A 144,179-nucleotide genomic window follows, 5' to 3' on the forward strand; every position below is an offset into this window, starting at 1 on the left:
TCTTTATGGTTATTGGATTTATTGACTATGGCCACAAGAAAATAAATCTCAGGGTTGTACACTCATGTTGATAATGTATTTACTTTGAAGTTTTGAATTTTGAAAAATCATTTTGGTTAAATAATTTTTCTCTCTAAAGGAGAGCAAATTTGAAGAAGTTTATTCCAACTTTATTCCACAGAATACTTGGGCTTTCAAAAGTGTATTAGCTCTACATTTTCTTAGTTTTAAGTTGTATTTATTAAAGCCATTATAGAATATTTTCACCCCTTCTGTTGATTCCCAAAAGAAACAAATCATTATTACTTCCAAATCTGCTATTGCGTTTCTGACATCCTTTCCATTAGGATTAATGGTACTGCCACCTATTAAGTCATCATAGTGCTAAATGTGGTGCTTTTAGATTTCTTTTATTAAGGCAATTTTTAAAATGAATATTTGAGGCATTATTAGATGCAAGAAATCCCAGAGTTCTTCAAATAGCTATTTAGTTTTGGAGTATTTAGTTTATGTACTGAAGTGGATACCAGTCATAATATTATCATGATGTTTTGCATGAAGCAAATGTATCACCTGATCTCGCTATTTACTTTATAGTAATAGTCTCTTTTTAGCAGTTTGATCTTGGAACAATGTTCACATGTTAGCAGTTAGCCTTGAACAGAAAACTGAGCGGCCAAGTCCCTTGTTAGGGACCTGAGTATATCACCTGAGCACACTGGAGTCGATGATAGCGTCATTTACCTACTGAATAGAGCCTGCTCCCACTTGGATAAGCAAGGCAGTACTATGAGAATCATGTTTTTTGATTTCTGAAGTGCCTTCAATACCATAAAGCCTTCATTACTGGAGGAAAAGCTCTGTTCAATGCAGGTTAGCACTTCTATTTTATCCTGGATAATGGACTACCTGACTGGCAGACCACAGTTTGTGGTGCTTCAGAGCTGTGTGTCAGACATGGCTATAAGCAGCATTGGGGCCCCACAGGGGACTGTATTGGCTCCCTTCCTGTTTACCCTGCATACCTCAGAGTTTAGGTACAACCCTGAGTCATGTTAACTGCAGAAGTTCTCTGATGACTCAGCAATAGTTGGGTGTGTAAAGGAAGAATGGGAAGATGAACACAGGGCCTTGGTGGAGGACTTTGTCAAATGGTGCAGGCTGAATCATCTGCAGCTCAACATCAGTAAGACAAAGATGATGATGGGCTTTAAGAAGACTAAGCCTGCACTGCTCCTTGTTGCTACTGATGGTGAGGACGTGGATGTGGTGAGGACCTACGTGTACCTGGGGGTGCACATGGATGACAGACTTGAGTAGAGCACCAACACAGAGGCTGTGTACAAGAAGGGACAGAGTTGCCTCTGCTTCCTGAGGAGACTGAGGTCCTTTGGAGTTAACAGGCCTCTCCTTCACATGTTCTACCAGTCTGTTGTCACCAGTACAATCGTCTTTGAAGTGGTGTGCTGGGGCAATGGCATCAATACGGGTGATGTCAACAAGCTCAATAAACTGATTAGAAAGGCTGGCTTTGTTATAGGAGTCAAACTGGACACACTGGAGGCTGTGGTGGAACAAAGGACCCTACGGAAAATCCTGGTAATTCAGGACGATGTTTCTCACCGTCTGCATGCCACCTTGGCTGAACAGAGGAGCACTTTTAGTTATAGACCAAGACAACTGCTTTAAGACATTAAGACAACATTTTAGGAACAGCTTCTTCCTCTCCGCTATCTGATTTCTAAACAGACAATCAACCTCACGACTTTTTTCTTTTTTTTGCACCCTATTGCACTACTTATTTAATTTAATTTTTCTATATGTACTATATTTATTATAATTTATTATTATGTATTGAACTGTACTGCTATACAGTATATTAATTTTTTAATATTTGAAATTATATATACAGGGTGTCCAGGGAGGGGTAGCATCTCTAGTGAAGGGGCTTGTTGTGTCCATCTCAGGGCAGCTCATTCACTTTTGGTCCCCACAGGACACTCAGCTCCTACCTGAGGCTCCAAGTAGCTGTTTGTTTTGGTGTGCCGTTTCGACAGGCAGACTAAACCAGGTGAGGGTCACTGGTGGCCTTATACCCCAGTGAGATAGGGACATGCCTGTCAGCTCAGGCAGGCTTGGCAGATAAGATCTACAGTGAGATCCAATGGTCAGGTTCTACAGATCCATGGTTCTGCAACACTCCGTGAAGGGCATGACATGGCACAGAAGATGCCATGGTCATCCATTGCAACAAAGGAAGACCCCAGTTTTTGACCCTTGTTTGTACCAGGAGACCCAGACTTCTGAGGTGTATAGAATGGAATTGCCCCAAGCAACAGCCTTTTCACTTTAAAAAGTCTCTCGCACAGGTTTCTGGTCATTGTTGGACACAATTGACAACCACCACATTTATAAGTAACCTGCTCACTGGGTTCATATACAAACTTGGCTCGTTACTAGCTCTGCTAACAGCCACGGGACTCAACAGTGAAAGGTCACCTTCCATAAACACTGTACATCTAAAGTCAGTATGATTTGGGGTTCAATCAAACAGGAATATTGTGATGTTCTGATTAATGAAACTTTGATTTGTGCGAACGCTGTGTAAATGCTGCCCATACAGAAATGTTAGTCAGCCAGAAATAACAAATCATATACATTGTTATGTACCCCGTAACTGGGTTGCCAAACCAGCAGAAATGGATCACTCAGTTGGAGTCTGGATTACTAGAACTAAGACAGTTTTATTAAAGAAACAAGCAACACAGTACTCTAATCAAAAGGATAATGAATGCAACAGTTCAGCAATGATAAACATACATGTACACAGAATTCAGATAACAGGATCAATCAAGCTGTATCGTTGTCTAGGGGTTAATGACCAGTTTCAAAGTGACGCAAAGTTCAGTTCAATTTAGTTCAGTTCAGTTCGCAGTAATCGCTGCCGTGGGGGATGGACAGTGTGGGGGAAGGAGAGAGAGAGCAAAAACAAATGAATATTCAAGGCTTCCACACAGACCTTCGCAGTCAGCTTTCAGGCGAGTCCTTTGTGATATCATCTGAGGTCACCGACCGTGAACCCTCCGTTTCCCGATACGATCGTTTCTCTGCAGTGAACCTGGCACCCAGGCAAGGGTGGGCACAGACCAGGTTCCCGCTGATCGTGCCTTTCCACCCTGTGCGTCTATGGCCTAGTCCCGCAACCGGCCTCCCGAAAATTCCCACCGACTTGTGAGAGACACACCGCTTCCAGGGTCTCGTTACCTTGGGTGTCGTGTGTGTCCTGCCTTAGCGAACCTGTCCCTTTTTATCCCCCTGCTGTGGTATCGCCTGTCCGTCACTTCAAACAGTTCAGGGTTCAAAGGGGGAGCCGATCTTGACAGCTCTTATTCCGTTACTCTCTCCCATCCCTTCATTAACATCTCCAAATGCTGCTCCATTGTTTTCCTTATCTCTCTTTCTCCTGAAGACAGGCGGCAGACCAACTGCTGATCCCACTGGTGCCAGCGCAGGACAGCTAACATCTTAATCTATGTGTATTCTTGTCACACTTCCCCCCTTTAAGGATTTTTACCGGGGGGTAAAAATTACAAACATGAATACATTATTTGATACACACAAATACACATCTTTATCAGCTATTTGGCTAACACAGCGAGTTTGAAGTTGTCAACACCTGGCAGACAGTCAGCCATCACATTTTCTGTTCCTTTTATACGCGTTATTAATAATCCCTTAGACCAGGCTCCAACTTAGCAAACTTCATAGTGGCCAAAAACACTGATGAATTGTGATCAATGTAACCTCTCATTGGGTTTCGTCCCGGACCACAATAACAAGGGTCGTCCCATTCCGACTCAGTTTTCTCTCGCAAGGGCTTAGTAGGAGGGGGAGGGGTAGTGACCGCAGAGTTATTGCAAAACTTCCTACAGTACCCCACCATCTCCAAGAGCCTTCTGAGGGCCCTCTTGTCTGTCGGGGTTGGGAGGTCAGCGATAGCCTGCACTTTAGCTTGCATCGCTGCCAGCTGCCCCTGTGTCACCACAATTCCCAGGTAAGTGATCTTCGTGTGGCCGAACTCATTTTTTTCAAGGTTCACTATCAAGCTGGCTTCAGACAGCCGTATGACATCGCCAATACACACCTCTGTGTTCGTCAGCCCTTTAGTCACTGAATTGCTCATTCTATAGGTATTGGGCTCGCTAGGCTGGCCTAGGTTAACAGACACCACTCAACGTCCCAGTTCTTTGCATCGCCTCGGGACAATCAAACACACGTGTGCGAGTCGTTTAATTACTTCTCCTAAAGAGTCGCTTTGTTCGGGGATTAAGGGAGAGACTTTATCAGCAGACCTGGCCAAAACAATAGCCTTCTCCCATCTGATTGATACCATACTAATCTTTTCAAAATGTTTTTTTCTCTTATCAGGGGGACCCTAACTTCATTGATTTCCGCGCTAACACCGACTAGGTTTGTTAGCATATCAAAAGCCTTTGACCGTCTCAGTTCGCGTCGGTCATAATCAATAACATCCTTCCTCCTGGGCAGCCAGTAAACCTCTTTCACGATTCCACCAACTGTTTCCTCCAGCACCGCAAAATGTCCACCGGGGGGTACCTTGTGGGCCAGGTTAAAAATCTCATCCCCATAACTCTTTTGCACCACCACCCATTCCTCATCTGCAGGTACGGTACTTGGTCTCCCTTTCTTCCTTAGCACTTCCTCCTCCACACAATAACCTACTAGTTCCCTTGTTAATTCTGTGTCAGAGAGAGCTGTCTCTACCAAAACCATCAGCCCCTCGTCTCGCTCCTGTGCCTGCACAAATTCTTTCCTGGCTAATGCTAAGTCTGTCTCAGCTCCCTCACAACCTCTTGTTTCACTACACTCCTTCTTTTCACTTTCTACCCCCTTCTCGTACAAGGCTGGCAGAAACGTCTCAGCTAAATTTACTTCGGCAGTCCCGTAATGAACCTGTGAGTCCATGGGCGGGGCCTCACTGCTGGCAGGCTGACCTGTCAATCTCACGGCTGGGAACACGATTCCCCCGGCGAGGTCATTACCGAGCAAGACTTCCATGCCTTTCATCAGTAATTCGGGCCTCACCCCGATCGTGACTAGTCCAGAGACCAGGTTGCTTTGTAAGTGTATCTGGTGCAAAGGCACGGCTTCCGTCCCTTCCCCAACACCTTGATCTCCCCAGTCTGGGTCTCTGAGCTAAACTCTAATACACTCTTCAGTATTAGTGACTGACACGCTCCCGTGTCTCTCCAGATCCGCACTGGAACTGGGTTTAACCCCTCCTTCACTGACACCAATCCGGCCGAGATAAACTTCTCACGCCCTTCCTGAACTTTGGCAGACCTGTCCTTCCCTAGCGGTTCGTTTACCAGCTCGATACAGCCAGTCAAAATCGCCGTTTTTCCTTTTCCCGTCTCTTTCTTTGGGGCAAAGCACCTGGACGCAAAGTATCCGACTTTCCCACAATTATAACAGACGACCCCAGGAGACTTCCTACCAGACTGCTCCCGGTCTACCTTATCCTTCTCACTAGTCCCCAGCTTACTTTCTGACTTTTCTGGCGGACTCTCCCTGCCGTCCTGAATACCCTTCTGGTAGCCTTTACTCGAGGCAAACTTCATTTTATGCGTCATATCCGCTAACTTAGCAGTTGCGGCTAATGTGGCTGCCTCTTTCTCATCTAAGTAGGGTCTCATACCCTCAGGGACACAACCTTTAAACTGCTCAATCAGGATCAGCTGTAGCGGTCTGTCATAATCCCCCTCTACCCCCTTCGAGGCGCACCAACGCTCACAATATGTCTGCATCTCACGGGCAAACTCTAAATACGTGCGGTCCCACTGCTTCCTCGCATTCCGGAACCTCTGCCGGTATGCCTCCGAGACCAACTCATAAATCCTGAGGGTGGCCTCTTTCACCACCTTGTACCTCTGGGCATCTTCCGCGGACAAAGCTGAGTAAGCTTGTTGGGCTTTCCCTTTCAGTACACTCTGAAGCAAAACAGCCCACTTATCCCTCGGCCAGTCCTGACTTGTGGCAACTTTTTCGAAATGGAGAAAGTACCGATCCACGTCGGTATCGTCAAATGGGGGAACCAGCCTAACCTCCTGGGTCGCCCGGATCCCTCCACCTTGGTTCGGCACAGGCCCCTGCTCTGCCCTTATCTTTAACTTCTCCAGCTGGAATTCCCTTTCCCTCTGCCTCTCTCTCTCTTCTCGCTCCCATTGCCTCTCTTCCTCTTCTCTCTCCAACTGTTTCTCTCTCTCTCTCTCCTGCCTTTCTAACTTTCTCTCTTTCCTTTCTAACTCTCTCTCCTTCTGTTCTCGCTCCAACTGTCTGTCCCTCTCTTTCTCTTCTCGCTCCAACTGCCTTACCCAGAACTCGTGCTCGAGTCTCAGTTTTTCAAGCTTCACCTGTACCGCGTCTCCACCAGGTTTTCCAATAGACACCACCTCCAGCTCGCCTTGGGGAAACACACCTTTAGATACATAGTGCTCTACGATAGCTCTGTGTATCTCCTCTCTCCTCATTGTCGACTTCCCCTTAGCAAGATTTAACCGTTTGGCCACAGCTACCAATTCCGATTTCCTGGCATCCTCTAATGCCTCCAAGGTCGGCGCCTTTATAATTTCCTCAGCCTCCATTTCTGCTGTTTGCCTTTTCTTTCTTTCGGGAATTTTGACCTAATCAATTTACTCTGTCTCAAATTTAGCGTTCAAAATCGCGGACGAGAACCCCACTTATGTTACGTACTCCGTAACTGGGTTGCCAAACCAGCAGAAATGGATCACTCAGTTGGAGTCTGGATTACTAGAACTAAGAAAGTTTTATTAAAGAAACAAGCAACACAGTACTCTAATCAAAAGGATAATGAATGCAACAGTTCAGCAATGATAAACACACATGTACACAGAATTAAGATAACAGCATCAATCAAGCTCTATCGTTGTCTAGGGGTAAATGACCAGTTTCAAAGTGACGCAAAGTTCAGTTCAATTTAGTTCAGTTCAGTTCGCAGTAATTGTTGCCGTGGGAGATGGACAGTGGGGGGAAGGAGAGAGAGAGCAAAACGAATGAATATTCAAAACAGCTTCCACACAGACCTTCGCAGTCAGCTTTCGGGCGAGTCCTTTGTGATGTCATCTGAGGTCACTAACCGTGACCCCTCCGTTTCCAGATACGATCGTTTCTCTGCGGTGAACCTGGCACCCAGGCAAGGGTGGACACACACCAGGTTCCCGCCGATCGTGCCTTTCCACCCTGTGTGTCTATGGCCTGGTCCCGCAACCAGCCTCCCGAAACTTCCCACCGACTTGTGAGAGACGCACCGCTTCCAGGGTCTTGGATAGGTGGCAGACCAACTGCTGATCCCACTGGTGCCAGCACAGGGCAGCTAACATCTTAATCTATGTGTATTCTCGTCACAACATCATAAAATTTTAAGAAAGTATATTTACCAATTTCAACTTTATTGGACAGTTAATAGGAAGAAGAAAAGAAAAAGAAAATAAAAGGGCTCATTACATTTAAACCAATCCAATGTGCACAAGAACTTTGGAGCCCATATTAGAGTCATCTTTTACTCACGTGCTGGACCCATGGTCTGCGCGAAGGCACTCACCACATTCTGAACTTTCCTAGAAGTCCAACTCGAACAAACTGACTTTGTCTCAGGAGTACTGGCCCTTCCTCCTTGGAACCATTCATCTACACAAAGCATTTTGTGCAACAGGGACTCTCCTTCCAATGGCCTTCTGTGGCATCTTCCCTCTGTCCCGCTCTGCAGCTCTCACTAAAAGCCCCCGTGCCAGACTACAGTCCTCCAGAAAACTCTTCCCGACAATACTGATTGGCCAATTCACATTCCTAATTTGAGCAGCAGAGCTTCTCATCTTCGCCAAAATCAAAACATTCTCATATATATAAAATATATACAGAGTTCTTATTATATTATATTGCATATATTTGAATTGCACTGTACTACTGCTGCAAAACAACAGATTTCATGACATATATCATGATAATTAACCTAATTCTGATTGTGATTCTGAGTAGGGTTTTAGGATGAGTGGGGCTCTGGGTTAGTGGTAAGTGAGCAGTCAGCAAGCAGGTGAATCAGAACCAGGAACTAGCAGGGTGTTTGGGCCATTGACAAGCAGGACATTGGGACTGGGATGACCAGAGGGAGTCTATGCTAAGGACATGAGGAGAGTTGAGTCCATGCGGTCTGGGCCATAGGTAGCAAAGAGGTTAGTCTGGGATGATCACAAAGTCTAAGTCAGGCTGAGTTGAAGATTTGCATGGATTTTGGAGGTTGGTGGTGTGGAAACCAAGGATGATCAGAGGATGGTACCAGTAGTGACTGAATATTGTAGGCGAATGCAGTCAGGTATTACAACTAAGTAGTCAGAAAATCTTCTGGGGAGTTAAGCAGGCAGGGAATTGAGGATGAGAACTGTGCTTTGGATAGGTGCTGAATGATAAAAGAATGATGATTAAAAACTACAGTATTTAAATCTGTTGCTTTTTACTACAGAGAAGTGCTGATTGATCCTTGAAAATATGTGGATTATTTACTTCCATGATGGTCCAAAGGAAGATTACTAAGTTCAGAGTTCAAAGTTCAAAGTAAATTTATTATCAAAGTACATGTATGTCACCATATACTACCCTGAACTTCATTTTCCTTGCAGGTATTCACAATAGACTGGAGAACTAGAATAGAATCAGTGAAAAACTACACACAAGGACTGACATACAACCAATGTACAAGAAGAAGACAAACTGTGCAAATACAAAACAATTAGCTGTTCCTGAACCCAGTGGTGTGGCTCCTGTACCTCCTTCCTGATGGCAGCAATGGGACACATTGGGAAGAACTTTGTCAAACTTTTATTGTCAGGTGGAACAGTCTGGAAATTATTTCAGAAAACATTTTCACCTGTCTCAGAAGAAAACTCCTGTGCTTAGACTCTGGGTTTTTATGCACCAAACAAAGGATCACTTCCATATAAAAATTTGCGAAGGCAATTCAGAAATCTTTCTGAACATTTGAATAAAAAGCTTAAGTTTATGAGATTCTTATTTTTTTTGGAAACTTCCTTCACCAATCTTTGTCTTACATTAACTTAACATCAATCCAAGTTTTGGACAGCCCAGCTAGTAACTGATATGATACACTGGACTCATTGGTAAAACAATAGGTTCATTTTATAAGGTTTTTTAACATATGCATACGGCTGTGATGGTATTGGGTTTGCTGACCACGAAGACCTAAGCTCAACAAAGATCTTAAGCCCAATTTGATAAGGATAGTTATAGATAGCCTTTCTAAAGAGAGGTTATCCTGTAACTACCTACTCTTCAAAGACTTCTTCACTTCCCTGCTTATCATCCACAACAAGCTGAGCTGCCAATAACCACTATTTGAGAGGTGGGTCCCCATTCCCTCCCAAGGAGAAGATGTTTCCAGCTGACAAAGTAGTTTAAGCACTTCATTTATTTTTAGTGATACATTTTCAATTTTAAAACACATTTAAATCTCACAGAGGTTTTCTATCTTATAAAAGATTTTCAAATTTTAAACAATTTCTAAACCGCAAAAGAACTCCAAAGTGCAGGTACAAATCCTATAAGCTAAAAAGACATACCAATGAGTAGCAAATGAACGAATTGTCCATCACATAAGTTGAAGGCAGAGAGATGGATTCTAGTTCCCTGTCTTTCATTCATTCCTCTTAATGTTCTTTTCTATTCCTAATAAGACTGACTGCTCTCCACTGTTACCCATTTGAGTGACTTCACACATATGTGATATTTTTTTGGATACCTTTTCCCACAAGTGGTCTAAATCTTCTGGGGACAGAGCTTGCAGATACCCATAATTAATGGTGTGAAGCTAACTCTTTGGTCCATAGACCTTCTAATTATTAATAGATTGGCTATTTAATGTGTTAAGTGATAGTAGAAATCTGGTCTGCAAGCTTCATTGAATAAAATAACTTAGTCAGCGCCGTCTGGTTTGATACAGGTCAATTAACTTAACTCATTGGCTTATACTACAACGCTTTAGAAATCAGCCCAAACGTTGTGGGCCAGCAGTGCCATTTGCAAAGCTGTCCTTTTAACTTCATACTGATTATAGGTTGCCACTTGCATTAAGAACTGAAGATTGGCTCCCGTTTATGACAAGAAGCTGAACAAAGAATATTATCTCGAAGCTTAACTTACTTAAAAACAACCCGTTGACCTTTAGATATCCACAGACGCTGTGTTCAGAAAACTATGTCTGACTGAAAAGAAAGTTTCCGGGCCCTGGACAGTGAATATCCATTACCCTGCCAGCTATATTATTGTTTGCTTGTTCTAGTTTGGTATTCCATTTACCTACCTTACAAGCAAAATCTACTATGATTTTATGGTCTAACATTCTGGTACTTTTAAAGAAGATGTGCAAATGTACAGCCCTGAGGGATTAATGCAATGATACTTATCCACAGATATTAGTTATTAATTGTGCTTATAGATGTTGAATTGTATAAGCTGAAAAATTAGGTACAGGTCCACAATCCCTTATCCAAAATCCTTGGGGCCAGTTGCATTTCGGAATTCAGAATTTTTTGGATTTCAGAAAATTGATAATTGTATTGATAATTAACCTGTCTCAGTGCGGGTGGACTTTAGGACCTGGGGGAGCTCTGGACCTATGCACATCCTCCCATATACTTTAAATCATCTCTAGATTAATTATAATACCTAATACAATGTAAATGCTATGTAAGTAATTGTTATACTGTATTGTTTAAGGAATAATGACAAGAAAAAAGTCTGTACATGCTCAAACAACGAGTGCTGGAGAGAGAACTTCCGGGTTTTCCTGATTCGCGCTCTTTCACAAATACTATTACAGTTTATTTATAGAGTAATATACTGATAAATGAAATAGTGGGATAATTATAGACCATAAATATAGTAGTACATTTTATTTCCAACAAAAACATTCAATAAAACATAAAAATATACAGCTTCAAATGAACCCAGTCAAACGCATGGTAAATGATTTATTGAAATAAGTGTAGAACATAAATACTCTAGGACATATACAGGTTCAAACTGAGCTAAATACATACCGGTACCTCTAGTTAAGTTGCATTATGGCTGGCCAACAAAGCCAAATACTCTACAGGTACCTGATGGGTCTGCAGCCAACCCTCTGAATATTGACACTCACCTTCAATGTTCAGTTCATGGTATATTCTAGCTTGTTTCATGATCAACATGCCATTCAGTGGCATATGTTCACTTCTTCATTGTCTAATCCACTCAATCAACACACAGTCAAGATCTTCATTTTTTGCCCTATGCAGCGTTTTCCTATTTTTCATTAGCTAATGGTCATCACTGCCACTATAAAGCTTCAGTAACTTGTCTTTCTGTTTCCTTAAATCATACACAGTGGTAGTTCCAACACCATATCTTTAGTAAGACGCCGCTCAGACACACCACCATCAAGCTCCTGCAACAACTCCACTTTCTGAGTTATTCCTGATGCTTCCTTCTCTTTTTCTCATTGTTACTCGTAGGGGTATCTGCAGCTCTTCTTGATATTTTCACAGTGAAATTAAACACAAAGTCAACAGTGAACACAAAATATCAGCGAACAACAATTGTACGTGTAACCAGTACGAGTGCTGAGCCACAACTGACATCTGGCGGCCTCTGAGTGACGTCAGCTATTGGCGTGCCAAACAAGTTCCACACTCCACAAAAAAAAACTTCGGTTTCCGGAGCTTTTCGGATTTCAGAATTTCGGATAAAGGATTGTGGACCTGTACTCTATATTTGGTATAACTAAATTAATCAATAATTTTAAAGAAGCCATTTGTCAATTGTTTAATTCTCATCAATACAAAGCCAATAAGGAAATACCAGTATGATTTGCGTTCTGAAAACCACAGAAAAATGCAACCATGGAGGCAGCAAGACTTTCATCAATGGATGATAATATTCTTCATATATTTTCATGTTTCCAACTTGCTGGCATAAATTTGTCAAGATTGAAGTCCATGAGATTGAGCTTCAGAAACTTGCTCAAATATACAGTCACTTTGATATTGCACATTTCACTTATGCAACCAAGGGAATATTTCTTTACACAGTATCTGAATCATGGTTAGTTAGATTTTATAATCTTATATTTTGGACTAACAGAAGAGTCACTTTTTTAACAAAATTCTGAAATTACTATCACGAGCTTAGACAACCATAGGAGACACTGTGCCTGCAGATTCTGGAGTCTGGAGCAACAAATAAGCTGTTGGAGGAACGTAGTGGGTTGATTTGTCGATGTTTTGGGTTGATGCCCTGTATCAGGATCACCATATTTCATAAAGAAGGTGCTTGTGAAATGTCTTGGAAAATACTCAAAACAGCTTTGAATAGGTCACAGTGAGGGGCATGGAATCCCAATCTGCTGTTCAGCCAACACTGCATTTGTTTCATTAAGAACAATTAACCTGGTTTGAAAATCATAATAAAGACAGGTTATTACACATTCCCACAAGAAATTAATAGAGTCTAAATAAATCAAACACACAAAATAGATCCAATCACGTAGGATGAGATCTTTGAATATGTCATAAGTAAATAAGAACTTTTCCTTATTACCAGTGCAATATACAGCACTGAATGGAAGGAGTGAAGGTTTATTGACCAGCAAGAAACCCATCAATCTTTATGATGTTCAGTGACAGACCAATATTGGAAGAATTAGCATTTATATTAACACTTTATTGCAAATCTCGGGAATGTCTCAAAGTGCTTCAGATATAATGCATGTCTTTGAAGTCTAATCATCATAATTATGGAAACAAATGCAACAGCTCTATTATTCCCAGTCACAGCCTACAAACTATCAACAATGAATCACAAAGCATCACCAATGAGTTATGGCGCATGAACTAGTTATTGGACCAAAGAATTTGTCACACTTTAATACCCGCAGAATGTCTCCTTCCACCTTTCTTCATCTAGTCTCATATAAATATAATTTCTGTCATATCCAGCATTCACTTGAATATGGCACTGTGGTGCAACTATTTCAAAGCACCAGAGACCAAATCAGAGGCTCAATCCTCACATCAAATTTGCACATTCTCCCTGTGACCATGTGGATTTCATCCATGTACTCCCATTTCCTTCACTATCCCAATCACAGATTGACTATCGATCTATTTCTTTTAGCGCAATGACTGCCCTTAGTACAAATTATTGGCTGATAACTTACTCATGTTCATTGATTTGTTGCTCTCTCTCTCTCTCTCTCTCTCTGCAAAGTGAATAGACAAGAGACGAGTACGAACCTGATTGTAAGTGAATATCACCAACTGCACTGACAATTGCAAGATGACTTGACTCAGAGGAAGGGAGAGAGACAGCGAGAGGAAAGAATGAACCAGGACGGAGAAGGCGGTCACAGCTGCTAGAAATGGGCACGCGAGTACTAGTGCACGGTACACAGTGAGAGACGCACAACTAGCAAAGCTAAAGTAAAAATAACGTGACGATGACCTTTGTCGGAAAGTTGATGAATTTGATAGTGCTAATGTGGACTGGGAATCATATATCGAGAGAGTTAAACTGTATTGTAATGCTAACAATGTGGATGAGGTAAAGAAAGTCTCCACACTTCTTAGCTTAATGGGTGCTAGAATGTACAGTTTCTTAATCAACTTAGTAACTTGAAAAGCCAGCAAACAAGATGTTTGAGGAAATCGTTGCAATTCTGCAAAATTGCTTGATCCTAAAACTGCTAGTAATAGCAAAGAAATTTACGTTTCACAAATGGAACAAGTCAAAGGATGAAAGAATTTCTGAATACATTGCAGAACTGCGCAAACTTTTCCAGTACTGTGACTTTAGAGATAGACTTTCTGATGTATTAAGAGACAGGCTTGTATGTGACACTCAAAAGAGGCCATTGTCAGAAAGAGTCCTAAATTTAGAACAGATATTGACCATTGCAAACGTTGTTGGAGTCTGCAGAAAAAGAGTTTAGAATGTGAAACGTATAAAATATCCCTGAATGGTGTAAAAAGTCAAAAATGTTATCAGTGTGGCAAATCCTCCCATGATGAAAATGAATGTTGGTTCAAAAAAAGTATTTGCAGGAAGTGTCACAGCCAAGGCCACTGCAAAGTGTGCAAGTCAGATAAAAAGCACAAGAACACAGAGTGAAAAACTTCAAACACAAACCTAAACAAATGCATAAAGTGACTGAATGTGAAACTGAATCAGACAATGCAGAATCTGACTAAGGTGAGTTGTCATGTCTAGAACTGCATAGCATTACTGAAGCAGACCGCAAAATCATGTGTATGGTGTAAAACTAAAATTGGGTCAGTTTTGTCTGTAATTTCAGAGGCTGACGACAATAGACTGTTTTCTAAGCAACCATTAGAAAAGACCTCAGTGATGCTAAAGACCTACTCAGATGAAATGTGTCTCCCAAAGGGAAAATGAAAGTGAATGTGACATGTGGAGGCCAAACGCAGTAGTTAGAGCTTTATGTGATGAAAAAAGAAGGACCACCTCTTTTTGGATGTGAATGGTTGAGAAAAGTCTCACAAGACTGGCACAAAAAGCTCTCAATGTATCATCAATGAACAACTGCAGCCCAAACAGTAGTACTAACCAGAGACTATCACAGCTGCTTAATGCTAATGAGAAGGTTCTTGAGAAGGGTATTGGTCAACTCAAAGGCACGAAGGCCAGAATTAAAATGGATGAAGCAGCATCACCAAGATTCTGTAAAAGTGTGTCCAGTGTCTTACACACGACGTCTTAAAGTGGATGCTGAGCTTCAGAGCTTTGAGACATCTGGCATTCTCTCCAAGGTTGATTGGAGCAATTGGGCTTTGCGCATTGTCCTGGTGATCAAGAAAAGGAAGGTTGGAACTGTCTGCATATACGGGAACTTCACAGGTAAGCATCAACGCTGTGCTGTGTTCTGTGCAGTACCCTCCGCCATGAATATCTTTGGCGGGTGGAGAGGAGTTTTCAAAGATTGACTTGTCACAAGCCTATCACCAAATGGAGATTGAGGAGTCAAGCAGGAAGTTTGTCACAATCTACACTCACATGGGCTGTTCCAGTATAATTGTCTTGTCTTTGGCGTCACATCCCCTCCAGCAATTTGGCAAAGAGCATTGGACCAGGTGCTCCAAGATATCCCAGGAACACAATGTTGCCTTGATAACATCATTGTGACTGGTAAGAATGATGAGGAGCACTTCCAGAATCTTGGTAAAGTGCTTACCAGGCTGAGTGTGCATGCTCTGTGTGCAAAGAAAGAGAAATGTGAGTTGTGCAGGAATGAATCTCATATCGTGGACATGTCTTTGACAAGCATGGCTTATATAAGTCACAAGAGAAGATTGAAGCAGTGCTGTAGCACCTAAACCAGAAAATATTTCACAACTCAGGTCATACTTGGGCCTTGTAAACTACTACCACCGATTTCTCCCAAACATGACTACAGTGCTGCACCCACTGAATGCACTGTTACAGACCGGAGTGAAGTGGGATTGGTCAGAAAGATGTGAAAAACCATTCAAGGAAACAAAGAGACTAATAACATCTCACCCATTATGACCCATCTCAACCCCTCAGACTGGGGTGTGATGCATCCCTTTATGGCATTGGTACTGTTTTGTCACACATTATGAAAAATAGATCTATACACCCAAACGTATTTCCTTCAAGATCACTGACAAACACAGAACGCAACTATGCGCAGATCGACTGAGAGGCCTTTAGTCCAGTATGTGGAGTAAAGAAATTTCACCACTACCTCTAAGCACAAAAGTATACCCTAGTGACAGACCAACAGCCCCTTGTGTCCATTTTCAATGCCAGGAAGGGAATGCCAGTGATGTCTGCTACCCGGTCACAACGTTGGGCACTATTCCTAGGAGCCCACTCATATGGCATAGAGTTCCATGGTACCAAATAACACAGTAATGCCGACGGCTTGTCACCTCTTCTGCTGTTGACAACTGAAGAAGAAAAGTCTTCATTCTGTGACTCAGTGGAAGTGTTCCACACAGCACTGGTGGACCAACTGCCTGTAACAAATTCTGAAATACGAAGAGGAAAAAGGAATAACCTGATATTGTCAAAAGTCTATGACATCACTATGCAAGGATGGCCAGCTCATGATAGTCCTATGTTTCCAGATTTCTTAGTGAGACAAGACCAACTGTCTGTATGTCAAAGAACACTGATGTGAGGATCTCGTGTTGTGGTTCTCTCGCAACAGAGAGTTAGAAAATCTGTATGAAGGACACCTGGGTACAGTCAAGATGAAGTGTCTCGCCTGGAGCTATGTGTGGTGGCTGGTAATAGAAAGATAGATTGAAGACTTGACCAAAAGCTGTTCAGGATGCCACAAAGTTCAAAATGCACCCCCACAGGCAGCATTACAACTGAAGGAGTGGCCGTCTTCACCATGTCAAAGAGTGCATATTGACTTCACTGGGTCATTCATGGACTCCATGTTTCTGATTGCTGTGGATGCTCATTTTTTTAACATAATTTTTATTGAGTTTTCAAAGTGATACATGAGAAAATAATATCTACCCTCCCCCCTCCCCTTAACCCTCCCCCCACCGATATATACTCCTACCTAAAGAGAAAAGAAAAAAAGAAAAAAAAAGAACCGCCTGAATATTGGAAGGTTTGCACATGCTCCATGGGATAAAAATAAATTTAATATATATTTGTTACTTTCCCCCAAGGAACCAAGATCTTCATCATCGGAGCTATAAATAAAGGCTCCAAATATTCAAAAATGTTTCATATTTATCTCTTAAAATCTAATACATTACTTAGCTTCTCAACTCTCATAGTTAACTGGGGAATCCCTTTGAACTTCACCATGTTGCTATGAGTTTCCCTCCCAATCATCCAGGCAAAAAGAAAAAAAAAGATAGATAAGATACAAAAAAAGAAAAAACAAAATACCCCCCAACTAATGTTGTGAATGAAAAGATACACAACACTACCCCGCTCCACTGTGCCGGTCATGGCTATTGCCACGCTTGCACACATGAATAATGTAGCGATTGGTCAGTGTTTCTTCCAGCTCCCCCGTAACAAAAAATTGTATATATATAAAAAAAAATTAATGTCATTATTCCCAGCTAATATTCCTCAAATTTTAACCTTTCTTCCCCTCCCTCATATAATTAATAATATATTTATATATTCATCCACCTAAAAATCCAACAGGCCTAATCCTTGATCCAGCCTTCATCTTCAATCCATCTCGGTCCCCTGGGTTTGTTCTTGTATCTGGTAAATATTCAAAGAATCTCGCACAAACTCCTCCGCTTTCCGGTAATCGTCAAAAAATCTTTTTTCTCCACCAGGCAAAACAATCTTCAAGGTTGCAGGATAACGCAATATAAATTGATAACCATGATCCCATAGGGCTTTTTTCACTGGATTAAATTTCTTCCTTCTTTTCAAAAGTTCATAACTTATGTAAGGGTAGAAAAAAATTTTCTTCCCTTCTATCATCAGTGGCCCTTTTCTCTTCTTGGCAGCTTGGGCAGCCACCTGTAGCATCCTTTCTTTGCCTTGAAATCTTAAGAATTTTATTAAAATTGATCGTGGATATTGGTCATCTTGTGGTTTTGGTCTTAGAGCTCTATGTACCCGTTCAATTTCAATTGATCGGTCTTCCTCTTTCATTTGCAAGGTTTTCGGGATCCACCTTTGAAAAAATTCTATTGGATTATCTCCCTCTATACCTTCTTTAAGACCAACAATTTTAATGTTATTACGTCTACTAAAATTTTCCAACACGTCCACTTTCTCCAAGAGTTGATTTCTTTCTGTGTTCCAGACAAGCACATCATTTTCTGTTTTTTCCACTCTATCGTTAATATGCTCCATTGTTCTTTCCATCTTCTGAAGTCTCTTATCCATTTTATCCTGTCTTTTCATAGCTTTATCATAGCACATCTTCACGTCTCTAAGCTCTGTTCTTAATTTTCTTAGTTCAGCCGTTAATTGCAATAAAGTCTCTCTTATGTCTTCGTCGTCTCCTTTACTTCCAGTCTCTTCCAGTTCTTCCTCCTCTTCTTCATCTATATTCTCTGCGATATCCAATTCGGAGTCTAAGTCACTTTCAGTTGCAGCGGCCGCCGGTTCTTGTAGTTTAAGTTGTGTCGATTTGCACATGTGTACTTCTTTGCGCATGCGCAATTCCGGCATCTTCTTCTGAGAGACCGCTACCGCCGCCATTGCTCCCTGTTCTTCTACGTCAGAGATAAAATACGTCTCCTCCGAAGGAGATCCAACCTGAATCCAATGCTCCATCGCTGCAGTAGGCCCTTTTTTCTTCCCATCTCGCGGCGACTTCACAACAACAGACTTCTTCTGTTGTGGTTTACGAGGCAGATCGTAGAGTAGTCTTACGAAGTTTATAAGTAGTTTTCGGAAAGTATTTATTAACTTTACTTTGTTTAAATGGTACTTTGCTAATTTTTTACGGGAGAGCTCGATTTACATGTCTCAATCCCATGACATCACATGACGCCCCCCCCCCGCCCCCCCATGGATGCTCATTCGAAGTGGCCGGAGGTTATACCAGTGAGATCAACCACCTCAGAAATGACTGTCTCTGCTCTGAGGACTATCTTCACCAGAAATAGCTTACTTGAACAAACTGTGAGTGACAACGGACCACAAAACAAGTCAGAAGAGTTCAGATTATTCATGAAGAGAAGTGGCATCAAATATTTCGAGACAGCAATGAATAGGTTAGCTGAAAGGCTTATCTAAATATTCAGGAAATCCATTAAAGCTATGGACAAGGAGGGCAGTTCTGTACAGCACAAGGTGGACAACTTCCTTTTTGTGTATCGGAACTCTTCATGCAACAACAAATCAAACACCTGCAATGCTGCTTACGAGCAGGAATCTGAGATCTCGCTTGGACCTCCTGAAGCCAGATCAGTGGAGGGAAGTGCAGGCTAAACAGTACAGCCAGTTGCCAAGTAAATCAGCATGGAAGTTGGACAGAAATTCCTAGTGTGTGATTACTGAGAAGACAAGTGGACAGCCAGTAGGATAGCGACAAGAGCTGGACCACTGATGTACACAGTGGATGTTGGAGATCAGGCATGGACATGTCATGTGGACCAGATACTGGATGCTCAGCCAAAGAACACACCTGAGTCAACTGTGTCTAACAAAACAGACACGTTGCAGCCACCAAACTTACCTCTCAGTGACGATCATGTTACCAACAACAATGTAACACCTGCAACAGAGAAAGTTTGACAAGACACCTGCCAAACCTGATGTCACTCCACAGGTCCAAAGGCGCTATCCTGAAAGAAACAGAGCACCACCCAAAAGATTGGATCTTTAGTACAATGAAGTCAATTATGGACTGCTATTGTGAAAGCATTTTTATTGAATATGGTCTGTTAAAGGGAAATTGAATGTGTTGGTACATATACAGTTTTATGTTATATTAATATAAAGGGGCAGGAATTGTACTGTATGGATCTTTTTCTTTTAGCGCAATGAAACACCACAGCACTAATTATTGACTGATAACTTACCCATGTGCATTGATTTGTTGCTCTCTCTGCAGAGTGAATGTACACATTAACTTCACCAAGTGCGTGCCTTTATTTATTTGATATGTAATTGTCTGGACACAACCATTTTGACAGCCTGTTCAGTGCTCACCCATCTCCTCACTATGTGCTTCATGGGTTGTCAGGCTATTATTGAATCTTTGCGAGGGTTGAGACCTGTTAAAAAAATAAAATGAATATACGAACATTTGTAGGATAGATTATTTTAAGTTAATATGTGCATACACACATTTATTAATTAAAATGTTTAAACTAACTTAGATATTCACTTGCTTGTTCTCTGAGAGTGAAGATCTGCCTTCCAGCTGTATCAGGCCACTGTTCTGGCGCTAGTTTTAACCTCAGCAGATTGATTCTCTGAGTGGAGAGCTGGGGAGCCAGTGGGTTCAATCTGCCCCATTGAATTCCATGAGTCTATACATGTAGCGCAGGTGGCAGGGGGAAATGTCACAATCAATTTGGTTATCATGACACGGAAAGGAATTGCAATAGCCAGGTAATATACCGGCAAGCCCGTGGGGTTTGGGAAGAAACCAGAGCATCTGGAAGAAACTCAGAGAGTCTCAGGAAGAATATGCAAACTTTGCCTAGAGAGCACTTAAGATCAGGATCAAACGCAGGTTCCTGGAGCTTTGTGCCAACAAGACTAACTGCTATACAACTGTGTCACCCAGACTTAAACCTAGAAAGAGTCATTTCATTGTGATATGAAACGATCTACATACAACTATATAATAGTAATAACAGATGCACCATATATCAGGCCTGCTCCTGCAAACACCTCCCAATCTCCATCCACCTAATAGGATTTACCTGCCGCTCGTACAAGACTCATCACCTGCAGCCTATTTAACCCCAGTCCTTGTTCACTCATTGAACAAGACAGCCTCAACCAGTTGCTCCTAACCTTCATTCTCATTGCCGAAAGTTTACCTTGTTGCCAGTTGTGTTCAGTTTTTGTTCTCCCTTGTTTCATAGCCCCTTGTGGCTTGTTATTTTATGGTCTATTAGTTTACTGTTTAACAATTTCAACCGCTCTGCTTTTGGGTCAAACCTCCTCCTACAGTTCCCGACAGGAGGAGTGAGCCATCAATTGATTCAGCAGAGCATGCTCACCTAAAGGAAGTCATCTGCCGCAACTAGTACACAATCCAGAAACAGCAGGAGACCTGCTCACCGCTCTCTATCAACTCACCACCTTGGTCCAGCAACTCCACAGGAGTCAACTTCCTCTCTCTGAGCCTCAAATTCCTGTGCCCAAGTGCTTCAATGGATCTCCAACCTGACACCACAACTTCCTGTCTCAGTGAGTCTTACATTTCACAATCAGGTGTCTCGGTATTCTGTGGACCGGGCTGAGAGCATCTTCCTCAATCCTCTCTTGACTGGGCAAACTCTGACCTGGGCTGCTGCTAACTGGGACAATAAAATCTGCATTTGCAACAAATATGAGGATTTCACTGCTGAGATGCGACAGGTTTTCGACCATCTAGGAAGTGGAATGGTGGGAGCAAATCAGATAATGGAGGGAGCTAGATTACACTGTGGAATTCAAGACACTCGTAACGGAGGGTAGGTGCAATGTGGAAGTGCAACTGGCCCAATACCATCATGGCCTCTCAGAAGCAAGAAAAAATTTGCAGTTGCTGGACATCCGAGCAACACACACAAAATGCTGGAAGAACTCAGCAGGCCAGGCAACATCTATGGAAAAAAGTACAGTCGATGCTTCAGACTGAAATATCGACTGTACTATTTTCCATAGATGCTGCTTGGCCTGCTGACGGCCTCTCAGAATGCTTGAAAGGTGAGCTGTCTATCTGGGAGGTACCCACCAACCTCAAAAATCTCATCACTTTGGCTCTCTATATTGACAAGCTTCTTATGGAACGAGCCTCCAGATCATCAACCAGACCCCCCGTTTCATACCCAGAAACACTTCAGGCTGTAGGACCTTCCTTGTCAATACATCCAGAACCCATGCAGCTAAAGAGAGCTCCCTTAACCCCCCCAAAGAGCACGAAGGTCGGTGGAGAAACAACCTGTGTGCCTACCATGGAGCAGCTGACCACTGCCGAATCAAATGCCCACTACGTCCCTGAAATGAGGCCTCCAAGTAGAGACCAGGGGCCTCCTATCTGGAAAAGAGACCAGGGGCCTCCTATCTCTGCCCCTTGTTTCAGCACCATTGTCCAGCTCACTCTCTCTGTCTTCCCCCACACTCCGTCAGCTCTACACACCCAGAAGGTCTAACGCAGAAGACAACTTTCTGGATTGGACTCTGTGCGTGCAGCTTGGAGTCCCTACCGAATCTATCGGTCAACCCTTCAACATCACAGCCATTGGCAGACATTCCCTGAGGTCTAGAACAGTTGGAGTACACATTCCCCGAGTTTTGGAGAGCACTGTGAGTCCATCCAATTCCTCCTGATCGACTCCCTCAACACTCCTGTCATCCTGGGTTACTGGTGGCTCTCCAATCATGACTTTCATTTCACTCAGGGTATCCGGTTCTCTGCTGAGCTGGGGACCCAACTGCCTGCAACCTCAATTAACCTCATCCCGTAATTCCATAGGGATGAAGGAAATCCTTGATTTTATCAAATTCCCATAGGGGTAACACAATTTACCGAGTACGTTCAGCGAAAGGGGAGCCAGCACTTTGACACCTCAAAGACCACACAACTGCACAATCGACCTCCCCTGGGCATCATCCCTCCCAGAGAGTGTCTGTACTCCCCCTCTCCTCCTGCTGAGAGCCAAGCCATGAATGACAACATCACCAAAACGCTACAGCTCAGTTTCATTCATCTATCCCAGTCCCCAGACTTTGTAGGATTCTTCTTTGTCAAAAAGAAAGATGGGGGGTCCTTGTCCCTGCATCTACTTCTGTGGACTCAACAACATTCCCTTTAGGAAACACAACCCTCGCCCCTTGATGGATAACACATTTGAAACACTCTGTGGTGCCCAGACCTTCACCAAACTGGATCTACAGAGTGCATACAAACTGATCTGAATCCACCAGGGGGATGGGTGGAAAACAGTGTTCATAACATCCAATGCTCAATAGAAATACTTGGTGGTGACTTTCAGACTTTCTAACCGTCCTGCCATTTTGTAAGCTATCATTAACAAGAACCTCCACAACATGCTACACAGGTGTGCAGTTGTCTACCTCGACAGCATCCATATCATCTCCAAGGATCTCCAAGACCAGGTCGTTCTCATCCATTCGGTCCTTCAGCATCTCAAAAACCAACTGTACTGCCAGTTCCACACCAATGTCATGAAGGGTTATCGTACCTGCCCACCAAAAACCGCTTCTACCGTGTTGGTTACTGATAGGCCCATTCAAAAAAATGTGCTGCTCTCTCTCTTTGGGTTGCGTTTGTGCAACAGCACCAGCTTCCGGCTTCAGGCACCCCAAAGGTATAAGAATAATGCGTACGAGATGCTCTGTGTCTTTTTCACGAGGAGCTCCCTTCAGATTAGGACACAACTAGGGCTGAAGAACCACTGGGAAAATGTGCTGCAGATAGGAGGGCCTGTGCACACGTTTAGATACAGTAAGCACTTGTTTGTTGAATGTTTAGTGTTGTAGTTGTGTAACTTGGGAGACTTAATGAAGTACCTGTAGGGTTAGAAGTGTTACTTGATATTTAGTATTGTAGTATCTGTAACTTCACGCCTTAGATAATCACTTGTTTGATTTAGATGCTTGGTTGAGTGTAAAGAAGCAGTTAACATCCTTGCTCGCAATCAGTTTCTTCTGTCCCACTTACGGAATCGATGAATCCATGAATCTGCTTCCAAGAAGCAAAACCTGGCTCATTTCCTCCCTGGGTTACGTCCTCTCATCCCAAGGGATAATCATGGACCCAGGAAAAGTGAGCACTGTCCTGGAATGGCCACGACTGAACTCTCTGAAAAGGTTACTTCAGGTTTTCCAACTTCTTGGCTGTTTCATCAGAAATGACAGCTGAATCATCACCCCTCTCAACTCTGTCACCAGGTCACGTATCTCATGGATAACCTGGTCTGCTGCTGAGGATCTCACTTTGCAGGAACTCAGGAGATGCTTCACCTCCAGTCCCATTCTCTGTCATTTGAACACCTCTGGGCATTTTTTGTAGAGGTGGACACATCTGACTTGGGCAGTGGGGCCATTTTCTCCCAGCAAAGACCGGATGGGAAGATACCCCATTATAGCTTCTTTTCATGCAAATTCAGCCCTACATAACATCATTATGGAGTAAGAGACTGGGAGCAACTCGCTATTAAATGGTCCTTGCAGGAATGGAGACTTTGGCTGATGGGAGTCTTCCCTAATCTGGTCTGACCACCAGAACCACATATCTGTACAACAAACCCACCAACTCAAACCATATCAGACTTGCTGGGGTCACTTCTCTGAACAATTCTTCTTCACCATCTCTTACCACAAAGGTAGACACCTTGTCTTGACAGTTCAACCCAGCTGCAATGGAGACTGACCTTCAGCACATCATTCCACCCTCCCATATCCTTGCCCCAAATGTCTTAGGCTTTGAGAACCAAATCTGCCAGGCCCTAGAGCATAAGCCTGCCCTGTCTGACACACCCGTCAACCATATGTACGTGCCAGTGGCTTTGCGCTCTGACGCACTCCAGTGGGCCCACTCTTCATCCCTCTCTGGCTATCCAGGAGCATGATGAACGATAGATTTTCTGCAATGCTGGTTCTGGTGGTTCACCGTGATTGCAGCCACTAAAACGTCGGAACTGCTTCTCCAACATGTAGTTTGCCTCTATGGCGTCGCTCAGGACATTGTGTCGGACCGGTGCCCACAATCCATCTCCCGCTTCTGGTGAGCCACCTACTCCCTCCTGCGCACCTCAGTGAGTTTGTCCCCTGGCTACCATCCTCAGAATAACAGTCAGTCAGTAAGAGCCAATGGAGAAGTTTCTACGATGCTTTGCCACCTCTAACCCACCACATGGAAGGAGCATCTGCTCTGGGCTGAACTACACACGTCTTCTGCCTCAGGAATGTCACCCATTGAAATGTTCCATGGCTACCAACCCCTGTTCTTTCCCATGTAGGAGCCCACATTAGAGGTCCTGTCCATCAGGGTCTTGATTTTCTCACACCAGAATGCTTGAAGAGGGCACAGAGGGTCTTCTGAGCCACCAGTCACACCCACTGCCAGCTGGCCAACCACCATCAATGCTCCGCCAGACTACTCCAACCTGGGGACCTCGTCTGGCTGCCTACCTGAGATCTGCCTCTGCACGCCGACTCCCACAAACTCTCGCCCTGCTTCATTGGTCCCTTCAAGTTCACTGATTCCATTAACCCAGTCACTTACCATCTGCAGGTTCCACCATCCCTCAGGACCACACCTACCTTCCACACGTCCTGCCTCAAGCCTGTTGTCTATGGACCACTCAACCATCTGAAAGTACATCTCCGGAACCTTGGATGGAGATCCCACGTATACAGTCCACTGGCTGCTGAATACACATTGTCATGGATGAAAAGTGTGGTATTTGGTCGACTGGGGAGGGTACAGCACGGAGAAGAGGTCTTGGGTGCCGTACAGTTACACCCTGGATCCACTGCTTATTGATCAGTTCCGCCGGACTCATTTGAATCATCAGAGGCTGTCAGGATTCAACTATTAGGGGGTGGGGTGAGGTTGGTGGTCATGTCAAGCCTGCTGCTGCAGACACCATCCAGTCCCCACCCAGCTAACAGGATTCACCAGCCACTCGTTCCAGGCTCGTCACCTGCAGCCTATTTAACCCCAGTCCTTGTTCGCTCATCAAACCTGCCAGCTTCAGCCAGTTGCTCCTAGCCATCATTCTGCTTGGTAAAAAGTTACCTTGTTGCCTATTGCGTTTAATTTTTGTTCTCTTTTGTTTGGTGACCCCTCAAGGCTTGTTATTTTATGGTCTATAAATGAAGTATTGTTTACTGCTAGACCATCTCTGCTGCTCTGCTTTTGGGTCACGCCTCCTCTACATTTCCTGACACAATATAAATGGAACAAAAGACATCATAAATGATTGTATTTCTCAGTGCTAACTCCAGAGTGGCTCTGTCATTGGATGAGAATATACAGTGTAATGAAAGAGACCCACTAAATCACTGATAAGGGCAAACTCCATGTTTAAAATCAAATCAAAACAATGACTGCTCTGACAATGGAGCAGTCATCTCAGTACAGTACTGAAACATATTCTGAAATCGGTTTTGAGTTCACAACCATCATACGCAGAGCTAAGAACAGCATCAATTGTATTCATTGTACTAAGATTCATTTTTGCTCATTTCAAAAAAAAACACATTGTCAGAAAAACAATATGCAATTCACTTCTATTATATCGTTATTCAGATTTTATTATCAATATTTAGATGTGATGGGCAGTGGCCAAGTGGTTAAGGTGTTTGTCTAGTTACCTCAAGGTTGCTAGTTTGAGCCTCAGCTGTGGCAGCATGTTTTTGTCCTTGAGCAAGGTACTTAACCACACATTGCTCTAATGCCTGTGCGAGGAGTGGTGCCCCACACAGACTTCCAATCTGCACCTTGTAAGGCATGAAAATGCCCGACGCAGGCCTCTCATGGTCTGAGTCGACGTTCCCCCCCCCCCCTTAGATGTGATAATCACTCTACCTGGATTAAAATGCAATCATTTATCATGTGTTTTGTTATGGGGAGAAGGCCGGGAACTGGGGTTGAGGAGGAGGTAAAAAAGGATCAGCCATGATTGAATGGCAGAGCAGACTCAATGGGCCAGATGGCCTAAATCTGCTCCTATGTCTTATGGTCTTATGGTTTCATGCAGGTATACAGTGTATGGAGTTCATTTTGCATTTTGCCAGTGCATTGACCAAAGGTTTATCTGAGAAGAGACACAAAGTATTTCCTTTTTACAGCATTTCTCTCGCTCCACCAGACTTCACACTGAATTTGCCCAAACTAATTCTCTCCTCGTAGTTCTCCCTGTTATGGTTTCTCAATCTTTAATCTCATTGGTGAAGAAGTGCAGCCTAGAAATTGTTTAAGGTATTTATTTTGATCATCAGTGATGAGCTGACTGTGATCTCTCACCAAAGTGAGACTGTTTAAAGTGGCATTTTGATAGCTGCCTCACACAAGGATAGATGCAACTTCTAGTGGTTGGACTAGACATTGGCCAAGAGGCGTGGGGAGAAAAGGTCAAAGATTAACAATTCACCAGCTGAACAAATTTGTCTTTACTTGTTCATGTTAAATGGGAGCAAATGAGCACTTCACTCTGCTTTCAAATTTCATTTCAATTGATGCTAATGGGTGCATAATTAAATGTAGAAATGCAGGGTTTATTTTGATGTTCATTAATTTGTCATTAGCTCAAGAACGGCTAAACTACCAACTAACTCCCCATGGGAAAGCTGCTCCCTGTATTTGAACTGTAAATATGAAAGACATTCTCAAGGTAAATCAAGCCTTTTCAAGTCTAAGTACTCTTCAACAAAATGATAAGTGTTATTAAACTGCCAGTCACCCTCACTGGGACTTATCATTAATGCTTAGAGTGTGGGGATTAATTTCTTCAGGTTTTGTTGTTATTGAAGATATTTAAAACATATGTTTTTATTTCACTTATTATCTGTACATATATTCTCTTGTTCTCAAGGGTGTTGCATCATTTCCATTTTCTAATTCCAGAAACAAAATATTTTTGATCTTAAACAGGTACAACAAGTTAAATTAAAGTAATTGCCAGTAGTTATTCTGGACCACACTTTGTGTTTTCCCATGGAGCTTGTGGCAAGCTTAACAAAGCTTAACACAAAAGAATCAGAAGAAAGGTGCAAGGTATTGTTGTTTAGGAAACTAAAGAAGGGCTGATTCAAATCAGCTAGCAGCCTGGCCCAATGAACTGATATTAATATCCTGTGGAATCACAGAGCACAGATGCTGACCCTTCAGCCCAACAAATCCATGCTGACCATGGTGCCCAATATCCTGCTTTGTGCCCATATCCCTTTATGTTTTCCTCCTCCATGTACTAAAACACAAGTGTTTGAAATGATATTAGACCTGTCTCAACCACTTTCCTTAGCAGCTTATTCCATTAACTTACCACCCTCTGTGTTAAAAAAAAGTTGTTCCACAGGTCCCCTTCAAATCTCACCCCTCCCTCCCTAAATCTGTACCCTGCCCTGGGGTAAACACTGTTACCATCCACTTTCACTACACCTCTCATAATTTTAAGTATTTCTATAAGTCTGCCTCTCATTCTCCTATGTTCAAGGGAATAGAAATCTAGCCTGGCCAACCTCTCCCTGTAACTTAGTCCTCTAGTCTTGGCTGATCCTTGTAAATCTGTTCTGCACTCATTCCTGGTTAACCATAGGGTGACCAATATTGCAGACAGTACTGCAAGTGCAGAGACAACCACGGCTTACAAAACTGCATCATAATATTTCAGCTCCTATACTCAATGTCCTAACTGATGAAGGCGAGCGTACTAACTACCTTTCTCCCCACCGTGCCTATGATGCTGCTTTCAATGAACTGTTCACTTATAATCCTAAATCCTTCTGTTCCTTTATAATCTCCAGTGTCTGACTGACCGTTCATTGTCTAAATCCTGTGCTAGTTTAACATTCCAAACTGCATCACCTCATACTTACCTGTATTGAAATTCTCCCCTTGGCCCACTTCACAGCTGACCAAAGTCCCTGTGTAGTCTACAATCACTTTCTTCACCATCAGCAACAGTTCCTAATTTTGTGTCATCCACAGATTTACTTGGCATTTGTATTCAAATCATTTAGAATCAATAATGAATAACAAGGATCCCAACACTGACCCCTGCAACACACCACTAGTCACTGGCCTTCATTCTGAGAATCAGCCTTCAACCACCACCCCTTGCTTCCTACCTCCGAGTGAGTTTTGAATCCTTTTATCATTTAAATTATTTTATTTATGGCACAAAACATTTTAGCTTCTGTTGCTGTTTATATGCATGGAGTGTGCCTAATTGATGAAAGACAACTGAGGTGAAGATATAGGTACACCTGTACATCTGCTCATTAATGCAAATATCTAGTCATCCAATCATGTGGCAGCAACTCAATGCATAAAAGCATGCAGACATGGTCAAGAGGTTCAGTTGTTCAGACCAAACATCAGAATGGGGAAGAAATGTGATCTAAGTGACTTTGACTGTAGAATGATTGTTGGCGCCAGACAGGGTGGTTTGAGTATCTCAGAATCTGCTGATCTCCTGGATTTTCACATGCAACAGTCTCTAGGGTTTACAGAGAATGGTGCAAAAAGCTAAAAACATCCGGTGTGCAGCAGTTCAGCAGCTCTGTGGGCAAAAACACCTTATAAATGAGATAGGTCAGACGAGAATGGACAGACTGGTTCAAGCTGACAGGAAGACAACAGTAACTCAACTAACCGTGTATTACTAGAGTGGCCTGCAGAAGAACATCCCTGAATGCACAACACATCAATCCTTGAAGTGGACAGGCTGTAGCAGCAGAAGACCATGAATGTACACTCAGTGAATGTAGATAATAAGCAGAATTAAACTCTTACACTTAAATATAGCAGGTGGTGGGGTGGAGGTACATCTCTACCATAGATGCTGTAAGGTGCACCTTCTCTCCACTAGCCTGCAGGTCAGCCTTGGGCAAAGTGTAGCACCTTGGGTTGGCTCTATTGGTAAAAAATGAAATCAAATCACTAGAAAGGGGTGACATAGGATTGGAAGGTGTAGAATCATTGTGGATAGAGCTAAGAAACTGAAAGAGTAAAAAAAAACCTGATGGAAGTTATATGCCAACCTCCAAATAGTAGTAAGGATGTGGTTTAAAAATTACAACGAGAGATAGAAAATACTTGCTAAATTGGCAATGATATGATAGCCATGCGGGATTTCAATATGCAGATGGATTGGGAAAGTCAGATTGGTGCAGGATTCCAAGAAGGAGAATTTGCAGAAGGCCTATGAGAGGGCTTTTTACAGTGGCTCTTGTCTGAGCCCACTGGGGCATCATCTATTCCAGATTCAGTGTTGTGTAAGAATTGATTAGAGAGCTTAAAGTAAAGGAAACCTGAGGAGGCAGTGATCATAATATGATAGAATTCACCCTGCAATTTGAAAAGCAGAAGCAAAAGTCAGATGTAATAGTACTACAGTGGAGTAAAAGGAATTACAGAGGCATGAGAGAGGAGATGGTCAAAATTGATTGAAAGAGAAACACTAGCAGGGATGAAGGTAGAGCAGCAATTTTCTGGGAGCAATTCGTTAGGTGCAGGATATATACTGTACATCCCCAAAGAAGAAGAAGTATTCTAAAGGCAGTATGACACAATCAAGAGAAGTCAAAACCAACATAAAAGCCAGAGAGGGTAATAGAATGAAAAATAGTAGGAAGTTAGAGGATTGGGAAGGTTTTAAAAACCAACAGAAGGCAATAAAAAAATTCATAAAGAAGGAAAAGATGGTATATGAAGGTAAGCTAGCTAATAATATTAAAGAGGATACCAAAGTTTCTTCAAATATATAATGTATAAAAGAGAGGTGAGAGTAGTTATCAGACTGCTGGAGAGGTAGTATTGGAGGACAAGGAAATGGCAGATGAACTGAATTATAAGTACTTTGCATCAGTCTTCACTGTCAAAGACATTAGCAGTATGCTGGAAGTTTGAGAGCATCAGGGGCAGAAGTGAATGAATTTGCCATTAGAAGGGAGAAGGTGCTTGGGAAACTAGAAGGTCTGAAGCTAGATAATAACCTGGATCAGGTGGTCTACAGCCCAGGTTTCTGAAAGAGGTGGCTGAAGAGATTGTGTAGGCATTAGTAATGATCTTTCAAGAATCAGTGGGTTCTGCCATGGTTCTGCAGGACTGGAAAATTGCAAATGTGAATCCAAGAAGGGAGAGAGGCAGAACAGAGGAAATTATAGGTCAGTTAGACTGACCTCAGTTGTCAGGAAGATATTGGAGTCAATTGCCAAGGATGTGATTTTGGGGAATTAGAGTCACATGATAAAATAGGCTGCAGTCAGTATGGTTTCTTTAAGGGAAAATCTTGCCTGTCAGATCTGTTGAAATTCTTTGAGGAAATAACAAGCAGGATGGACAAAAGAGAATCAGTGGATGTTGTGTACTTGGATTTTCAGAAGACCTTTGACAGGATCCCACATATGTGAATGCTTAACAAGTTAGGAGTCCAAGGTATTACAGGAAGATATTACATGGATAGAGAACTGGCTGATTGGCGAGAGGCAAAGAGTGTGAATAAAGAGCCTTTTCTGGTTGGCTGCCATTTACTAGTGCTGTTCCACAGGTGTCTGGGACTGTTTTCTTTTACCTTACTGTATATGTTAATGATTTGAATGAAAAGTTGATGGCTTAGTTGTCATGCTTGCAGACAACACCAAGATCGGTAGAGGGGCAGGTAGTGTTAAGGAAGCAGAGAGGCTACAGAGGACTTAAACAGATGAAGAGAATGGGAAAAGAACTGGCAGAAGGAATTCAGTGTAAGGAAGTGTATGGTCATGCATTTGGTAGAAGAAATAAAAGCTATTTTCTAAGTGGAAAGAAAATTCAAACATCTGAAGTACATAGAGACATGGGAGTCCTCGAGCAGGAATTCAGAAGAATGAGGGGGGATCTTATTGAAACCTGTTGAATGTTGGAAGTCCTCAATAGAGTAGATGTGGAGAGAATGTTTCCTATGGTGAAGGAGTCTAAGATGAGAGGACACAGCCTCATAATAGAGTGATGTCCATTTAGAATGGAGATAAGAAGGAATTTTATTTTAGCCAGAGAGTGGTGAATCTGTGGAATTTGTTGCCACAAGCAACTGTGGGTATATTTAAGGCAGAGTTTGATAGATTCTTGATTAATCAGAGCATGAAGGGATATGGGGAGAAGACAGGAGATAGGGGCTGAGTGGAAAATGGATCAGCATTGATGAAATAGCAGAGCAGACTCAATGGCCAAATGGCCTAAATCTGCTCCCATATCTTATGGTCTTCTGGTCTTCTGACTAACCCGAACACTTCAATGAAGGGAGAGTTTAAATTATATGTTCAAATTTCTAGTTTGGAAGTTGAACATGTAACATTGTGATTTAAGCTGAGAGTGATTCTGCTGAGCATGGACTTTTTCTCACCCCTTACTTTTGTTGAAAGTGATGTCCATGCTAAGCTGTGGTTGAGTTTCCCATTGTTAACTCGACTTATAAGTGACTCAGATCACCTGTGAATTTTGGTACTTAAATGAGCCAATAATTCACTGCTGGTAACCATTTCGTACAGTATTGCCATTCCAGTTTCTGAATACTATTGAGAAATAGGAGTCCTGACTGATTTTATTTCTTGTATCAGATCGACTGAGAATAACTTTACAAGTGTTCAAACCAGGGCGGAAAACTTCAATGACAATCCCTAAATTTCGCAGAAAAACCACATCGGACCTTTGGGTATCAGACATTACAAGTCATTATTAACCATTCCTATTCTTGTTCTGCTAGAAGTAAAATGGGCCAGGGAGAAAGAACATGAATCCACACATATTCCCAGTACTAATGAATAAACTGTCATTAATTATTGGTGTATTTTATCTCTACCAAACCACATTATAAAGCAATATCCGCTAAAAGGACATACTTAATTCAACATTTCAGCATCAAATTCACACGTTACTATGTTAATTACTTCATTTTTGATACTTCTACTCCGGAAGATCATAAAGGACATATTAGGTGTGGCATTCTATATGTTGATTTATCATACATATTTTCGTTAAACTTTCTTAAGGTACTTAGTCAGAATAAAATCTACTCATCATATTCCTAACCAATGAGTTTTTCCGGTTGGAAATGACGTGAAGGGAAATATGAGAGGTGTGTGTGTGAATGAGAGGGAGCGGCGGGGGGCAGGCAGAAGTTATTTGATATTCAGAACACGTTGCTGCCTGCTGCGGCGGGGACTGAGATTATCAACGGACGCTGAGGGTCAGTGTAGCACAGACACCATGGCAGAAACTTCAGAAAAAGTGCCCATAGCTTTGGCAGGGCCAGCTGACGTGGAGCAATGCCTGCCGCCTGTAAGTACATAGGAGAGGGATAAAATATCTTCAGTGCCTCCGTCCCTGGTATATTTACATAATGTTTAGACCTATTTCCAAACAATGTTTCAAAGGTTAGTTAAGCGAGACGAAATGTGTAAATTTTAAGGGTTTCTTTGATAATATGAAATAGATTACAAATAATTGCAAAACATTTCCGCCTCTTTATATTACAAGAAGCTGTATACTTTAAAAATCTTGCAAAAAGATTTCAGCGTATTGGAATTAAGTGGTAACTGAAGTTCAGAAGTTGTAGTGAACTAATAGGTGCCGGGATAACGAACCCATTGTTTTGCCGGACAGGTTTTACTGAATTGCGTAGTATTTGTTACAATTTAAGTTATGGGGAAAAGTTTCATAAGTTATTCATTTCTGATGGCAGAATTTCATTGAAAACTGTTTTGGCAAAGTTAAATTTGTGTCCCCGCTGTGCGCGTACAGTAATCAGTAATCAGTAGCGGTGCCGGCGTGTTTGCTCGAGTTTCTAATTTGAAGTTACTGCCGTTTAAGAATTCATTTCTGTCCCTGTTCAAGGCTTACACCGTGGCCGTCAAACCCTCGAGCAGCGGTCGCCTGTTGAAGATCGGCGCCGTGATTCTCATCACCGGCTCTGCCCTCCTGGTCCTCGGAGCGATTGGAGCTTTTTACTTCTGGAAGGTCAATGACAAAAATGTAAGCAACGTAACACCGATATTTATGAAATTATTAGCCCCTGCACTCCTTCCAATCGGAAAGGGTGCAGTAGATGGGGGATTTGTTCAAAACGTAGAGGTGCAAAGCCGGCGACCAGCTGTGTGAAGCTCCGATGGTCTCTTGGCGGCACCAGGGTCGGCTGGTGTGTGGCGTCACTCTGTATTTCGATCACCGCCGGCCGAGCCACGATGGTCGCTTCCCTTCGCACTGTTGTACAGTACCGGTCAGGGTCCCACTTATATCGTCTTAAACCTTTTTACTTTTGCAGAATAAAGTGAACGGTTAAATGTTTTGGCAATAAGCCCGACAGGAGATGAGCCCTCATAAAGAATGTCAATCAACTTTTGACACAGCTATATGGTAATATGCAGTGATGGGAACGGGAAAATATTTTCTTTTATACCCAGTGGATGTTGAAACGGTGGTGAAGGGAAGACTCTGGCCTCTCTCATTTGTAACTAAAAGTTAGGTGAAGTTTTGAAGAAACCAAAACCAACTTTCCAGATTGGCTGTTTTTGCATTTTCCCCTTCTCAGCCCAGTCTTCCCCTTGCCGTCCTATCCTTAAACAACCCCCATTCTGCCAGCAGTGCTGGTCATTAAAAGTATATGTGGATTTTCACCAGCTGCTGAACAGTCTCTTTGGAGCCAAGGCTGCCGTTTTTTCTAGAGAGGAATCCAGGTTTAGGACAAGGCCCTTCTTATGTCGTGGAATTCCATAGATCAGAGGGGCTGCTCTGTTGGCCCTGCGGAAGGAATCTGCCAGACTGGAATTTTCAATGAATGAAAAGTTGGTCATTCTTGAATGCTGCTCTTTTCCAGGCTATTATTGGCAAAATATATTAAACTAAACTGCATATTCTGTATGTCTGTACCTTTTGCACAGCAAGAGACAGGATCTAGAAAGGTAAGGAGCTGGAAGTGGAGGTTTTGGGATTTTGTCCGAAACAAGAGGCTCATTTCCAAATGTTTCCTTCCCATTTCTGCTGGAAAGTAAAGCAGTTGGAAATGGAAAAACGAAAAAAGTGGCTGCCTACTGGCTGCTCGATACTAATCCATCTGCCAAAGTACTGTGGTGTTGAGGTGTTCACTCAGTGAGTCACCCTGCTAAAAATCAATCCCATGGCATTGTCCTCAGCCCAGATTCAAACTTTCCGTCCAGTTTATTTATTCTATATCCACTCCTTTCCCCTCAGATTAAAGTGTAATTACTTCAACAAGATTTCACAGTGATTACTGAATCACAATCAAATTTATTATCACTAACAAATGTCATGACGTTTGTTGTTTTGCACGGCAGTACAGTTCGAAACATAAAAATTATTATACATTACTGAAATAAATGGAGGGAGAAAAACATTGACCGTAGGTCTCCAGAGATTCCGCTTGGACTACTGTCCACCTTTCCAGCCCTGCACAGGTGGTTGCCGCTGACCCCACCTTATCTTGCAAGAGGGAGGAGATCTTCAATCACATTTCTGCAATCTGTTTGGATGATGCACCTGGGAGCTGTGAGATTTGGACTTTGACAGTTAGGTCTAACTACTTGAGCCTGTTGAGGAGTAAGTGGTATGAATGTGTGTGATCAACATCTGTGTACAGCATTTGGTGGGAGGTGGCATTAGAATGGGCATTCAGTAGGTTAGAACTGGTTTGCTGCTGAATAATACAGTAAAATGATAAGGTATCACAGATTTGGTGTACAGCTTGTAAAAGACCCAGCAGGCATAGGTTAATGATGCATTGTGATCCCCTTCCTTGTTTTCCAACACTATCCAATTTAATCCTTAAGGATTTATTACAGATGAGATGGAAATTCTAGTCAGGTTCATTAGCTGAAAATAAATAAATTTCCTGAGCCATACAGTATTAATCAGGCAGCACTGAAGGATTTGAGAGCACTAATAACTGTTAGGAGGGAGTTGTTGTACGCCCATTTTTTTGGTGGGGAGTTTCACCAAACCACCAGTGAGAATCACTCATGAGAATTGGCTTTATTTCAACTGTGCATAACCAGATACAGTACTGATAATTTCAGGCAAGTCTAAAGTCACAAATGCCATAGTTCTCATTGCTTCCCCGCATCACATCATTCCCTCAATTCTGTTTCATTGATCCTCTCAGTAACTCCTGACAGTTCTATGTTCTACTGCTTGATACCCTCACCACTACTTCACTACCTCCCCACTGAGCTGCCATCTTGTTGCTTCAATCACTGCCCTCTCATTGGCCCACTCACTACTTCTCCAATATCTCTTTTCACCTTGCCGGAAGAGACGTTTATCTCAGTTACACGTAACAGACCATAATCCACTTCTACTATGTCAGTTTTATGGTCAAAGATGATGACACTACACCTGGGTCAAGCGTTGAATATGGACTTGGACTTAGACTCAGGATAAGGATATTGGACTGTGGACAAAATGGTCCCTGGATATCTTGTCCCTGGGATATTGCCAATTCCTGTCAATCTTTGGGTTACATTGGGCCCTGACATCTTGCATCAGGAGGTTATTGAGACCATATCAAGTGGATTCCAGGTTGTGAAGACAACAAAGTGTCCATTTCTTGGGACAGGTGTCACCATGTCATCACTGGAGCTGTGCATTTTGAAACCATTGGAAGACTGAAAATCATATAAATTTTCCACAGATGTTATAAATGATCATGGAATTTAACGAGCAATTTAACGACTATCCCATGCCAAAAAAAATGGTATTGATGATCAGAAATACACTGTTGAGGTCTAAGCTCCTTGACAATGATAAATCTAGATTTTGTCTGACTGACTTCCTTGGGCTTTTTAAGCTATCATTCTTGTGAACGTTGTTAAGTCTCTGTGCACTGTTCCTCTCAAAGGGCTTTGCGTGGGATTCCACACAATTAATTACACTCAAAGTTCTGTTGATTCTTAGTATAAAGAACAAGCTGAAAGAACAGTAACAATGAATACATTTAATTAAGTTGAAACAAAGGAGGATACTGGTTTCCAAGAATGATATCAGCAGATCAATGCTGTGGTTGTTCTGTTCCTAATTTGTGTAAATGACCTGGATTCAGAATTTGAGTGGCCAGATAATATAAAATCTGGAGGATCTATGACCATCAGAGGAGACCAGTCCAAAAATTGAGGCGGACAAGCTAATGTGAATGAATTAATGGGGAAAGAAAATGCAAAATAGGAAAAGAAAGAAAAAGCACAGTTACTGCATATCAAAATTAGTAGGATTGAAATGGAAAAAGAACATGAAATATTAGTGGCTTCAACAGTCATTGAAAGAGTGAAAAGAGGTTTGAACTGCACAACCAAATGCTAGATTCTCAGCTGGAGGGTTAAAGGTGCAACCTTGGCGTAACTGAATCCGGTGAATCTTGAATATTGCTGCAACTCTGATCAGCATAGCAGAGGAGATTCTCTCGGTGAAGGATGTACCAACAAGAGGGTTAGTCTCTCTGTATGAGCAGTAGACCCATCATGATGTCAAGTTCTTCTTCCATTGCATCCAGCTCTGTGCCTATCCCTTTGCCAAGTATTTTGTACACCCCCTGATTGCCCTCTCTCCTTTCTCCAGCACTCGTCCTCCTCTTATACACTCCTGACTTTTTACCCTCTCTTTAGATCTCCAACTGCTGATGTGATCAATCATCTTGATTTCTCCATTCCTCTCACCTACTCTAACTTCACCCCTGTGAATGCACAACTCTCCAGTCACTCTGCACAATTTCAAACTTGTTGTTAAACCCGCAGACAAGGGTGGTGTTGTTATAATCTGGCAAAAATCCTTGTAATTCTCAGGTACTTCCTCATACGTACCCCTGGACTATGACTGCACTAGTGATCATCATGCCACTGTCTTCAATACCATCACAGATCTCATCACTTCCAGATATCTCCCATTCACAGCCTCCCACCTGGTAGTTTCCCAATTCCATACTGCACATTTCTGTCACCTATTCAGGATTCACCTAAACAGGACTGCATTGTTCCAGCCTGCTTTTGCCTTGTTGAATTCACGTCCTCATGCCATGACTCTATATTGTCTCCCTACATCCAGGGCAATGCACTTGCTCTCCACCATTTTAACCACTTCTATTCGGCTGCTTCATCTTTACCATGGATGTCCAGTCCCTATATTGCTCAAATTTCCATCAGGATTGCCTTCGGATCTATATTTCTTCCTAGAGCATAGATTCAATCAGTTCCCTTGAACTAACACTACCCTTCACAACTTCTCTTTTGATTCCTCTCACTTTCTATAAATAAAAATTATAGGCATAGCCATTCACATGGACCCATTTTCGCCTGTCTTTTCTTTGGCTATGTGGAGTGGGTTTTTTCCAAACCAACTCTGGCATCGTTCACCAGCCCTTTCTCCACTACTCGCTGACTTCATTGGTTCTGCCTCCTGCACCTGAGCAGAACTTCTTAATTGCATCAATATCACTGCTGATTTCCATCCTGCATTCCAATGCACTTAGACTATATCTGACACTTCTCTCCCTTTCTTAATCTTTCTGCTTCCACTTCAGAAGACAAAATATCCACTAACATTTACTGCAAACGCATTGAATCCTTCAGCTACCTCAACTATATCTCCTCCCATCCTGTCACTAATAAGGATATCAGTCCTTTTGTTCACTTTCTCTGTCTGCACTACATCTGTCCTCAAGATGACACTTACACTCTAGGACATCTGAGGTAACCCATCAGGAAATGTAGAAGAGGGTTGATCCAAACACAGAGCAGAGGAGATGACTGAACGGTGAGTGATAACTTTAATAATAAACTGCAAAATAACAAGCCATGAGGGGCCACAGAATAAGAGAGAATGGATACTCACTGAAGGCTAGGAGCAACTGGTTGAGGCTGACTAGTTCAAAGAGCGAACAAGGAGGGAGGATGAGAAGCGGGTTTAAATAGGCTGCAGGGGATGAGTGGAAAATGAGTGGCTGATGATTCCTTTTAGCTGGGTGGAGACTAAGAAGTGCCTGCTTATGAAGGTATGACAGGACCCTCCCAGCTCCCCCCTCCTACAGCCAGTACCTGATAGCCCAGGACAAACCAGATGGGTCCTGTGATGAGTGATGGATCCAAGATGAATCCAGAAGGCACCCAATACCTCTCCTCCGGGCTCAGCCCTTCTCAGTCAACCAGGAACTGTGCACCCCGTCGAACACAATGTGAATCTATCAGCCAGTGAGCCCATGTACTTTCCACCACTCTTAGTTCCAGTGGTGAGGGCTCAGATAGGTTGAGTAGTCCATGGACAATGCTTAAGGCAGGACACATGGAAGGTAGGTGTGATCCTGAGGGATGATGGCAGCTGGCAGCAGTAAGTGGCTGGGTTGATCTGACTGGTAACCTTAAAGAGATCAGTGAACTGGGTACAGAGCTTATGCAGTTGCTGCAAAAGGACAGATCATGGATGGATATTGAGTCATGGTCCTCAGGCCAGAATAGTCTGGCTGGGCACCACCGACAGTTAGGCATAGTCGGCAGCTAAGGTGATCTTCCTTGTACTTTTCCAAGCATTTGGTATCGGTCAGCCAAGACCCTGGTGAATGGGACCTCCTCCATGGGAATAATGGAGGTTGGTAGCTCTGATGTACTTCAAATGGTGACTTATCTGTGGCAGAGGAGATCGGCGGAGGTTGAACCATTTAGCCAGAGCAAATCCTTCCGTGTGGAAGAGTTTGAGGTGGTGAAGCATACAGAAACTTCTCAACTTACTGTCTGGCTCTTTTGGACTAACCATTGCTCTGCAGATGATAACCAGAGAACAAACTCACTGAGGTGCAGAGGAGAGAACAGAAGGCTCACTGGAAGCAGGAGATGAGCTGTGGGCCATGGTCTGTCACAATGTCGTGGAGGCAAACTATGTACTTGCTGAAGAACCGGGTCCACTGTCCCAGCGATTGACGCAGGTTTGGGTAGCACCATGAAGTGGGCTGAAGCACCTTCAATTACTCCAAAAGACTGAGGTTTGGTAAAATACTGAAAGGCATTTATTCGCTGTACAATACGACCTCCACAGTGAGTGTCTGCCCCCGGACTGAGGGGGAGGGGCAAGGCGAACACCTTTATACAGGACTCTGTGGGAGGAGCCACAGGGGCAGTCAGCAGAGGGGTGTGTCCAGACAGGTAACCCAGTTACAACATATATACATGGTTTACCACATTCACCCCTCCTTTTTTTAAAAAGAGTCCCGCGGGGTGAAGTGACTGACAATATTTACAAGAAGTCTATTTACAGGTCATGTCTATCAGGCGGTCGAGTCCGTTGCTGTGATCTACGTAGCACCGGCGGTGATTGCACCGGCGATGGCGGTTGTGCTGGCTCCAGCCCGACTTCAGGTGCCAGCACGTTAGACGTCGATAATCCCTCGTGCGTGTGCGTCGCGCCCGGTATGGGAGTGTCGTGTGGTGTCTGTATAGGGTTTGGGGTGCACGGTGTCTCATAGGTACATACATTGGTGGGTATGGGGTCAATAGTCACCACGGAGTGTTCAGGGTAGGGGCCTGGAGCTCCTGCGGGCGCCAGATCGCGGATGGAGACCGTGTCCTCCCGCCCATCAGGTAAAACCACATAGGCATACTGGGGGTTCGCATGAAGTAAGTGAAACCTCTCGACTATCGGGGAGTATTTATTGCTCCTCGCATGTTTCCGGAGCAGCACTGGCCCCGGGGATGTCGGCCAAGATGGTAGGGTGGTTCCAGTGGTCGATTTTCTGGGAAAAGAAAAGAGCCGCTCATGAGGGGTGGCGTTGGTGGCTGTGCATAACAGGGAGCGGATGGAGTGGAGTGCCTCGGGAAGGACCTCCTGCCAGCGGGAGACCGGCAGTCCCTTTGACCTGAGGGCTAAGAGTGTGGCTTTCCACACTGTGCCATTCTCCTTCTCCACCTGTCCATTCCCCCGGGGATTATAGCTCGTGGTCCTACTGGTTGCAATTCCCCTAGCCAGTAGATATTGGCGCAGCTCGTCACTCATAAACGAGGACCCTCTTTCACTGTGGATATAGCATAGGTATCTGAACAGAGTGAAGAGCTTGCGCAGGGCTTTTATAACTGACGTAGTGGTGTCGGGGCAGGGGATGGCGAAGGGGAACCGCGAGTACTCGCCAATTACGTTAAGAAAGTACACATTGCGGTCGGTGGAGGGAAGGGGGCCCTTAAAGTCAACACTCAGTCGCTCAAAGGGGTGGGTGGCCTTGATGAGTGGTGCCTTTTCGGGTCGGTAGAAGTGCGGTTTGCACTCTGCGCAGAATTGGCAGTCCCTGGTCATCATCCTGATCTCCTCAAGGGAGTAAGGGAGGTTCCGGGCTTTCACGAAGTGGAAAAGCCGGGTGACTCCCGGGTGGCAAAGGTCTACATGTAGGGCGTGTAGCCGGCCGATCTGCGCGCTGGCGCATGTTCCCCAGGATAGGGCATCGGAGGGCTCATTGGCCTTCCCAGGCCTGTACATGATGTCATAGTTGTAGGTGGAGAGTTCGATTCTCCACCTCAGAATTTTATCATTTTTGATTTTGCTCCGCTGCTGATTATTAAACATGAATGCGACTGAGCGCTGGTCAGTTAGCAGGGTGAACCTTTTGCTGGCAAGATAGTGCCTCCAGTGCCTTATAGCTTCCACTATGGCCTGGGCCTCTTTCTCTACCGCAGAGTGCCGAATTTCAGGGCCTTGAAGGGTACGGGTGAAGAACGCCACTGGTCTTCCTGCCTGGTTGAGGGTAGCAGCCAGCGCAAAGTCGGAAGCGTCACTTTCTACTTGGAAGGGAATGGCCTCATCCACCGCATGCATTGCTGCTTTGGCAATGTCCCCTTTTATGTGGTTGAAGGCCGCGTGGGCCTCGGCAGAGGGGGGAACGTGGTGGACTTGACCAGGGGGCGGGCCTTGTCTGCATAGTAAGAGACCCATTGGGTGTAATATGAAAAGAAGCCCAGGCACCTTTTGAGGGCTCTGAGGGTATTGGGAAGAGGAAGTTCCAACAAGGGGCGCATACGGTCGGGGTCAGGGCCAATGACTCCATTCTCCATGACACACCCAAGGATAGCAAGTCGGATGGTCCCAAATACACACTTGTCCTTGTTATAGGTGAGGTTGAAAGATTTGGCCGCTTGGAGAAATTTTTGGAGATTGTTGTCATGATCCTGCTGGTCGTGACCGCAGATGGTGATGTTATCCAGATATGGGAACGTGGCCTTCAGTTGGCACTGGTCCACCATCCGGTCCATTGCCCTCTGGAAGACAGATACACCATTCGTGACACCAAAGGGGACACGCAGGAATTGATAAACCCTGCCGTCCGCCTCGAAGGCGGTGTAAGAGCGGTCCTCCCGGTGGATGGGGAGCTGATGGTAAGCGGATTTTAGGTCTATGGTCGAGTACACCTTGTACTGTGCTATCTGATTGACCATATCCGCGATGCGGGGTAGAGGGTACACGTCGAGCTGCGTGAACCTATTGATGGTCTGGCTATAGTCCACGATCATCCTATTCTTCTCCCCGTTCCGAACAACGACCACCTGCGCCCTCCAAGGACTTGTGCTTGCCTCAGTGACCCCCTCCCTGAACAGCCGCTGCACCTCCGACTTAATGAAAGCTCTGTCCCCCGCGCTGTACCTCCTGCTTTTAGTTGCCACAGGTTTACAGTCGGGGGTCAGGTTGGCGAACAGCGGTGGGGGAGGGATCCTGAGGGTGGAGAGGCCGCAAGTGGTGTCGGTAGTGTGGCAGTTGGCACGATGTTGGGTGCGATGCGCGGGTCAGTGTGTGTGTGTGGTCAGTAGTGGGGTACGTGACATCTCTCTACAAAACAGGGGATTTATGACAGTAATTGGTGGAAGGGGCCCATCATACTTCATTGTCACGCTTTTTAGGTGGCTCTGGAAGTCCAACCCCAACAGCACAGGGGCACACAGTTGAGGCAAGACCAGTAACGTAAAGTCCCGATATTCTGTGCTCTGCACCACTAGTGTCGCTACACAACCCCCCCGGGTGTCTGTTGTATGCGACCTGGAGGCCATGGTGACCCTCCGACTTACCAGCCGTATCATGAGTCCACAATGCTGCACCGTGGCCGGGTGGATAAAACTCTTTGTGCTGCCTGTGTCAAACAGACAGCTTGTCCTGTGCCCCTCCACCAGGATGTCCATCATTGACCTTGCGAGCTGGTGGGGAGCACTTTGGTCGAGGGTCACGGAAGCCAGGGTGGGGTCGCTGTCTTGGTCCAGTGTGGTGGGGTGCCCTGTGAGCACCCGTTGGTCGTAGGCGGTGGGAGGTGGCGCCGACCAAGATGGCCGCCCCCATGTCTCGCACGTGGTGGCGGTGTGCAGGGAAGATGGCGACCCCCACGTCTCGCACACGGCACTGCTCGATCCCGCTCGCGGTTTTGACTTACAGACCTTGGCGAAGTGGTCCTTCTTTCCGCAGCTGGAGCAGGTAGCTTGTCGGGCCAGGCAGCGTTTCCGAAGTAGCACTTCGCGGACTCACGACTGGCGGCTGCCGGGGTCGATTTGCTGGCAGATTGCGGAGTCTGCGGCACCGACGAGGCCATCAGGGGATCACGTGCCTGGAGAGCCTTGGAGTTATGCAGAGCAGCCTCCAACGTATCAGCCAGCTCCATCGCCGAATTTAGGGTAAGATCGGCTTTTTCCAGCAGCCGCTGGCGCACGTACACTGACCTGGTCCCCGTGACGAAGGCGTCTCTCACTAGGAGTTCTGCATGCTGCGCCGCCGTTAGCTGCTGGCCATTGCAGGCTCGCACGAGCGTCCGTAGGGCCTGGACGAACTCAGCACTCGATTCCCCGGGGCGTTGTTGCCGTGTCGCTAAATAGTGCCGAGCATAGACGCTGTTTATCGGCCGCACGTATTGTCTTTTGAGTGCGTTCATTGTGCAGTCGTAGTTCGGCTGGTCTCTGATCAGCGAATAGACCCGTGGACTGACCCTGGAGAGTAGAACTCTGCGCTTCGCTATGGGGTCGGTCGCTTTAATCTCCTCTAGATACGCTTCGAAGCAGGCCAGCCAGAGTTCGAAAGTGTTTCCAGTGTCAGGCGTTTGCGGATCGAGGTCTAATTTTTCTGGTCTCAGGGCCTGTTCCATGTTTTAAAACATACAGCGAATAACATTGAAGCACCTTCAATTACTCCAAAAGACTGAGGTTTGGTAAGATACTGAAAGGCTTTTATTCGCTGTACAATACGACCTCCACAGTGAGTGTCTGCCCCCGGACTGAGGGGGAGGGGCAAGGCGAACACCTTTATACAGGACTCTGTGGGAGGAGCCACAGGGGCAGTCAGCAGAGGGGTGTGTCCCGACAGGTAACCGAGTTACAACATATATACATGGTTTACCACATGGGCCGACTTGGAGAACTGGTCCACGACTATCATGATCACCATGATCCCATCAGAAGGTGGCAAATCTGTGGTGAAATCCATGGTGATGTGGGACCACAGGTATCAAGGCACTGGTAATGGCTGCAGGAATTGGACTGGGCACATTGAGGGCAGGCGGTAATGAACTGACATACATCTGTGATCATGGTGGGCCTCCAGAATCAGCCATGCAGAAAATTCAGGCTCTGTAATGCCTCACTGCACAGTCGCCAGCACGCTCGCGGTGTAGGGCCTGGTAGTCTGGTTGTCAACGTTCCAGATGATCAGAGTGAGGACCTGGGAAGATGGAATGGTGGGCTGAGGGTTGATCTCCATTTCAGTTGAGTTAAGCTGCAGTGGCAGGGCATCCCCCTTAGTGTTCTGGAGCTGGGTCGGTAGATGCTGAAGTTGTATTGCTCGAAGAAGAGAACCCAGCAAGCCTGATGTGGGTTGAGTTGGGAGGTCTGCTAAGTGGATATGAGGCTCTGGTGGTCAGTCCAGATCAGGAAGGCTCAGCGTTTCCCATCAGCCAATGTCTCTATTCCTCCAAGGCCCACTTAATGGTGAGTAGCTCCCTTTCTCCTACTCCATAACGGCACCGTGTAGAGTTGAACATGAGTGAGAAGAAGGCAGAAAGGTGTGTCTTCCCATCTGGTCCTTGCTGGCACCCATGTCAAATGGGTCCACCTTTACCACAAAAGGTCTGGAGGGCTTTGGAGGGTGAGGAATGGGAGTGGTAGTGAAGCGTCTCTGAAGCTCCTCAAAACCATGTCCACAGCACAGACCAGGTTGTCCATGAGGTAATGACTTGGTGAGGGAGGTGAAAGGAGTGGTAACTTGGCTATAGCTCCTGATAAAATGGTGGCAGGAGTTGGAAAATCCCAAGGAGAACTGTAGCTATTTGAGGGAGCATTATCAGGGCAATTAACGACTGTACAGACTTTCTCGGTCCACGGTTATGCCATGGGTGAAAAGACATAACCCAGGAAGGAAATGACTGGGGTGAGGAACTGGCATTTTTCTCATTTGCAGTACAGTTTGTTTGCAAGGAGATGCTGAAGGACTGAATGGACATGGCAGACGTGTTAGGCGTCCTTGGAGACGATGAGGATGGTGTCAAGGTAGATGAACACACATCTGCGTAACATGTCTTGGATGATCTTGTGACTGAAGGCTTAGAAAACAGTTGGACTGTTGGAAAGTCTGAAAGGCAGCACCAAACATTCATAGTGGCCAGTGGGTGTTATAAATGCCATCTTCTACTCATCCCCCTGGCAGATGCAGATCAGGTTGGATTATCCAGTTTGGTGAAGAGCTGTAAGCTGTAGTGTGTTTTGAATGCACTATCCATCAAGGGGTGAGATTCTCAGTGGTAATTTTATTGAGTTCACAATAGTCAATGCAGAGACAAAGACCCCATCTTTCGTTTTGACAAAGAAGAATCCTGCACCAGCTGGGGACCGGGATGGTCGAAAAACGCCTTGTGGGGTTGAAGCACTTTCGCAACGTAGTCATTCGTGCTTGTGTCTCAGTAGGCGAGAGGGAGAACGATGACTTCCAGGAGGTGTTCCCAGGAGGATGTCAATCGCACACTCATGTGTTCAGCGAGGTGGCAGGGAGCTGGCTTCCGTTTTACTGAAGGTGATGGCTAAGTCCTGTGGGAGGTTGGTGAGGTGGAGAGTCTTCTCTGTCTCAATGGAATTACAGGGTGAAGTCAGGCAGGTGGTGTAGCATGCGAGTCCACAACTCAGCAGTGAACCAGATGACCAGGTGAAGTAAGGTCATGAGTGGAGAGGCAGGGGTCAACCAAGATGAGAGGAGTTTTAGATGAGTCAATCAGGAGAAATTAGATGGACCTGTGGTGCTCTCCAATGCACATGTGCATAGGCTTTGTGTGCGTTCTGACTATCCCAGACCCCAAGGGATATCCATCAATGGCCATGATGTAGAAGGGGTAATAGATGGGCTTGGTAAGGATTTCAAGCTGCATACACAGGGTCCAGTCCAGGAAGTTGCCTGCTGTAGCAGAGTCCATCTGAGCCTCCTGTACATTTAGAGTATTTGGGGTGCGGAGTCGGACTGAGCGGTGAGTTGGGTTAAGGTGCTGGAACAAGGGGCTGGAGGGGAGCTTACCAGATAGAAGACCCCTCATCTCTACCTGGTGCTATTTTCTGAGATACAGGGCATTTGATGCATTGGTGATCAGCTGCTTCACAGAAAGTGCACAAGTTGCTCCTCTACTGACACTTACGCTCTTTGTGGGGGGGTGGGGGGTTAAGGGTGCTCTCCCTAAATACACGGGTTTTGAAGGTGTTAATGGTGCAGCCTGAAGTAGTTCTGGAATCGAACTGGGGTTCTAGCAGATGACCTGGAGGGTTGTTCCATGAGATGCTTGTCAATACAGAAGGACAGAGTGATGAGGCTTTCAAGGTTGGTGGGCATCTCCCGGGTAGGTAGTTTGCTTTTCAAGTGCTCCGAGAGGCCGTGATGATAATGAACCAACAGCACATCTGCATCCCAGCTGCACTCCGTGACAAAGCTTTTGAATACCATAGAGCAGCCCAGCACCAAGTGTGAGCCTTGATGCAGATACACTGCCTCCCTTCCTCTTCCCAAATGGTTGAAAACCCGACACATCTCAGTGGTGAAAACCTCACATCTGTTGCAAATGGTGGTCAAAAGAGAGATGACAAAGGCAATCTTGACAGAGTCCGTAGAACACAGAGGTGACTGAAGCTCAAAATGTAAAACACAATAGGACAGAAAGTTGCAATATTGGGTTGGGGATCCATCAAAGCATTCAAGAACCAAAGTCCAGAGCTCAAAGGAACTCAATACAGCCACAGGGCTCCTGTATTGGAATGGAGAGTTGGTTGAGAGTGGTGAGCAGATGGTCAATGGTTTCCTGCTGCTTCTGGATCGTGGGTTCATGTTGACGGCCAACTTCCTTTAAGCAAGCATTGTCAGGAAATGCAGAGGAGGCTTCAACCAAATGCATTGCAATGGAGACGATAAACCAATGAGCAATAACTTTACTAACAAACTGCAATGAAGGGCCACAAAATAAGAGAGAGCAAATATTTCACACAACAAGGTAACTGAAGACTAGGAGTAACTGGCTGAGGCTGGCTGGTTCGAATGAGTGAACAAGGATTGAGGGTGCAAGCTGTGTTTAAATAGGCTGCAGGTGATGTGTAAGAAATGAGTGGCAGGTGACTCCTGTTAGCTGGGTGGAGACTCGGAGGTGCCTACCGTGCAGGCCTGACATGACCTCCATTTTCAGGAAGTATCTCCCCTTTACCCCCACTCTGGTTGATGGAGCCGAAACTCCACTATCAGGAAATGTGTCCCCTTCCCCCCAACACACACACCCTGGTTGATGAAGTCCATACCAGGAACTCCTCCATTTCCTGCACTTCTACGCTCACTCTGCCTCCCCACAGTCAGGGAAGGAGAAATCCGCATTTCTCCTTAGCTTTCCTCCCACCAGCCTCCTTATTTAACACAGCATTCCTCAAGAAGGCTGACTAACACCTCTACTTTCTGAAGAGACTGGAGACCCTTTGCAATTATTACTCACATCATTCTACAGATGTGCAGTGGAGAGCACCTTCACATGCTGCATCACTGTTTGGTACAGAAACTGCACAACGGTGGGCAGGAAAGCTCTACAACAGGTAGTCAAAACTGCCCAATGCATCACTGACACCAGACCATATCCACTGGCATCCACACTAGGAGCACCAGACTCAGAAACAGATACTTTCACCAAGCAGTAAGACTGATCAACACCTCCACCCATTAACTCCACCACTACTTTGTTATTTCCTGCCAATCAGCTTATGTACAGCCTTGTGTCACTTTATGGACATACAATCAATCTATGTATATAAGCTATCTTATGTACTTATATCTATTGTGTTTTTTTAAATTATTATTGTGATCATTATCTTTTTGTGGTTTTATTGTGCTACATCAGCTCCAGAGAAACAATTATTTTGTTCTCCTTACACTTTGGTGCAGGAAATGGGATTAAACAACCTTGAATCTTGTATCTTGAACCAGCTGTAATGTGATCATACCTCCAGTCAAATCCTCCCATCCCCAGTCCTTTCAGTTTTCCAAAGGATCCTCTCTCTCTGGGACTCCCTACGTTACTCATTCCTCCCTACTCATCACTCCTCGGGCACCCACTCCTGCATTTGTAGGAAGTGGAAACCTATCCCAACATTTCCTCCCACACTCCATCCAGAAATCAAAACAGCTGAGTTCCTCCATGAGCTCTTTTTGCTTATTTCTTGGGTCTGAGTGTAAGGCATTATTGGATAACCTTGGGCTTTTCAGTACGGTATCCAAGGGGTGATCTTATGTAGGTGTATAAACCTTTAACTTTGAATTAAAAATGAATTAATCCAGAGTAATACATTAAATGTAACTGCAAAATATAGACCGACACAATTAGATGTATACCTGATAATGTGCAGAAATAGATTGTGACTTTGGCTGATAGAGAAAAAGGTGAATGATTGAAATCACCCATCTGATTTTAACTGCCATAGAAACAGAAAATCAGGAGAAATGCAAAATGGATTTCCAGTTTGCTCTTGCTTATTTATGTCATCAGAATCTAATCCAAAGGGCAGATAACAGACTTAGAGGAAGATGACATACTGTTACCCCGGAAACAGCAGAAACGTTTGTCTCTCTTTTTGTAAAGTAGTCTGAAAGGGGGGAATATTGCTCAGCTGTCATCATCTAATGTCAGACTTGAGCCACATTAAATCCTGTAAAAAATGCTATAAAAGAAATTACATTAGTAACAGGAAAAGCTTCATGTTGAACAAATGTCTAAAAATAAAACAGCAGGCCTGACCAATTTATTTATCCTGGCCATTTTGAAAAATTTGTATTGCTGTTGTTACGTACCCCGTAACTGGGTTGCCAAACCAGCAGAAATGGATCACTCAGTTGGAGTCTGGATTACTAGAACTAAGAAAGTTTTATTAAAGAAACAAGCAACACAGTACTCTAATCAAAAGGATAATGAATGCAACAGTTCAGCAATGATAAACATACATGTACACAGAATTCAGATAACAGGATCAATCAAGCTCTATTGTTGTCTAGGGGTAAATGACCAGTTTCAAAGTGACACAAAGTTCAGTTCAATTTACTTCAGTTCAGTTCGCAGTAATCGCTGCCGTGGTGATGGACAGTGGGGGGGAGGAGGAGAGAGAGCAAAATGAATGAATATTCAACACAGCTTCCACACAGACCTTCGCAGTCAGCTTTCGGGCGAGTCCTTTGCGATGTCATCTGAGGTCACCAACCGTGACCCCTCCGTTTCCAGATACGATCGTTTCCCTGCGGTGAACCTGGCACCCAGGCAAGGGTGGACACACACCAGGTTCCCGCCAATCGTGCCTTTCCACCCTGTGCATTTATGGCCCGGTACTTCCCACCGACTTGTGAGAGACGCACCGCTTCCAGGGTCTTGTTACCTCGGGTGTCGTGTGTGTGTCCTGCCTTAGCGAACCTGTCCCTTTTTATTCCCCTGCTGGGGTATCGCCTGTCCATCACTTCAAACAGTTCAGGGTTCAAAGGGGGAGCCGATCTTGACAGCTCTCCCTCCTTCATTAACATCTCCAAATGCTGCTCCATTGTTTTCCTTATCTCTCTCTCTCCTAAAGACAGGTGGCAGACCAACTGCTGATCCCACTGGTGCCAGCACAGGACAGCTACATCTTAATCTATGTGTATTCTTGTCACACTGTTCAGTACATATTTTTCAATATGAGAAACAAAGAAACAATGATAATGCAGAATGATTTATTTCACATTCAAAATGAGCCAATAATTCATTTAGTGTGTGTGATATTTTCCTTTATCAAGTCTGCATTCAGTGTTCCTCAATGAAGTTTAGAAGTGTTTCAGTGGGTCATACCACACACTCATTCTTCCGTGCTGAGAAGTTTGATGAAGTGGAAGCAGGCAGCCAAGCCACCGTCTTCTACATGAGCAGAAAAATTGTACAGATCTGCCACCATTTACTTGCACACATTATAGTTGCAGATATACTGCAATGAATCAGAACAGTTGGTTCACAGAGAGCACTAATAAAACAATTAATTACATGAATGTATGTCACATCAACACTGATGATATATTAAAAATGAGGCCATTGAACTGGCACTTAACAGAAGGAAAGGTATTCAAGTGTACATAACCTTTATGTTTGATAAGTGATACCTTATACAAGATAGGTGTCTTACAACATTCATTCCTCTGCATTAGTATAGCAGTTAAATGGCTAGCTTTTTCTTCTTTGCAGTTGAAATTACATAGCAATGTAAGCCTTTTTAAATTTTCATGAAGGCGCAAATTTCAGATATTTGCTAACATGGGCAGCACTATGGCACAGCTGCCTTACTGTACCAGAGACCCAGGTTCAATCTGACCTTCACTGTGTGGACTTGTAAGTTCTTCCCGTGACTGTAAGGGTTTCCCCTGAGAGTTCTGATTTCCTCCTACGTTTCAAAGGAATACACCTTGTGTGTCGGTAAGTGGTCAACTGCAGGATTTGGGGGAATATGGGAAACATAAAGTTAAGTAATGTTATTGAAATATAAATGTGTGGTTGATGGTCATCACAAATTCACTTGGGTTAAGGGACCTGTTTTCATCTGTATCTCTGGGGGATGATTAACAGATAGAGCTTAATCATGCACATAGAATAGAAGAGTACAACACAGGAACAGGCCTTTTGCCCATGATGTTAAGCCAAACTAATTAAATGAGTAATTAGATGCTTATCTAAACTAATCCTTCCTGCACAATGTCTATATCCCACTATTCTCTGCACATTCATTGGAGCTGTTTAAATGCCTCTATGGTATATGCCTTGACTACCACCCCTGACAAGCACATTCCAAGCACCTACCAATCTCCTTTGAACTTACACCCTCTCACCTGTAGAATTAGATATTTTGACACTGGGAAAAAGATACCAGCTGGCTCCCCTATCTATGCTCTCACAATTTTCTGAACTTCCATCATGTCTCCTCCCAGCCTCTGCTTCTCCAGAAAACAGAAATAGTCCAATTTGTTCACAGAATCAAACGAGGCATGGATAGGATGGAAGGCTTTCCTAATCATCAGTCAAGTTAGCTTTTAAGCACCTCTTAGGAGCTAGTTTAAGAACAGTCTGTGAGTCAGGAAATAATAGAGTTTTATCTTTAGCACATTTGAAAACTGATAACTCATTTGAGAGCAGAGAGTGAAGTAGATAGCCCCGTGCATTTGGAACCAGAACTGGTTTGGTTATCTGGGAAACTAGGAATTTTCTAAATGCAATCCTATCACATTGTCTTTTCAGCATCTTTTAGTATTCACAGCAACACTGACAAATTCCATATCACTCCTCCACTCGACTCTAGCTGAAAAGAAGCTAAAGAATTAACTTTGTTTATCTCTCCATACATAGTACCTGATCTGCCTAAGTTTTCCCAATATTTTCTATTTTTATTCTGTTAAAAGAGGAATCAGTTGTCTTACTTCGTCATATTTATACAAAGCAGAAATACACAGCCATCTTAAGCAGATGTTGAATGTGCAGTGCACGTTCCATTCATGGAACGTGACCGATTGCCAATAACACCACTGTTCTGATTGCAGGTGTACAATATGCATTATAGCATGAGCATCAATGGAAAGGTAAAGGATGCATCGCTGGAGATTGACACTGAAAACAACCTTGAGACTTTCAGAACTGGAAGTGGTAATGAAGAGGCAGTGGAAATTCATGATTTTCAAACTGTAAGTCAAACTGTGAATTAAATCTTAAGAAATGTTTCCATAGTTGACACCTTTTAAGAATGCAGATATGAATAGACATGGATGGCACCTTGTTTACCCATTCCTCATTGGATTTGACTCTGCCAAATCCCTGCTCTTGTCCACCAAAACAAATCACTAAAGAAAAACAAGATAATTCTGAAATGCAGAACTAACTTCCAGTTTCTTTCCTCTCTAAAAGTTGCCTTTTAGATTTTTTCTCCCATCTCCTCCAATGAGTGCAAAGAGCCCATGGAATTTTATTGTCAAAAGAACTGAGCCTACCAAATCTGTCCTACTCCCAAATTCACTTTTTTCAACATTTCCTCATCCCCATAATGCCCTCTGCAAACTTGTTCTGCACATCTCTAACCCTTCACTGTATTGCAATGGACTACTGACCATCCAATTTCCCTTCCTATCTCCTTTTGTCAGGTGACACTGCTAATAGGTCTTATAGTTAGGTATTATGCCATTATCATTCACCTCCTCAAAATGCCAAACCATGCTCTCCATTCCTGTAAACTATTCCCCTGCCTCTAATATTCCTTTCTTCTCCAATCTTCCTATGCATGTTATCATCTCCCAAATGCACACACGACTTCATAAAAATTCTGAGTTTGAAACTTTCCAGACCTCTTCACACCACCACAGTGTTGATTAGAATCACTAATGGCATCTCAGTAATGTACCTCCCTTTGTCTTCCCTAACTATCTTACTGTCATTGACATAGTCACCTCACCTTCCTCTTCTCACAAGTCACCGCTGCCATTTGGTATTCACTTAGTTCATTCTTGGCTGTTAAACAATAGAGAGTGAACATTCAGCAATGGCTTCTCCTCATATCCACAGCTTTGCTTCCAGTATCCTTGACATCCTCCTACTTCTGCCTCTGAGTCACATCGTCCAGAACTCTGTCATTTTCCACATGAGTGGTGGAGACAACTAGCTTTAATTCACCACCTAATTTGAGCCACATCAGATTTTCACAAAATAAAAGACTGCCCAGCATACTGAATAAAAAAAATAAATATAGGGCAGACGAAAGTCACCATTTTGTGGTTATTTTCTACACCACAATTTCTCTCCTAAACTGTTCTCTATACTGGTCATCTGTTTCTCCTGTGTGATAGATATGAGTTCCCATCTCCATATTTCTGTTATCACAAAGGCTTTCTAGTTGCGTCTCCTTAACAATGCCTGATTCACACCAGCCCCATCTCATGTGCTGCTTAACCCTCAGAACTTGTCTTTGTTAACTGTAGACTTGACTCTCCCAACACACTCCTGGCTGGCCTGCCTCATTCTGCTCTGCAAAAGCCGGAAGTCATCCAAGACTGCTGTGTATATCCCTAGCTGCACAGTTCTGTTGACCCATAACTTTCCTGCCTGTTTAAATCACAGTAGTCTATGAAATTCTCATCCTTGCTTTTGAACACACTCATGGTCTTGTCCCCTCTTTTTTCTGTAATCTCTTTTGTTCTGTAACCTCTCAGCATATTTCTAGCCCTCTGATTTTGGCCATCATCATTCCCAGTTTTAATTGTTCTGCCATTGGCAATTTTGCCTTCAACACCAGCAGTACCATTTGAAATTCTCTCCTTAAGCCTCTCCCCCCACTCCTTTTCCAAGATCCCCTAAGACCTGGTTCTTTGATCTGACTTTGGGATTTCTGTCTTCTTTGTTTGTGTTCTGTTTTTATTTAGTAACTGTCTCAGCACTATATTTTGTTCTTCTATGTTCTCATTAGACACATTGAGATGTTCTTGTGACCTTTAAGGTCATATACATTTCTAAGTTGTTCAGGTTCTTGTTAATGACATGTATATTGATTCATAAGGAATTATACCAATCTATCTTTGTCTGAAATCATTTTTATATTCAAGTGTGTCTTGATTTGCTATCCAATTGCTATAAGTCAAACTTCAAGGAAGGAAATCTGATATGTGTCAATCTGCCATTCAGTGCAGTAGCAGGGGGCAGGATTTTAATGAAGCCAGGCAAAACAGAACTTTTGGCACATTGGCCTTCATAAATTAAAGTACCGATTGCAGAATGTGATGTTGAAGATGCATAAGACATTGGGTAAGGCCAAATTTGGAGTATTGTGTGCAGTTCAGGTCATTCACCTACAGAAAAGATATCAATAAGATTGACAGAGTACAGAGAAAATTAAAAGGATGTTGCTGGAACCTGAGTACCTGAGTTTAGGGAAATATTGAACAGGTTAAGACTTTATTCCCTGGAGCTTCGGAGAATGAGGGGTGATTTCACAGAGGTATGCAAAATTATGAAGGTATAGATAGTATTAGTACAAGCATGCTTTTCTACTGAGGTTGGATGAGACTAGAACTAAAAGTCATAGGTTAAAGATGAAAGGTGAAATACTTAAGGGAAGCCTAAGTGTGAACTTTTCAGTCTGAGGATGTTGAGAGTGTGGAACAAGCTGCCTGCAGAGGTAGTGGATGTTGATTGCAACTTTTAAGAGAAGTTTGGATAGGTACATGGATGGGAGAGGTACGGAGAGCTATGATGCAGGACAGGTCGACAGAACTAGCAGAGTAACAGTTCAGTATGGACCAGGGGTGCAGTGCTAGCCGGAGTGCACCCGACACATCTTTAAGAAAAAAGCCAAAATAAGCAAGCAAATTCATTAGGTGCCACCTGACACGTAAATGTCGGCCTAGATCAGAGGTGATTGCCGATTTCACTTGCTGTACGCGATGTTCACTCCTCTTTCCAGGGCACTGGAGCCTTTAGCTGTTCCATTGTTTGGTCAATTTTAATGCTAGCCCAGACAGGCTGAAAAGACAGGGCTGTCAGAATCGAGGTGACATGTTGAATCTACACAAACTTCTAATAAGATATAGGCGCTGCCGTGCTCCCTTTGTAATGACGGTTACGTGCTGGTCCCAGGACAGATCCTCTGACACTTTTCAGAGAGAGAAACGTCGATACTCAATGCTGAAGAATTTAAAGTTATTGACCCTCTCCACCTCAGTTCCTCTAATGAAGACTGACTTCTGGGCGGCACCTAATGAATTAGCTTGTTTACTTTGGCGTTTTTTCTTAAAGATGTGCTGGGTGCGCTCTGGATAGCACTGCACCCCTGGTATAGACTAGATGGGCCAAATAGCCTATTTCTGCACTGTTGTGCTCTATCACTGTATGGTTTGATGCCTGTCCCTCTTGGCTCCAAACATCCAGTTTCTAAGATGTTTCTGGCTTCTATTCTTCCAGTGCCCTTTGGGCAGAACAGGTTTTGTATTCTGCTTCTTGCAAGTTGCATTAGGCTCCTACAGCCCAGCACCGGGTTACTTTTCCATAACATTTCAGTCCCCTTTGGGTGAAAATGCTGGTTGCCTAATTTGAGATCCACACAGTCGAACCACGGACAAACAGAGAACTGACGATCTAAATTTCACCTCTAACGTTCCTTCACTGGGACAGGGGACGAATGATAATTGTCTTTGTGTTACTTTATGTAAAACAGTTACATTCCCTGACTATTTGGGAATCAATGCTTTTCTAAGTAATACCTTTATTAATGTAGTTTAAGGCACATTCCAATGAGCTAAATATATCAGGGCTAAGAAAGAAAGAATTTGCATTAACATGGTGTGTTATAATCTCAGGTGATTTAATATCATTGATGTGTTTTTTCTAAGCTGTGGTGTGGGAAATGGAGTACACAGCAATCTCCCAAAGCAGCAAAGTGGCGATGCTCTGATAATCTTCTGGTGTGGTATTATACCAGGGAGATATGAGTCGCAACACAAGGAAGAGCCCCCCTCATCCTTCTTCACATAATGTTTGCATCCACCTGAGAGGATGATAGCTTTACGTGTCCTCGGTGCAGCTTGAATTGAGTGCACAGGTCTCTGGAGCGGGGCTTCAACCACAGGCTCTGGCTCGGGGACTGAAGGCTGCTCTTAAGCTAGGGCTACTTGTTCCTTGAATAGCTTAGAACAAAACTGCAAATTGTTTCACTTTTTCTTTCTTCCCAGTAACATGAAAAGCTACAGACATGCATATAGATTATTAACTGCAGGTAATTTCTGTTGAACAGGGAATCACAGGAATTCGCTTTGCTGGAGGAGAGAAGTGCTACATCAAAGCGCAAGCTAAAGCACATCTGCCGGATATCGAGAGTCTGAAAACAGAAGCAGTTTCATTTGAGCTTGTAGGTGTTAAGTGGATTTGAATTTCTAATGATTTTAGATCTGCAAGACCCAGGTAACAAAATCTTTAGAAGGAGAAAGTGAATCTAATAATTCTATTTAGAGCTGTGGTTTGCAGCATCTTTCAACTGAATGTATGCATAAATTGCAGACCTCTTGATTTCCCTAGACCTCCTCGCCATGTCAGTCAGTCAAAGATACAGCCTGCTGCAGGGTAAGATGTTCCCCAAGAGTGTGACATTCAGATTTATAAGGGACGCTGGCCTAGTTGCTCAGATTTTATGAATTTCATACGCTGACATTGTTGAGAAAAAACATCTGATGTCTGCTGCCTGACAATCCATAAGAAAGGTACGAAATGAAAAACACAGAGATGTGTGCACAATGCACAACCGAACTAAACTAAATAGGTTAATGCCTGATAACATAGCAGGCAAGATGAATAATGGTTTATAAAGTAGGTTCAACTCAGGAATCCTTCATTTTAATCATGTAGTTTTTAAAATCAGAACAATTTGCATATGACAGGTTAGCAGTAACTCCATTATAAATGAGCAGCGCAGTACATTATACCTTCCCCCTTGTCTATTATTAGTAGCCAGAGCCCACCTGGACTAATTAATAGGATTACTGATATGCAAATTACATTCAGTTGAGACAGAAAGAGGTGGCACCTTAAATAATGTCTGTGGCAGGTTGGAAAATTGAAATAATGAGGATTCTATACATGTACTAATCTAGAGAAAGTGATGCTTAATTAGACTTTAATTTTTGACCAGTCACCTAACACCTTTCAGTCGAAGATTTCATAAAATATATAATTGCAATTTGAGGGACTATGTTCAATTAAGATTTTAATTGAAAAAATGAATGTGATTTTTATTAAATTGACAGGTTGTTAGGAAAGATAGTGAGAATTCTTGGTCTAAGGGCTCAGAAAACATTTTTGACCAGGATGGTGGGTTTACATCTGATAATCTGTATATAGTCTCACATACAGTAAGTATATGTGATTGCTATGAGCACTGTATGCTGCCAGTAGGAACACATTTAGTGCAAATACAAGTAGGAGAACTGGTCCCTGATGAGTTTGAATCTTCAGATGTAAGTTGCTTCAGTCTGCCTTAAAATGGTTAGATTAAGTAACAAACTCTAGTTGGAAAGGTGTCAGTGGACTGAAACAGGGCCGCTGTTTATATTGGACCATATAGGGACAAGCCAATTGTTAAAAGGCCTGCAAGAAATTTGTAACAATCGTCTGTCAATCTGAAGAGAAAAAGGAACATGACCGAAGGCGACATGACTTCCACAACAAAAACACAAACTGTATTCAATAGACAGATAAATAAAGCAACAAACAAGTGAATAGGAATAGAAACAGCATCAGAAGTAGGGCAGGACGTCCGCATCTACTCCGTCTTGAATTTACCAAAGCTGAAGGTATGGATCGGAAAACTGACTTTGCTAAGGGTCCCTCTTTAGTTATAAATTTAACAACACATTGGCCAACTGATAAACTAGGAGGTGAAACTATACAGATGTTGAATCTGAATTTAAAATCATGCACCAGTAGACATTTATCATATATAGCAGATATCAGAGGTTGCTGACATAAGAAAGTCTTATGGCTGGAAATGGCAGGACTGAGGAACAGCACAGAGGTACTGACCATGACTACACAACAACAGGCACTGAGCACAAGAGCAGTAGAAGCAGGAGTCTGTCACACCAGACAAGAGCCAAGGTGTAGACTGTGCAAGGAATCTGCTGAAACCATCCAGCACATAGCAGCAAGATGCAAGATGCAGGCAGGGACAGCATAGACTGAACAGCACAACCGGGCTGCAGGAACACCAGCGCTGAGTATGGATTGGACAGTCCCAAGTTCAAATGGGAGGTACCCGAGAAGGTAGTGGAGAATGACAGAACTAAGATCCTTTGGGAGTCCAAATACAGACTGATAAGCAGGTATTGGCCAACAAACCCGACGTATTAATATTGACCAAGGAACAGAAGAAAGCAATAGTAATGGATGTGGCAATCCCAAATGACAGTAACATCAAGAAGAAAGAATATAAGAAGCTGGAGAATTACCGGGGCTTGAAAGAGCAGATAGAAATGATGTGGAAGGTTAAAGCCAGGGTAATCACAGTAGTGATAGGAGCACTTGAAGCTGAAACACCTAGACTGGGAGAGTGCCACCAGCAAATTCTGGGAACAACATCTGAGATCTCGGTCTAGAAGAGTGCACACTACTAGGAACAGCAAGGATACTGCGCTGAAAACAAACAAGAGAAAATCTGCAGATACTGGAAATCCAAGCAACAAACACAAAATACTGGAGGAGCCCAGGCGGCATCTATGGAAAAGAGAACAGTGGACGTTTCAGGCTGAGACCCTTCAGCAGGACTGAGCCCTCAAGTTTCCAGGCCGCTGGCAGAGGACTCGAGATTGAGGGAAAAATACACACATACACCACCCGGTAAGGGGTGAGAGGGAAAAAAATATATATATGATAAATGTTTATTGCTTGATATTCCCCCCCGCCCCATTGCTGCATGATTTAAAATATATAAATCACAAAGCTGACGTCAAAGATTTATAAATAAGATCTTTCCCTTTTCTGCAGATAGATATTGATAGGGAGCTTTAAGTCAGACTGAGGACTCAAGAGAAAAGTCATTTTTGGTAGCTAACAAATATGCAAGTTCAATTGCTCAAAATGCTTCAGAGAAAGCAAAGAAATTTTACATTTGGTCACAAACTAACAAGGTCAAGAAGTATGAAGGTTTAAAACATTCCACTTATAACCTTAATAATCTAGCCAATAAGTACACTTTCATATCATAGACTAATACGGTGAGCTCCCATTATTTTAGCAAACCCACTTCCAACAGAGCAATGCGTCAATAACTCAAGGAGAAATAGAATGATAATTTCAAACTCATCGGTACTGCAAAATATGATTGTTGGTAGAAGAGTAGCTAATTATGGATTTCAGTATGTTGGTCATCTGGAATCGTAGAACATCTGTAGGATATATTGCCATCCTCATGGCATATATAATAAGAGACTGAGAAGATAAAGCAAAAGAAGGCAATTTGACCAACATGCATTCTATACTTGGCCAATATAGGAGAACCGTTTGAAAATTATGGACACTTCGTGGACACTTTATGGACAGCCATCTCATTAGCACTTGCAAAAAGCACAAGAACCACTTCAGAACATGTGGGAGTAATGCAATGAAATGACACAATATTTATGAGGCATAACAAGCACATTTTAACAAGGTTGCTTCTGGGAGTGACAATGAATGTACGCAATGGGCACTTAGACATAACTTGTAACTAGTGAAATTCAAAAACACTTCTTACTTTATTTGAGAGTAAGGAAATATATTTCTTCATTTTCTTACATTTGATCTATAAGTGACTGTACAAGCAAGACAAGTAGACATATGAAACTATGTCAGTACAAGATATCCCTTCATTAAAATAGATTGTGAAGAAATTTTCAGAAACCTTGCATTTTGATCCTCCCATCTTCTTTTATGGAACCTGCACAGCCTTTTTACTGAACAATACTCTTGAACACAGTGCCTGTCTGAGTAATCCAGGAGTGCAGATGTGCATTCACCTTAAAAGCCTTATTCATTGTGTTTTAGTCAATTGGTTCATATAACTGAAAATCCTGTAAATATTCAATAGATTATGCAGCATCTGTAGAGGGAGAAACAAAGAGTTATTATTTTGGACCAATGGTCATTTACCAGAACTAGGAAACCAAAGATGTTTCAAACTCCAGAAAAAGGTAGAGTAAGCATCAGAACTGGGACCTCTGGTGTTAAGGATGAAGAATCAATACCTAATATGGGCAAAGAAATGCTAAATGAGTTTAATCCATACAAGTGTAAGGTGTTGCACTTTGGGAGGTCAATCATATGAAAAATGTTGATAGCAATGTCCTTGGAAGTATAGAAGGGATCTTGGAGTGCAAGTCCATAGCTCCCAGAAAGTGTCAGCACAAGCAGATAGGGAGGCAAAGAGGAAGTGCAGCATACCTGCCTTTATCAGTCAAGGCAATGAGTATAAATGTTAGCAAGCCACACTGCAGAGGTATAGAACTTTGGTATGGCTACATTTGGAGTATTGTGTGCAGTTCTGGTCACCACAGACCATGTCTAGACAGATGGAATTAGTGTAAATTAACATCATGGTCACTATACACTTCAGGGCCAAAGGGCTGTTCCTGTTTTCTATGTTCTTAAACATTACCATCTAAGTAAGTCTACTTATTACATCTTATATGTGTTAAATAAGCCCACAATTAAAAGAGGGATTATTAGAGCTAGAGATTTAGCTTTGTTTCCCAGTTTTATCTCTCATGTTGACTGGTGCTGACATTATGTTTCAGAGCACCAACTATTCTCACTCAAGTTAGTCAATGAAGAGTCCTTTATTTGTAACTATGTCTTGAGTGAATGATACTTTCTTCAAAAGGCTTGACTACCCCTGGCCACCAGGAAACCGAAAATATTTTTAAAAGGTATAGATCTGAGAACTACATTTGCAATGAAGAAAATTTGTAAGTAAATGGCTCCACAGAGCTTAATCACAGAGATGTTAAGGAACTGATGAATCAAGAGAAGTGCTGAAGAGATCTTTTGTGCATGATAATTAGACAAAAACAATGATGAGAAGCCTTCTGGGGTGTATTTGGGAGACACAAGCCGGGAGTAATCTATTAAAGACACCATTTTAGCAGCAGACTAGAACAGTAGAACTTTCCAGGAGATATAAATTGAGATTTTTATAAGTGATTCATGTCAATAATAGCGACAAACTGCGTTGTGAACCAGAAATACAGGATTGCACTTCCATATAAATACATTTATATTGACATGCCAGGTTAAAAAGGAGCAAAGACGAGCCAAAAATGTGTGCTTCTTTTTAGGTTTTGAATTCTAGTTGCTTGATATTTAGGCAAACGTGAATGTGAAATTTTAGTCACTGAAGGAGTTGAACAGGCTGGCGGAGTATGCTGTCAGTCATCACATCTCTACTTTCCAATTCAGAGAGTCCAAAGTCAATTTGCAGAGTATCCAAATGTACGTTCCTCTTTGAAATAGGAAGAAAAGGACTCCGAGGAAGGTCAGAAGCTTCATGACGTTTATCTGGAACTTCTTACCACCAGGGTACTGACCTCAGGTTTAGCAGTTTTCACTTTTCCTTTGAAGTACCTAAAAGTTTAGTCCTGCTGGTAATACTGTTTCGTATGACAAGTGGGTTTGCACGAAGTCAGTGTTGCTGTCAACTTTTTCATGTTGTGTTGTCAGAGAACAAACAGCAAAGAGCCGCCCAGATTCACAGCAGAAGGAACTCAAGAAAGATTTTATATGAATGAGGACACAGTGATGTAGAAAGTTGATGTAGCATATATTCCCTATCTGTTGCAGGACCCAATTAAAATGTAAATAAGATCATTATCTGTGATTGGCATAAACAGAAATACAAAATGAGCAGTAGGTAGTTCCTCCGCAGATGGTGTGTGCTTTCTCCTGAAGGAAACTGGGCACATGGCAATCTCATACTGGCCCATACAATCCCTTTGTCATTGCCACTGCAACTTGCACTGTAAGTGTTAATCTTGCTTCAGGAAACGTGTGAAACCACTGCAAGGACAGTCCTGATGGTGATGAAAGAGCCCTGAATAGGCATAAATTAAGAGTCCTGTCTTTATCTAGGCCTATTTCATGACATTCATCAAACTTAAAACCTCTCATCTTGTAGCAATGGATCAAGATGTATTCACTGCTGCAGCTAAGGGGTTTTCTTTAAGGGCACCACTCTATTTTGTTTGACCCAGGTGCCACCCCTAATGTTGCAATATGCTTTTGTATCCTGTTGCCATCCTGCTTCTGACCCACTATTGAAGAAAAAGCTGTCTTGAAACAGCCATTCTAGTTGATGCAAATAATCTTTACTTGAAGAGTTCCCATTATATTGAATAATCATGCTTTTAAATCCATGCTTCTTGCACAACTTTTGAAATAATTGTTTTTGCTATGTTTATTGTGTCTATCACAACGAAAGAAGATACAAAATATGCACTTGATGTTTATTATTTGTGGTAATAATTTATCCTGTCTCTGTTTCTAAGAGACCATATTTTTTCTTTCTTTCTTATTAGTTATAGAAGTTCTGCACTGCTCTAAAGATTTAGGTCTTGTTGGCTGATGATCTCTTTTACAGGGTAAAGTTATGACAGTCTCTACAATTATTTTTGATACCCTGACCTATGCCCATGACACAGAGAAAGACAAAAATGCCCCCTCCCATCCCCACAGTGCTTCTGCCCCTTATGGAAAAGCATGGTCATGTTCTGGGAGATGTCAGAAATGCAGTAACTGATTTCCATTATTTTTTGATAAGAGGCACAAACCAACTGACCACCGAGAAGAGGAGTAACACTTTCTCTTCGCCTGCACAATGTGGACAGGTGATCAAATCAGTGCAAGAACGAGCCCCGTGCAGTCAGTTTATCAGTGGATTGGTTGATGAGATCTTCCTAATGTTGCTGGTCAGTAATAAAAACATCAGCCCCACTTTCCATGTATCAGTGCACAGAAAACTGGACAGTAACAGTGCTTGTTTGGAAGAATCTGGATGCTTAAAATTAAGGCTATAGCAATTTTGATAGATGCTGGCAATGCCACGTGGCTGTTACAATTTGTCTGAGGGATACATATGAGAACTGTCATAGCTATCACTGCTTCCCTGTTGAACCTTATCCTAAAGGGACTGATCTGCAGATAATGACACCCGGAATAGTTATCAGATGGGTAGAAGAGAAATGCAACAGTCTAAAACTAATCCTGTTCTACTTAACATTTCGGAAACCCCTTCCCATTATTACTGAACTGTATGAACAAAGTTTCTTGATTTTTGAGCACTGAATAAATTACCCATTTTAAGTAAAGCTCAGCATCCTGAAACTCAAATATTCATTTGGCTTATCATTAGAAATACACCAATAACTGAGGGTTAAAAATATGGTCTACCTTCTGTTTACTTGGCTTACACCCCGATACATTCAACCAGCACTTGGGTATGAAGTTGTTTTCCATCAACTATCGTCTGGAGGAAATAGTTTGTATTGCTTGACAGAAAAAGACTTAAAAATAGTGTAAAATGTATTCTAGAACCCATTCTGTTTGGAGCAGTTAACAGACATCCCACCCTGCAAAAACTCATTTCAGGGAAGTAGCACCATCAATTTGCAGGAGGCTTCCGGGAGAGGTGGCATGTCTGCAATAGAGTAGCTCCTTAGCAGCTGGCCAGCTAGTTTAAATAACGCTAGATATGCTAATGAATGAATGACACCTGTTAAACTCACCTCAACATGTCTTTTACAGTCTTAACCCACCATGGACAATAGAAAAGTCACTGTTGCAAACAGTGCAGTGAGCAACAGTTATTATTTTGACCCCTGTTAAGCAGGGGTACACTTTAGTGTAGTCTGGGGTAATGTATGTTTTATATTTTTTTGGAACACTCTGCCATGGTGCTCTCTTGCTCGCGCTGTCTCTCTTTCTTTCTCTCGCTCTCTCTCTCTCTCTCTCGTGGTCGCTCGCGCGCTCTCAAGCGCTCTCATTTGCTTTCTCGCTCGCTCTCACTCACACGCGCTCTCTCTCATTGTCGCTCTCGCGCTCTCTCTTGCTTTTCTCTCACTCGCTCTCAAAAAAATTGATTTCCGTGATATTGTATATAATTTGCGGGCATCAGGGAGCCACTATTAATATGCGGGAGACTCCCGGAACTTCCGGGAGAAGTGGGATGTCTGAGTTAACAAAGAGTCAGAAGGAATATTGTATCTAGCTGTCACAAAAATATCTTTTGAATTTCATTTCAGAATGCTGGTGAGTACTAGGGAAACTTTGATAAGAGGTGGGGATAAGGACCAAAACAATTACTGACAGTCACCACCTATTTTTTAAAGCCTAGGGTGAAAGCCTACCATAAAGATACCATTATTAGCCAGGAAATAAGCAAATTTGTTCTAACCACAGGACTATCTAAAGGGAAAAGTGATGGATGCTTTTTGTAAACTGAAACCTGCTTTATCTGAATGTAGTTCCATCCAGAGAATTTATAAGCAGTCCCACTGAGACATATTGAAATGAGCCTCAAGTCTTTTCAAAATTGTGTTTAACTGCTGATTCATCTCAAGAATTTTTTTTAGAAATGATGATGCTAATAACCCTTAACTCTGATGTTATATCCTGCTTTCAGATGGTTGATCTGATGTAACATAACAGAGTTGTATCAAATAATCAACTCTGATCAGAGTATCAAAAACATCCAATAAGAAACACGGAGAATTTCCAGAGTTGGTATCTGGGTCTACGTTTTGGATCTTAGTGGATAAGTCTAAGCCAGCAAAGACCCATGACCACTGAAGATAATCTGCCGTATATTTGCCATTTGTTTTATAGTTGTAGCACCAGACCCAAACAGGACTGTGCAGACAAGGGTCTGTACAACACTGGTTAGGAAATTATAGATGGAGAATGTGAAATCAAAACAGAAAATTTGAGAAGCACTCAGCAAGTCTGGCAGCATCTTCAGATAAAGAATTGAATTTTCTTCCTTGAATTCCTTTTTTAGTCTCAGAGCATTCAGTTGGCAGTTTGAGTGGTAGTATGCTCCTCCTGCAAGTTGTGAAAGGTCTGGGAGACTTCCAGTGTCGCTGAGGACTTCACCCACGAGATATCCAGCTGCAGCTGCAGACTGACCACGTGCAGGAGTTGGAGCTGGACACACTATGAATCATCTGAGATGCCGAGAGGTTCTTAGATGTGTGTTTCAGCGAGATGGGCCCACCTATGGTAGAGGCAGAAAGTAGTTGGGTGATCACCAGGAAAGGAAGGGGAGCAGCGAGATAGTGCAAGATCACCCTGTGGCCATTGCCCTCAAAAATAAGTACACTATTTTGTATTCTGTTAGGGAGGATGAGCATTCAAAAGAAAGGCAGCAGTAGGCAGGTCTGTGGCACCAGGACTGTCTCTGAGACCTCAGTAGAGAAGATGAAGGCAGAAAGGTCTTGATAGAGGACTCAATAGTTGGGGGGGGGGGCAGAAAGGAAGTAAGACTCTGGAATGATATGTCGCTTCCTTGATGCCAAGGTCAAGGATTTCATGGACCAGCTACAGAACATTCTCAAGGGGGAGCATGAGGTACCAAAAATCATTGTGCAGGTTGACGCAAATGGCATAGGGAGGGAAAAGGGTGAAGGCCCATGGTCTTAAAATAGGGAGTTTGGGAAAAAGTTAAAAGCAACTGTTTTAGGGTAGCAATCTCTGCATTACTTCCAGTGCCACCATGTGCTAGTGAGAGTAACAGGAGGATATGGTAAATGAGTGTCTGGCTGAAAAACCGATGAGTGTGTGAAGTCCATATTTTTGGACCTTCGGCTTCTCTTGTGGGAGATATAACCTCTACAAGAGACAGACTCTTTACTGATATCTTTGCTAAACCTACTAACTCTCACAGCTACCTCAAACATACCTTTACCTCCTCTGGCACTTGTAAAAATGACACTTCCTTTTCTCAGTCCCTCCATCTCTGCCACATCTGTTCCCAGGATGAGGCTTCCCAGAACATTAGAGATGTCCACCTTCTTCAAAGAACAGAGGTTTCCCTTCCTCCACCATTAATGTTGGCCTCAACCTTATCTCTTCCATCTCCCAGACATCTGCCCTCACTCCATCTTCCAGTCGCCTTAACAGGGATAGAGTTCCTCATGCCCGTACCTACCACCCTATGAGTCTCTGGATCCAGCACACCATTCTCTGCAACTTTCACCATCTTCACTGGGATCTTACCTTGCTCCCAGTCTCTGCTTTTTGCAGGGACTGGCCCCTCCGTGATTCCTTTGTTCATTTGCCTCTCCCCATGGATCTCCCTCCTGACACTTAACCCTGAAGCAATAGAAAACTACATCTGTCCATTCAACTCCAATCAGAGCCCAAACAGTCCTTCACAGTGAGGCAGCACTTCAGCTGTGAGACTGTCAGGGTCACCTACAGCATCCAGTGCCTCCTCTGTGCCTCATCGATAAGCCCCAACATAGATTTGGAAAATATTTTGTCAAGCACCTTCGCTCCATCCAAAACAAGCAGGATCTCCCAGTGGCCAACCAATGGTCAATGATCAGTTCCCATTCCCATTCTGACTTGTCAGTCCATGGCCTCCTTTACTGCCAAGATGAGGCTATTCTCAGGTTGGAGGAGCAACATCTCATATTCTGTCTGGGTGACATCCAACCTGACAGCTTTTCTCTAATTTCCAGTAATTTCTTCCCCTGCCCTTCCTCTCTTCTTCCATTTCCCATTCTGGCTCCCCTCTCCCCTCTTCTTCTTACTTGCTTATCACTTCTCTTCTGATGTCTATCCTTCTTCCCTTTCTCCTATGGTTCACTCTCCTCTCCTATCAGATTCCTTCTTCTTCAGCCCTTTATCTTGTCCACATATCACCTCTCAGCTTCTCGCTTCACACCCCCTCCACTCATCTACTTTCCTCCTCACTTGGGTTCACCTATCACCTTCTAGCTTGTACTCCTTCCCCTCCCCCATCTTAATTTGACATTTTCCCCCATTCTTTCCCGCTCTGATGAAGAGTCTCAGCCCAAAAAGTCAACTATTCATTCCTTCCCACAGATGCTGCCTCGCTTGCAGAGGTCCTCCAGCATTCTGTGTGTTACACTGGATTTCCAGCATCTGCAGAATCTCTTGTATTTTGTTGTGGACCAGATGGCCCAAAGGGCCTGATTTCAAGTAGTGTGACTCTACGATTCTATTTGAATCAAAGTTAATGTTTGTGAAGCATTTCAATCTGAATTGTTGGCTCTGTTTTGGTCTCCACAGATGCTGAATGACCTGCTGTGTGCTTGCAGCACCTGCTGTTTTTACCTTTTCATTTAGCAGAGAATATAAAATCATTTATCATTGGCTGTCAGATTTTTGTACTGGACATGACATCATACAAAAACAATTATTTTTCATTGTACATATTAGAAACATAGAAACATAGAAAATAGGTGCAGGAGTAGGCCATTCGGCCCTTCGAGCCTGCACCGCCATTTATTATGATCATGGCTGATCATCCAACTCAGAACCCTGCACCAGCCTTCCCTCCATACTCTCTAATCCCCCTAACCACCAGGGCCATATCTAACTCCCTCTTAAATATAGCCAATGAACTGGCCTCAACTGTTTCCTGTGGCAGAGAATTCCACAGATTCACCACTCTCTGTGTGAAGAAGTTTTTCCTAATCTCAGTCCTAAAAGGCTTCCCCTCTATCCTCAAACTGTGGCCCCTCGTTCTGGACTTCCCCAACATCGGGAACAATCTTCCTGCATCTAGCCTGTCCAATCCCTTTAGGATTTTATACGTTTCAATCAGATCCCCCCTCAATCTTCTAAATTCCAACAAGTACAAGCCTAGTTCATCCAGTCTTTCTTCATATGAAAGTCCTGCCATCCTAGGAATCAATCTGGTGAACCTTCTTTGTACTCCCTCTATGGCAAGGATGTCTTTCCTCAGATTAGGGACCAAAACTGCACACAATACTCCAGGTGTGGTCTCACCAAGGCCGTGTACAACTGCATAGTACCTCCCTGCTCCTGTACTCGAATCCTCTTGCTATAAATGCCAGCATACCATTCACCTTTTTCACCGCCTGCTGTACCTGCATGCCCACTTTCAATGACTGGTGTATAATGACACGCAGGTCTCGTTGCACCTCCCCTTTTCCTAATCGGCCACCATTCAGATAATAATCCGTTTTCCTATTTTTGCCACCAAAGTGGATAACTTCACATTTATCCACATTAAATTGCATCTGCCATGAATTTGCCCACTCACCCAACCTATCCAAGTCACCCTGCATCCTCTTAGCATCCTCCTCACAGCTAACACTGCCGCCCAGCTTCGTGTCATCCACAAACTTGGAGATGCTGCATTTAATTCCCTCATCCAAGTCATTAATATATATTGTAAACAACTGGGGTCCCAGCACTGAGCCTTGCGGTACCCCACTAGTCACTGCCTGCCATTCTGAAAAGGTCCCGTTTATTCCCACTCTTTGCTTCCTGTCTGCTAACCAATTCTCTATCCACATCAATACTTTACCCCCAATACCGTGTGCTTTAAGTTTGCACACTAATCTCCTGTGTGGGACCTTGTCAAAAGCCTTTTGAAAATCCAAATATACCAGATCCACTGGTTCTCCCCTATCCACTCTACTAGTTACATCCTCAAAAAATTCTATGAGATTCGTCAGACATGATTTTCCTTTCACAAATCCATGCTGACTTTGTCCGATGATTTCACCGCTTTCCAAATGTGCTGTTATCACATCTTTGATAACTGACTCCAGCAGTTTCCCCACCACTGACGTCAGGCTAACCGGTCTATAATTCCCCAGTTTCTCTCTCCCTCCGTTTTTAAAAAGTGGAGTTACATTAGCCACCCTCCAATCCTCAGGAACTAGTCTAGAATCTAACGAGTTTTGAAAAATTATCACTAATGCATCCACTATTTCTTGGGCTACTTCCTTAAGCACTCTGGGATGCAGACCATCTGGCCCTTGGGATTTATCTGCCTTTAATCCCTTCAATTTACCTAACACCACTTCCCTACTAACATGTATTTCGCTCAGTTCCTCCATCTCACTGGGCCCTCTGTCCCCTACTATTTCTGGAAGATTATTTATGTCCTCCTTAGTGAAGACAGAACCAAAGTAATTATTCAATTGATCTGCCATGTCCTTGCTCCCCATAATCAATTCACCTGTTTCTGTTTGTAGGGGACCTACATTTGTCTTTACCAGTCTTTTCCTTTTTACATATCTATAAAAGCTTTTACAGTCAGTTTTTATGTTCCCTGCCAGTTTTCTCTCATAATCTTTTTTTCCCTTCCTAATTAAGCCCTTTGTCCTCCTCTGCTGAACTCTGAATTTCTCCCAGTCCTCAGCTGAGCTACTTTTTCTGGCTAATTTGTACGCTTCTTCTTTGGAATTGATACTATCCCTAATTTCTCTTTCCACGGGTGCACTACCTTCCTTGATTTATTCTTTTGCCAAACTGGGATGAACAATTGTTGTAGTTCATCCATGCGATCTTTAAATGCTTGCCATTGCATATCCACCGTCAATCCTTTAAGTGTCATTTGCCAGTCTATCTTAGCTAATTCACGTCTCATACTTTCAAAGTTACCCCTCTTTAAGTTCAGAACCTTTGTTTCTGAATTAACTATGTCACTCTCCATCTTAATGAAGAATTCCACCATGTTATGGTCACTCTTACCCAAGGGGCCTCTCACGACAAGATTGCTAATTCACCCTTCCTCATTGCTCAAAACCCAGTCCAAAATAGCCTGCTCTCTAGAATCCTCTGATCATTGACTTTTGTAATATCTAGAATGAAGAAAGGACAAAGATGATCTGAAAATTATTTGGAGGGACAAAAGCATAAGTAGAAGGGTCATTACATTGTGAAGGAACAGACAGGTTGGAAAAATAATGAGAGTCCAGAAATAAGCATTTGATTTCTGAGGCACAGATCTGGACAATTAGAAATTTTGTGACAGGAGATGGAGTTCTACTGATCCATAAATTGCAATCCATCTAATGACTCTCAGGGAAATATGATCCTGAAGTTCATTTCAATTTGGTGTGGGGGGGGGGCGTGGTTTGAGGTGTAGTGAGCAATGGAAATGGGGGTGGGAGGATTGTGCAAAAACGGAGAATTGATCGAGCAAGGAAATGAGGGTTGTGACAACAAGTGGAATAAAAGAACCAAGGGAATGGTGTTGTCAAAATCACTGCATGAGCATTTAATAAATCTGACAGAAAGTATCTGGCAATCAGCCACTGTGTTACTATCAAGCATCAGTTTTAATTAAAGTGCAAAATATATACCAGCACCTTCAAGAAAGATTAGGGAAATTTCAGCATGATAACTAAAAACAATTTTGCTGTTATTACAAAATGCCCTCTAAATGCTACAAGGTACTATGTAGCATATTTTTAAATCCATCTTGATATGAGAATATGGGAATTTATAAATTGTTTCTTTAATATTCAAAGGCCTACAGTAGTTTTTTAGTACAGGTTGGTATAAGAGATTGCATAATATACTTAATGGCCATTCATTACTAAGCTGAGAGAAAAACAAGAAAGTTGGCAGTTTTAACCTTTTGCACCTAGTCCAGGAAATGTGTGCTTCAACATGTCATTACATGAATTTTTCCGACATTTTAATTGGAGATTTTTAGCTTTAAACTGTTAGAGAGTATACATTTTCATGACTTCACTGAATCCTAATAATAGTCAGAGAAATGTTTATACATCATTGATTGTATGTAGAAACATCTATGCTCATAACATGAGATCATACTGTATTAGTGAAAAGAAATCAAAAACTATTCTGATATTTTTTGTCTTTGTTCACGTGGAATTGCCAAATAAATTGCCAACTGACATTGTTCTTCAGGATACTTGAGTACAAGACCTTTAAGCGAGATCAAGGCATTTCTTTATGCCTGTCTGAGCAATGCAAGGTGCCCTTTTCACAAGATATTCCACCAGATCCCTTTCTCAGAGATGCCTAAAAGGGAACACTCAGAAATATCTCTTCTGTCAATTAGATTTTTTCTGAATTTTCCTTGGTGAAACGGCTTATCAAGAGGAGAAGTTTTCTCTATCTACGCAAGAACTATGCACTTGTGGAGGGATGATATCTCCAATAACTTCAGCACGAGCTTGTCCCAGAGTACAGCAGTAGGTTTGTCGACATTTGATGATGGATTGCAAACATCATTGTAGTAAGTGAATCAATGCAAAGTCACTCCTGGGCTAATGTCGCCATCTTGTGGCAATATGGGTGTAATTCTAGATATTTCCGGAGGTACCATTTCAAGAGGAAAAGCGCTCTAGATTGCAGAGTGTTCTGCGGCCTGGTCCACAGTTGCCTTTGTCTCCACCCAGTCTTTGTAATTATTACTGACCTGACTGGAAGCGTCAGCTCTGCTCATATTGAAGTGATCAAGATAATCATAGCTGAGCTGAGTCGAGCTAGTTGCCGTACGGAACAACTGTCTTCATAAAAATACTTCAGAAATGGTACTGCTTGGGTGATACTTCTAAAAAATCAATTTGAAAATGTAGTCACAAAAAGCTCTGGAAATGTAAACACCACATTAAAATTTTACTGTGATGTAAAATAATCCTGTTAAATGTTTCCTTAAATATTTACGGTAATAACAACTAAACTGGTACAACAGAGAATTTCTGTTCTGAGAACATAGAACCTTTCATCCATAAAATAACTGTTTAAAACAAGAAATCCTTGCAATACGTTGACAGTAGAGCTCCCTTTAGTATTCCCATAACATTGCAGAGAGTTGATAACTACATTATTTTTGAATAATTGATAACCAAATGAAATGCATGTTACTGTTCTCCAATTTAAGGAAGATGAAATCATGCCAGCAAAGTTTGAAGAAGAGTCTCTTATCTGGATGGCTGCAGACCAACCAATCAAAGACCATGCCTTCCTGAGCCCTAAGGTTTTGGAACTGTGCGGTGACCTCCCTATTTACTGGCTTCGTCCAACTTACACCAAAGGTAACTGTGATGTCAATTTTACTGTCGACTGCTGCACTTCTGATTACAAAGAGTACATAGGAATGGTGTCCAATCTAATAAAATATTCTTTCTTGATGAAAAATAAAAGGTCTTCTTGAAACAAATGAGAATTAATTAACAATTGAATCTAGCCTAAGACACAATGTTTGATTTTGAGGTTTATGCTTTCAACCTTGAACTGATTTCTCTGGTCGCTGTAAAGATGACAGAATGGTTCACTCAACCAAAGATCAGATTATGTGCAATTGGCAGCATGCCTTAATTTTTTACAATTAAAATTAATGTATTAAAAAATCAATAATAAATAAATTTAATGGCCAGGGTCCTTTCAATGTTTGTATTTCTTGATTTCGTTTTGAGTGGTTTAACTCCATGGGTCAGTGTAAGAAGACAGCACAACTCAGGGTAATACTACATGGCATCTGTTATTAACTTTCTTCATATGCAGTTAGTTATTAGCTGAAATGAGCTTGAACCATCTACAGTGCATTCACACAGAACAATGGAGGAGATCAGCAGGTCAAGCAACATCTACGGAGAGGAATAAAGAGTCGATGTTTCAGGCTGCAACACCAAAATGTCGACTGTTTATTCCTCCCCACGGATGCTGCCTGACCTGCAGTGTTCCTCCAGCATTTTGAATTGAATTGAATTGACTTTATTACTTACATACTTCGCATATATGAGTAAAAAGCTTTACGTTATGTCTCCGTCTAAATGTGCAATTTATAGTAATTTGTAATAAATAGTATGTATAATATGACAGTCAATATAGCGTAGAAATACAATTGTATCAGTGCGAATTAATCAGTCTGATGGTCTGGTGGAAGAAGTTGTCCCGGAGCCTGTTGTTCCTGGCTTTTATGCTGCGGTACCATTTCCCAGATGGTAGCAGCTGGACCAGTTTGTGTTTGGACAATAAGACCATAAGGAGCAGAAGTAGGCCATTTGGCCCATCGAATCTGCTCCACGTTTCAATCATGGGCTGATCCAATTCTTCCAGTCATCCTCACTCCCCTGCTTTCTCCCCATACCCTTTGATGCCCTGCCTAATCAAGAACCTATCTATCTCTGCCTTAAATGCACCCAATGATGGCCTCCACAGCCGCTCTTGGCAACAAATTCCACAGATTTACCACCCTCTGACTAAAGTAATTTCTCTGCGTCTCTGTTCTAAATAGACGTCCTTCAATCCTGAGGTCGTGACCTCTTGTCCTAGACTCCCCTACCATGGGAAATAATTTTGCCATATCTAATCTATTCAGGCCTTTTAACATTCAGAATATTTCAATGAGATCCCCCCCTCATTCTCCTGAACTCCAGGGAATACAGCCCAAGAGCTGCCAGACATTCATCTTGGGTCCTCAATGATCCCTTGTGCCCTTTTTACACACCTGTCTCTGTAAAAGTCCTGAATAATGGGAAGTTCACATCTACAGATGCGCTGGGCTGTCCGCACCACTCTCTGCAGAGTCCTGCGATTGAGGGAAGCACTGTTCCCATACCAGGCAGTGATGCAGCCAGTCAGGATGCTCTCAATCGTGCCCCTGTAGAAACCTTAGGATTTGGGGGCCCATACTAACTTCTTCAACCATCTGAGGTGAAAGAGACATTGTTGTGCTTTTTTCACCACACAGCCAGTATGTACAGACCACGTGAGATCTTTGGTGATGTGTATGCCAAGGAACTTAAAGCTGTTCACCTTCTCAACCCCAGATCCATTGATGTCAATAGGGATTAGCCTGTCTCCATTCCTCCTGTAGTCCACAACCAGCTCCTTTGTTTTTGCAACATTGAGGTAGAGGTTTTTTCTTGACAACACTGTGTCAAGGTAATGATTTTTTCTCTGTAGGCTGCCTCATTATTATTTGAGATTAGGCCAATCAGTGTAGCGTCATCAGAAAATTTAATTAGCAGATTGGAACTATGGGTTGTGACACGGTCATGGGTGTACAGAGAGTAAAGGAGGGGGCTTAGGACACAGCCTTGAGGGGCACCTGTGTTGAGGGTCAGAGGGGCAGAAGTGAGGCAGCCCATTCTTACCACCTGCCGGCAATCTGGCAGGAAGTTCAGGGTCCAGCTACACAAGACAGGGTCAAGGCCGAGGTCTCTGAGCTTCTTGTTGAGCCTGGAGGAAATTATGGTGTTGAATGCTGAACTGCAGTCAAAGAACAACATTCTCTTGTGAGCATCCTTCTTCTCCAGGTGTGTAAGGACAGTGCATAGAGCTGACTATTGCGTCATCTGTCAATCGGTTGTGTCGGTAGGCAAATTGTGGGTGGTAGCATGCCGCAGATGTAGTCCTTGACCAGCCACTCAAAGCATTTGCTTATTATTGAGGTGAGTGAGACAGGACGCCAGTCATTCAGACATGTTACCTTGGTCTTTTTAGGCACAGGGATAATGGTGGGTGTTTTGAAGCAGGAGGGCACTCTACACTGGGAGAGGGAGAGATTAAGAATGTCTGTAAACACACCTGCCAGTTGTGCTGCACACATCCTGAGTACCCACCCTGGGATGCCGACGGTCCCACAGCCTTGTGACTGTCCACTCGTTGGAAACATCTGCATACTTCAGCCTCAGAGATGACCCAGGTGCAGGTCACTTCAGCAGCTCTCCTCAGGGGGCTCAGTGTTGGCGACATCGAACCAAGCGTAAGAAAGATTGAGCTCATCTGGGAGAGAGGCAGCGATGTTGGCAGCACCACTGCGCGTAGCTTTGAAGTCTGCGATGGTGCACAGACCTTGTCATTGTTGGTGGCGAGTTGTGCCTGGATCCTGTCTTGTTGTTTCACTGCCTTGGTGACCTTGCACAGATCGTAGCTGCATTTCTTGAGCTCCTGCCGATTACCAGCAATGTCAGCTCTGTCTCATGCGTTAAGTGCTGCTCACATGGAACTGCTGATCCCCGGATTCTGGTTTTGGTAGACTCTGGCCGATTTTTGGGGACCACGTCCTTGGTGCACTTCCGGATGAAACTCATGACCCCTTCCATGAACTTGAAGACATCCTCATTGTGGAAGACATTCCAGTTGACATTATCAAAGCAGTTCTGTAGCATGGAGGCTGATTCGTTGGACCAACAGTGCGCAGTTTTAATCCCTTCTTTCAGCTTCTGCCTTTATATCAGCAGAAGCAAGATGGAGGAATGATCCAACTTTCCAAAAGGCGCACAGAGAAGCGTTTTGTAAACGTTGTGGAAGGGAGAGTAGCTGTGGTCGAGTATGCTATCTCCCCATGTGCTCTCCTGGATGTGTTGGTAAAACTTCGGAGAGACTTTAGTCAGTGGTGCTCTATTAAAGCCTCCGGCAACGATGAAGGCAGCCTCCGGGTGTGCAGTCTCCAGGGTGCTGATGGCCTCCTACAGTTCCTTGAGTGCCAGGTCAACATCAGCCTGCAACGGAATATACACAGCAGTGATAACAACAGCCGGGAACTCCCTAGGCAGCCAGAAAGGTTTACACAGCAGTACAAGGTATTCCAGATCCAGGGAAAAAAGGGATTTGAGGGCATGCACATGTGTGTGTTGCTTTGGATTTCCAGCACCTTCAGAAGCTCTTGTGTCTATGTAATCACATAAAAATCAGTAAACTCCATGGCGTTTCTTCAATATGTGCTCCTGTCAAATGAATCCTTGCACCAAAAGGTGAGCCTTACTAAGCTTATTCTTCAGGCTTGATGCTTCATTCTATTTTGTTCAGATCAGGTATGTCTTTTTCAGTTATTTTTCAAGCATTGTTGGCTGTTAAAACAGACTTTGATCGAGAGTTGCATCAGCTTTTGGACTGTTTTTAAAAAGTTAGAAGTTCAAAGTAAGGTTAAGATCAAAGTACATATATGTCACTATAAACAACCCTGAAATTCATTTCTTGTGGGTACACTCAATAAATCTTTAGAATAGTAACCATATTAGGAGCAAGTGAAGTTATCCCTCCAGGTTGAAGAGCCTGATGGTTGAGGGGTACTAGCTGTTTCTGAACCTGATGGTGTGAGTGCTGGGGCTCCTGTATCTTTCTCTTGATGACAGCAGCAAGAAGAGATCATGGCCTCGGTCTGGTGGGGGTCCCTGATGGTGGATGCGGCTTTCCTGTGACAGCGCTTCATGTAGATGTATTCAGTGGTTGGGAGCGCTTTGCCCATGATGGACTGGGCTGTATCCATTACTTCTCATAGAATTTTTTGGCCAAGGGCATTGGTGTTTCGGTACCAGTCTGTGATGCAACCAGTAAATATACTCTCCCATATACACATCTATCGAAGGTTGTCTAAGTTTTAGATGTCATGCCAAATGTCCGCAAACTTCTGAGGAAGTAGAGGCGCTGCCGTACTTTCTTCATAATTGCATTTATGTGCTGGGCCAGGGTCCTCCGAAAAAATACCATCTAGGAATTTAAAGTTGCTAACCCTCTCCATCTCTGATCCTCCAATGAGATCTGCCTTATGGACCTCTGGTTTTCTTCTCCTGAGTCAATAATCAGTTCCATGGTATGGGTGATATTGAGTGAGAGGTTCTTGTTATGGCGCCACTCAGCCAGATGTTTAATCTTCTTCCCATATGCTGATTCACCACCACACTTGACAGTGGTGGCATCAACAAACTTAAATATGGCATCAGAGCTGTGCTTAGCCACATTGTCATAAACGTAACGCAAGTAGAGCAGGGGGCTAAGCACACAGCCTTGTGGTGCACCTGTGCTGATGGATATTGTGGAGGAGATGTTGTTGTAAATCCGAACTGACTGTGGTCTGCAAGTGAGGAAATCCAGGATCCAATTGCACAAGGAGGCATTGAGGCTTGGAGCTTATTGAGTAGTGTTGAGGGAATGATGGTATTGAATGCTGAGTTGAATGCACCTTTGCTGCCCAGATGTTCCAGGGTTGAGTGAAGAACTAATGAGATGGCATCTGATGTGGACCTGTTGCTCAAGTTGGCAAACTGGAGCAGTTCTAAGTCACTTCTCAGGCAGGAGTTGATATGATTCATCACCAACCTCTCAAAGCATTTCATCACTATGGATGCTTATAAGTGCTACTGAATGATAGTCATTGAGGAAGGTCACCATGTTCTTCTTAGTCAACGCGATAATTGAAGCCTGCCTGCAGCAGGTGGGAACCTCAGACTACCGAATGGAAGGGTTAACGATCTCAGTGAACACTTCAGCCAGTTGATCAGCACGTGTCATGAGTACTTGACCACATGCCCCATCTGATCCAGATGCTTCTCGCGTGTCCACCCTCCTGAAGGCTGCTTGCACATCAGTTTCAGAGATTGAAATCTTTGTGGGCTGTGGGAGTTCATGATGGTTCCTCCAGGTTTTGGCAGTCAAAGCGAGCATAGTGAGCCAGCGAGCATTGAGCTCATCTGGAAGTGAAGCCCTGTTGTCACCTATGTGGCTTGATTTAAATTTATAAGAGGTGGAAGTATTCTAGCCCTACCACAACTGTCGAGCATCCTTCGTTGAATCAAGTTTAGTCTGGAATTGCCACTTTGCTCATGAGATGGCTTTCCAGAGAATATACCTGGACCTCGCGTAACGTTCCAGGTCACCAGACCTGAATGTCTCTGGTCTGGCCCTCAGCAGATTTCAGATCTCATGGTTCATCCTGGGCTTCTGATTGGGGAAGACTCAGAAAGATTGTGTGGGGACACACTCACCTACAGCTGTTATAATAAAGTCCATTGCAACCATGGCGTATTCACTCAGATCCCCAGGTGAGTCCCGGAACATGGCCCAGTCCACTGAGTCGAAGCAATCCCATAGCCGCTCCTCTGCCTCCTGCGACCAGCTCTTTGTTGTCCTAATCTCTGGAGCTTTTCTCTTCAGCCTCTGCCTGTATGCAGATAGGAGAAGGGCAGCCAAGTGATCCAATTTACTGAAATACAGCCTGGGCATGAAATGATAGGCATTCCTTAACTTATTATAATAGTGGTCCAGTTTCTTGGGATCTCTAGTGGGCAGGTTATATGCTGATAGTAATTAGGCAGGGTTTTCTTCAGACAAACCTGGTTGAAGTCTCTGACTATGATTTTAAATGCTTCAGGATGGGCAGTTTCTTGTTTGGAGACAGCATCATGCAGTATCGCGAGCGCTTGATTATAGTCGGCCGCTGGTGGTATGTAAACTGTGGTCAGGATCGCGGGTGATAAATCCCTAGGTAAATTAGATGGATGGTGTTTGGCCATTAGGTGTTCCAAGTCAGGGAGAACACGAATTCGACAAAACTGCCACATCAGAGCAGCACGAAGGGTTTACCATGAAACACACATCTCCTCCTTTTGCCTTTCGATTACTCATTACGTTGTAATCAAAATTAATATTGATATCAATTGGAGACTAATTCAATATAATTTTTTCTCTTTGACATTCTCTTTATTTTCCTGCACATAATCACCAACGCCTTTCTGCTCTTTGCCCATCTCCACCCACGTTCACACTCTGGTCTTTCACCACATTCACTCCTGAAGCGAGTGGAATTATCTGGTAGGCTAAATCAAAATTTGAAAGCAATGTGTGACAGTCATAAAGCAAAAGAGATGAAAATGTAAGTTCTGGTTGACATTTATAGTCTGCACAGGGTTCTATTGAAGAATAAAAATAAGAATCCATTTTCCAGATGGGCCTTCAATGGTGTGTCTATAAATATATTGGCTAAATGAAAAAAATCCAGTCTTATATATTCTTTTGTATTTTCCTGTTGAATTAAGTGACATGAACCTTTAATCAATATATGAGCTTCATAGATTCTTCAATCTTTTTCTCATACCTGTTTGAACCATCGAACTATACAGCAGAGAAAGTTGTCCTGAAATGCTGAAACTGATTAACAACTGAACATTTAAAACTAAGGTTTATTTTGAAGCTACTCAAAGTAGCAATGTAATTTATCTTGTCTTCACAGATGGTCAAAGGAGGAGAAGATCAGTGGACCATGAGAAGCCTCTGATACCCGACCCTTACTACTATGAGTTTGAGTTTAACCCTGGTGCAGTGGATGATTTTGGCCAGATTGTGGGAGTTCCTGCTGAGGTTGATGTTGAAACAACTGAGGTACAAGCTCAAGATGCAAGGGCAAATGATACCATTCCAGAAGAAGGGGGACCATCTACCTTCAATGCAGAAAACCCTTATCATGTACGTACAAGTATTATTTCTCATAGGCCATGAATAACAGTTAATTAGCTAACAGAGCTGAGATAAGGCTTGGCATCCGTGCCAAGTAACTGGTGCAAAGCCTCAAAGAATACATTCTTTTTCGTTTTGCATTGATTATGGGCATCAGTGGCTAGATCAGAATTTAAAGTCAGTCCCTCCTTATATACCTTTGAGAAGATGGTGATGATAAGCTTTCCTTTTGAATCACTGCAACTCCTATCTCACAGGGACTCTCTTGGAGTTCTTTGAGAGAGAGTTCCAGGTTTTTGACACTCCAGTATTAAGGAACGGTGGTAGATTTTTCAGTGTCAGTATGGTTTATGACTTGAAGAGGAAATTGAAGTAGATGTCAGGATATATGATCCTCTCGTCCTCCGACGGTATACAACCTGTGATTCTTCAGAGTTTTCATCAAAGATGCCTTGGTAATCTGCCATAGTGACATAGAAGGTCTACCCTGTGGCCATGACACTTCACCTTAAATGGTGTAACCGTTGAACGTAGTGGATGGGTTACCAATCAAACAGACTTTGCCCTGAATGATTCCAAAAATCTTGCTGGAACAGCACTCAACCAGACAAGTAGAACATACTCTATTGCATTCTATATTAACTTCTTGGAGATGATGGAAAAACTAATAGAAATCAGGAGGCAAATTATACTGATATTGGTTTATTATTATGACGTGTATCAAAATACAATGAAAAACTTGTGCTTTGGTAACCATCTAAGCAGATGATACCAAATAAAATTACATCAAGGTCGTACAAAAAGCAGAATAGAGAAGATAGTTTTTCAGCTACAGAGACAATGCAGTGCAAGTAGACAAATAAAGTGCAAGGGCCACAAAAAGGTAGAGTGGGAAATCAAGAGTGCAAGAGTGCTTCATCTTTGAACGTATGGGAGGTTCATTTGAAGGGTGGGATAGCAGAGTGATGATAAGTACTGTCAGGCTTTGATATCTTCTGCTTGACATAAGGGAGGAGAAGGGATAGTGACTGGGGTGGGGAGCTCCTTGATTACGTTAGCTGCTTTCCTGAAGCAGCAGGAGGTGTAGTGGGAATGTGTTGCCTATCTTTAGTGATTACTGTCTGGTGTTCAGGAAGACAAGAATCCAATTGCAGAGGTGGATGTAGAGTCTTGTATCTAGGACTTTGAAGGTGAGCTTGTTTGGAATTATGGTGTTGAAGGCAGAACTATAGTCAATAAATAGGAGTCTGACATGGGTGCCTTAGTTATCAAGTTCCAGAGCTGAAGTGTAGGACAGGAAGATAGCACCCTGTCTCAGTGGTAGCTGATTTGTATGGGTCAAGGTTGTCTGGGGGGTCTAGAGTTGATGTGTGCTGTGACTAGCCTCTCAAACCACTTCATGATGGTGGATGCCAGTGCCACTGGACAGTGGTCATTAATAATAATGATAATAATAAATATTGTCGCCAAACAATTGATACTAGAACGCACAATCATCACAGCGATATTTGATTCTGCGCTTCACACTCTCTGGATTACAAATATTAAATACTAAAGATATTAAAAATAGTTAAAAATAGTAAATATTAAAATTCTAGATTATAAATCATAAATAAAAAATAGAAAAATGGGAAGTAAGGTAGTGCAAAAAAACCGAGAGGCAGGTCCGGATATTTGAAGAGTACGGCCCAGATCCAGGTCAGGATCCGTTCAGCAGTCTTATCACACTTGGAAAGAAGCTGTTCCCAAATCTGGCCGTATGAGTCTTCAAGCTCCTGAGCCTTCTCCCGGAGGGAAGAGGGACGAAAAGTGTGTTGGTTGGGTGGGCCATGTCCTTGATTATCCTGGCAGCACTGCTCCAACAGCGTGCAGTGTAAAGTGAGCCTACAGACGGAAGATTGGTTTGTGTGATGTGCTGCGCCGTGTTCACAATCTTCTGCAGCTTCTTTCAGTCTTGGACAGGACAACTTCCATACCAGGTTGTGATGCACCCTAGAAGAATGCTTTCTACAGTGCATCTATAAAAATTTGTGGGGGTTTTAGAGGACAGGTCAAATTTCTTTAGTTTTCTCAGGAAGTAAAGGTACTGGTGGGCCCTCTTGGCAGTGAACTCTGCTTGGTTGGACCAAGTCGGGTCATTTGTGATATTGACCCCGAGGAACCATAGAACCATAGAAACTACAGCACAGAAACAGGCCCTTTGGCCCTTCTTGGCTGTGCCGAACCATTTTCTGCCTAGTCCCACTGACCTGCACACGGACCATATCCCTCCATACACCTCCCATCCATGTATCTGTCCAATTTATTCTTAAATGTTAAAAAATAACCCGCATTTACCACCTCGTCTGGCAGCTCATTCCATACTCCCAACACTCTCTGTGTGAAGAAGCCCCCCCTAATGTTCCCTTTAAACTTTTCCCCCCTCACCCTTAACCCATGTCCTCTGGTTTTTTTCTCCCCTTGCCTCAGTGGAAAAAGCCTGCTTGCATTCACTCTATCTGTACCCATCATAATTCTATATACCTCTATCAAATCTCCCCTCATTCTTCTACGCTTCAGGGAATAAAGTCCTAACCTATTCAACCTTTCTCTGTAACTGAGTTTCTCAAATCCCGGCAACATCCTTGTAAACCTTCTCTGCACTCTTTCAACCTTATTTATATCCTTCCTGTAATTTGGTGACCAAAACTGAACACAATACTCCAGATTCGGCCTCACCAATGCCTTATACAACCTCATCATAACATTCCAGCTCTTATACTCAATACTTCAATTAATAAAGGCCAATGTACCAAAAGCTCTCTTTACGACCCTATCTACCTGTGACGACAATTTTAGGGAATTTTGTATCCGTATTCCCAGATCCCTCTGTTCCACTGCACTCCTCAGTGCCTTACCATTAACCCTATATGTTCTACCTTGGTTTGTCCTTCCAACGTGCAATACCTCACACTTGTCAGTATTAAACTCCATCTGCCATTTTTCAGCCCATTTTTCCAGCTGGTCCAAGTCCCTCTGCAGGCTCTGAAAACCTTCCTCACTGTCTACTACACCTCCAATCTTTGTATCATCGGCAAACTTGCTGATCCAATTTACCACATTATCATTCAGATCATTGATATAGATGACAAATAACAATGGACCCAGCACTGAACCCTGTGACACACCACTAGTCACAGGCCTCCACTCAGAGAAGCAATTCTCTACCACCACTCTTTGGCTTCTTCCATCGAGCCAATATCTAATCCAATTTACCACCTCTCCATGTATACCTAGCGACTGAATTTTCCTAACTAACCTCCCATGCGGGACCTTGTCAAAGGCCTTACTGAAATCCATGGAGACAATATCCACTGCCTTCCCTTCATCCACTTTCCTGGTAACCTCCTCGAAAAACTCCAACAGATTGGTCAAACATGACCTACCATGCACAAAGCCATGTTGACTCTCCCTAATAAGCCCCTGTCTATCCAAATGCTTGTAGATTCTGTCTCTTAGTACTCCCTCCAATAACTTACCTACTACTGACATTAAACTCACCGGCCTATAATTTCCCGGATTACTTTTCGATCCTTTTTTAAACAACGGAACAACATGAGCCACTCTCCAATCCTCCGGCACTTCACCCGTAGACAGCGACATTTTAAATATTTCTGCCAGGGCCCCCGCAATTTCAACACTAGTCTCCTTCAAGGTCCGAGGGAACACTCTGTCAGGTCCCGGGGATTTATCCACTTTAATTTTCCTCAAGACAGCAAGCACCTCCTCCTTTTCAATCTGTACAGTTTCCATGGTCTCACTACTTGATTCCCTCAATTCCATAGATTTCATGCCAGCTTCCTTAGTAAATACAAGAGGACCAATTTTATCCCTTACAATCCTTTTGCTCTTAATATACTTGTAAAAGCTCTTTGGATTATCCTTCACTTTGACTGCCAAGGCAACCTCATGTCTTCTTTTAGCCCTCCTGATTTCTTTCTTAAGTATTTTCTTGCACTTCTTATACTCCTCAAGCACCTGATTTACCCACTGTTTCCTATACATTTCATACAACTCCCTCTTCTTCTTTATCAGAGTTGCAATGTCCCTTGAGAACCAAGGTTCCTTATTCCTATTCAATTTGCCTTTAATCCTGACAGGAACATACAAACTCTGCACTCTCAAAATTTCCCCTTTGAAGGCTTCCCACCTACCAATCACATCTTTGCCAGAGAACAACCTGTGCCAATCCATGCTTTTTAGATCCTTTCTCATTTCTTCAAATTTGGCCTTCCTCCAGTTCAGAACCACAACCCTAGGACCAGATCTATCCTTGCCCATGATCAAATTGAAACTAATGGTGTTATGATCACTGGAACCAAAGTGCTCCCCTACACAGACTTCTGTCACTTGCCCTAATTCGTTTCCTAACAGGAGATCCAATATTGCATCCCCTCTAGTTGGTCCCTCTATATACTGATTTAGAAAACTTTCCTGAACACATTTTACAAACTCTAAACCATCTAGACCCCTAACAGTATGGGAGTCCCAATAAATGTATGGAAAATTAAAATCCCCTACCACCACAACGTTATGTTTCCTGTAGTTGCCTGCCATCTCTCTGCAGATTTGCTCTTCCAAGTCTCGTTGACTATTGGGTGGTCTGTAATACAATCCCACTAATGTGGCCATAACAACAAGTATACCACATTGGATACTGTTGGGGGGGATGACTTACCTGGGACTAGCTACAGCAGCCGGATCTCTGGCACTGAGTCTGGCTCTGCAGTGCAGAAGGGAGGGGGAAAAAGAGGAGAGCGGTAGTGATAGGGGACTCGATAGTTAGAGGTGCAGATAGAAGGTTCTGTGGTCATGACAGAGAATCCAGGATGGTTTGTTGCCTCCCAGGTGCCAGGGTCAAGGATGTCTCTGATCGATTGCATGACATTCTGAAGTCGGAGGGTGACCAGCCAGATGTCGTGGTGCACATCGGTACCAATGTCATAGCAAGGAAGAGTGAAGAGGTCCTGGACAGTGAGTATAGAGAGCTTGGTAGGAAGTTGAAAAGCAGGACCTCAAGGGTGGTAATCTCAGGATTGCTACCTGTGCTAGGTGCCAGTGAGGGTAGGAATAGGATGCTCTGGAGGAGGAACAAGTGGCTGAGGAACTGGTGTAGGGGGCAGGGTTTCAGATTTCAGGATCATTGGGACCTCTTCTGGGGCAGGTGGGACCTGTACAAGAGAGACGGGTTACACTTGAACTACAGGGGGACTAATATCCTTTCAGGGAGGTTTGTTAGTGCTATTGGGGAGGCTTTAAACTAGATTTGCAGGGGGATGGGAACCAGAGTGCCAGAGCTGACAGTGTGGCTGGGGTGAAAATAAATGATATTGAAACTTTAAGCAAATCCGCTGATAGAAAGGTTGTGAGTGGTGGTAAAAATCTTCTGAGGTGTATATATTTCAATGCTAGGAGTATTGCGGGGAAGGCGGATGAGTTGAGGGCGTGGATTGACACGTGGAATTATGATGTTGTAGCAATTAGTGAAACTTGGCTACAGGAGGGGCAGGACTGGCAGCTAAATATTCCAGGGTTCCGATGTTTCAGATGTGATCGAGGCAGAGGAATGAAAGGTGGGGAAGTAGCATTGCTTGTTAGGGAAAATATTACAGCAGTGCTCAGGCAGGACAGATTAGAGGGCTTGTCTACTGAATCCTTATGGGTGGAGCTGAGAAACAGGAAGGTAAAGCTTTTGACCTGTTCCACTTGCGCACCACCGACGTAAATTGGGTCATGCGGTCCACTACTCCTTCTGAAGTCAACAACCAATTCCTTCGTCTTGCTGACATTGAGGGATAGGTTATTGTCTTCACACCACGCCACCAGGTTCTTAATTTTCTCTCTGTACTCAAACTCATCGTTACCCGATATACGGCCTACAATTGTGTCATCAGCAAACTTACATATTGAGTTCGATGGAAACTTGGCTACACAATCATGGGTGTACAGTGAGTACAGCAGGGGGCTGAGTACACAGCCTTGTGGGGCACCGGCACGCAGAGTGATTGTAGAGGAGAGCTTAAGGCACATTATCTGATCTTTGTTTGGTACTAGGATGATAGTAGTCTCCATAAAGTGGGTGGAAACCTGAGATGAGGGTAGAGCTTGGTTAAAGATGTCTGAATGCTCCTGCCAGTTGGTTCATGCAGGATCTGAGGACATGGCTGGGGGTTTCATCTGGGTGGTTGCTTTCAATGGGTTCAAACTCAGGAAGGCCAAGCTGACACCTACAACGCTGAGCATGGGAACAGGTGCCATGGCATTTGGTGTCATTTCACTGACCTTCTTTACAAAACAAGCAGAATGCATCCAACTCATTTGGGAGAGATATACTGTCCCCAGTGATGTCTTCTGACTCTGCTTCATAGCCTGTTATAGCTTGCAAGCCTCACCATACTTCGACTGGTGTTGTCTTTTGGCACTCCTGATTGTTTCGTAAATACATGTCAGGGTCACCTGACTTGAACACCTCAGACCAGGATTTCACTAAGGGGTAGATCTTCCAGTTTGATTTTCAGTTGGAGACCAATCAGATTGACCTCTTGGGTACACACTTATTGGTTAAGACTGAAACATAATTTGACACACTTATTTAGGTCAGTTGAACATGGACAAGTCTACCAAACCAAAATAGTTATATAGGAGCTCATCTTTTCCTTCAAACCAGTACCGTATGAATTTCATATTGCAGAACATCCAACTGCAAGCTTACTTTTTGTAGTCAATGTACAGTATTTGTGTAGCTGGTCCAGTTAGTCATCTTATCCATCACAGGATGTTCAAGATAAAGTGATTTTCATAAACACAAGATATTCTGCAGATGCAACACTCACAAGATGCTGGAGAAATTCAGCAGGTCATGCAGCATCTATAGAGAGGAGTACACAGTCGACGTTTCGAACCAAGGCCCTTCATCATGACTGATAAAAGGTCTTGGCCCAAAATGTCAACTGTTTATTCCTCTCCATAGATGCTTCCAGACCTGCTGAGTTCCAGCAGCATTTTGCAAGGAACTTTCATGCCAGAGATTTCAATATATAGGTATTCCTGGAATAATACAACATGAAAACAGGCCCTTTGGTCCAACTCAATGATACCAACCACGATGACTATCCAATTCAATCCCATTTACCTGTATATGGCTCAGTGTAAATCTGTAAATCTTTCCTATCTGTGTATCTGCCTGTGTCACCTCCTAAGCCAAATAGCTGTACTTATGTGTAAGACATGGTTCTCAGATTCCTCTTTAATATATCACTTCTAGTTTTGGACTCCCCTGTCCTTGGAAAAAGACTATGACTAGATGCTCTATATATACACTCATTATTTTATGTCCTTTATAAGATCACCCTTCAGCCTTCTGTGTTCCAGGGAAAAGATAATCTAGCCTCTCATTTCAATGCAAGCTCTTCATTCCAGAAAACATGCTGGTGAATCTCTTCTGCACTCTCTCTAGCTTAGTCGCGTCCTTTCTATGGTTGCTGTACGGCGCAGTGAAAAATAACTGTAAATTTGACAAGAAATGTTCTGAACTTACAAAGTATAATTTGAGAAAACCCTTGTGACCTTTTCCAAAAGAGTGGTTGCACTCAGTAATGGAACTGTCATCTAATCTACGAAATGCCATTATAAGTTAGCATCAAAAGTTTACAAATGAGGGAAAAAACAGACTCAAACCAGAGTGAAGAGTGACCAAGGACCAAAAAGAAGAAACAAAGTAACACCTTCCCTGATAAACTAAAGCATATCATTCGGAAATTCCCACAAGGCATTAAAAGAGTAAAAGAAGAGGAATAATTTGTAGGCGGTTCAACCATATAGATGGTTAAAGGTGGAAATAATGTAAATATTCCCTTTCCCTGCCCTCCTTCCCACAGAATCAGTATTGACTCAGGTGAATGTAGAACTAATAGAATATTGGAAGACAACCCCACTGAAGTGGAATTGAAGGGTGCAATTAGCTTTCCCTTGCTCAAATCAGGGCAAAAAGTAGTCAAGACTTAGATCAGCACAACCCAGAACGGTATTGAAAAGTGTATTAAAATAAGTAATGGCACAAGTAAAAGTTCTATATGTAACTCAGCAAGGTGTGATCTATGTGTAAATGACTACAAACTGTTATACTCTAATTTGATCTCCAATTTCCATACATTACAGTTTTAACTCTGTCCTTCAACATATATTTTCATTCAACTTTCACTGTACAACTGACCAATATTGTATGCAATTCCTTTTCATTAATTTTAAATATTCCTAAAGCTTTAACCCTGAATGTCTCCGGACAGATTTCTTCTTGCTGAATCCTTATATCCTAAGCTACACTTCATGACAATCTGAGTGGAAAATTTTCCCTTTCAACTTTACTATCTTCATTGTGTCTATGTGACCTAGAACCATGAATCGAGCAACAGGGTCACAGGGTCACTGGGTCACTGGGTCACAGGATCGCAGAGTCACAGGGTCACAGGGTCATGAAGTAACAGGGTCACAATGTCACAGAGTCACAGAGTCACAGAGTAATAGGGTCATTGAGTCACAGGGTTATTGAGTCACAAGGTCACATGATCAGGTCACAAGGATATGGGACCACAGGGTCACAGAGTCACAGAGGCATAGAGTTACAGGGCCAGAGAGTCACAGATTCACAGAGTCACGTGATCATGAATTCACCATGTCATGGAGGGTCACAGGGTCAAAGGGTCACAGAACCACAGGGTCATGGAGTCACAGGGTTACAGAATCACAGGATCATGGAGTCACCGGTTCTCAAGGTTACTGGTTCACAGAATCACAGAGCATTGAGTCACAGGAAATCGAAGTCACAGTATCAGAGTGTCACAGGGTCACATAGTCACAGGGTCTCAGGGTCACAGTCACAGAGTCATAGAGTCACGGGGTCACAAGGTTTCAGAGTCTCAGAGTCTCAGAGTCACAGTCACAGGGTCACAGAGTCAGAGTCACTGGGTCCCAAGTGTCACAGGGTCACGGGTCATGGAGTCACAGGGTCACAAGTTTGCAGGGTCACTGAGTCATAGTGTTCCAGGGTCACAGGGTCACAGTGTCAAGAGAAAACTTACCTTGGCATTGCCTTGTTTATATTACCTCTGGTGATATTACAAGGATCTAGAAGACAAATTTGTGTTTGTATGAACAAACACTTCAAGGCATCCTTCTAGATTACAGCCTGTTTGAAACATTCAGCATTGACACTAGGTTCCCCACAGGGTTTTTAAATGAAAGTTTTCAGCCAGTCTTAATTTACCACAAGTTATGTATTCTTTCTGGAGATTTTTTTGACTCCAGGGATTAATAGAGACATTATAGAAAATAATTAATTAAACTCTCCACGGGAGAACTGTTAAGATCAGGATTTCTCATCAGCCATCATTTGTCTGGGCTCCGATACATCTGCTCAATCTTGATCAATTGAGGAAGTGGGTACTTAAGGATCAAGAGCTGACACAAACTCGTGGTCTCCTGGTCAGCAGTGATGCCTGACTTTCTGTGTGCTTCTGAATGAATCCCAAGGCACTGGAAATGCACCACCTATGTTTTCTCTGCAAAATTCTCAGTTGTGAGGGACTGCCAAGAAAAGAGAAGGGTCCTTTCCATTAGAAAATATAGGCAAAGTTGACAAATGTAAAACATAAAATTTGAAATTAATAAACTTCTTTTGCAGGAATGATAAGCAATGTTAATGTCCTCTCTCAGACTAACAACCCTAGCATTAAGGACTGGGTGCACTCAGTTGGTGATGTCATTTCAAATTCCCACATTGTGCCTTCCCCTTTCCTCTTTCTCTTTACCCTCCTCCTACTACCATCCAGAAACCACTGTCTCACAATTCCACCCTTGCTCAGCTTCCCTACCTGGCGCAAACTGTCCAACCTTTTATAGTCTCCTCAGGCAACCAGTCACCTTGGACTCTTTTTTTCAATATTCCCCTCCTTTTTATACTAGCCATCCCACCTCTTGCTCTTCGTCCTGATGCAGTGCTTTGACCCAAAGGTCAACAGTCCATTTCCCCCTCATGGAAGCTGTTGGACCAGCTCATTTCCACCAGCAGATTGTTGTGACATCATGTGTACATCTGACACTGGTCACCCAAAGTAGACACCCAGTTCTGACCTGTGCCATAGGTCAGTGGTCCCCAACCACCAGGCCGCAAAGCATGTGCTACCAGGCCGCGAGGAAATGATATGAGTTAACTGCACCTTTCCTCATTCCCTGTCACGCCCACTGTTGAACTTGAATGCACACGAGGTCATTACCCACGAGGAGGCATCAGTCGGTCATTAACCTACAACTACTTGATGAGTAAAAAACAAATGTCGCTTGAGAGTTTCTTTGGAAGAGATGGTAGGGGATATAAAAGGCCTAACGATGATGATAACACAGAGACAGCTGAGGCCGAGACTGCAAAAAACTGAAAGCTTCCTTCAACATAAAATACGATGAGTCGTACATAAAATATGGCTTTATTGCGACCGGTGACTCGCACGCTCCAAGCCCCTTGTGTGTGATATGTGGAGACAAGCTGTCTAATGAGGCAATGATGCCCTCAAAGCTGCTTCGGAACCTTGAGACAAGCACCCTGCACTTAAGGACAAACCCGTTGAGCTTTTTGAGCGGAAAAAATGTGAGCAAGTGGGACAGAAGCAAGTGCTGAGAGTCACCACCTCCACAAATGCTGCTGCTCTGAGAGCGTCGTACTTAGTGGCTAGCCGTATTGCAAAGGCTAAGAAGCCTTTCACTGTTGGTGAAGAATTGATTTTGCCTGCTGCCAAGGACATGTGGCATGACCTGTTGGGAGAAGCTGCAGCGAACAAGATGGCACAGGTTTCTCTTTCAGCTACCACAGTTTCAAGGAGAATCGATGACATAGCGGAGGACATCGAAGCACAGCTGTTGGAACGGCTTAATGAGTCTGGTTTCACTACCCGAGTCAAAGAGGTTGCTCCTGAATGCCAGTCTATACACTGTGTCATACACAGGGAAATGCTGGCTAGCCGAAAAATGTCACCTGATCTTAACAGCGTGTTGAGTGACGTTCTTGAAGTTATCAATCACATCAAAGCAAAAGCCCTTAACTCACATCTGTTTGAGCAGCTTTGCGAGGAAATGGATGCAGAGCACAAACGCCTTCTCTTACACACTGAAGTCAGGTAACTGTCAAGGGGGAGAGCCCTGGCCAGGGTTTTTAGGTTAAGAGAGCAGCTACAGAGATTTCTTTCAGGAGAAAAGTCACCACTGGCAGCACACTTCAGTGACGAGGAGTGGATAGCAAAACTCGCTTATCTGTGTGACATCTTCAACCTGCTCAGTGAACTCAATTTGTCACTTCAGGGGAGAATGATAACTGTCTTCAAGTTGACAGATAAAGTGTCTGCTTTCACAGCCAAACTGGAACTGTGGACAGGGTCATATTTGACATGTTCCCAACATTAGCTGGGAATTTGGGAGAGACTGAGGCTCACAGCTGGTGCACGAACACCTATCTTCGCTGTCGACAGAATTCAAGCATTACTTCCCAACCGCAAATGACCCAAGACGTGCAAAGGAATGGGTCCGTGACCCATTTGTGAATGTCCCCAGTGAATCATCCATGTCAGCGCGGGAAGAAGATCAGCTCCTCGAGCTTGTAAATGACGGCCGGCTGAAAAGTACCTTTGACGTAACATCTCTGCCGGCATTCTGGATCAAAGTTAAGGCTGAATATCCTGAGATAGCCACAAAAGCACTGAAAACGTTGTTTCCATTTCCAACATCATATCACTGCGAGGCGAAGTTTTCTGCAATGAATGCAACAAAAACTAAATTGCAGAATAGACTAGACATAAGGAACCCCCTTATGACTTATAATTGACTTATCACTATATTCATGTGAGGAAAATATGTGCTGTGTGTTTAATATTAAATTTGTTAGATAAACCCTTAGAAACAAAAGTGAGTGTATTAGCCACTGATAAGTGACTTATAGTTGACTTATCACCTATATTCTGGTCGTGATTAACACACCACCTCTGTCGGCCGGTCCGCAAGAATATTGACAATATTAAACCGGTCTGCGGTGCAAAAATGGTTGAGGACCCCTGCCGTAGGAGAAGATCATCAGGGAACAGAGAAAAAGATTCAAGGAATTGCTATAAGTTTCCTTGAAGAAATGCAGCATCCCCAATGTCTACTTTGAAAATTGGGCCAAGGTGAACTTCCAGGATGATGTTGAGAACCTCAAGGCAATCGATTGAGAGCACAAAGAAATCCTGTGTAGATAATGGAAGGACCATACAGCCAAACAAACTGCCTGGCCACCAAATGGCCCGTCTGTTGAAGAGTCACAAAACTGAGTCATTTTCAATCCTAAGGGACTGCTAAGAAAGGAGAAAGCTTCCTTCTAATAGGAACTATTTAGAATAAATAGGCTCAGTTGGAAAATGTAGATTTAAATGATTAAACCTCTTTGCTGTCCATCTCTCAAAAGAGGCTGTTGAGTGATATGCAACTATAATGCATCTGCAGCACATCCTACCACAGGGACTTCCTTCCAGACCAAGCGCTAGTAACTAAAACGGGCCGGGAACTTTTCATGTGGTAAGAAATATTAAATTACAATGCAGAGAAACAAGCTGTGGAGTAAAAAGAGGCTCAGAAATCTACTCTTTAAACATTCTGCTGAGGAACAAGGATTGATTTTAACACAATCAGATCATACAGATCATTGCCAAGATCAATTGCAAAGGATATCTGTTGTGCTCACATTTACACTTGCAAAAACATTAAAAAACCTGTCCATTCTTTAAACTCGGACAATATCAGTAAACTGATAATTAAAATCATGCATTTCAAAGGCTATTTCAGCAGCCATAACCATCAAAATGCTACTGGGTCTACCAACCTCTGAAGCAAAATATATTAAAGAAATAGATTTTGTAATTGTACCCGGCCTATTGTGCAAATAATAGCACTGAGACTGTTATCAGCATCTTATGAGCATGCTCACAAATAACTTTATTCTATTATGAGAATTGTTAGCTTTATAGTGTCCATCTTACTGCATTAGAGATAGTTTAAGTACCAACAAATAGAGCAGTAGCACAGTGGGTTTAGGTTAGCACAGAATCAATTGATCTCTGTGGATTTACAGCTTACAGCTCCGTAGAAGTTTCCATACATTCAGCATGCCACCTAAAACATTGGAGAGTATCAGAACTGATTTCATCAAGTTTTTTTTTTGTAATTTATTTTTTATTGAAGTTCATCATCAAACATTTCCATAAGGTGTATTTCAGATATAATCATATTTGCCACATAATATTTATCTGAGGTATACACTTATAGAAAAGAGAGGAAAGAAAGAACAAGCAAAAGGAGAAAATTATGTACAAGTAGGGAGTGGTTTTTTTACAACATATTCATTGATTTGTGAGAATAAAATCAGGCCTATGAGATGTTATGTAGTTAAACCATTTTTCCCAGTATGAATCAAATTGTTCCAACTTATGATTAACAGATGCTGTTATCTTCTCAATTTTGTAAATGTCCACTGTAATTTCTAGCCATGCATTTAAAGTTGGGCTCTCCTGTGATAACATTTCCTGGTAAGAGACTTTTTAGCAGCCACCAGCAGTATATTCATTATATATTTATCTCTTTTCAACCATTCTTGAGCTACATACCCAAAATATATGGTCTTATTTTCTAAGGGTATTTCACATTTAAAAATGTCTTGTAGGGCATTATGTATCCCACTCCAATAGTCTTTGAGAACGGGGCAATCCCAGAAACTATGATAATGGTTTGCATTTTGATTTCTACAATTTCTCCAACAAACAGAGAGGTTACTATCATAATGGGATTTCTGAGAGGGTGTAATAAAATATCTTATCAAGTTTTTCCATCCAAACTCCCTCCATTTCTGTGAACTTGTACACTTCCATTGATACCTCCATATTATTGTCCGTTCTTCCTCAGATATAATTATCCCTCCTTCCTTCTCCCATTTTGTTTTAATGTATGAAGTCAAATGTGTTTTAAGATTTAACAAACCCTTCTGCGCGCTTGAAATTATTTTACTACTATTATCTGTTGGTGCGTGGCCAAGTAGTTAAGGCGTTTGTCTATGATCTGAAGGTCACTAGTTTGAGCCTTGGTTGAGACAGCTTGTTGTGTCTTGAACAAGGCACTTAACCACACATTGCTCTGCAATGACACCGGTGCCAAGCTGTATTGTCCCTAGTGCCCTTCCCTTGGACAACATCGGTGGCGTGGAGAGGGGAGACTTGCAGCATGGGCAACTGCTGGTCTTCCATACAACCTTGCCCAGGCCTGCACACTGGAAACCTTCCAAGGCGCAAATCCTTGGTCACATGAGACTAACAGATGCCTATATCTGAATTATATGCTTTTCTAAATAGCTCTATCAAACATGTACTTGCTTTGGTTACGTTTTTAACCATCCTATGAACATACTGTCGCATCTGTAGATACCGATAAAAGTCTTGTTTTTCTAATAAGTGTTTCTCTTTAAGCATTTCAAAACTGAACAGTGTTCCTTCTTTCATTATATTGCAAAGAACTGTTATTCCTTTAGCTGTCCAGTCCTTAAATCTAGCATCCAGCATATTCGGCATAAAATCCGAGTCATGTGCACACCATTTAAGAATTGCAATATCTTCCTCTAGTTTATATTCTTTTATAATAGTTTTCCATATCTTAAGAGTCCATTTCACCCATGGATTATCAATAGTATTTATGTTCCTTTGTAGGTTGTTATCAGCCAAAATTGCCTGTATGGGGATGGGAAGTCTCCCCTCCTCAATGTTTTTCCAATGAGTGTTATGTGATGGGTTGCACCAAATTATCACAGCTCTCAACTGTGCTGCAAAATAATAATCTCTAAGAGAAGGTAGGCCCCATTCCCCCCTTTTCCTTGGCTAATTGCAAAGTTTTGAGATGAACTCTAGGCCTTTTAGCTTGCCCTATATAGATAACATTTTGTTCCATTCATTGAATTGATTCTGATTAATCTCTGTTGGTAGGTTCTGAAAGGGATATAACAGTCCGGGCAGTATATTCATTTTAATAGATTCAATCCTTGAATTGAGACTAAAAAAAGGAATTAGGTTCCATCTTGTTATATCTTCCTCAATCTTTTATATTTTGGCTGATAATTGCATTCTGATAATTTTGACAAATCTTTTGGCATAATAATGCCCAAATATTTGAAAGACTCTGTTTGCCATGCCCAGGGATATCTACTTTCAATTACTCTTGGTGGGCTATAGTTATATGAAGTAACACACATCAAAGTTGCTGGTAAACGCAGCAGGCCAGGCAGCATCTATTGGAAGAGCTTCAGTCGACGTTTCAGGCCAAGACCCTTCGGAAGGGTCTCGGCCTGAAACGTCGACTGAAACTCTTCCAATAGATGCTGCCTGGCCTGCTGCGTTTACCAGCAACTTTGATGTCTGTTGCTTGAATTTCCAGCATCTGCAGAATTCCTGTTGTTACGTTATATGAAGTAATTGGGTTTTATCTATGTTGATCTTGTATCCTGATAATTGACCATATTGTTCAAAGGAAAAGGCTACAGAACTTGATGGAAATAGACCAGTGCATTACAAGCGAAGCCTTCCCCACCATTGAGTACATTTACGTGGCGGGCTGCCTCAAGAAAGCAGCGCCAGCCATCAAAAATGCCCACCCCAAACAACAGAAAATCTGCAGATGTTGGAAAACGAAGCGAAGCACACAAAATGCTGGAGGAACTGAGCAGGCCAGGCAGCCTAGTTCAGTCTTTGTCCTATAGAAGGTTCTTGGCCCGAGACATCGACTGTTTCCTCTTTTCCATAGAAGCTGCCTGGCCTGCTGAGTTCCTCCAGTATCTCATGTGCATTGCAAAACTCCCCACCATCCAGACCATGCTCTCCTCTCACTGCTACCATCATGCAGGACTTATATACCACGCTAACAGGTTCAGCAACAGTTACTTTCTGCCTGTTTACACCACTGGCCTTTAGGGCAGCAATGAAGGGCCTCCATCTCTGGTGGTGTTCAGGTTTTCCTTCATTATGTCAGTAGCTTTCTCTCAGTTTCCACTAGTGTCAGTCATGCAAGTCGCAGGTGGAGACTCAGGAGCACCATTGTACTCAGATGTAGAAGGATTCTTCATTGCTCTGTCAGCAAAAGTTTTATTTTACCTGTAAGCATTGTTGGCCCTGAGCTGAACCCCTGAACCTGGAGATCCAGTGGACCACTCTAGCCTCTACCCTTTGACCTGTTTGGCGTGGGTGACCCTATCAAGAGGCAAAGCATAAAGCCCTGACGCCAGCCTGCATAGCTCTCCGGATCATTAAGACACGCAAGCCTTCAAACCCAATGACAAGGTTGTGGCCCTCTAGGAGGTCAGGAACAATTATGACCCTACACACATCAGGCTCCTGAACTTGCATGGATAACTTCACTCACCACAACTCTGAACTGAATCTATGACCTACAGACTCACATTCAAAAACCTTGCTACAACCCGTAATCTCAGTGTTATGTTTTTTTCACAGTTTGTTTTCTTTTGTCATTAGAGTTTGTAAGTCTGTCTATTTATGTATCATTTTTCATAAAAGTCTACTGTATTTCTGTTTTCTTCAAAATGCCCACAAGAGGAAGAATCTTATGGTAGTATATGGAAACATATAGTTTCCACACATGGTAAATGGTAATGTATATGTACCTTGATGATCAATTTACCTTGATCTTAGAGCTTTGCACTGTTCAAGTCCAAGGATTGCAATCCTTTCTTCACCTTTTAGAATGGGCCCCAGCTTACAAAGTCAACTCATTCCTAGTTTATTTGGAAAAGGTGTCAGACAAATAGAGTGTAATGCAGAAGACTTATAATAATGCAGTGAAAATTATCCTGCAATAATCATTCTTAGCAGGATGTTCATAAAATATTTTAGAATTACACACAAAAGAATACAATGGATTCTGGTTAACTGGGACACATCAGGACCAATACATTTGGTCCAATTAGCCCTATTTCCAACTATCATGGAAATAATTAAAAAAGTAGAAAAAAGACAGAGTACTAATTAACTGAGTAATAAATTATGCATTTAAATGAATACAGAACAAATTGGAACACTAACAGTACTACTATACTACAGTACTATAAAACTGTAGTTGTAAGTTGGAGGACGTGGATACTATAGAGAGAGTGCATGGGATATTGTCTGTATTGGAGAGCATGCCTTATGAGTATAGTTTGAGTGAACTTGGCCTTTTCTCCTTGGAGCAACAGAGGATGAGAGGTGACCTGACAGAGGTGTATGAGATGATGGGAGACATTGATCATGTGGCTAGTCAGAGGCTTTTTCCCAGGGCTGAAATGGCTAACATGAGGAGGCGCAGTTTTAAGGTGCTTGGAAGTGGGTCAAGGGAGATGACAGAGGTAAGTTTTTTACACAGTGAGTCGTAGGTTTGTGGAATGCACTGCCAGCAAATGTAGTAGAGGCAGATACAATAGGGTCTTTTAAGATCCTCTTAGATAGGTGTACCGTATAGCCTACAGTATAATAAGGGACTACTTTATGTTTTAGTAACACGTTGTTGAATGAGCTATTAGGCGTGTATTGATCTGTACATGTGTGCCGAGTTCGGTTTCTGCCAGTAAAGAAGCATGAACCTTAGCTCCCGTCTCCAGCATTTTTATTAATAGCATTGCTGTGTAACCAGGCCCCATAAACAACAAATTGGCGATGAGGTTAATGAACCTACATTGTATCGGAACGCCATGTTTTAATTCATACCGACACTTGGAATAAGAGTGCAAAGAATGGGCCAAGGAGCGGGAGAAGGTGGCAGAGCGAGGCCGCGAGTCTGAAAGGAAGCGGGAGTACAGCCGGGGTCGGGGACGTTGGGAGACCAAGAGACACAGTCGGAGCCGCAGCACGTCCAGGTGAGACCACAGCTGGTGCTGACCCCCAGGGGCTGAGGGTCTGCCTGCCCCAGAAAGGAGCGACACACACACGTCGAGATGGAGTTTGCATGTGGCACTAGCAAAAAGGACACATGAGTCAAAAAAAGAAAACAAGGGGAAAACGGGGCTAAACATAACAAAGATGGCCATGATTGGAAGCATTACAGCATTTTATAGTGGCATTGAAGACTGGGCAACTTACATTGAGAGAGTGGAGTCATATTGTGAGGCTAATCGTGTTAAAGATGAAAAGAAAGCTAGCGTCTTACTCAGTATTATGGGAGCAAAAACATATGGCCTGCTATGGAGCATGTTAACCCCTGAAGAGCCAGCTGACAAAACATTCAAGCAAATAGTAGACTCTCTCCAACAGCATTTAGTAGTCGTAGTCATAGTCATAGTCATATTTTATTGATCCCGGGGGAAATTGGTTTTTGTTACAATTGCACTATAAATAATTAAATAGTAATAAAACCATAAATAGTTAAATAGTAATATGTAAATTATGCCAGGAAATAAGTCCAGGACCAGCCTATTAGCTCAGCATGTCTGAGCCTCCAAGGGAGGAGTTCTAAAGTTTAATTTAAAACCCAAACCACTGGTCATTGCTGAAAGATTTAAATTTCACAATTGGAATCAGAGCAAAAATGAAAGCATTTCTGAATATTGTGCTAATTTGCGCAAATTATCAGAACATTGCCAATTTGGAGCTGGTCTATTGGACACATTGAGGGACAAGTTAGCATGCACTGTGAAACCACACAGAAGAAGCTCCTGGGTGAAAAAGTCCTTACATTAGAGAAGGCACTGAACATTGCAATATCAATGGAAATAGCAACACGGGGTGCTTCAGAGACACAACAAAAATCTCTGGAATAAGCTATGAATAAAATGTCACTGAACAGAAATGAAGGAAAGAAATATTACCATTGTGGGAACATGTCACATGACCCTGATGACTGTTGGTTTAAAGGCAAAGAATGCAGAAACTGTGGCATACAGGGCCACATTGGCAGAGTATACAAAGCTAGTAAACAGCAGAAAAAGGACAAAATAACAGAGAAACAAGAAACCCCAGAAAGGAAAACACAACAATGTAACCAAAATGGAAGAAAGCAGTTCTGATGAAAACGACTCAGATGAAAGTGAATTGTCTTGTCTGCAACTTCACAGTGTGAAAGAGACAGATGATCGAAGAGTAATAAGGATCACTCTATAAGTGGCAGGCGTGAGACTGAAAATGGAGTTGGACAGAGGCTCAGCTTTAATAGTGATCTCTGCACGTGACTACAAATGACTGTTTTCTCACATACCACTGAAACAAACTAAACTACCGCTAAAGACTTACACAGGACAGAAAGTGCGTCCCAAAGGGAAAATTAAAGTGACAGTGACCTACAGAGACAAAACACAGCAGCTGAACCTCTATGTACTGAAAAATGGAGGACCACTGTTGCTGGGATGTGAATGGCTCAGGAAAATCCAGTTGGATTGGCACACCATCAAGGCACTAAATGTGTCAACAAAGGAGGGCAGCTTGGTGGGGAAGATGTCTGCAGCTCTCCTCTCACACATTGTCGACTATTACAACAACAAGGAGGAGCTAGACAGTGTCAACGATGAGGACGGACGCAGTATCCGTGGCCTTGACTCAGATGAAGATACAGAGGATACAAGGGAGACAGATATTGCCAATAAGTAGGATGATGAAGACTACCTGGAAATAAAAGAGCAGATATACCAGGAAAAATTGACATCTCTCAAAAGGCAGTTACAGGATGTCACCTTGCAGGAGCAGCAGAAAAGGATGAAGAAACTAGATCAACAATACAAGGAAAGAATATAAAATGCAGAGCTTTTTCTGCAACTGGAGACAGAACAATTGGAAAGGAATTATATCAAAGAGAAGAAAGCAGCAGTGAAGGAATTTGAAGATAAAAAGATTGAGTTAGAAGGAAAGAAAAAGATGATTGAGAATGGGAGGTTAACAATGGAACTCACAGGAGATTCTATGAGGGTAAAGCCAATAATGACTAGGAAACTAAGGAGGAGACCGAATGACCCTGTTCCAATTACAGACAAAAGACGAAAACTTGCACCTGTGCAGTTAAATTACTTGTTAACAGATAAACAGATAATGGTAGATCTGCGAACTCTCAACAAGCTTAAATCTCCGAAAAGACCAGCATCTCCGTCTTCTCCTGAGCATCTTCCCAGCACTCCTGCTGAATCACCGGCACAAAGGTATGAAGCACGAATAGAAGATGGAAAGTTATATTACAATAAGAGATGGTATCATAAAGGTCAGCCTATTTATTTGGAATCTAAAGAGAATACGAAAATTGGCTTTGTAATTAGTTCAGTTGGAACAAATGAGATATGGGTAAGGAGGACAAGTGATAGCACAAAGATGTGTATATATCTAGGACAGCTGCACAGAGCAGTCTTCATTATACAGAGGCGATCTGCTGCCTAGAACTCTAAGCAAGTTGGAGGCGCACATCTTCTTAACTCCCTGTGCTCAGAGGTCAAGTTTTCATGATTTTTATATGGAAATCTGTATTAAAACAAACAAGTTTATTAACAGACGTTACCCGGAGAAGCAGAGAAGGCACCCACCCCCCCACAGAGACTTGAGTTATAAATGGGTCTTAGACCAAAAGTAAAAAAAAGGCTTGTTATAATTTGATATTATTACGTTAATTTGTTATAATTTGATATTATTAAGTTGCTAAGTAAACAAATGGTAGGCACTTGTATGTTAAGGGTAAACATATTTGTTTAGCATAGTACCCCAGTAAAAAAAACATTTGATACACTATTAAAATAAAAGGGGAGGAATGTACCATATAGCCTACAGTATGATAAGGGACTACTTTATGTTTTAGTAACACGTCGTTGAATGCGCTATTAGGCACGTATTGATCTGTACATGTGTGCCGAGTTCGGTTTCTGCCAGTAAAGAACCATGAACCTTAGCTCCTGTCTCCAGTGTTTTTACTAATAGCATTGTTGTGTAACCAGGCCACATACACAACAATAGGTACATGGAGCTTAGAAAAATAGAGGGCTCTGTGGTAGGGAAATTCTAGGCAGTTTCTAACATGGTCGGCACAACATTGTGGGCCAAATGGCCTGTAATCTGCTGTAGATTTCTATGTTTCTATCAGTGACAAAAATCATTGCTTTTTGAACACAAACGCACGCAATTGGCACTATTTAAAAAAGTGTTTAGTCCAAGCATGGTGTACTGTTTAATGGCCAAACAAGTGCACACAACTGACACTAGTTAGAAACTTAGACAACAATCTCCTGCCCCAGTTAGGCAGCACAGTCCGAAATAAACAAAGGGAATTCTGGCTATTTTTTTGATTAGTTTTTGTTTTTAATTATTGTTATCCTCTGTATCCTTCTTTAAAAATCTGCTGTGTTAATAGTGATAAATATAATTCTACAAGTATTAGTATTATCTGATTGAATTGTAAAGATTGTACTTCAATGGAATTCTGAATTGTCTTTATTTGATGATGTATGAAGGGTTGGTAATTGTACACACCCCCTGATGCATTGAGATTAACCGTCAGTATGGATGTGCCTTTCTGTGGTAATGGACAATGAATATGAAAAATAATTGTGTAGCATTGTAGTAGACATTTTGTATAGGGACTGTAATGTTACACACTAACTTAGGACGATGAATATGCAATATATACTTGCATATTTTTACATGTGTTATGATACATTGTGACTATAATAACAACTCAGATCCCCTAGAGGATGTTTTTGATTGTTGTCTGCCAAGTTGTCATGAGAATGGAAAGAAAATTGACAGAGGACTGGGCCTTGCAGAATATTTTAAATGTGCCTCTCAGGGGAGGATTCCTTTGCTCTAACTGTAATGAACTGTAAACCTACTGTATTTATAAAGGTTTAATTATTTTATTACCCAAAGCCTATTCCAGAAAACATCCACAGTTTCAATCAATGAATAATTGCTAATTTTGGCTTTTTTGGAATTGGTTGCCACTAGACCTCATTCTATCAACCCAATAAAGAAAATATCGACTTGAAATTAGGATGTGACAGAAAAAGGGGCTTAAATATGAAGAGATTTTAAAGAGCAACTATTATATTATCTCAATGCTGTCTATCATTCAGAACTCAAATGTGCCATGCACTATAAATGATCCACTCATGAATAATTGAATCTGACAGTTCCCGCATTAGACAGTGCATATCAAGAGCTGATAAGGATGACAATAAAACTATCATTGATTGAAATAATGTACATTTGCTATTAAATTGACAAAATAAAATTACAGTTATGAAAATGCTGAATAGTTATATAATCTCTGCATGCATTACTCATCTCCATTTAAATCTCCAGCTATAGTTTATTTGTTACTTAACTTGCCTCAAGATGTTTTTAGTGTTTTGACCTGTTTATAATTTCATAACATTCAATATTCAATTTGGTATTTGATAATCTTGTCTGAGTTGGTAGAAAAGCTTGAACAGAATTTAAACAATAACGTACTGTAATTCAATTCATTGATATTTGTGTTATCTGGGAAGAAAGCTAATATATATTTCTACTTGTGTTTGACTCAGATGATATTACTGTATGGAAATGTAAAGTTCAAATAATGAAAAGAATTGTTTGCAGTATTTGTTAAGTTTGTATCATCTTGATTGAATTTTGTGGAAGTAGACCATGAACCACGATGATGAAACATCATCATCTTTGTATTCCCAAGCCAAGGTGAGATTTTGATTCTGAAGCAAGAGTTTATACAATCTTAGATCACAGAAAAAGCAAGGATTATTTTCTATCCTTTCTCATTCCTGTGATCTGGGCAACGTCTTCAAGACTAGCACTTAATGCATAGTCCTGATTGATTTGAGAAATTGGCCTCAAAGGCTTTTCTTTAACTCTGTAGTGTGTTTTTTTTTAAATGGTTTAATACAAGTGAATAACCAGTCAAAGGACATTCAACGGTCTATTAAATTGGTATGAAAATGGGACCTACAAAATCAGACAGGGTTTTCACAAAAATCTGATAGCTGTAAAGTCACTTTTACTGGGAGCAAACCTTTATCTTCAGATTCTTGAAACCGAATTCAAACTCTTAAGGTGCTGTGGAATTATGACTTAAGGAAATGCCAGACGGAATTTCACTCTGACAAAGGTGATAGGATGCATAGAGGCAAGTTCAACAGGACAGAACTTTCACTCTGTGATCTGTTGTTGAACAGAGAGATCTAGAAGTACAAGTACATATTTCCCTGGAAGTGGCAGCACAGTTAGACAGGGTGGTGAAGAAGGCAAATGCCATGTTTGTCTTCATCGGCCAAGACTTGAGTATAAGAGTTGAGATGTCAAGTTACAGTTGTAAAAAATGTTGATTAGTCTTCACTTGGAGTGTTGTGGTCACAGCATTACAAGAAAAATATGATTAAGCTAAAGAGGGTGCAGAGAAGATTCACAATGATGTCACTGGGCTATACCTCTTCCCACCTTGACACTTGTAAAAATGCCATCCCCTTCTCTTAGTTCCTCCGTCTCTGCCATATCTGCTCTCAGGATGAGGCTTTTCATTCCAGAATTAATGATATGTCCTCCTTCTTCAAAGAAAGCGACTTTCCTTCCTCCACCATCAACGCTGCCCTCACCTACATCTCTTCAACTTCGCACAATCTGCTCTCACACCATCCTCCCACCACACCAGCAGGAATAGTATTCCTCTTGTCCTCACCTACTACCCCACCAGCCTCCACGTCTGGCACATAATTCTCCATAACTTCTGCCATCTCCAACAGGATCCCACCACCTAACACATAATTCCCTCACCTCCACGTTCTGTTTTCTGCAAGGTTGGCTCCCTACGTGACTCTTTTGTCCAATAGTTCCTCTCCACTGATCTCCCTCCTGGCACTTATCCTTGCAAGTGGAACTAGTGCCACACCTGCCCCTACACCTCCTCCCTCACTACCATTCAGGGCCCCAAAAAGTCCTTCCAGGTGAGGCAACGCTTCACCTGTCAGTCTGTTGGGGTCATCTACAGTATCCGAGCTCCTGATGTGGCCTCTTGTATGTTGGTGACACCCGATGTAGATTTGGAGGCCGCTTCGCCGAGCACCTGCGCTCCATCTGCCAGAAAAAGCAGAGTCTCCCAGTGGCCATCTCTTTCAATTCTACTTCCCATACCCATTCTGACATGTCAGTGCATGCCTCCTCTACTGCTGCGATAAGGCCACACTCAGGTTGGAGGAGTAGCACCTTACACCACATCTAGGTACCCTCCAGCCTGATGGCATGAACATCAATTTCTCCAACTTCCACTAATTGCCTCATTTCACCATTACCATTCCCATTTCCCTCTCTCATCTTACATCCTCACTTGGGAATCACCTCCCTCTGGTGCTCCACCTCCTTCCCTTTCTTCTGTGGTCTTCTATCCTCTCCTATCAGATTTCCCCTTCTCCACCCCTTTATCTCTTTCACCAGTCAACTTCCGAGTGTTACACTTCACCCCTACCCCCCTCCCGGTTTCACCTACCACCAACCATCTTGTACATCTTCCTTCCTTCCCCCCACCTTCTCGCTCTTACCTCATCATTTTTTTTCTAATCCTGATGAAGGGTCTCGGCCCAAAACGGCGACTGTTTACTCTTTTACTCAGACGCTGCCTGGCCTGCTGAGTTCCTTGCGTGTGTCATAATGATGTTGCCTGGATTGGAGGGCTTGGATAATGGGGAGATATAGGTAGGCTGGTTCAGTTTTTCCTGGAGAAAAGGAGGCTGAGATGATAGAGATACATTATATAAAGTTGTGACACAAATAGCTAGAGATAGAAGTCAGAGTTTGTTTCCCATGGTAAGGGTATTGAAATAGTTTTAAGGTGAGAAGAAAAAAAATTACTGGGGACCCAAGGGGTAAGTTTTCCATACAAAGAGTTTTTATCTGGAATGAGCTGCCAGAGAGGTGATGGAGGCAGGAACAGTAATGACATTTAGGAAGCACTTGGACAAATACTTTGAATGAGAAAGGCACAGAAGGGTATGGAATGAATGCAAGCAAGTGAGATTTGCATAGATAGGCATGATCATTGGCACAGACAAGGTGAGCCAAAAGGCCATTTCTATGCCGTTTAACTCAATGATTCTGTGGTAAGTTAATTAGTTTAAACCAGTGCATGCCAACTCCATAGTCTATTACATAGAAACATAGAAACATAGAAAATAGGTGCAGGAGTAGGCCATTCGCCCCTTCGAGCCTGCACCGCCATTTATTATGATCATGGCTGATCATCCAACTCAGAACCCTGCACCAGCCTTCCCTCCGTACCCCCTGATCCCCGTAGCCACAAGGGCAATATCTAACTCCCTCTTACATACAGCCAATGAACTGGCCTCAACTGTTTCCTGTGGCAGAGAATTCCACAGATTCACCACTCTCTGTGTGAAGAAGTTTTTCCTAATCTCGGTCCTAAAAGGCTTCCCCTTTATCCTCAAACTGTGACCCCTCGTTCTGGACTTCCCCAACATCGGGAGCAATCTTCCTGCATCTAGCCTGTCCAATCCCTTTAGGATTTTATACGTTTCAATCAGATCCCCCCTCAATCTTCTAAATTTCAATGAGTACAAGCCTAGTTCATCCAGTCTTTCTTCATATGAAAGTCTTGCCATCCCAGGAATCAATCTGGTGAACCTTCTTCGTACTCCCTCTATGGCAAGGATGTCTTTCCTCAGATTAGGGGACCAAAACTGCACACAATACTCCAGGTGTGGTCTCACCAAGGCCGTGTACAACTGCAGTAGTACCTCCCTGCTCCTGTACTCGAATCCTCTCGCTATAAATACCAGTGTACCATTCGCCTTTTTCACCGCCTTCTGTACCTGCATGCCCACTTTCAATGACTGGTGTATAATGACACCCAGGTCTCATTGCACCTCCCCTTTTCCTAATCGGCCACCATTCAGATAATAATCTGTTTTCCTGTTTTTGCCACCAAAGTGAATAACTTCACATTTATCCACATTAAATTGCATCTGCCATGAATTTGCCCACTCACCCAACCTATCCAAGTCACCCTGCATCCTCCTCACAGCTAACACTGCCGACCAGCTTCGTGTCATCCGCAAACTTGGAGATGCTGCATTTAATTCCCTCATCCAAGTCATTAAAATATATTGTAAACAACTGGGGTCCCAGCACTGAGCCTTGCGGTACCCCACTAGTCACTGCCTGCCATTCTGAAAAGGTCCCGTTTATTCCCACTTTGCTTCCTGTCTGCTAACCAATTCTCTATCCACATCAATACCTTACCCCCAATACCGTGTGCTTTAAGTTTGCATGCTAATCTCCTGTGTGGGACCTTGTCAAAAACCTTTTGAAAATCCAAATATACCTCATCCACTGGTTCTCCCCTATCCACTCTACTAGTTACATTCTCAAAAAATTCTATGAGATTCGTCAGACATGATTTTCCTTTCACAAATCCATGCTGACTTTGTCCGATGATTTCACCGCTTTCCAAATGTGCTGTTATCACATCTTTGATAACTGACTCCAGCAGTTTCCCCACCACCGACGTTAGGCTAACCAGTCTATAATTCCCCGGTTTCTCTCTCCCTCCTTTTTTAAAAAGTGGGGTTACATTAGCCACCCTCCAATCCTCAGGAACTAGTCCAGAATCTAACGAGTTTTGAAAAATTATCACTAATGCATCCACTATTTCTTGGGCTACTTCCTTAAGCACTCTGGGATGCAGACCATCTGGCCCTGGGGATTTATCTGCCTCTAATCCCTTCAATTTACCTAACACCACTTCCCTACTAACATGTATTTCGCTCAGTTCCTCCATCTCACTGGGCCCTCTGTCCCCTACTATTTCTGGAAGATTATTTATGTCCTCCTTAGTGAAGACAGAACCAAAGTAATTATTCAATTAGTCTGCCATGTCCTTGCTCCCCATAATCAATTCACCTGTTTCTGTCTGTAGGGGACCTACATTTGTCTTTACCAGTCTTTTCCTTTTTACATATCTATAAAAGCTTTTACAGTCAGTTTTTATGTTCCCTGCCAGTTTTCTCTCATAATCTTTTGTCCCCTTCCTAATTAAGCCCTTTGTCCTCCTCTGCTGAACTCTGAATTTCTCCCAGTCCTCAGGTGAGCCACTTTTTCTGGCTAATTTGTATGCTTCTTCTTTGGAATTGATACTATCCCTAATTTCTCTTGTCAGCCACGGGTGCACTACCTTCTTTGATTTATTCTTTTGCCAAACTGGGATGAACAATTGTTGTAGTTCATCCATGCAATCTTTAAATGCTTGCCATTGCATATCCACCGTCAATCCTTTAATTTTCATTTGCCAGTCTATCTTAGCTAATTCACGTCTCATACCTTCAAAGTTACCCTTCTTTAAGTTCAGAACCTTTGTTTCTGAATTAATTATGTCACTCTCCATCTTAATGAAGAATTCCACCATATTATGGTCACTCTTACCCAAGGGTCCTGTCACGACAAGATTGCTAATTAACCCTTTCTCATTGCTCAAAACCCAGTCTAGAATAGCCTGCTGTCTAGTTGGTTCCTGGACATGTTGGTTCAAAAAACCATCCCGCATACATTCTAAGAAATCTTCTTCCTCAGCACCTTTACCAATTTGGTTCATCCAATCTGCATGTAGATTGAAGTCACCCATTATAACTGCTGTTCCTTTATTGCACACATTTCTAATTTCCTGTTTAATACCATCTCCGACCTCACTACTACTGTTAGGTGGCCTGTACACAACTCCCACCAGCGTCTTCTGCCCCTTAGTGTTACGCAGCTCTACCCATATCGATTCCACATCTTCTCGGCTTATGTCCTTCCTTTCTATTGCGTTAATCTCATCCTTAACCAGCAACACCACCCCACCTCCTTTTCTTTCATGTCTATCCCTCCTGAATATTGAATATCCCTGAACGTTGAGCTCCTATCCTTGGTCACCCTGGAACCATGTCTCTGTGATCCCAACTATATCATAATCATTAATAACAATCTGCACTTTCAATTCATCCACCTTGTTACGAATGCTCCTTGCATTGACACACAAAGCCTTCAGGCGCTCTTTTACAACTCTCTTAGCCCTTATACAATTATGTTGAAAAGGGGCCCTTTTTGATGCTTGCCCTGGATTTGTCGGCCTGCCACTTTTACTTTTCTCCTTACTACTTTTTGCTTCTACCCTCACTTTGCACCCCTCTGTCTCTCTGCACTGGTTCCCATCCCCCTGTTGTGAACTAATCCCCTCTCGCCTAGCCTCTTTAATTTGATTCCAACCCCCCAACCATTCTAGTTTAAAGTTACCTCAGTAGCCCTTGCTAATCTCCCTTCCAGGATATTGGTCTCCCTGGGATTCAAATGTGACCCGTCCTTTTTGTACAGGTCACGCCTGCGCCAAAAGAGGTCCCAATGATCCAAAAACTTGAATCCCTGCCTCCTGCTCCAATCCCTCAGCCACGCATTTATCCTCCACCTCATCACATTCCTACTCTCACTGTCACGTGGCACAGGCAGTAATCCCAAGATTACTACCTTTGCAGTCCTTTTTCTCAACTCCCTTCCTAGATCCCTATATTCTCCTTTCAAGACCTCATCCCTTTTCCTACCTATGTCATTGGTACCTATATGTACCACGACCTCTGGCTCCTCACCCTCCCACTTCAGGATATCTTGGACACGATCAGAAATATCCTGGACCCTGGCACCAGGGAGGCAAACTACCATCCGGGTCTCTGGACTGCGTCCACAGAATCGCCTATCTGACCCCCGTACTATCGAGTCTCCTATCACAACTGCCCTCCTCTTCCTTTCCCTACCCTTCTGAGCTACAGGGCCGGACTCTGTGCCGGAGGCTGGCCACTTTGATGCGGTGCAGCTCTGCACTTAAGTGTCCTGCTCTCTGACATCTGAACGCCAAGGACATTTTTTAATATTGTCAAAAGATCTCAGGTCATATTGGCTGTTTCATCAAGAACAAACACTGAATATTTCTGAATGTATAAATTATTTTCATTTTTAAAATGGTATGTAAATATAGTTACCCTGCAGCTGCTATTAACCTACTGAGCATGAATGACCTTCCAGGTGGTCATATATGTCTTGCCAGAATTTAAATTAGCATCATACACTGGTCAAGGTTTTTAAATTATAAAACAGAGAAGGTCTTTCAGCTAATCACACCAGTTCCTTGAAAGAGCAACCCAATGTGTTCCTTTATTTTGTCATTTCAACAAAGCTCTCCATTGTTTTTTTTAACTCAAGCATACATCAAATTCCCTTAAGAGTATTATAATTGTATCTTTTTTATTTCCTGCAGAACACAATAAGGTAATGAATAAACAAAACTCCTTATTTTCTCTCTGGACCTTCTGCCAATTACCTTACATTTACTCACCCATCTGCTTTGGAAACACTTTCTCCTTATCTACTCTACCAATACATTTCATAATTTTGAACGGATTATTTTATCCTCAATCAGATTCCAAAAGAAATTAGTCTGTATGGCAAGATGTTATGATGTCAATGAATATGCCCTTCAACTTGGTAAAAGTTGACATTTTGTACCCTTTCTTTAGGAATTAATGAGATGCATGTCCACACACGGATGCAATGATTAATTCAAATTTTAAGCTGAATGAACTGCAGACTCAATCCCAGGAGACTCAAGCTATAAAGTGTTTGCCGGTGATTATGCTTTCCATAACCTTTTCTATAAAGTGTTTTCAGCCAGAGCGACGAAAGCAGGCCGCACACATACAATTGTAAGTTTTGCCTTCTGCAGCATGCAAGTCACATGAGTGAATGCAAAAGATTTCACTACTCCCCTCCCCACCTTCACCAACCTGGAGAACTTTAATTTTCCCCATTGAGTTTAATATGTAGTTATATAAAAGCATCTCAGGATATTGTATCGCAAACACGAGGAATTCTGCAGATGCTGGAAATTCAAGCAACACACATCAAAGTTGCTGGTGAACACAGCAGGCCAGGCAGCATCTCTAGGGAGAGGTACAGTCGACGCTTCGGGCCAAGACCCTTCGTCAGGACTAACTGAAGGAAGAACTAGCAAGAGATTTGAAATCCCTTCACATCTCTTACTAGCTCTTCCTTCAGTTAGTCCTGACGAAGGGTCTTGGCCCGAAACGTCAACTGTACCTCTCCCTAGAGATGCTGCCTGGCCTGCTGCGTTCACCAGCAACTTTGATGTGTGTTGCCAGGATATTGTAAATCATGACTGTCAATTGAAATGGATCTTTATCCATTTAAGTGCAATTGCAACAGAACCGTGGAATTTATTCTTGGGATTCTGTGAGTACAGAAATTTATTTAAGTAGCAAAACAATTAAATCAGTAACTGATATATTTATTTTGTATTGAGATACATATAAAATTATACTGTATAATAAAATCTATATGATAATTACCGATATACACTGAGAGACCACTTTATTAGGTACACCTGTACAATAATGCTAATATCTAATCAGTCAATCATGTGGTAGTAACTCAGTGCATAAAAGTATGCAGACATGGTCAAGAGGTTTAGTTGTTATTCATGCTAAACGCCAGAATGGGAAGAAATTTAATCTAAGTGACTTTGACAGTGGAATGATTGTTGGTGCTGGATGGGATGGTTTGAGTATCTCAGAAGCCGCTGATTTCCTGGGATTTTCACACACAGCAATTGCTACGGAGAGTAGTGTGAATAACAAAAAGCATCCAGTGAGTTGCAGTTCTGTGGGTGAAAACACCTTGTTAATGAGAGAGGTCAGTGGAGAATGTTCAGACTGATTCAAGCTGACAGGAAAGCGACAGTAATTTAAATAACCACACGTTACAACAGTGGTGTGCAGAAAAGCATCTCTGAACGCACAAAGCATCAAACCTTGAAGTGGATGGGCTATGGTAGCCGAGGGCTACTGACCTGCACTCAGTGGCCATTTTATTGAGAACAGGAGGTACCTAATAAAGTGGCCACTGAGTTTAACACCAACAGAACTTTGCACACGATGAAATATGTCATTTTCCTATCCGTTGTGAAAAATTCCAATGGAAATCTCCTGAACAAACACCCCAAATTTTACAGGACAAATGAAAAAAAAATACTTCCACAAAATTCACTTCCAGGAATATGATAACTAAAGTTCTCTAATAGTATTTAAAAGTAATAATTGGTGTCATACAGTGCAGAAACAGTTCCTTCAGCTCACCAACGTACGCACCCATCTATACCCCATTTGATCCATCATCTTCACTGAGTTGCTGTTTCAAGTGCATGTGTAAGCACATCTTAAATGTTGTGAGAGTATCTGCCTACACCTCCTCAGGCAATGAAGTAAATATTATTCCAATTCACCATAGTGTCTTAATTACTATTTTAACACCATGGATATTCCACCTCATAGTATATCAATTTGCTGTCTTTTTCCATCACTATAGAATTGAATTGAATGGAATGATGCGGTTAGTTTAGAGAAACAGCTGAAACGAGGGAAGGTCTGAACAAATAACGAGGGAAGGTCTGGATTTCCACTCTCACTACATTGCTGTGAGAGGCTCAAAGCAGCATTTAGCAGCTGTCAGGGTGAAGCGCGCTGGGGTGATGGGTAGTTGTACATTTGAGTAGAGAGTGGGCTTGATGAGAGATGGTGAAGGAACAGAATTAACCTTTGGTGATTAATCTAGTTCAGTGTAGCACTGGCAGAAGTCCTGAAGCCAGTGAACTGAATTGTCTTGCACTGGGAGGAGACAGGGAGACAAGGTGGAGTACCTGAAAAACATGGCAGCTGACTGAAAATCCAGTACATGGACTGCTGATGAAGTAAATGTGAAATAGATGAATAAAGCATTTATAAACAGTAAATGATAAATACTCTATTAAATTTTGGCATATGGGCTAACAATCTATTGCCAAATTGTTTATACTATTTGGTAAAGGAATTTGCAAATTCATAGCATAAGATCTGTTTTTGACCTCGGTACAGTTCTGAAATATATTGTTGTTTTTCTTTCTTTGTTTCAGTATAGAAACATAGAAACATAGAAAATAGGTGCAGGAGTAGGCCATTCGGCCCTTCAAGCCTGCACCGCCATTTAATATGATCATGGCTGATCATCCAACTCAGAACCCCGCCCCAGCCTTCCCTCCATACCCCCTGACCCCCATAGCCACAAGGGCCATATCTAACTCCCTCTTAAATATAGCCAATGAACTGGCCTCAACTGTTTCCTGTGGCAGAGAATTCCACAGATTCACCACTCTCTGTGTGAAGAAGTTTTTCCTAATCTCGGTCCTAAAAGGCTTCCCCTCTATCCTCAAACTGTGGCCCCTCGTTCTGGACTTCCCCAACATCGGGAACAATCTTCCTGCATCTAGCCTGTCCAATGCCTTTAGGATCTTATACGTTTCAATCAGATCCCCCCTCAATCTTCTAAATTCCAATGAGTACAAGCCCAGTTCATCCAGTCTTTCTTCATATGAAAGTCCTGCCATCCTAGGAATCAATCTGGTGAACCTTCTTTGTACTCCCTCTATGGCAAGGATGTTTTTCCTCAGATTAGGGGACCAAAACTGCACACAACACTCCAGGTGTGGTCTCACCAAGGCCTTGTACAACTGCAGTAGTACCTCCCTGCTCCTGTACTCAAATCCTCTCGCTATAAATGCCAGCATACCATTCGCCTTTTTCACTGCCTGCTGTACCTGCATGACCACTTTCAATGACTGGTGTATAATGACACCCAGGTCTCGTTGCACCTCCCCTTTTCCTAATCGGCCACCATTCAGATAATAATCTGTTTTCCTATTTTTGCCACCAAAGAGGATAACTTCACATTTATCCACATTAAATTGCATCTGCCATGAATTTGCCCACTCACCCAACCTATCCAAGTCACCCTGCATCCTCTTAGCATCCTCCTCACAGCTAACACTGCCACCCAGCTTCGTGTCATCCGCAAACTTGGAGATGCTGCATTTAATTCCCTCATCCAAGTCATTAATATATATTGTAAACAACTGGGGTCCCAGCACAGAGCCTTGCGGTACCCCACTAGTCACCGCCTGCCATTCTGAAAAGGTCTCGTTTATTCCCACTCTTTGCTTCCGGTCTGCTAACCAATTCTCCACCCACACCAATACCTTACCCCCAATACCGTGTGCTTTAAGTTTGCACACTAATCTCCTGTGTGGGACCTTGTCAAAAGCCTTTTGAAAATCCAAATATACAACATCCACTGGTTCTCCCCTATCCACTCTACTAGTTACATCCTCAAAAAATTCTATGAGATTCGTCAGACATGATTTTCCTTTCACAAATCCATGCTGACTTTGTCCGATCATTTCACCGCTTTCCAAATGTGCTGTTATCACATCCTTGATAACTGACTCCAGCAGTTTCCCCACCACCGACGTTAGGCTAACCTGTCTATAATTCCCCGGCTTCTCTCTCCCTCCTTTTTTAAAAAGTGGAGTTACATTAGCCACCCTCCAATCCTCAGGAACTAGTCCAGAATCTAATGAGTTTTGAAAAATTATCACTAATGCATCCACTATTTCTTGGGCTACTTCCTTAAGCACTCTAGGATGCAGACCATCTGGCCCTGGGGATTTATCTGCCTTCAATCCCTTCAATTTACCTAGCACCACTTCCCTACTAACATGTATTTCGCTCAGTTTCTCCATCTCACTGGACCCTCTGTCCCCTACTATTTCTGGAAGATTATTTATGTCCTCCTTAGTGAAGACAGAACCAAAGTAATTATTCAATTGGTCTGCCATATCCTTGCTCCCCATAATCAATTCACCTGTTTCTGTCTGCAGGGGACCTACATTTGTCTTTACCAGTCTTTTCCTTTTTACATATCTATAAAAGCTTTTACAGTCCGTTTTTATGTTCCTTGCCAGTTTTCTCTCATAATCTTTTTTCCCCTTCCTAATTAAGCCCTTTGTCCTCCTCTGCTGAACTCTGAATTTTTCCCAGTCCTCAGGTGAGCCACTTTCTCTGGCTAATTTGTATGCTTCTTCTTTGGAATTGATACTATCCCTAATTTCTCTTGTCAGCCACGGGTGCACTACCTTCCTTGATTTATTCTTTTGCCAAACCGGGATGAACAATTGTTGTAGTTCATCCATGCAATCTTTAAATGCTTGCCATTGCATATCCACTGTCAATCCTTTAAGTGTCATTTGCCAGTCTATCTTAGCTAATTCACGTCTCATACCTTCAAAGTTACCCCTCTTTAAGTTCAGAACCTTTGTTTCTGAATTAACTATGTCACTCTCCATCTTAATGAAGAATTCCACCATATTATGGTCACTCTTACCCAAGGGGCCTCTCACGACAAGATTGCTAATTCACCCTTCCTCATTGCTCAAAACCCAGTCCAAAATAGCCTGCTCTCTAGTTGGTTCCTCGACATGTTGGTTCAAAAAACCATCCCGCATACATTCCAAGAAATCCTCTTCCTCAGCACCTTTACCAATTTGGTTCACCCAATCTACATGTAGATTATAACCCATTATAACTGCTGTTCCTTTATTGCACACATTTCTAATTTCCTGTTTAATACCATCTCCGACCTCACTACTACTGTTAGGTGGCCTGTACACAACTCCCACCAGCGTCTTCTGCCCCTTAGTGTTAAGCAGCTCTACCCATATCAATTCCACATCTTCCCAGTTTATGTCCTTCCTTTCTATTGCGTTAATCTCTTCTTTAACCAGCAACACCACCCCACCTCCCCTTCCTTCATGTCTATGCCTCCTGAATATTGAATATCCCTGAACGTTGAGCTCCCATCCCTGGTCACCCTGGAGCCATGTCTCTGTGATCCCAACTATATCATATTCATTAACAATCTGCACTTTCAATTCATCCACCTTATTACGAATGCTTCTTGCATTGACACACAAAGCCTTCAGGCGCTCTTTTACAACTCTCTTAGCCCTTATACAATTATGCTGAAAAGTGGCCCTTTTTAATGCTTGCCCTGGATTTGTCGGCCTGCCACTTTTACTTTTCTCCTTAGTACTTTTTGCTTCTACCCTCACTTTACACCCCTCTGTCTCTCTGCACTGGTTCTCATTCCCCTGTTGTGAACTAACCTCCTCACGCCTAGCCTCTTTAATTTGATTCCCACCCCCCAACCATTCTAGTTTAAAGTCACCTCAGTACCCTTTGCTAATCTCCCTGCCAGGATATTGGTCCCCCTAGGATTCAAATGTAACCCATCCTTTTTGTACAGGTCACGCCTGCACCAAAAGAGGTCCCAATGATCCAAAAACTTGAATCCCTGCCTCCTGCTCCAATCCCTCAGCCACGCATTTATCCTCCACCTCATCACCTTCCTACTCTCACTGTCACGTGGCACAGGCAGTAATCCCAAGATTACTACCTTTGCAGTCCTTTTTCTCAAGTCCCTTCCTAGCTTCCTATGTGCTCCTTTCAGGACCTCTTCCTTTTTCCTATCTATGTCATTGGTACTTATATGTACCACGACCTCTGGCTCCTCACCCTCCCACTTCAGGATATCTTGAACACGATCAGAAATATCCCGGACCCTGGCACCAGGGAGGCAAACTACCATCCGGGTCTCTGGACTGCGTCCACAGAATCGCCTATCTGGCCCCCTTACTATCGAGTCCCCTATCACAACTGCCCTCCTCTTCCTTGCCCTACCCTTCTGAGCTACAGGGCCAGACTCTGTGCCGGAGGCACGGCCACTGTCGCTTCCCCCGGGTAAGCTGTCCCCCCCAATAGTACTCAAACAGGAGTACCTATTGTCAAGGGGCACAGCCACCGGGGTACTCCCTATTACCTGACTCTTCCCCTTCCCCCTCCTAACCGTGACCCACTTGTCTGCTTCCTGTAGCCCCAGTGTGACCACCTGCCTGCAACTCCTCTCTATCACCTCCTCACTCTCCCTGACCAGACGAAGGTCATCGAGCTGCAGCTCCAGTTCCGTAACGTGGTCCCTTAGGAGCTGCAACTCGATGCACTTGGCGCAGATGTAGACGTCCGGGAGGCTTGGAGACTCCAGGGCCTCCCACATTCGACACCGAGAACAGCAAACTGCCCTCACACTCATACTGCCCCTCTCCTCAAATAACAACAGAAAATGAATGCCAAACCTTCCTTGTCTGTTTCCGCCTAAGCCCGTTGAGCCGAAGCCCTTAAGTCTTCACTCTGCTCCCGGCTCACTCCGCCGCCCACAAACTACTCTGCCCGCTCTATGAGGCTCTGTTCCTTTTAAATCTGCCGCACTGTACAGCCCGACGTCACACGCCTGCGCAGTCCCGCCTCTCAGAACGCCGTTGGAGAAAAAAAGTAACGAAAATTTCAAAAATGTCTTTCTCGGCACTCCCACTCAGACTCTCAGACTCCTTTTTCGAATCAAACCCGAAGCAGGATGTCTAGTGTGTATAGTGTGAGATTTTATTATAACCTTAATTACTTGGAAAAGAATGATCTTTCAAAGGTAAAGGAAGAGTAATTTCAAACTCTTGCTGCATTAAAATCTCTCTTTTGTTATTCCAGAGGATCTTAGATTAGTCTTAGATCTCAGAATCCTTCTTCGAATCAAACCCGAAGCAGGATGTCTAGTGTGTATAGTGTGAGATTTTATTGTAACCTTAATTACTTGGAAAAGAATGATCTTTCAAAGGCAAAGGAAGAGTAATTTCAAACTCTCGCTGCATTAAAATCTCTCTTTTGTTATTCCAGAGGATCTTAGACGGCGAGGGTGCTACCATGACCTTTGACCCCATGCTGGATCACCAAGGGATATGTTGTGCTGAGTGCAGGCGCAGTTATTCACACTGCCAACGTATATGTGAACCCCTGGGTGGCTACATACCCTGGCCTTATAACTACCAAGGGTGCCGAGTTGCTTGTAGGCTGATTATGCCCTGCTCCTGGTGGGTAGGGCGTATTCTTGGTGTATTGTAAGCTGCTAGGAAGTCACATGTTTTAAATAAAATGCAGCCCCATGATAAATAAATATTGGCCATAACTTAATTAACGGCCATTTTTGGAAAGAATGTTCAGATTGTCATATAATTCAAAGTGCCTTTATAATCTTATCTGTTAAAACTAATCAGTCTGTGCTCCAAACCGACCAAACTGTGTAAAGCCACGCCAAATTATGCAAGACAAATTGCATAAGATGAGCTTGTTTATTTAGAAAACTTGTGCATAGCTTCGTAAGTGTGCAATAAAGCATACAGCAACGTGTATGTGTGCTTAGATCTTTATTTGTACAGATAATATAACCAACTGGTGGTGTACTTGTAAATCTGGAACAAAAAGACCCAATTATTACAATAGTACTGGATGGCTAGGACTGTAAAATGTCTTCTGTTTTTAAGCTTCTAGAGTTTTCATTTTCCATTTATTAAAGAATGTTGTGCATTTGTGTGTTGTTCTCCAGCTAAATTCATATCCCTTTCTTGTGTGCAGCATAGATATTTCAAATGACCAACCAGATTTCATGTTTCCTGATAAATAAAAGTTAAAAGAAATAAGAACATGCCCTATTGATTGTTAGCAGCAAAAATGTTTGTAATTTATATTTTTTAGAATGTCATGTCGGTGGAATGTGAGTTTGATTGCCCCCCATCCCTTCCCACCCACATACTAAGCATTTGATATCAGACTAGTTTAAAAACAAAAGCAAAGTAGAAATATTAGAGGCAACATGAAGCTTTAATACTCCCAAGGATTGACAATAAGTGCAGCTGGTGGAAGACAGACAGGAGAAGCACAGTCTGAAGCTTTATTATTGGTGAATATTGGGAGGTGAAGTAATGTCATCAAAATAGTGCAAATATACACATATCTAAAAACAAGTATTTTTGTGGTGGATTAATTTAGATCAACACTCAGCTACTTTTCACACACAATAAAATAACAAGGCAGAAGCTAAATTAACAACTCCTACTGATCTGAGAGTTTATATTGAACAGGTCATTCAGATAAATTACAGTTGCAAACACCCAATTCATGTACAACTCATACGTACAGACAAGCATTTGGCAGATGTGGTTAGAATTGCCAGCTGCTGTCAGAACTGAATTCGCAGCCTCATTTCTGACTTATAAACCAGTCGAGTTATGAACCATTCATAACAGCAATGGAGCCCTGTCGTAACTTGAGGAGGACCTGTATCTATCAGGGGAAATGAGAAGCTTTGGATAAGAAGTGTCAGAAATGGGTGCAAGCACAAATATATATCTTGAGTTAACATACAAACACCCAAGTAGTTTCCTGCCTCACTGAGCTCACAAGATTTGAAAAGAGGAAGTTTGATGCCCTTTTGTATTATGGAATTAATAATTTAGTTTCCACACATGGTTATTTGGACAGCTTGCAACAATCCTTTTGGAAGCCAATCTGATCGCTAACAAGCACAAGTAAGTGATGTCTGGTGAAATGCTTATCCAGCATGTGTTCCTGATTTCAACGCGAGTGTTCAAGGATGCATGAACAGATGGGGAATTGTTGAAGTGTAAATCAAATTACTTCTTGTGATATGTGTAGAGCATTAGATGAGATTAAATGTAAATTTAAGATTAACAAGGTTTTTTTAATCTAAATGCCCAGATTTAATAGTTTGGTCCTACAGTTGGTAGAGAAAGCAATTATTTTCATTCATTTGAAAAAGTGCTGGAAATATTCAACAGATCAGGACACAACATTGGGAGGAGAAACAAAATTAACAGCTTATGTTGAAGACTCGGTTAGAAATGGGAAGGAGAATGGAAGCCAGATATACTGCAGGGAAGGCGGGAAAGGGGTGATGTCTCTTTGAGAGAGCTTGGTAAGAAGCTGAAAAACAGGACCTCAAAGGTAGCAATTTTGAGATTACTGTCTGTGCCACACTCCAGTGTGGGTAGGAACAGTTTGATATGAGGAGAAGGCTGGAAAGTGGGGATGACTGGAAGAATTGGATCAGCTTATGATTGAATGGTGAAGCAGATTTGATGGGCCAAATGGCCTACTTCTGCTCCTATATCTTATGGTCTTATGAATATGTAGCTGACTGTTATATTAACCTAAAACAAATAATAACTTTGTTTTTGGTAGTCCCAGGGATATGTTGATCAAGTAGTTCATGTGCAAGTATGCAAAAGATGAAGAACTTGTGCGCGTGGATAGTTAAACTCAGTGATTTGGTTTGGAGGAAAAAAATGCAAGAATCAACTTTCATTAACTAAAGATGATCAAAGTTGGTTCAATTCCAATTCATTTGATGTTCGATCTTTGGTGTTAGTTCAATGGGGCACAATTCCAGGTATTTAAGAAAGCATAGTTAAATTTGAGTTTCAGCAAACTTATTTTTAAATTTCAACCTTCTTATGAGACACAGTTCATACACTGTTGTAGTCCCCTACCCTCTTGTCTTGAAATTCCTAAAAACTCCCCATTGGAAATAAAGCTAATATTTCAGACAGGTTGGAAACAGTAATTATAACGACTCAAAGATGCTGTATCACCAATTTTGACCCTTACGTTCTGAAAGCACTCCTCCCTGAACCAGATAGCTAAATCTCATTGGTCGATGTGGGTTGTCCATATTCTTCAAGCTTTGGTTATTTAAGTTAAACATGTAAATTGAGAGATTTAGCAACATTTTCTACCTATTTAATGCTAAACAAAATACACACTGTTTGCATTATGTGTTCTCACTTTCATAAGACTAAATATAACCTCATCTACATTTTAGAATTATGTTTTAGTTACCGGAGTAATGCAGTTCCATTCAGCTTTCCTTTTTTTGTAATTTATTCTTTATTGAAGTTCATCATCAAACAAAACTTTCCATAAGATGTATTTCAGATACTGTACATATATATCATTAGATTAGATTCAACTTTATTGTCATTGTGCCGAGTACAGATACAAAGCCCACGAAATGCATTTAGCACCTGACCAGAAATGCAATGAGTACTGTTATTTACAAAATAACTATGAATAAAAAAAAGTGCAACAGCACACAAATATAAAAGTACTGAGACAGTACAATATGGGTGCAATACTGCTTAGTGCTGTGATGTGAGGTTCAGCAGGGTCACAGCCTCAGGGAAGAAGCTCTTCCTGTGCCTGCTGGTGCAGGAGCGGAGGCTCCTGTAGCACCTACTGGATGGGAGGAGAGTAAAAAGTCCATGGTTAGGGTGAGGTGCATCCTTGATAATGCTTTTTGCCCTGCCTAGGCAGCGTTTATGGTAGATGTTCTCAATGGTGGGCAATTGGGTGCCAATAATCCACTGGGCAGTTTTCACCACACACTGGAGTGCTTTGCGGTCTGATACGGGACAATTGCCATACCACACTGAGATACAGTTGGTGAGTATACTCTCAATGGTACAGCGGTAAATGTCCGTCAGTATTCTGGGACAGAGATTTGTCACAAATCTCCACATAATATTTATCTGAGGTATAAACTTATAGAAAGGAGAGGAAAGAAAGAACAATCAAAAGAAGAAAGCTATGTACAAAATAGGGAGTGATCTTTTTTTTAACAACATATTCATTGACCTGTGAGAATAAAATCAGGCCTTTGAGGTGTTATGTAGTTAAAACAATTTCCCAGTATGAATCAAATTGTTCCAAATTATGATTAACAGATGCTGTTATCCTCTCCATTTTGTAAATGTCCATTGTAATTTCCATCCATACATTTAAAATTGGGCTCTCCTGTGATAAGCATTTCCTGGTAAGGGTCTTTTTACCAGCCACCAGCAGTATATTCATTAAATATTTATCTCTTTTCGACCATTTTTGAGGTATATACCCAAAATATATGGTCTTACTCTCTAAGGGTATTTCACATTTAAAGACGTCTTGTAGGGCATTATGTATCCCACTCCAATAGTCTTTGATAACGGGGCATTCCCAGAAAATATGACAATGGTTTGTATTTTGATTTCCACAATTTCTCCAGCAAACAGGGAGGCTACTATCATAATGGGATTTCTGAGAAAGAGTAATAAAATAACTTAACAAGTTCTTCCACCCAAACTCCCTCCATTTCTGTGAACTTGTACACTTCCATTGATACCTCCATATTATTGTCCATTCTTCCTCAGATATAATTATCCCTCCTTCCTTCTCCCACTTTGTTTTAATGTATGAAGACGAATGTGTTTTAAGATTTAACAAACCCTTATACACACTTGAAATTATTCTACTACCATTGTCTGAATTATATGCTTTTCTAAATAGCTCTGTCAAACATGTACTTGCCTTGGTTACATTTTTAACCATCCTATTAACATACTGTCGCATCTGTAAATATCGATAAAAGTCTTGTTTACCTAATAAGTGTTTCTCTTTGAGCATTTCAAAACTGAACAGTGTTCCTTCTTTCATTATATTGCAAATAACTGTTATTCCTTTAGCTGTCCAGTCCTTAAATCTAGCATCCAGTTTGTTCGGCGTAAAATCCAAGTCTTACACACAACATTTAAGAATTGCAATGTCTCTCTCTAGATTATATTCTTCATAATAGTTTTCCATATTTTAAGAGTCCATTTCACCCATGGGTTATCAATAGTATTTATGTAACTTTGTAGGTTGTTATCAGCCAAAATTGCCTGTATGGGGATGGAAAGTATCCCCTCCTCAATGTTTTTCCATTGAGCATCATATGATGGATTGCGCAAGCACATCACAGTTCCATTCAGCTTTCCAATGACTATTCTCAGGTAGAAGAAGGAGAATAACAGTCAATGTATAATATTCGGTTGAACTTCTCCCAAGATATGAAATATGAGCCGTCCTTTTGTTATCTGCACTTGAGGGATGTTGAATTGTCATCAATAAACAGATTTTTCATTGCTCAGATAGATCAGGGTGAAGATGAACTACTTTAAGGCTCTGATAAGGTTGGTTGCATTGACAATCAGTTGACAAGACAATTTATTTGGGTCTGTTAAGGGTGCCCTTAAACACAAACATACCTACACCTCCCATAGCAAAAACTGGCCCCATTACTATGGAACTGTGGTGTACTCAGCATGTGGCATTATAACAGACCTTACAGGTAACCAAGTCTCCAAAATGTTTATGCTCACATAATACAGACCCAGTACCCATTTTCCTCTTCCATTAGATAAACAATTTATTCTCCAATTTAAGACCCCGAGAGAGAACCTGTCTTCTCCTTCAGTCTCCAGACTCCCTTAACCTATGATTTCCCTGACTTACAGTCTCACCCACAATCCAGTCAGCCATCAACATTTAACTACTAATGCCCCCAGACCTCCAACCAGACATACACACAGAGGAATGTACTACAAAACCCCTCCCTTCCCACACGTGCAAATGTAGCCTCATTCCTCACTAACCTCTCTCCAACTCTCCCCTTTCAGCTTCTGGACTAAGCCTGCTGTAAAAGTCTATCAAGATGCTCAACCAAGGTAACTGTGTTCTGGGAAACAAAGATAAAATTATAAATCAAGGCAGAACTTCAGGCCATGTGCATTTTCAGGTTTTTGCATTTGTTAGAGCCCTTCGCTCAACTCCCTACTCTACCCAAACTGTAGAGTAAGTCTTCATTAAAGAATACATACACGTGTTTTACAATTGCAAAAAAAAGTGCATACAACACTACATTCTCCAAAAGGCTTATAAATCTGTACTGTCTCATTCCTAAACTCACTACCATATCTTTACTCAGCTGCTTGAAGATGGCTTTTGTAACAGAATCAGAATCAGGTTTATTATTACTAATATACAGTATGTCATGGAATCTTTGTTTTAGAATATACTGTAAAAACCATTAGAGATAGGTGCTGGAGTATGTCATCTGGCTTGTCAATGGTTCTCTGCCATTTGATAAGATCATGGCTGATCTGGCCATGGATTTAGCTTCACCTACCTGCATTTTTCCCATAGACCTTAACTCCACTGCTATGCAGAAATCTATCCAACTGTGTTTTAAATACGTTTAATAAGGCCATCTCTACTGGTCCTTGGGAAGAGAATTCCACTTATTCACTAATCTCTGGGAAAAGCAGTTTCTCCTCGTCTCAATCCTAAATCTATTCTCCCAGACCTTGAGGCCATGTCCCCTAGTTCTAGTCTCACTCACTTTCCTGTTTCTATCTTATCTATCCCTTTCATAATTGTATATGTTTCTATAAAATCCCTTCTCATTCTTCTGAATTCCCAGGAAGTTCCAGCTTTCCTTATGGCTACATCAACGGAATCAATCTGGTGAACCTGGTTTGCGCTGCTTCTAAAGCCAGTTTATCATTCAAGTTGGGAGACAAGAACTGCACACAGTATTCTAGGTGAGGTATCACTTGTACCCTGTACATAACCTCCCTGCTCTTAAATTTAATCTCTCCAACAACAAAGCTAATAGTGCATTTGCACACACAAAACGACCTTTTGCAATTCATGCACAGGCACTGCCCCGTCCCTCTGCATGGAAGCATGTTGCAATCTTTCACCATTTGACAAGGTATTCCATGCAAGGCTTATTGAGAAAGTAAGGAGGCATGGGATCCAAGGGGACATTGCTTTGTGGATCCAGAACTGGCTTGCCCACAGAAGTGGTTGTAGATGGGTCATATTCTGCATGGAGGTCGGTGACCAGTGGTGTGCCTCAGGGATCTGTTCTGGGACCCCTTTTCTTCATGATTTTTATAAATGACCTGGATGAGGAAGTGGAGGGATGAGTTAGTAAATTTGCTGATGACACAATGGTTGGAGGTGTTGTGGATAGTGTGGAGGGCTGTCAGAGGTTACAGCAGGACATTGATAGGATGCAAAACTGGGCTGAGAAGTGGTAGATGGAGTTCAACCCAGATAAGTGTGAAGTGTTTCATTTTGGTAGGTCAAATATGATGGCAGAATATAGCATTTATGGTAGGACGTAAACACGAGGAATTCTGCAGATGCTGGAAATTCAAGCAACACACATCAGAGTTGCTGGTGAACGCAGCGGGCCAGGCAGCATCTCTAGGAAGAGGTACAGTGGACATTTCGGGCCGAGACCCTTCGTCAGGACTAACTGAAGGAAGGTAGTCCTGACAAAGGGTCAGTTAGTCCTGACGAAGGGTCTCAGCCTGAAACGTCGACTGTACCTCTTCCTAGAGATGCTGCCTGGCCTGCTGCGTTCACCAGCAACTTTGATGTGTGTTGCTTTATGGTAGGACTCTTGGCAGTGTGGAGGATCAGAGGGATCTTGGGGTCTGAGTCCATAGGATACTCAGAGCTGCTGCACAGATTGACTCTGTGGTTAAGGCGGCATACGGTGCATTGGCCTTCATCAATTGTGGGATTGAGTTTAAGAGCCAAGAGGTAATGTTGCAGCTATATAGGACCCTGGTCAGACCCCACTTGGAGTACTGTGCTTAATTCTGGTCGCCTCACTACAGGAAGGATGTGGAAACCAAACTTTGTGCAGAGGAGATTTACAAGTACATTGCCTGGATTGGGAAGCATGCCTTAGGAGAATAGGTTGAGTGAACTCGGCCTTTTCTCCTTGGAGCGAAGGAGGATGAGAGGTGACCTGATAGAGGTGTGTAAGATGATGAGGGGCACTGATTGTGTAGATAGTCAGAAGCTTTTTCCCAGGGCTGAAATGGCTAGCACGAGAGGGCATATTTTTAAGGTGCTTGAAAGTAGGTACAGAGGAGATGTCAGGGGTAAGTTTTTTATGCAGAGAGTGGTGAGTGTGTGGAATGGTGGTGGTGGAGGCAGGAACAATAGGGTCTTTTAGGAGACTCTTAGATAGGTACATGGAGCTTAGAAAAATAGAGGGCTATGGGTTAGGGTTAGGACATGTCCAGCACAGGTTTGTGGACCAAAGGGTCTGTATTGTGCTGTAGGTTTTCTATGTTTCTATATTTCTATTTAAATAATAATCCGAGCCAAGCAACACACATCAAAGTTGCTAGTAAACGCAGCAGGCCAGGCAGCATCTCTAGGAAGAGGTACAGTCGACGTTTCGGGCCAAGACCCTTTGTCAGGACAAAGAGATGCTGCCTGGCCTGCTGCGTTCACCAGCAACATTGACATGTGTTGCTTGAATTTTCAGCATCTGCAGAATTCTTCCTGTTTACATTTTTAAATAATCTGATCCTCTATTTCTGCTTCCAACATGGACGACCTTGCACTTCCTAACATTGAAATCCACTTGTCAGAGGATTGGCTGCAGTGTAGTGTAAGAGACAAAAATCACTATGAGTTACATAAATACATGCATACATACTTCAAAAGAGAAATAGTGAGGCAGTGATCATGTCTCCATGGACCTTTCATAAATCAGATGGCAGGGAAAGAAGCTGTTGCTGAATCGTTGAGTATGGGACTCCAATACCTCCTCCACAGCGGTAGTAACTAGGAGAGGACATATCACGGATGGTGAGGGTCATAAATGATGGATGCCGCCTCCTTGAGGTGCTGCACCTTGAAGATGTTCCCTATGATGGGAAGGGTTGTGCCCGTGATTGGACTAGCCATGTCTACAAGCCTCTGCAGCCTCTTTTGACCCTGCACATTTGGCGCCTCCATACCAGGCAGCAAGCTTCTTCATAAAGTAGTTTCAAAACATCAAGAATTTTGAAACACTGCCAATGTTAAGGTGGTGTTGAGGTATTGTAATATAGAAAATGCAGCCACCAGGCAGCATGTAATAAGGCATGCAAATGGAAATGTAACAACCGAAGTGGGATGCCTTGTGCCTGAACAGGAGGGTGACAAATATTCTTACCGAAATGTTTGCTGGTGCTGCTCAAGGGAGCTTAAACTAAAGTGCAGAGGATGGGAACCAGAGTGCCAGGGCAGATAGTGGAATGGTTGTGGTGAAAGCAGATGTTAAGCCTACGTACAAAGTTAGGAACAGAAAAGTTGAACATGGGTAGGACTGATGTTCTGAGTTTCATCAGTTTCGATGCAAGGACTGCTGTAGATAAGCTGAGTGCTTGGATCAGCATATGGAATTAAGATATCTTAGCCATTGGTTTCAGAAGGGGCAGGTTCCATTGCTCTAGGTATGGTAGAGGAGGAGGTATTAAAGGGAAAGGGATGGCATTTCTCATCGGGGAAAATGTGAAGGCTGTGCTCAGTCAGGACAAGCTGAAGGGCTCGTCTACTGACCTATATGGGTAGAATTTAGGAATAAGAAAGATATGACCAAATTAATGGGATTATTTCATAGACCTCCCAGCAGTCAGCAGGATTAAGAAGAGCAAATTTGTAGAAAGAGAGAGCAGACAGTTGCAAGAAAAGTAAGGTTGTGAGAGTTTGTGATTTTAATTTTCCGCATATTGACCGGGATTCCCATACGGTAAAAGACTAAATGGGATTGAGTTTGTCAAACATGTCAGAATGCTTCCTAAATCAATATATAGAGTTCCCAACCAGAGAGAGAATGCGTTGCTGGATAGAGAATGAGGCAGGTCAAGCGACAGGAGGGAAATACTTTGGATCGAGTGTTCATCATTCCGTTAGTTTCAAGATAACTATGGTCAAGTTTTTAAATTGGAGAAAGGCCATTTGTGACGGCATCAGAAAGGATCTGGCAAGTGCGAACTGGGATAGGTTGCTTTCTGGCAAAGATATGCTTGGTATGTAGGAGGCCTTCAAAGGTGAAATACAGAGAGTACAGAGTTTATGTTCCTGTTAGAATAAAAGCAAGGCTAAGAGGTCTATGGAACTTTGGTTTTTGAGGGCTATTGAGATTCTAGTTAAGAAGAAGGAGGTGCATAGCATGTATAAGCAACAAGGAACAATTGAAGTGCTTCAGGGCTATAAGATATGCGAGCAAACACTTAAGATGGAAATCAAGAGGGCGAAAAGAAGAAATAATGTTGCTCTGGCAAACAAGGTGAAGGAGAACTTGTACAGATATATTAAGAACAAAAGAATAACAAGAGACAAAATCGGTCAATTTGCAGATCAGCATGGTCATCTATGCATGGAGCCAAAACGGATGGGAAGATCTTAAGCTGAGTTTTTGCATCTTTACTTGAGTGACAGACAGTCAATTGAACTGAGGCAAAACTGTAGTGAGGTCATGGACCATATTTGAAGAGAAAGAGCTTGCTGCCTTTAGGCAAATTAGGGTGAATAAGTCCACAGGGCCTGTCAAGATGTCCCTTCAGACTTTGTGGAAGGCTGATGCAGAAATAATACTCCTGGCAGAGTCATTAAAATCATTTTGGCCATGGGTGAGGTGCCAGAGGACTGGAGAATAGCTAATGCTGCTCCATTGCTCAAGAAAGGTTTTAAAAATAAGCCAGAAAATTATAGATCAGTAAGCCTGACATCATTAGCAGGTAAATTATTGTAAGGTATTCTAAGGAGTAGAATATATAAGTATTTGAATACACAGGGCCTGATTAGGGATAGTCAACTTGGCTTTGTGCTTGGTAGCTTGTGTCTAACGAATATTTTCGAATTTTTCAAGGAATCTACCAGGAAGGCTGATGAAGGAAATGCAGTGGACTTTAGCAAGGCCTGTGACAAAATCCCGTGCTTGGCATTAAGGATGCTTTCAGTCTGCTCCAATTTGTCGACTATTATAACAGGTCAACAGCAGATGCATTTTCATTGGCTCTTCACTCAACCCTGGAACATCTGGACAATGAAGTCAGGATGCCCTTCAATGACTACAACACAGCATTCAATACTTAGCAATCAAAACTCATCAGTAAGTTCCAAGACCTCCTTATTCGACTGCATCCTCAATTTCCTCACTTGCAGACCCCAGTCAGTACAGATTGACCATAACATTTCCTCCACAATCACCACAAGCACAGATCCCCCACCACTGTTATCAGCTGAAAGAAAGGAGGTGACGAATCAGCATATAGGAGGGAGATTGAAAATCTGACTGAGTGATGCCACAACAATCTTTCACTTAATGCCAGCAAAACCAAAGGGCTGATTATTGACTACAGGAGAAAGAAGCCAGCGGTCCATAAGCCACTCCTCATTAGGGGATCATAGCTGTTCAGGGTTTTACTCCTCAGCATTGTCCTTTCAGAAGATTTGATCTGGGTCCAGCACTTAAGTGCCAATTCAAAGAAGGCATGGCAGTACATCCACTTTCTTAGAAATTTGCGCAGACTCCGCATGTCATCTAAAACTTTGACAAATTTCTATAGATGTATAGTGGACAATATCCTGAATGATTGTATCACTACCTGATATGGAAACACCAATGCTGAAGAATAGAAAAGCTACAAAAAGTGGTGGCTACAGCCCAGTTTATTACAGAAAAAGCCCTCCCACCACTGAGTGTATCTGCAACGAGCACTACCACAAGAAAGCAACATCCATCATGAAGAATCCCTGCCATCCCTCGGGAAGGAGGTGCAGGAGCTTCTGGTCCCACACTGCCAGGATCAGGACCTTTCAGCAATAAGGCTTCTGAACTAGCGTGGATAACTTCATACATCTCAACACTAAACTGATTTTACAACATATGGACTCACTTTCAAGGACGCTACAAGTAATGTTCTCAGTATTGTTTCTTTATTTATTGGTATTTGCACAGTTTGACTTCTTTTGCGCATTGGTTGTTTGTCAGTCTTTGTGCTTCAATAGGTTCAATAGGTACATTTAATGTCAGAGAAATGTATACAATATACATCCTGAAATTCTTTTTCTTCGCAAACATCCATGAAATCAGAGGGGTGCCCCAAAGAATGAATGACAATTAAACATTGGAACCCCAAAGCCCCCCAGCTCCCCCTCCCACACACAAGCAGCAGCAAGGCAACAACCCCTCTCCCACCAACAAAAAAATATTGGTGCCCCCCACCAAGCACTCCAGCGTGCAGCAAAGCATCAATACAGACACAGACTAGTAGTACCCCAAAGACTACTTGTTCACCCAGTAATTTGACATACCACAGGCTTTCTCTCTACCTAATAAGGGAAAAAGAGATGTCCCTGTTTCACAGCAAGAGGGGAGACATAACAAACAACTGGCTGATTTATGATGTTAAAAGTCTGTTGTGTCGCTTTTTCTGAGCTCTGCACCCAGAGAGCTCAGGTTTCTGGACGCACAGCCCACAGCTAACCCACTACTCCCGATGTTCCATGTTCTGCCACAACGTTTCAATCAGGGGAACCGGCCTTGAGTCTGCAGAGCCAGAAAGATCCAGCACCTTTAAGGCATACTAGTCTTCCAGGCCACGTCCTTGGGATATCAAAAAGCAGCCGTTCGCGAGGCCCAGAGAACGGGTCCATTCCCTCAAAGAACCGAGATCAGAGTGTAACTCCACATCAGTCTTCAAAAAAACCTTGAAAAGGAAAAAAAGAGATATCAAAGATAGATATAGAGCTGTTTCCAAAGATGCAAGAAAAGAAGTCGCTGTTTAGCGCCATCATCACCTCACTCTGCCCCTTTTTCATTGACTCTATTGTATTTTTTTTCTATTGCGAATGCCTACAAGAAAATGAATCGCACTGTTATGAATGGTGACATATATGTTCTTTGATAACAAATTTACTTTGAAATTTGTACCTTAACTTTGAAGTAATAAAAATGGATTCAACATTATCTTATTGAGAGAAGCTAGAGATGGTTGCCTCTCTGGCTGGAAGCCTGTGACTAGTGGAATGCCATAGAGTTCAGTGCTGGGTCAGTTGTTGTTTGTCATCTATACTAATGATTTAGATGATAATGTGTAAACTGGATCAGCAAATTTGCAAATGATACCAAGATTTGGGACAGCAATAATGACAGCAAGGAGGCTATCATAGATTGTAGTGTGATCTGGACCAGCTGGAAAAATGGGCTGAAGAAGGTCAGATGGAATTTAATGCAGACAAGTGTGAGATGTTGCACTTTGGAAGGACAAAACAGGGTAGGATTTACACCGTGAGCAGTAGGACACTGAGGAGAAGAGTAGAACAGAGGGATCTAGGAATTCAGATCCATAATCCCTTGAAAGTGGCATCGCAGGTAGGTAGTGTCATGCGAGCTAATGGCACATTGGCTTTAATAAATAAGAGTATTCAGTACGGGAGTTGGAATGTTATGCTAAGTTGTGTAAGTCGTTGGAGATGTCAAATTTGGAATATTGTGTGCTGCTCTGGTCAACAACCTACAGGAACAATATCAATAAGACTGAAAACAGTTGAAACACTACAGAAAACATTATCAAAGATAATTAATTCAGAAACAAAGGTTCTGAACTTAAAGAGGGGTAACTTTGAAGGTATGAGACGTGAATTAGCTAAGATAGACTGGCAAATGAAAATTAAAGGATTGACGGTGGATATGCAATGGCAAGCATTTAAAGGTTGCATGGATGAACTACAACAATTGTTCATCCCAGTTTGGCAAAAGAATAAATCAAGGAAGGTAGTGCACCCGTGGCTGACAAGAGAAATTAGGGATAGTATCAATTCCAAAGAAGAAGCATACAAATTAGCCAGAGAAAGTGGCTCACCTGAGGACTGGGAGAAATTCAGAGTTCAGCAGAGGAGGACAAAGGGCTTAATTAGGAAGGGGAAAAAAGATTATGAGAGAAAACTGGCAGGGAACATAAAAACGGACTGTAAAAGCTTTTATAGATATGTAAAAAGGAAAAGACTGGTAAAGACAAAGGTAGGTCCCCTGCAGACAGAAACAGGTGAATTGATTATGGAGAGCAAGGACATGGCAGACCAATTGAATAATTACTTTGGTTCTGTCTTCACTAAGGAGGACATAAATAATCTTCCAGAAATAATAGGGGACAGAGGGTCCAGTGAGATGGAGGAACTGAGCGAAATACATGTTAGTAGGGAAGTGGTGTTAGGTAAATTGAAGGGATTGAAGGCAGATAAATCCCCAGGGCCAGATGGTCTGCATCCCAGAGTGCTTAAGGAAGTAGCCCAAGAAATAGTGGATGCATTAGTGATAATTTTTCAAAACTCGTTAGATTCTGGACTAGTTCCTGAGGATTGGAGGGTGGCTAATGTAACTCCACTTTTTAAAAAAGGAGGGAGAGAGAAACCGGGGAATTATAGACCGGTTAGCCTAACATCGGTGGTGGGGAAACTGCTGGAGTCAGTTATCAAGGATGTGATAACAGCACATTTGGAAAGCGGTGAAATGATCAGACAAAGTCAGCATGGATTTGTGAAAGGAAAATCATGTCTGACGAATCTCATAGAATTTTTTGAGGATGTAACTAGTAGAGTGGATAGGGGAGAACCAGTGGATGTGGTATATTTGGATTTTCAAAAGGCTTTTGACAAGGTCCCACACAGGAGGTTAGTGTGCAAACTTAAAGCACACGGTATTGGGGGTAAGGTATTGGTGTGGGTGGAGAATTGGTTAGCAGACAGGAAGCAAAGAGTGGGAATAAACGCGACCTTTTCAGAATGGCAGGCGGTGACTAGTGGGGTACCGCAAGGCTCAGTGCTGGGACCCCAGTTGTTTACAATATATATTAATGACTTGGATGAAGGAATTAAATGCAGCATCTCCAAGTTTGCGGATGACATGAAGCTGGGTGGCAGTGTTAGCTGTGAGGAGGATGCTAAGAGGATGCAGGGTGACTTGGATAGGTTGGGTGAGTGGGCAAATTCATGGCAGATGCAATTTAATGTGGATAAACGTGAAGTTATCCACTTTGGTGGCAAAAATAGGAAAACAGATTATTATCTGAATGGTGGCCGATTAGGAAAAGGGGAGGTGCAACGAGACCTGGGTGTCATTATACACCAGTCATTGAAAGTGGGCATGCAGGTACAGCAGGCGGTGAAAAAGGCCAATGGTATGCTGGCATTTATAGCGAGAGGATTCGAGTACAGGAGCAGGGAGGTACTACTGCAGTTGTACAAGGCCTTGGTGAGACCACACCTGGAGTATTGTGTGCAGTTTTGGTCCCCTAATCTGAGGAAAGGCATCCTTGCCATAGAGGGAGTGCAAAGAAGGTTCACCAGATTGATTCTTGGGATGGCAGGACGTTCATATGATGAAAGACTGGATCGACTAGGCTTATACTCGTTGGAATTTAGAAGATTGAGGGGGGATCTGATTGAAACGTATAAGATCCTAAAGGGATTGGACAGGCTAGATGCAGGAAGATTGTTCTCGATGTTGGGGAAGTCCAGAACGAGGGGCCACAGTTTGAGGATAGAGGGGAAGCCTTTTAGGACCGAGATTAGGAAAAACTTCTTCACACAGAGAGTGGTGAATCTGTGGAATTCTCTGCCACAGGAAACAGTTGAGGCCAGTTCATTGGCTATATTTAAGAGGGAGTTAGATATGGCCCTTGTGGCTACGGGGGTCAGGGGGTATGGAGGGAAGGCTGGGGCGGGGTTCTGAGTTGGATGATCAGCCATGATCATAATAAATGGCGGTGCAGGCTCGAAGGGCCGAATGGCCTACTCCTGCACCTATTTTTCTATGTTTCTATGTTTCTATAATGCCGGGACTTGAGGACCTGAGTTATAGGGAAAGGTTGAATAGAATAGGATTTTACTCCCTAAAGCGCAGGAGAATAAGGAGAGATTTGATAGAAGTATTATGAGGTGAGTAGATAGGGTAAATGCAAGTAGGCTTTTTCCATTAGGGTTTTGTGACACTGGAAACAAGAGGTCATAAGTTAAGAATGAAAAGTGAAATATTTAAGGGGAACTTAACTCAGATGGTGGTGCAAGTGTGAAACAAAGCTGCCAGTGGAAGTGGTGGATTTGGGATCGAGCACAACGTTTAAAAGAAGTTTGACTAAGTACTTGGATGGGAGAGGTATGGAGGGCTATGGTCCAGGTGCAGGTCCATGGATCTAGGCGGAAGAACAGTTCAGCACAAACTAGATGGGCTGAAGGGATTGTTTTTGTGCTGTAGTGCTCTATCACATTATGGTCAGCAATTCTGTATTTTTCTTGATAAATTGTTTGGTAACAAATATTTCCCAGAACACAAACGCAAAACAGCCACTTGTCTGGTGGTGTGTCACCTAATATATTCAGGTAAAAACAGCTATGGTCTTGAATTAACATCTGATTCAGAAGACAACTGGCCTGAAGTTGCAGTACCCACATGAGACAACACTTTCATTTTATCAGAAATGTAATACAATGCATCAGAAATGTAATTTTTACAAGTCTATGAAAAGCACATTGAAGCTTTGGACACTACCTCACTTTTTTTAAAATACAGTATTTCTGTTTTTGCAGATTTTTTTAAATCTATCCAATATATGTAACTGATTTTCTTGTTTATTATTATGTTTTATTTTATTTACTATTTTTATTTTTTTCTCTGTCTGCTAGATTATGTGTTGCATTGAACTGCTGCAGCTAAGTTAACAAATTTCATGTCACATGCCGGTGATAATAAACCTGATTCTGATTCTGATTAATTGGGCGACAGAACATTATGTACAATTCTAAGCATGCCATTGATGATGTAAAATGGGTAGCAGAGCCTGTTTTATAACTCTGTTGAATTTTATTGTGACAGTAAATATGCAGTGGAACATACTGCAGCTTATTTTCACCCATTTTACATTTATCTCACAAAGGTGAAACCAACTCTTCAATGTGAAGATCCTCTTTCAAGTCAAGAGTTATTCACAGCATTGCTTAGTACATTACCTCTAAGGTGTTCAACGCCTACAATTTTATTTCAGATTATGAACATCTGCAATATTTTGCTTTTAGATCTGTTCTTATTCAATAACATTGACTAAGGAGTCACTTCCACTGTTATATTCTGTGATGAAGTATATACCTTTTAATTATATTGCTGCACCAGTCAGCAGGCAGCACCGAAAATTGCCAAGCTAATCGATTTTGAAATTCTGAATGAGAAAATTGAAGAGCAATTATTGTGTGGGTTATGTTATATTGAATGGGACCATTATGGGAGTACATGAAATCTAATGCTGACAGTTGAATTTAGGAGATTGGGGACAGTTCCTGCAATCTAAGTAATGTCGCAAGCCATTTCAGAATGAACACAGACATAGACTCATCTTGGGAACTGGAGAACACAGATAAAAATATTAACAATTATAGACCTGTATCTTCTGTCTTCTCTAAAAATAATCAGCTCAGTTTTCAGTTATTCTCTTATAGATGGTCTTGCCAGGACTTAGTGCAAAGTGAAAGCTTACAAGCTCTACTAATAAAATGTCATTGTAAAACTGAAATAGGCCACTAACTGATACAATTTTTCAACTTCATTCAAATTGGACTCTGTTCACATTTTTTGTTACCCCTAAGTCATTCTGGCTGGCCCACTTGAAAGTCTGATTTTGTTTAACTTGTCATTGAGTTCTCACATTTAGTTTGGAGCAGTTCCTTTACTTCATCACTTCTCCTGCCATTATTTCTCCTCCCCAAACCCAAGTGTGCTCATTGATCAAAACATGGAAGAAATATCCAATGTACCTTATAAAGTAAGTGTTGGAGAGCTGACATTCCCATACTTCATGTCTCAGATAATTTATTGTTTGTTTAAGCCAGAATATTTATGGATCAATAAGACCGACCAAGCAGCTTTAATATAAAAGACATTGAAAGGAATACATTGTTCACTTCCAAATAAGGAGTACTTTTTGATTGATATTTTTACACTCATCTTTGGAAACTGATCAGTTTTTAAATCTTGATAGGAGCTGGTCTTAGAGTAGAAGCAAAGGCTTTTAATAAATAATAGTGTACAATACAGGTATTTTCCAATTCCCATCTCTACACATAATATTATCCTATCGCAATTTTACTACAATATGGTTAGATGCTAGCCATAGCTTAATAGTCAGACTCTCACTTGGCAATTGCAGGTTAAATTCCTTAAGCTAGGATGAATTCTGGTAGACTACCCAGAGTTATGAGTGTCAACTTTACAATTTGACAGCAGAAAATAACCAAGCTATACTCTTGGCACGTGCTAAAGGTTGTACAGTCAGATTTGAAGGAGATCAGTAGGATTTTCTAGGTGCCCTGCTCAAAACATTTCCTCAACAAACATACAATTACCATTAAGCAATCATAACCATTAAAAACTAATTATTGGGTTACAATGGCATTGTAGTTAGGGGATTTTGTTGATTCAAATTGGCTCCCACGTTTTCAATACAGTATTTTCACAGAGTCCACATATAAGTTCAGAGATAGACTTTGATGAAGGAGGCCATTTGACACATCTATCTTCACCATCAAATCAGTCCAAAATTTCTTTATGTACTGTGGCTGAAGTTCTTCTGATGACTTCTCTGAACTTTCAGCAGACAACCTTTTGGCCATGTGGGTTTCCTCCCGGTGATCTGGTTTCTTCCCACATCCCAAAGACGTGCATGTTGCTGGTTTAACTGTCCCAGTGAGTGGGCACGTAGAGAAGGAATGGATGAGAATGCAGGAAGAATAGAAAAAGGAATTAATGTTGGATTAGTACAAATGGGTGGTATAGATTCAGTGGGTAAAGGGCACGTTTGCATGATATATCTCTCTGTGACTCAGTTTTAGCAGAAATGAAGAAGGAAGACTTCGCAGTCAATTGCTTTGGAGTTTCATAGGTCCCTTAAAGTGACTACATTGGTTGATTGGGTGGTAAGTAAGTCATATGGTACGATTGGTTATCATAATGACAATAAAGGTTATAATTTCAAATACTAACAATTTGAGAAAGAAGTTATTTTCCAAATGAGATGCACAAAAAACTATGAAGAGCAAATGGCAAACTATTTTTTAAAATAGTTTAGTAATACTGAGAGTTCAAGAGCTGGGAAGTTGTATTGCAACTTAATAAAACTTTAGTTAGGCTGCATCTGGAGTATTGCATTCAATTCTGTTTGCCTCATTGTAGGAAGGATATGGAGGCTTTGGAGTGGGTGCAGAAGAGTTTTACTGGGATGCTGTGTGAATTAGCATGCATCTGCTATAAGGAGAGGTTGGACAAAGTTATGTTGTTTTCTCTAGAGTGGCAGAGATGAGGAGAGATCTGATAGCAGTTTATAAGTTTAAAAGAGGCGGAGATAGAGTAGGCAGGTGATGTCATTTTCCCAGTGTTGAAATTCTATTGTATTTAAGGTGAGAGGGAGTAAGTTCAAAAGAAATGTGCGGGACAAGTATCTTACACAGAGTGGTGGGTGCCTGGGGTGGCAATGGAGGCTAATTTGATAGAGGCATTTAAGAGACTCTTACACAGGTACATGAATGTACAGAAGATGGAAGGCAGAAGGGATTAATTTAAATGGGTATTTGATTATTAAGTTAATTAGTCCAACACAACAAATTGTTGAAGGGTCTGCTCTTGTGCTGTTCTGTTCTAATTTCTATGTTCTATGTAATTTTTTGATTGGTGCCTATATCAATGTTGGGCCTATCACCCAGTTTTATTCTGATTATAATTTGTAACAGCAGGTTTATACTTTTGAGTGAATTGCCTGATAATTTTTAGAGGGTGAAGAGTCAACAACAGTGTTGTGGACCTACAGCAAGGTAAAGAGAACAGAATCTCCTCCCTGAGCAACATTAATATACAAAGTTAACAAGTACATTCTAAATCTAAGAATAATTAGGTATATTCTTTTCTTTAGCTTCTGACCTGTCTCAATGACTATTATTCAGTAGCACTTACATTTACAGTGATGAAGTGTTTTTAGGGGTTGGTGATGAAACACATGCACACCTGCCTGAAATATGAATTTGGATCCATTCCGATTTGCCTACCAGTGCAACAGGTAAACAACAGATGCCATTTCATTGGCTCTTCCCCAACCCTGGAACATCTGGACAGCAAGGATGTTATTCACTATTGGTCGGCATTCAATACTATCATCTCCTCTGAACTAATCAATAAGATTCAGGATTGGAGCGACTGGGCTTGTATACACTGGAATTTAGAAGGATGAGAGGGGATCTGATTGAAACATGTAAGATTATTAAGGGATTGGACACGCTAGAGACAGGAAACATGTTCCCAATGTTGGGGGAGTCCAGACCCAGAAGCCACAGTTTGAGAATAAGGGGTAGGCCATTCAGAACGGAGTTGAGGAAAACTTTTTCACCCAGAGAGTTGTGGATCTGTGGAATGCTCTGCCTCAGAAGGCAGTGGAGGCCAATCCTCTGGATGCTTTCAAGAAAGAGTTAGATACAGCTCTTAAAGATAGTGGAGTCAAGGGATATGGGGAGAGGGCAGGAAAGGGGTACTGATTGGGGATGATCAGCTATGATCACGGTGAATGGCAGGGCTAGCTCGAAGGGCCGAATGGCCTACTCCTGCACCTATTGTCTATTGCCTCAATACCTCCTTGTGCAATTGGTAACTCGATTTCCTCACTTTCAGACCCTAGTCAATTCAAATTGGCAACAGCATCTCCTCCACCATCTCCATGAGCACAGCCGCACCACAAGGCTGTGAGCCTAGGCCCCTGCTCTACTCGCTTTACACATTACACATATGACTGTGTGGCTAAGCACAGCTCCAATGTCACATGTAAGTTTGTGATAACACCTCTCTCATGGGCCGTATCAAAGGTGTCGCCAAATCAGCATACAGGAGGCAGACTGAAAATCTGGTTGAGTGGTACCATAACAACAACCTCTCATGCAATGTCAGCAAGACCAAGAAGTTGATTATTGCTTCAGAAGGAGGAAACAGGAGATCCATGAGCCAGTCCTCACTGGGGGATCAGAGGCTGAGAGGGTAATTCCTCGCCGTTATAATTTCAAAGCAGCTGCCCTGGCCCAAGCCTGTAAGTGCAATTATGAAGAAAGTACAGCAGAGCCTCTACTTCCTTAGAAATTTGCAGAAATTCATCATGACATCTAATACTTCGACAAGCTCTGTAGCTGTGTGGTGGAGCATGAAAGTATCAGTATTCTGGAATGGAAAAGTCTAAAAAAAAGTATTGGATACAGCCCAGACAATAACGAGTAAAACCTTCCCCACCATTGAGAACATTTTAATGGAATGTTGTTGCTTGAAAGCAGCATCCATCATCAGGGACCTCCACCACCCAAGTCATGCTCGCTTCACGTTGCTGCCATCAGGAAGATGGTACAGGAGCCTCAGGACTCTCACCACCAGTTATTCTTCAACCATCAGGCTCTTGAACCAGAGCAGGTAACTTCATTCAACATCACTCACCCCATCACTTAAGTGTTCCCACAATCTATGGGCTCACTTTCAAGGGCTCTTCATCTCATGTTCTCAATATTTATTGTTTGTTTACTTATTTATTTTTCTCTTTTGTATTTGCTGTTTTTTGCATATTAGTTACTTGCCCACCCAGTTGGGTGTGGTCTTCTGTTGATTCGGTTATGGTTTCTTGATTTACTGAGTATGCCCACAAGAAATCAAATCTCAGGGTTGTATATGGTGACATATATGTACTTTGATAATAAATTTACTTTGAAATTTGACCTGTTGGTGTCTTTCAAAGGAAGTACTGAAAGGAAATATTGGGTAAATGCTATTAGTATTACAGCTTCTGACAAGGCGTCACATTGACATGATTGAAAACTTGGGAAATCAGGGAATAAGAAGTGATAGCATTAGATAGACAATTGTCTTTAAAACATCAGACAGGTGTAAATGAGAGTGGTGATGAATAAGATAACCATGATAGGCTATTTTCAGCAAACACAAACCATTACTACATCAATTGTCATACTAACTATCTGAGAACGATAAGCTCTAAGATCAGATGTATAAAATCTACAAAGATTTAAGTGGCAACTTATTTTTTTAATACGTTGCTAATAATTGGACAGGTCTTAGAATCTATATTGCCAATAAAATCTGAACATACGGTGGTTTGTTGCTTTAGGGAATCTTGAGAAATTGTATATGTGAAAAAGAGGCAGAGAGCGGGAGAACGGGAGAGGCAGGGAAGAGGGACAGTGGAGGAAAATGGGATAGGAGGAGACAGGGAGAGAGACAAGGAGCGAGGGAGAGAGAGAGGATGGGTAGGGGAGAGGGAGAGGTGAGGGGGAAATGGTGAGTGAATATATTTTGTATGTTGTAAGGCAGCTCATATTCATCATAGATGATATTTAAGATCTATAATTTTATCCAATTATCGACAATGGATGCAATTTAAGTGAGAATTACAGGCAGGTAGATTATAACTGCTGTGCACAGTATGTGGTTTGCGATGCGGCCTGAAATAAATGAGATTCTAAGAGCATTGACATCTAAAAAGGAATTTAGTGTAACATATAAAAGGGCAATTATGTTTAAGGCTGTGGGTCCCACAATATAGTGCACTAATGCATTGGACCTGATATGAATTTACAAACCCCTGCCACTGAGTTTTTGTTAAATTATAATCACTGCTCAATAAACTTGCTGCTTCTAAACAAAATGTGAATTTGTATTGTAATTTCTTCACATAAATGCTGACAACACTATCCCAAACTATTAGTTTTTATTGTCTAATTTTCCATTAGGTTCTTAGGAAGACACATACTGTAAGTCCCAAACTTGCTGGCACTCCTGACTGGCATTTCCACTGAAAGTGGACTCCTTGGCTGCTCTGAGGAATGCTCTACTAAAGCTGCAACAGAGGATCAAGTCCATTCAGATGGGAAAGGGAAAGTGGATGCAAGGAAACTATGTTACAAAAGTTATTAACAGTGTTTTTACTTAATTCACAAAATTTGCTTATATTGTTCTAATATTGTAGTCATACAAGCATGGAGACATGACCTTTGGCCCACTGAGTCTGTGCCAACCATCTGTCATCCGTTTACACTATTCCTTCACTCACCTCATTCTATTCTTCCATATTCCCATCACCCCACACTCATACCCTTTCAGTTCTACCACTTATGTACACACTAAGGGCAAGGTAGCCTGATGAGTTAACCTACCAATGTAACGTGTTTTGGGTGTAACAACTGAAGCACCTGGAGGAAACAGAAGGACTGTTCAAACTTCACACAGCAATGGGGAAGAGGTGACTGAATTCAGGCTGTAGCGGATGTGAGGCATCAACTATACCAGCTATAGCCATAGTTTGAAAGTGTTTTTGAAGTGTTTTGATGTTTTGGAAGTGTTTCAAAAGCTTTCCTGTTGTTTCGAGGGTGACTGCGTTCTCTGTCTTGTGTAGCACAGGCAGCAAATTCTGGGCAATTTACGTATTAAAGTAACTTGAACCTGATTGCACCGTGAGATAGTGATCCAATCGGCAGCACAAGAAGTACGTATGCACCTGGAACTTTAGAGCTACACCCATGCTTTCTCAGAGGGCGTACCATTTTCAAGCAAAATGTAATGCATTTACCTTCATGACTGGTAGACTACATTTCTGCTTTCAAAGCTGTCTAAGTCACATCCCTGTTAGGGTCATCAAAGCAGTGAAATTGAATGCATTTGAGTCATTCTGAAAGTCAAAAATATTATATGTTATTCATTTGAAAGTGGGATGGGGAGTGGGAGATCCAAAATGATAGGAGAAGACAGGAGAGGGAGGGATAGAGCCAAGAGCTGGATAGGTGATTGGCAAAGGGGATATGAGAGGATCATGGGACAGGAGGCCCAGGGAGAAGGAAAAGGGGGAGGGGGGGAAACAACCCAGAGGATGGGCAAGGGGTATAGTCAGATGGATAGAGGGAGAAAAAGGAGAGTGAGAGAAAGAATTGTGTATATAAATAATGGATGGAGTACGAGGGGGAGGTGGGGCATTAGCGGAAGTTAGAGAAGTCAATGTTCGTGCCATCAGGTTAGAGGCTACTCAGACGGAATATAAGGTGTTGTACTTCCAACCTGAGTGTGGCATCATCTTTACAGTAGAGGAGGCCATGGACAGGTGGGATCCCACCACTAAGCACATCTTTCCCTCCCCCCCCAATTCTCTGCTTTCCGCAGGGATCACTCCCCATGCGACTCCCTTGTCCATTCGTCCCCCCCAGCCCTCCCCACTGATCTCCCTCCTGGCACTTATCCTTGTAAGCGGAACAAGTGCTATACATGCCCTTACACTTCCTCCCTTACCACCATTCAGGGTCCCAGACAGTCCTTCCAGGTGAAGCAACACTTCACCTGTGAGTCGGCTGGGGTGATATACTGCGTCTGGTGCTCCTGATGTGGCCTTCTATATATTGGCGAGACCCGACGCAGACTGGGAGACCGTTTCGCTGAACACCTACGCTCTGTCTGCCAGAGAAAGGAGGATCGCCCAGTGGCCACACATTTTAATTCCACATCCCATTCACCTTCTGACATGTCTATCCACGGCCTCCTCTACTGTAAAGATGAAGCCACATTCAGGTTGGAGGAACAACACCTTATATTCCATCTGGGTAGCCTCCAACCTGATGGCATGAACATTGACTTCTCTAACTTCCGCTAATGCCCCACCTCCCCCTCGTACCCCATCCGTTATTTATTTTTATACACACATTCTTTCTCTCACTCTCTTTTTTCTCCCTCTGTCCCTCTGACTATACCCCTTGCCCATCCTCTGGGTTCTCCCCCCCCCCCCACTTGTCTTTCTCCCTGAGCCTCCTGTCCCATGATCCTCTCATATCCCTTTTGCCAATCACCTGTCCAGCTCTTGGCTCCATCCCTCCCCCTCCTGTCTTCTCCTACCATTTTGGATATCCCCCTCCCCCTCCCACTTTCAAATCTCTTACTAGCTCTTCCTTCAGTTAGTCCTGACGAAGGGTCTTGGCCTGAAACGTCAACTGCACTTCTTCCTAGAGATGCTGCCTGGCCTGCTGCGTTCACCAGCAACTTTGATGTGTGTTGCTTGAATTTCCAGCATCTGCAGAATTCCTCGTGTATAGCTTATTCATTGATCACTTTCTAAGTTAGCATTTCATATTGACAGAGAGTCATGAAATCACAAAAAGTATTATTTCATGGGTTTAAAATATATAAACAACGTAATCAAACTGGCACATGACATCTTTTTTGATGCTGTTTAAACAGAGTGTTTCCATGATTTATTGTTCTTAGTTCAGCTCTCCACTATTTTCCTTTCATTGGGTCTGTGGGGAAAAATAAAAACTGCCTTTTATCCTCATCACACCTGCATCGAGACTACACCGATACACGGGGGCAGTCTTGGATCGTGCAGAAGACCTGCTTAACTATGAATCTCTCTTTTTCCTGATTCCTCAGGTGCATAGAGTACTGCTTTATTTCAAAGATATTGATGATGGAGGAGGGAAACTAGCCTAGTTCCTATTGATTTGTATGTTTAAACTCATTAATTGAAAATGTTAAACACAAGAGATTCTGTGGATGCTGAAAATCCAGAACAACACAGACAAAATGCTGGAGGAACTCAGCAGGCCGGACAGCATCCGTGGAAATGAATAAACAGTCGACGTTTTGGCTGAGACCCTTCACTAGGACTGAAAAGAATAAGCCAGAGTAAGATGATGGGAAGAGGGAGAGGAGGACAAACTGGAAGGTGATCGATGAAGCCAGGTGGGTGGGGGAGGGAGGATAAATGAGAAGCTGGTAAGTGATAGTGAAAAAGGAAAAGAGTTTGAGAAGGATTCTGATAGGAGAGGAGATTAGATAATAGGAGAAAGAGAAGGAGGAAGGGCACCAGAGGGATGAGAAGAGGTAAAAGGCCAGAGTGGGGAAATGAAGAAGTTAGAGAAAATGATGTTCATAGCATCAGGTTGGAGGCTACCCAGACAGAATATGAGGTGCTGCTTCTCCAAAATGAGAGTGGCCTCATCATGGCACAAGATGTCAGAACAGGAATAAGGATAGGAATTGAAATGGTTGGCCACCAGGAAATTGATAATGCTGACATCTTTTATATTTGTAATAATAATCTATGCTTCCTACAAGGATTTTTAATAATCTTATCGGTTCAAATTTCCCAGACCATTTATTGATCCTTTTCTATTTCAACATAGCAAGCTCTCGATAATAAAGTACGAATACAGTTCTATTTTCATTTCAATTTCCCGTTGAAAAAATTGTATTCAAGTCAAGTACTCCTTCAGAAATTCTTTTCACACTTTGAAAACCAATCTGTTTCATGTCTAGTTCCCATATTGGCAATTTTTTGATATTTTCATTCTTGCTTTTTTGGCAGAGTTTTCACAGTATGTCTCAGGAGACTGATGTTTCTAAATTCTCCACATTCCCTGACATTTGCTGGTCGATGCTGAGATTGCAGATTGGGCACCATCTGTAGATAGATTGTTTTAGGAGTGAAGAAGGGTTGTGGTGGTGGAGTCAGGAAATGGTTAGAGAATGACCTTCTCTATGGAAAAGTTCAAAAGTTCAAAGTAAATACATTTAAGTCACCATATACAACCCCAAGATTCACTTACTTGTAGGCATATACAGTAAATCCAAGAAACACAACAGAATTAAAGACCTCACCTAACAGGATGGACAAACAACCAATGTGCAAAAGACAACAGTCTATGCAAGTACAAAAGAAAGATAATAATAAATATATAAATAATAAATATCCAGAACATAAGATGAGGAGTCCTTGAAAGCGAGCCCATAGGTTGTGGGAACAGTTCAATGATGGGGCAAGTGAAGTTGAGTGAAGTTATCTCCTCTGGTTACGGGAGCAAACAAACTACCGGTGTAGGGGAAATCGGAGAGAAATTTTCATTCTAAAGATTTTTGAAGAGGAGGTTTGAGATGATAGAGGATTCTAAGCCCGGGTCTGCAGACAATTCTGATAAGGTTAATGATGAAGAATTACAATCTTCTGAATCATTTCACTGCACTAGTACAACAACGAACACCAAAAAGTGTTTTTTTACAAAACTATAAACGTTTATTTACACAACAAATACACAAAGTACAAACATTAAGTATTTACAAGACAGTGAATAAATTCAAATTAAAATGATAATTACTGTCTTTAAAAGTACATTCCTTGGGGACCCACTGCTCTCAGAATCCCCCACTGTACCGATTGTGACCGCATGCTCCCTCTCCAAGGACAGCCGGGCACGAACGTATCCTCAGAAGGGGCAGGCAGTCGACCCTACAGAGCCCTCGACTTTCCGTCGCCTAGACCCATGAACAGCCATTTTGCAAGCCCACCAGGGGATTCTCCTCCCGACTGGCTCTCTTCCGTACTGGTGCCCGTATATAAGCAGCGTGGGGCTGAAGTGCAGCCAGACCCAGAGCAGCCCCTTCAGATACTCAAACAGGGACTGCAACCTCTCACACTCCACATAAGCATGGTACACTGACTCCCCCGGACACAGAATGGACAGGTGGACGGGGTGTCAGTACCTGTTGCACGGTACTGTCTTGTGCAACACCTTCCACCCCCCGGTCCCCAGTGTACAGGGGAAGGGCCCCTGCATAAAGAGATTTCCACTAGGATCCTCCTCCACTGCCGAATGGTGAAACAGACCACCAAGGCGAGTCTGGTCGACAGACAAAGGCAAAGAAGTGAAAGGTGTGCAGGAGCAGCCCGTAGAAGAAACACTTTGAACCGTCATGGAAAGGCAAGGTGGGCATCCCAGAGAGACGGCTCACGTTGTGTGGGACCCTCTCCTGTGTGGTATCCCGAGGCCTGGGTCCGACGAGCACTCCCGGCCCATCGGGTGGTCGTTCAGCCAGAACCCCTCCACTTCCCTGAGACTCCTCAGCACCCACCGTGATAGGAAGGGGATCAGTCTCTCTCGCAGCTAGAACATCGTCCCCCAACGGCGCAGGAGTACCCTGTCTGGATGAGACTAGACCCCATACCCTCACAGCTCTCGGTAAAAGCGAGGCAGTTCCCTCAAAGCGGCATGATGGATGCTGTCTGTTGGAAGCCCCGTGCCCTCCTGCAGGCAGTGTCCCCGGCGGAGAAAGTGTATCACCAGCCATGTCATCTCGGAGGGTGGTCACTGTATCTCTTCAAAATCCTGAGGCGGAGAGCAAACACACACACACACACACACACACACACACACACACACCCCTGACCGCCCTCTGTAATCGCAAAACTCATGTCCACAGCAGAGACCCAGTGCTTCCTATTACCCAGAAGTCCACCAGCCTCTTCCGGGTCGTGGAGACAAAAGCAGTTGGCACCATACCTTTATAATGAAAGCTACTTATCAATGGGTTTTACATGGACTGGTGATCCAATTTGTCTTATACCATGGTGCCTAGTTTATGGCAGGCAGCTTACAAATGTAGCAATGGCTCCAGCAAAATTGAAAAGACAATTAACTACAAATCACAGTCATATGACACGTGAAAGTGCTGATTATGTTAAACATTTATTGGAATCTCAAAACAAACTGATTAAAGCTTTTGAAAATAAAGTCACAGTCAGTAAAAGGTTTCAGGAGGCCGGTTATTTAGTAGCTTTAAGATCAGTTCACTCAAGAATGTTCAAAAGACTGAAAACCTGGACAAAGGGCACACCAATCTCCTGCTACATACAGAAATCTGGTGGCTTAGCAGAAGAAGAGTTCTCAACAGGGTGTTTGAGCTGAAAGGTGAATTGCAGGAGTAG

At 42.6% G+C, this 144,179-nt stretch overlaps 1 protein-coding gene and 1 pseudogene across 1 annotated transcript; both read left to right on the plus strand.

The window, feature by feature from the left end:
- Positions 1-32,734: 32,734 nt before the first annotated feature.
- Positions 32,735-116,035, plus strand: cnmd (chondromodulin). The gene is made up of 7 exons (XM_072264371.1): positions 32,735-32,806; positions 33,362-33,499; positions 51,566-51,706; positions 55,795-55,908; positions 71,443-71,596; positions 78,517-78,749; positions 115,531-116,035. The coding sequence occupies exons 1-7, from the start codon at positions 32,735-32,737 to the stop codon at positions 115,753-115,755; spliced, it is 1,077 nt and encodes a 358-aa protein (XP_072120472.1). The 3' UTR covers positions 115,756-116,035.
- On the plus strand, positions 98,303-99,229 carry LOC140200627 (sin3 histone deacetylase corepressor complex component SDS3 pseudogene; annotated as a pseudogene).
- Positions 116,036-144,179: the final 28,144 nt, after the last annotated feature.

The sequence above is a fragment of the Mobula birostris genome, chromosome 7 (assembly GCF_030028105.1).
Source record: "Mobula birostris isolate sMobBir1 chromosome 7, sMobBir1.hap1, whole genome shotgun sequence".
NCBI classification, from domain to species: Eukaryota; Metazoa; Chordata; class Chondrichthyes; order Myliobatiformes; family Myliobatidae; genus Mobula; species Mobula birostris.

What these genes read in the sequence shown, in the direction of transcription:
- cnmd (XM_072264371.1), top strand. Translation starts at nt 32,735, where the DNA reads ATGGCAGAAACTTCAGAAAAAGTGCCCATAGCTTTGGCAGGGCCAGCT. An exon ending in GGAAGGTCAATGACAAAAAT is followed by an intron (nt 33,500 to 51,565) that starts GTAAGCAACGTA and finishes TTCTGATTGCAG; the next exon opens with GTGTACAATATGCATTATAG. An exon ending in AAATTCATGATTTTCAAACT is followed by an intron (nt 51,707 to 55,794) that starts GTAAGTCAAACT and finishes TCTGTTGAACAG; the next exon opens with GGAATCACAGGAATTCGCTT.